The sequence below is a fragment of the Neovison vison genome, chromosome 5 (genome assembly GCF_020171115.1).
Source record: "Neovison vison isolate M4711 chromosome 5, ASM_NN_V1, whole genome shotgun sequence".
NCBI lineage: Eukaryota > Metazoa > Chordata > Mammalia > Carnivora > Mustelidae > Neogale > Neogale vison.
The window spans coordinates 107,629,488-107,773,666 of NC_058095.1; the positions used below are offsets into that span (position 1 = coordinate 107,629,488).

Genomic DNA, 144,179 nt, shown 5'->3' on the forward strand with positions numbered 1-144,179 from the left:
TTTTGGGAAGCCACCATTCAACACACTACAGTAGGCAAGGAACTTGTCAGCTTCACTTAGAACAGCATGGTTTGAAGAAGCGGAGGTGTTCCAGAACTCATTTTCAGGGTACTATATGTTAGACTCTATATTGCAAATAGCAGAAAACCCATCTAAAACTGGCCTAAACAGTAAAGCAAATTAATGGATTCATGGAAAGTCAAGATATAGGGCTACCTCTAGGTGAGGCTTGAACAAGTAGCTGACTCACGTTTCATTCCAAGCCTCCATTTTGCCCTTCATAGAGTTGTTTCCTCATAAAGCTGACTTCATTTGTGGTCCTACAGGATTAGCCTTAGCTTCTGGTGCTGCAAATATTCTTGCTTAGGATCTTCAGGGAAGAAGACTCCACTTTTCAATGATGCAAACTGAAGCCCTAGAATCGAACAGTTTTTGGTTCTCATTGGTCTGACTTGGCTTAAGTCAATGGGATACTCAGACTGATTTAAGTCAGTTGAGACTGACCTTTGAGTTGAGATGGAATCAATCCAACCCAAACCACATGGCTGAGACTTAAGATAAAAAGAAAAGAAAATGATGAGGATGCTGGAGACACAATCAGCACCACAGAGCCACTACAGGTATTATCAAATAATGAAAATGAGAAACTAATAACAGGTGGTAATATTTCCCAAGTATTCATCATGCACCATGCACTATGCATAAGTTAAATTTTATGTTCACAATAGCTATACGAGGTACTAAATTATCCCCATTTTATAGACCAGGAAACAGAGGTATGAGATGTTAAGTAGCTTACTCAAAATCACACAGGTAGTAAATAAGTATATTATTCTGAAGGCAGCGAGGACTGTTATGATCGAATTTATTTAAGAAATGTCATTCTGGCAGTAGCATGGAGGAAGGATTAGAAGAATAAGAGTGGCTGCAGGAAGGTCAGTTGTTAAGATAAGCAGCTCTGAAGACCTGAACCAGGGCACAGGCAGCAGGGAAGGGGAGTAGTAACTGGTATGAGAAATATCACAGAAGTAAAATCAATGGACTTGGTAACTGTGTGTGGAGGGACAATATAGGAATCAGAGATGAGCCCCAGGTCTCCAATTTGAATGACTCAGCTAATTCAATGCCATTAACTGAAATTGTAATAATAGCTTACATTTATAGATGCACTTACTTTGTACCAAGCACTTCCAGGGACTTGCTCATTTAATCTTCACAATGTCCTTATATTGCTACAAGACAGATGACCACAAAATCTCAGTAGCATTCACCAATAAGCCTTTATTTAGCCCATGTGTGTCTGTGAGTGGGGAATAGAGGTGAGCGAAGGCACAACTGAGGAAGTCAGGCTCTGTCCCACGTTGTCTCTCATCTTGCAACCAGCAGGTGAAAAAGAACTTCCTAAGCAGATAAGAACACTTACTGTCAAGATGTATTTAATCTAAGATAGTGTGATATTGATTTATGGATAGAAAAATAAGCAAATGGAATTTTTTTCCAAAAAATATTTGGTGAGGAATGAAGAAATGGAATCTTTGTCATTGTTATTGGCCACATAAACCAATACACCCATTTTAAAGAACAATTTGGCAATATCTAGTGAAGTTAAAGTTGTCCATAACCTATGACCCATCAACTCCACCCTTGAGTGGAAAGACCAGAATGCCAATATAGGGAAACCTGATACATGAGGTGACATTATGGATCAGTGGAAAAAGGAAGGACTCTTCAATAAATGGCACTAATTACACAACATAGAAAGTTGAAGTTAGATCTGCATCATACATTAAAACAAAAATAGATTTCAAGTGGATGAAATACCTAAAATTATCTGTATCTATTATGAAAATGTCTTATGACTTTGGGATAGAGAATGATTTACTGTAGAGTCACAAATCATTAAAGGAAAGATACACGTATTTAAATATTAAAATTTAAAACCTCTGACAACATAGGCAAGCCTCATAGCTAACATTGCCTTTAACTGACAGTCACTGAGTATCCAGAATATACCTAGAACTTTTATAAATCTTTAAAAAAGTGGTAAACAACATAGTACTGAAATAGGTAAAGTATTAAGAAGCAAATAAAAATAGATGTTTAAATTGCCAATATGCATATGAAAAAGTCCTCAGCTTGGCTAGGAATCAAGGAAAAACAAAGTAAAATCACAACGAGATATTATTTCACCCCCATCAATGTGGTAAAGAATAAAAAATCTGACATTATCGAGAGTTGGCAAGGATAAAAAAATGTCAGTGTCACAAAATTAAAAAAAAAGGTTGAAAATTTTTCTGAATTAAAGAGGATTAAAGAAGACTGAAGATTCATGATAATTAAATGCAATATTCAATCCCTAATTAACTGGACTGTGGGAAAATTTTAAAGAGGAGTATTCATGGGAAATTTGAATCAGGAGTATATAATAGAATTGTATCAAATTTTAATTTTTTAATTGTAATAATTACTATATGTTACATAGGAGAATGTCCTCATTCTTCTATGTATATATTCAATACATGTATACGTGTTGAAATATGGGAAACAAAAGGTGGAGAAATTTTGAAGTGAGAGAAAGAAAAAACAAAAGAGAGCAAAAATGTTAGTAACTGTGGAATTAAGATAAAGTATATACATGTGTTCATTGTATCATCTTGACAACTTTTCTGTAAATTTGAAATTTTTCCCATGAAGAGGAGGCAAGGGCATGAAAAAAATGGAAACTCTGTCTTTGTTATGGTCATGTAAATTGATACAATCACTTTTGAAGAACAATTTGACAAAATCTAGTAAAGTTAAAGATTCCTCATCCTATGACCCATCAATTCTACTCAAGATAATTTTCTCAAATTGCAAAAATAGATGTGTGTAAGATAGTTTATTGTGGTGTTGTTTTTACAGAAAAAAAAAGTGGAGAAGAATTAGATGTTTACCAACCACAGGATAAAGAAAACATCAATTCCTACAATTCAGTATTAAGAAACATGAAAGAACTTGTCCTATGTATATCAATATTTTAAAAATCTCAAAAATAATATTGAATGAAGAAAGAAATTTATGGAAGGATCAGTGCAGTAGTATATCATTTCCATATTGTTAAAATAATTCAAAATAATACTAAATCTTATTTATGGATCCATACATAGGTAGTCAGTGTTTAAAAATATTAGGATTAGATGATAAACATTGAAATTCAAGATAGTAGAGAGAAAGAAAGAGAGGAAATGTGCTTGTGGCTGCCCTCCCTCCCCAAATGAGACTCTTCCACTGTATCTGTAATTCTTAAAAAAATAATTTGGGGGTAATATAGCAAAATATTAATACATCACAAATCTGGGTGGTAGAGAACAGGATATTTTTATTTTACTCTTTACTGTAAGCATAAAATAGTCATAATATATTTTTGAAATCTTTGGCAAAATAGGACTGGAAAATATGTATTTTATTTTGCTTCTATACGAGGCATGCTAGAAACTTGCTCTAAACTCAGGAGATGGAGCTCTCAGGAGAGGTTAATTTCAGAAGGTATTTCTTTCAGGGCAACAAGATTGCTGGGGTGGTTTGTGTCCATGGAAAGCACTAAATTGACATTATGAGCAATGAACCGAAACTAAAATGCTACATATGTATGGTTTAAAAATGTGTGCATCTGTATCTTCCAAAGACTAAGAACAGTGGGTGTGAGCTACAGCCCTGTAGAACCACATGGTTAAAGAAAGACAAATGGCCTGAAAGTTAATTGTGAATAAAACAGACCTGCTTACAGCTGGGTTTTCCTCGGAAAGAACCCTCAGCTATAACTGAGAATCAGGGAGATCATCAAGATGGGGGCCAGTGGGACTACCCCCCCAACACCTTGCTACAATCAAGGTGCTCTAGTTAAGCACCCACAGGCTCTTGAGGAAGCCCTGTGGGTGACGTACCAGATTTCCCTTTAAAAACCTCAGCAAGACCTAAATGTGCGACAGGAAACCATCAAAATCCTAAAGGAGAACACAGGCAGCAACCTCTTTGACCTCAGCTGTAGCAACTTCCTACTAGACATGTTGCCGGAGGCGAGGAAAACAAAAGCAAACATGAACTCTTGGGACTTCATCAAGATAAAAAGCTCTGCTCAGGAAGGAAACAACAAAATGAAAAGACAGCCTACAGAATGGGGGGAGATGTTTGTAAATGACGTATCTGATGAAGGCTTTGTGTTCAGTATCTATGAAGAACTTACCAACTCAACATTCCAGAAACAAATTAACCCAGTTAAGAAATGGGCAGGAGACATGAATATACGCTTATCCAAGGAAAACATCCAGATGGCTAATGGACACATGAAAAGATGTTCAACATCACTCATCATCAGGGAAATACAAATCAAAATCAAAATACAAGTCATACTTGTCAGAATGGCTAAAATTAACAACACAGAAACAACAGGTGTTGGCAAGGACACGAAGACAGGGAACCCTCATGCACTGTTGGTGGGAATGCAAACTGGTGCAGCCACTCTGGAGAACAGTATGGAGTTTCCTCAAAATGTTAAAAATAGAACCACCCTATGACCCAGCAATTGCACTACTAGATATTTACTCAAAGGATACAAAATACAGATTCGAAGGGGTACAGGCACCCTGATGTTTATAGAGCATTATCAACAATGGCCAAACTGTGGAAAGAGCCCAAATATCCATCAACTGACAAATGAATAAAGAAGATGTGGTATCTATATACAATGGAATACTACTCAGCCATCAAAAAATGAAATCTTGCCATTTGCAGTGACGTGGATGGAGCTAAAGGGTATTATGTTAAGCAAAATAAATAAGTCAGAGGAAGGCAAATACCATATGATTTCACTCACATGTGGAATTTAAGAAATAAAACATGGTTATATGGAAGATGGGGAAAAAGAGAGAGGAAAACAAACTATAAGAGACTCCTAAGGAGAGAGAACAAACTGAAGGGTGATGGAGAGAAGTGGGTGGGGAATGGGCTAGACGGGTGATGGGCATTAAGGAGGGCACTTATTGTGCTGAGCACTGGGTGTTGTATGTAAATGATGAATCACTGAATTCCCCTGAAACCAATATTGCACTGTTATGTTAACTAACTAGAATTTAAATTAAAACTTAACATAATCATAAAATAAACCAAAAGCCTCAGCAATATCCATTGTGTCCTATCTTGGAATGGATCTTGGAGCCAAGAACTGTGGGTGCATACAGCTTGTTCCTGATTTTATTTTATTTTTTTTTTTTAAGATTTATTTATTTATTTATTTGACAGATTACGAGTAGGCAGAGAGGCAGGCAGAGAGAGAGGGGAAAGCAGGCTTCCCGCTGAGCAGAGAACCCAATGTGGGGCTCGATCGCAGGACCCTGGGATCATGACCTGAGCCGAAGGCAGAGGCTTTAACCCACTGAGCCACCAAGGCGCCCCTGTTCCTGATTTTAAATAGGAACCAGTTTCACGATTTAAGATGTCCCACTCTCTAGCCTGTGAACAAACATCGGTAAACACTCAGAATGGAGAGTGTCTCTTTTGTGCCAGGCAACAGGCTGGACTGGGCAGCTGAGGATGACTGAGGGCAAGTCTGGGCTCTATGGAAGCTCACAGTCTGATGTGGGAGGCAGACAAATGGGTAGGACCCAGTAAGAGAAGTGTTCTGGTGCTGAGGGTTACACAACCCCCCTCCCCCGCCTGGAGCAGGAGCAGAGAGGCGGGCGCATGGAACGTGGTGGAGATGGGTGCGCTTCTGCCCAGGAAGCGGGGGATCTGAGCAGATGGCAAGTGGCCAAGAGCACACGTGTGAAGCCTGGCATGTGAGAGAGCACAGTGAGCTCAAGGTTCTGCCCTTAAACCAAGAAAGATGGTAAAGAGAGATTCCTAACGCTTTCAAGGCAAGCAGTACTGTATTTTAACAACCATGAGTTGAAGACTGTTTGGGCTGGAGCTTGCTAAATTTGAACGCTTCCATCTCGGACCAGTGAATACCTTGATTTGCACCCAGCCATGGCAGCCCAACAACAAACATCTATTTGAAGGATCTGTTTATCCGTTAGTCCCTCCCCAACCTCAGTATAACCTTAAGAGACACCTCAGATCCTGGAACGTCCAGCCAGCCCAGAAGGCATAGTTCCCTAAGAGGTCTGGGTGCACTTGGGAGGAAGGAAGGCAGGAAAGAACACTCCCAGACCTGCGCACCACCTCAGATTTTCTGTACCTGATGGATTCAAAATGCTGTGATGTGCACCCTGTTTCTGGATTCTAGCTGTGTGCCCTGAGACAAATGAGGTAAATTCTCTTTCCTCAAATTTTCTTATTTGTCAAGTGGGAATATTAGTCATCCCTAGCTCATGGGGTGCTTGTAAGAGCTAAATGAAATAAAGCATTAAGGCAGATCACACTGTGCCCATCAAGTAATAGATACTCGTCATTATATTTACATCTGATAGCTTTTTTAAAACATTCATGCCCTTGCAATACTTTTTTGTTCTATCTTCCTTGTTCAGCTACCAGTTAGATTTCATCAAGCTAGCCTTCCTGAGTTTGGATTATGAAAAAAATAGACTTATTAAATGTTCTTTCCCAAGCCATGTCTGCCCCCCTGGAAATCCTGATATCAGTCTCCTGCCCCCACCACCCCACCCCTGCCCTGCCCCAGTGGTTGAGAAACCCCATAGGATCATTGCAGGGTTTTAAACAGAGAAGACACAGGACGAGATGAGGCCGTTTGCAATATGATTTCATTATCTTGGGATCAAACTTACAACATGGGTCCAAGATAGTTTATGAACCCTGACGTCTTCATTTGTCAACCATTTTAATTTTTTATTTCCGGGGAGATTACAGTCAGGCTTACCATGTCTGTCGTACTACTCTGGGCCCAAAGATGTTCTGTTTTACACGCTGTTGAAATAAGCCCTTGTCATTCTGGGCTAACACTCTGGGTGAGTCAGAGACGCTTCTAAGCGCAGCCTCTGCAGACAGCCCTGCCTTTAAGGGTCAGGCCGCTCTTCTTGCTGAGCGACCCTGGCTCAGATGCCACCTAATGGCGAATTTTGTGAGTAAAAAACAGCTCTTGAGAAACCCTGGAAACGAGTCCTCGTCGGAGATGAGACCCTCAGCTGGTATGAGTCAAACCGGATGAGAGTGTGATATTTACTCGTCTTTGTAAGAGATGACTAAGTGTTTCTGACCGATTGGAGGCTGTCTTTGGAAAACAATTCCATTTTGTTTTCTTCAAGTATAAATTTCAGGGTTGTCTAAACATATTAATGACTTTTTTTTTTTTTTTTTCCAAAACCCACCCTGCGAGAGAAAGGGCTGGCTCTAGTCAGGGGAGGTGAGGGTGTGCTGCTAATATTTGCCAAGACTTTAGAATATGTCAAGGTCTGTTGAAGGCACTAGGAATATCTATCTCCCTTAAACTGAGGTAGGTACTGTAATAAAAACAAGAGCAATAATTGTGATTTATTGCCATTGTTGTGGTTGTTGTTTTATACATGAGGGAATTAAGGTTCAGGGAGTTCTAGTATCACTTAGCTTCTGGTAACTGGTATTCTAACCCAGGCTTGTCCTGTGTTTTGTCCAGGCTGTGTTTTGTCCTCTCTACCCTGGAATAATGGCTTCACTTTTCTACACCTGTTGGATCCATTCCATTTGCTCATCCTGCAAATGTCTGTCAGGGCCCAGAATGTGCACTCTGTTAAGTACAGGTTGAGCCATGATCCAGACAGACCCTTCCTTCATAGAGATTATAGTCTATTGGGAGGAAAAGGAAAAGTAAATAAGGAATTTCAATATAGCTTGATAAATGCTATTGTGAGCACAGGGTTTAGGGGGCTATAAATAAAAGGGATTTATGGTGGAGCCTTGGGACAGTCGGGGTAGAATTCCTGGAGAAGGTGACCAAGGTAATTCCTATAAAATGGGTGTGAATTAGGCAGGTGCTAAGGAAGGAGGGGATTAGAGAAGGACATTTCAGGCAGAATAAGCAAGAGGTCAGGAACCAGAGGTGCCGGGTGGGTGCTGAGAGGGGGAAACACTATCATGACTGGAGAGTTTTAGGGTTGGCTCATTTGGGGGGTGAAGTTGTCTTCTGTGTCCAGCAAGGTGCTGGCTACCTCGTCCTGAAAAGAACACCGCCTTGCAAAGGAGCTCTGCGAGAGTTAAGAAGAAAGCTCCCCGCCCCAGCCCCTACTCTGTGGCCTGAAATGGACGCATAAACGCTGTCTTGGGCTCTCTGGGAAGTTCTGAGAAGCCTGGCAATGATGTTCTGTGGCAAAGTTCGAGGTTCAGCTGTGGAAGACCCGGTGGGCTGGCCAATGTCATGTGGTCCCAACATTATATACACCCTGATGCAATCTCAATGCCAAAATTGGGGAAGATGAACCTTGTTTTCCTATTAAACATGACTAGAGAAGAAGGAAATCACTGCAGCTGAACAACCGAGGAGAACGCTCCCAACTGTTCGCTGTTAGCACCTTCCCCAGATGGTGTGGAAGAGGCAAAGGGCCCTTCTCTTAAGGGTGAAACTTTGGGGAAGCCACCTTTCCCTTGGTTTCTCCATGGGACCGCCCTCCTCATGGTCTCCAGAACATCTATGTTAGTTGGGTGCTTATCAGGCAAAGCCATTTTACCAAAATATTAGTAAACTGTGAGGAAGATAACTTACAGGCATGCAATGTATTTGGTCAATGGGACTTGGCTTTGCACAATGATTGGGCTGTTGCCTGGACATTTTGGTCTCTTCTGTTTGCTACCTGCCTCATTAGGTCACTTCCCATGGGCCCCGGGGGGACACTTTGGACTTTCTCGTTAGACATTCCAGACTTCGCTCTGGTTCAGACTCCATAGCCTCCTGAATCTCAACCTGGTGTTTTGTTCGCACTTATCTCTGTCTCTTAACCCAATCTCCCCTCCCATGCCCTTTCTTTCCTCATAAGGAAATTCTCTCTCAGAGATCACATTCCTTTATTTAGGTCATTGTAGTAGCGCAGGAGTCTCCCATTAGTGGCGGAAGACATGTCATAGGTCCAAAACAGGGGACCTGGCTGTGGCATCTGGCAATGGAATGTGGCAGGACGTGACACCATTTTTTTAAATTTCTGACTCATATTTAGCATCCTGCTAAACCACGTTCCTAGTGTACTGGGTAACAACATGGAACCTAGCTCTGCCACTGTCTTACTTGAATAATCTTAGCTCCTTAACCTCTCTGTGCCTCGTTTTCTTCATCTGTGAACTCTTGTCCTAACGGCACTTGGGACCTTCCAAGTCCAAGTCCTTCCCCTCCATGAGGGGTTGTCCTGAAAACTAGCGAGCTACAGCTGCACAGCACAAGGACAGCGCCAGGCCCGGAGGCAGCGCTGTGGAGTGTTGGCTTGGTTCTGGCCCCAGCTCCTGCACTCTTGTCTGACTCCTTCCTGTGCTTCCTCCGAACATGAACAGATCATCAGTTATTTCCCCCGCGTCTTATTTAGATAACATTTGCGTACAGAAGTGCGTTGCCAAGGGGTTGGTGGTTTTCATTTGGGAAATGGCATTCCTTTACATTCCTTCACAGTGACTTCCCCCAGACTCAAGAAAGCCCATAGGACAGTGGGTCCACTCCTCACTCATTCCCCCTACTCGACAAAATGACACTCTAGTTTCTCCAGAGCTGCCTTCCAAAGGCCCAGCTGAAGACTGTTTTAGTTATTGTGCCCATTTCATCTTTAACGTTAGTTCTGAGCTCTCTCAAGTACCCTCAAATAGTAGGTGTAACCAGTTTATATTAGAAAGCTTTCTTTAAATTAAATTTAAATTAATTAAAATTTGTAATTTATGCTCATGGAGACCAATATTCAAGTGCGCCATTTTCCACTCTTTGGTCTTGAGGTCTGCTGCATTCATTTGTGGGTTTCTGAATGGAATTGGGATAGATGTCTCTGTTGGTGTTTTCCATATATTTCCATGAACCTAAACAAAAACCCAACATAGCACTGTACACCCATCATTTCCTTCTCTTCAGGAGTGGTTGTGTGCAATAATAAAATGCTATTGTTTTTTAGTGATTATTTGTGACAAAAGAGCCAAAAATTATATCCTGCTGTAGAAAGATAATATTTGCCTTTAAAAACAAAATTCTATTTCTTTCAGATATGATACAGTTTCATTTGTCATTTTCTTTATGGATATTGCATTTTCATCTTTGTTTTTCTGAATTCTAAAATTCTGATTCTCTCTGCTTATCATGGAGGAGCTGAGAATTGAAGGCAAAAACTCTCAATACTGGAGTTCAGCTTTACTTTTATCTTTGCAAAAGCGTGAGAGAGAAAATGGCTTTTCCTGTTACTAGCTCCCCCACCCTGTGGAGGGGACCACTATAGACTTAACTGGAGTTCATGTCCTAGTGACTTTGCAGCTAAGATATGGTAAGAGTAAGTAATGGCATCTTTGTTCACTGCCACAGCTGTTTGGCAACAAGGAGAAATTCTCTGAGCTGTGAAGAGGAGCCCATTAGCACAGTGGATGTGACTCCTGAGCAGGTTGCCATGGGTGTACTTTTTAGGGTTGAGTCCCCTTGTCATTGGGTGGTTTCAAATTCATAACACTAGCTTTCCATCATTGGATGGAAACTAGGGAATCTCAAATAGGGCCACATTGGCAAAAGGGCTCTGTGCCTCACCCTGAGCTGGTGGTGGCCGTGGGTGCTCCTTGACAACACTATGCAGTAGGTGGAGGCCGTACTCCTCTACATCCCTCTCAGGGGCCTTCGCCCCACTCTGGGCTCCCTACTCTTGTGGAGCTGGGGGGTGTGCAAACCTTTTGCTGTTAGGCCTCACCCTTGGCAGCTTTTTCTTCTTTCCTTTCTTTCTTGCTACCTTGCGAGAAAAGATAAGTATGGAATATTTGCTTTTGACACCCAGTTCCATTTCAAAACACTTTGTCACAGGACTTACCATCTCTATCAATGATTTTAAAATTACTTATTGGATTTTTCCAATAAAATAAAATATGTACAGGACTTGTAGCTGAAAACTACAAAATACTGATGAATGAAATCAAAGAATATTTAAATAAGTGGAAAGACACATCATGTTCATGGAATGGAAGACTCAACATAATAAAGATGTTAGTTCTGCCCAAACTGATCTATTAACACAATTCCTATCAAAATCACAGCAAGAAATTTTTTGTAGATATAGACAAGTTTGTCCTAAAGTTTATATGGAAAGACAAAAAAATTAGAATAGCTAGAACAATTTTGCAGAAGAATAAGGTGGGAGTCACTCTACTCAATTCCAAGACTTACTACATACTGTAGTAATTGAGACTGTGTAGTGCTGGTGAAAAGGCAGAAACAGAACAATGGAGCAGAACAGAGAATCAAGAAAAAGACCTACACATATGCTCATCTGATTTTTTTTACAAAGATGCAAAAGCACTCAATGGAGGAAGGATAGTCTTTTCAACAAATAGTACTAGTAGGAACAACCAGACACCGATAAGCAAAAAAAGAAGAAAGACAGGAAGGAAGGAAGGAAAGAAGGAAGGAAGGAAGGAAGAGAGGAAGGAAGGGCGTGAGGGAGGAAACTTGACCCAAACCCCATACTTTAAAAGAAAATAAGCTTAAAATGGATCATAGATTTAAATATGAGACATAAAAGTATACAATATTTAGAGGAAAACATAGGAAAAAACCTTTGGGACGCCGGACTAGATGTGAAATTCTTAGATGTGATACCAAAAAGCACAATTCATAAAAGAAAAAAAAATTGATAAATTAAACTTCATCGATGTGAAAAACTTTTTCTCTGCAAAAGACTCCATTGAAATGATGAAAACCAGGGTGCCTGGGTGCCTCAGTGGGTTAAAACCTCTGCCTTCAGCTCGGGTCGTGATCCCAGGGTCCTGGGATGGAGCCCAACATCAGGCTCTCTGCTCAGCAGGGAGCCTGCTTCCCTTCACCTCTCTCTGCCTGCCTCTCTGCCTACTTGTGATTGCTGTCTGTCAAATAAATAAATAAAATCTTTAAAATAAAAAAAAATGATGAAAACCAAAGATCCCTTCTAGAAGGAAATATTTGCAAACCACATATCTGACAAAAGATTTACATCTAGAATAAATAATCTCAAAACTGGAGAATTTAAAAAATACAAAAAATCCAATTAGAAAATGAGCAAAAGACGTGAACAGACATCTCACCAAAGAATATATACAGATGGCAAATAAGAACATGAAAATCTGTTCACTATAATTAACCATTAGGGAAATACAAATTAAATATAGCTACACACCTATTAGAATAGCTAAAAAGAAAAAACGTAGTGATATCAAATGTTGGCAAGGATGCCTAGCAGCTGGATTACTTGAACATTGCTGGTGGGAATGCAAATGATACAGTCACTCTGGAAAATAGTTTGACAGTTTCTTATAAAGCTACATATATACTTACCTAATGACACAGCAATGACAAACCTGGACATTTATCCCAGAGAAATGAAAAATTATGTCCACACAAAAATGTGTACACAAATGTTCATAAAAATTTTACTTGTAATAACCTCACATTGGAAACAACCCATATATCCTTTGGTGGGTGAACGATGGTTCATTCATACCCAGGACCACTACTCAGAAAAGAATTAACTAGCGGTACATGCAACAACTTGAATGAATCTCAAGGAAGTTATGCCAAACAATAACCAAAAAAGCCAGTCTCAAGAGGTTACATATTATGTGGTCCCATTTATGTAACATTCTTGAAATGACAAAATTATAGAACAGATTACTAGTTGCCTGGTATCAGGCAGTGGGAGGAAGGACAGAAAATGGGTATGGCTAGAGAAGGGTAGCATGAGGGATCTTTGTGGTGAAGGAACCATGGTGTATCTTGATTATGACGGGGATTACACAAATCTACACATGTGATAAAATTATATAGAACTATATACATGCACGCACACATACACAAGTGCATATAAAACTCATGAGAACTGGGGCATCTGGGTGGCTCAGTGGGTTAAGCCTCTGCCTTCAGCTCAGGTCATGATCTCACTCCTGGGATGGAGTCATGCATTAGGCTCTCTGCTCAGCAGAGAGCTGAGCTGAGCTGAGCTGAGCAGAGAGCCTGCTTCCTCCTCCTCTTTCTCTCTCTGTTTGCCTCTCTGCCTGCTTGTGATCTCTCTTTGTCAAATAAATAAATAAAATCTTAAAAAAAAAAAAAACAACTCGTGAGAACTGAACATTGTCTATGGAATGTGCCAATGTAAATTTCCTGGCTCTGATATTGTACTACCATTATGTAAGATGTTACTATTGGGGGAAAGTAGATGAAGGGAACACAAGATTCTCTGTATTATTTTTACAACCTCTGGTGAATCTAGAGTTATTTTCAAATAAGTATAAAAATAAAAATACTAGCTCAGGGGAACCACTTATGTACTATAAAAGTATCTCTTAAAACTGGTAATTCCTTATGTCCTTTCAGTCCAGTTTCTGAAGGAGCCAAAGTCTACTGTGTAAAGCTTCCTTATCTTTTCTATCAACACAAACCAAAACATATGGGCTTCTGTTTCTTCGGACTGAAGGGGGAAGCTGTCTTGTTGCTTTTTGTTTATCTGTTTACAAGTATACATACCGCATACATTATTCTGAAACTTGTTTCTAGCCCTTATGGATATTCCCTGGACATCACTCTGATGTCAGGTCCACTTGCAAACATAGGTCTGGCTGATGATGCTTAATGGCAGCAGTGTTTGGGGCACCATAGCTATGCCACTGTTTATTCGATTGTTCTTTTATTGATTGACTTCGAGGTTGTCTCGAGTTTTCTGTCTCTAGCAATTGTAATGCCTCTGCTTTTATTTCAGGAAAGCCAGGTCCCCCACCAGTGATTTTCCAAACTTTATGTTAGTAGTGGAAATTTCTTTTCAGATTAAATCTTACCACAACACTCGATAAGTAAAACAGAAAGACCTGTTTTATTGGGTTATTGGGTAATTGGGGTTGGGGAGCTTGGATCCCCTGCAGCATCTCTGTACCATTAGTGTTTGGGAAACAAAAACTTTACCAACTTGATTCCCACTATTCTAGAAGAAATGAAGTAAATATGCAGGCACACTCTCCATGCCCTAAACACAACGGGCAAGTTCTCACTTGGGTGCCTTCACTTGAGCTGTTTCTTCCACCCAGAATGCTTCCCCAGGTTGACGTTGGTTTCTTTGATTCCTGTAGGTCTTTGAACACCCCTCACTTAATTCTTAGTTTCCAGATACCTTCCCCGAACCTGCATGTGTATCAAGTTATCTCTCGGTTCACACACTGCAAACACTGATCAGGTTTGTCTTCTCCACGTCAGCATGTCACATCTGCGTCCACACCCTGTCACAGGTTCCTGAGCTCCGGGACCACACCGTTCAGATAAATAGTTCTCAACCTGCCTAGCAGAGCTCTCTGCATGTAACCAGGAATCAGGACATAGCTCTCGCTCCCTTGTGTGCCTGGAGCATATGCCTGCCTCCTGTTTCATTTTTTTTTTTTCCTTAAACTTGAGGCCAAATTCATAGAGTCTAATGAAACCACAGAAAACTGGATGGGAAGTGATGAACACTGATGTTGATGAGGCTGCTTCCCAGCAATTATTTAAACTCTGCTTCTCGAGAAGTGCCACGGTTCGGCCAAATGGGGTCTACATCTGTCCAGCCCGAGCAGTGGCAACCAGCGTTCGCACAACCTTGGCAAGGAAAGCAAAGCCTTTTACAGGAATCAGTTCGATGAAGACGTAGGGCTTAAAAATTGCACTTCAGTGGCTGAGTAAACAAATGCTAAGAAGTCAACATTACCAGCTCCGAAGTAGGAAGTAGACACTTCAGCAGAGGTAATGAGGGAAAATCCGACATCACACACAGGAGCGTCCCTAGGATGTGGCAGAGAAACACTAGGATGAGGGCCCCTCGATGGCCTCTAACACACCAGGGCAGTCCCCCAGTCCTGAGGATTAAGGGGGTTTGATGCCAGAACCCAATAGGGGTTGCCACACAGCGGAGTCCGAATATTGTTCTCATTAATACAGGTGAGTTTGGCTATCTTCGGCCAATCCCTTTGTGACCTTCTTTAATTTCCAGTCTGGGTGGAATATTTGAACAGGGTGGACCCAGGCAACTCTTCCAGAGTGGAGAGAGCCCAGTAAGGAGCCTCTCACACAGCCATTCTTTAATGGCTGCACTTTTGCCCTTTTGTCTATTGTAGTTGCCTATCTCTAAATGTGGGCGTTAGAAAGAGAGCACGCAGGGGTGGGGGTGGGGGGGAGAAGAAGAGGGAAAGAGAATTCTAAGCCGACTCCCCACTGGGCGTGGAGCCCTCTGCCGCGCCATGCAGGGCTCCATCTCACAACCCTGAGATCATGACCTGAGCCCAAGTCAAGAGTCACGTGCTTGACTGACTGAGCCAGCGCGGCGGGGGGGGGGGGGGGGGGGGGGGGAGACACCTCTCACTAACCACTTTTTGTTAGGCAGTTCATTCACATTATCTGCGGTTCCTACGTGTCCTGAAGGGTGGTCAACTGTTAGTTCATTATATAAAGAACGACACTGAAGCTTAGAGAGGCGAGGCCAGCGGGGCTGGTATTTTGGCTGGGAAACTACAGAGCTGGGCTCCACCCACCTTGGAAGTTCACACTGCGTAGCCTCCAGTCCCTCAGGTCCTGAAAATCTGCATGCTGCCTTCCTCCGTGCCCTTGGGGCCTATAGGCTGGCTAATCTCAGGAGCCGCTCCAGAGATAAGCCAAGTTGTTTCTTAAACACCAACAGCAGCTATTTCCTGTAAGGTAGCTTCTTGGTGAAGAGATTTGGAAACTCCTGCGGGAAGGGACACGTCCCAGCAGAGCACAAGCCCTCCAGATGGCCACGTGAGAAAGCAGCTCTGAGTGCTCGCTCAGAGACGGCCAAGGGAGCCTTGACTCACCAGAACGGAGTCTTAAGAATAGTCTCCATTTTTGCCTTGCAACTCTCCCCCTCCCCACCCGCCCCTACATTATCTAGTTTAATCCCTATCTTCCGCACAGTCCCTGAGAGGCATCAAGGCCACACAGCTCCTAAAGAGCAGGGCCACTCAGGCTCAGGTGTTCTGAGTGTGATGTCCCTAGACATCATGCAAACGGTTTACACACTCAAAAGGGAAGACCGTGGGCTTTGGAGTCAGAACAGAGTTCAGCCTTGGCCCTACCAGATGTGAGCTGTGTGGCCTCAGGCTTGTTAGTACACCTCTCTGAGCCTGAGATGCCTCATCTATAAAGTGAGCAGGAAGATCACTCGAGAAGTGCACAGAAGGGCCCAATGCAAAGCCCAGGGAACAGTGATATGCTGAGTCAATGATAATCATTCTTTTTAGGACCTTCACGACCTCTTGATATTTTTGAGTTCCCAAAAGGTGTAACCATACGGAAGAAATAGCAAATCTTATTTGCTGACTTCAGCCCCAGCCTTAGGGAGGTCTGTAAACTCGGCCACGTTACTTACCCGCTGAGCCTTTAGGTTCCTCACTTTAAAACCAGACTGTTGTGCAAGGATCAGTGAGCTAACGCACGTGAGAGTGCCATGTCACGTGGGAAAGCCTGCCTCGACGCGCAGCTGTGGGGGATATTTGGAAGTGCGGGGTCAGTCCAGAGCCTGTAGCAGTTCACAGCTCCAACACTATTGATCAGAGTACTAATCACAGGTTCTAGAAAGCGCATGGCAGAATCTTGCTGGAGCTGTAAAGAAACTTCGCCTTGGGCACCTGGGTGGCTCAGTGGGTTAAAGCCTCTGCCTTCAGTTCAGGTCATGATCCCAGAGTCCTGGGATTGAGTCTCTCTCTGCCTGCCTCTCTGCCTACTTGTGATCTCTATCTGTCAAATAAATAAATAAAATCTTAAAAAAAAAAAGAAATTTCGCCTTAAATTCTACGTCTCGTCGTGTGTATATATGTAGATAGACGTGTAAATTTTCTAGGTGAGTATAATAAATACATTCTATGATGATATCAGTCTAATTATACATCACGTAAATCCAGCAAGAGGCTTGTTCTTTTGTTTTGAAGCCCTTTCGAGCACTGCCCTCAGGCCCGTCTGGGAGTAAGTCCTGCTGTCTATGCTGATTGACAAAAATAAACCATGACACTGTAAGCTGGGTCACCAGACACCCAGATGGAGCTCCGAGGTCACAGCTAGCCCTAAAGGCAGCATGCCCCTGAACAGGAGACCTCGAATGGCCATGATTGGTAGGAAGGCATTCACAGACATGAGCTCCCTCTGAGATAAATGGGAGACAAATATGAAAAAACCATTTGCAAATTTCCCCAGACAAATCAGGTCAGGAATAGGTCCCGCAGAGCAGAAAGCACCTTTGAGGTTGTTGGCAGCTGCTGGTGGCAACCGTCTCTGATGGGTGGTCTGGCAGCCCAGCTCCACCTGGAGGCGAGCCTTGCAGAGCCTGCTCCCTTCACAGGATGCCTTCGCCCTTCCACCCTCTTCCATCAGCTAACAGGCGTTCTTACTGGTCATCTGTTTGCCACACATTCTCGATCCGTGTTTTATAGAGGATTCTCTTCGCACCAGAGAATTTGCCAGTATGGCCTGGCATACAGAACAGTTTCACCCGAGAGAAGTCAATATAGTGTTTTAGAATGCAAATAAATGCAAGAGGGGAAAACCCAGATTGTTTTACCGAGCCACTGGCCGAGTGGATATAGTTGGCAGCTATCCGGTCCTTGAAAAATGAAAAGTAATTAAATTCAATTGGACGAATGACAGTAATCACTTCAAATTGGATAATGCGATAAATAACCCCTTACATAAGGAAAGGAATCATTTCAGTGCTACAGATGCCTTATTTCAAGGAAGGCTGAAATGAGTTTTTGATGCAAATGGCGTTCATGAAAGTAAAGTGCTGCACTGAAGACCCCTTAGGTGAGACTCCCACTTCTGGACACCGGGCTTGTTCTCACATCCCAGCCAGCTGGGGTGTTCGGGTCCCCAGAGGTTTACACTTCTCTGAGTAGTCAGTTCCTGTTGCAGCAGTAACAAATTACCATAAACCTATTACCCACATCGATTTTTGCTCTCTTTTGCTTCTGAGATCAGAAGTCCTGATACGAGCCTCAATGGGCTAAAATCAAGGCAAAGCTGTGCTCCTTTTGGAGACCTTGGGGAAAATCATTTCCTGGTGTCTTCCAGCTTCTAGAAGCCATCTACATTTCTGGCTCCTATCCCCCCACCCCACCTCCGTTTTCAAAGCCAGCAACCTAACAGCTTCAAATCTCTCTCTCACTCTGACCCCTGCTTCCAGTTTAGACCACGCACATTGAGGGTACACGTATCTGCTCAAACCCACAGGAAGCACAACAGTAGGAGCAAACCCGAGGATAAAGCACAGACCGTGCGTGATTATGACGTGCCAGTGTAGCTTCATCAGTGGTCACAAACGTACCAGCCTGGGGCAAGGTGGGGTAGTGGGGGAATCTATGCATATCTGAGCTAAGGGAATAAATGGGAAATCTCTGTACATTCTGCTCAATTTTGCTGTGAACCTAAAGCTGCTTTAAATAAATAAAAATAAGTGAATTAAGTCTTGTAAGGAAAGAATGGTCTGAGCAATGTTCCTGTAAGGGTTTATTTGCATTTAACTGTTAGCTCCTTGGGAGAGGAGACCTGACAATTCGACTTTCTATCCCGGGAGCAGCACTAATGCCTGCCCGGGGTGGGAGCTAAACCATGAATAAGGACCAGAGGGTGAGCCGGTGGTCCTGAAGTTTCGCGCCCCCCTGGGACAGTGAATCCTTTCGCAGTGTGACCCCCAAGCAGTGCTGGAGCCGCGAGCGGCCAGCAGAGGGCACTGTGCAGATGTGGTGGCCCAGGTCTTGCCGGGCTTACTCCCACCCCCCAACACCCTACTCCACCACGCCCCGCCCCGCCGCCCACAGAGACCTAGCAATGCCCAGAGCAGGTGCTGAGAGTGAAGCCAGGGATGGAGAAATGTCTTTTTGAACTCAACTGGTTTCCTTCTCTTGAGACAAAGTAACACAGATAATATTTTTCGGAAAGCAGTGGAGAATGAGGTTTGCCTCTTGCAAATCACTAATTGTGGTTTTCTTGCTCTGACTTAAAATGTCCTTTAGCTACAGCAGATGTCAGGAAGCAGGGGGGAAATGTGAACATGGGCAATCCCAGATCTCTTATTAGAGGCATAGGTTTTGTTTCTTCTGAGGCTCCTTTTTGTTTTCTGTGTGCTGGAAATCAAAGGCTTTCTCTTAGGGGTCTGTTCTGAAGACTAAAGATAGTGTACAGAAAAGGTAAGTCCACAATCTTATGCCCTTTGCATTCATTTTGGTCTTACACTCTTTACACCCTTTACACTCTTACAAGTGTAAGACTCAAAAAGCTTTGTTTATGCAGATTCTATCAATCAATATTTACCACATTAAAAACTAAAATTTACTTTTCAATTAAAATTCTCATTAAAATATTCATTTCATTAGGAAATAAGCCCATCACATACTTTAAAAACACGTTTTTAAAAAATAAATTTTACAAATCATGTTTTTATGAAAAAAGCTGTATTTCAAAATTAAAAAAAGCCTAGAAGAGTGACATTGTTTCCCATTTTTGCAAATCTCTTTAATATCTGACATTTACTTATATGTCCTCATTCAGACTGCTGTGGTATCACACCTCATGTAGCTTCTAGAAAGCTCTTCTGTACAATCATGAAAGAACGAGAGTGAAAAATGCAAATAACATCTTAGTGTTCTATGAAAATCCTTTTGATCTCGAACTCAGTAAGTGGTAGTGATTACATTGTTATCTGAGTGAGTTCATTCCAAATTTCTGGGCAGCCACACCAGCCTGTAACATGGGATGCTCCAGGAGGTGACTTGGTCCTTGGAGAAAGGATCTGACAAGAGGCTACGAGGCTTATCACTCAGCATACAAAGAACCCAACGAGAGCTGGACTAATCCATGAGATGAGTCAGATGTTGGCCCGTTGGACAAGCCTGAGCTCACCGGCCTTCTAATGCATGCCAAGGTGATTATGTGTCTTAAACATACAAAATCAAGAAATCCCTGAGTGCACCTGGTTAACCAAACCCTTTATTTCAAATTTACATAAAGTCTCTCTTGCAGTGACTTCCAAACTGTTTCGTTTCCTTCCTGCTTTTGATGATGAGACGCATTAACTGTGTTTCCATCTCCTCCCCAGCAGGTATCCAAGCCTGATGAGTCCCTGTTAACAAACTGCTGCTTCCTGCAGAGACCTATGAGACTTCCCTGGGCCTTAATTTCCCCACATCTGTCCAGGTTGGCACAGGGCTTCCCCCGTTGTCTTCGCGGGGGGGGGGGGGGGGGGTTGCTACCAGCCAGCAGGGCCAGAGCTGCGACAGTGTCCATGGGTCTCTCTCAGATTCCTTCTTCCTCCCCTTCCACTCTCCTCCTCCTCAGCCGCTCCCTCCTGGCCATCCATTTCAGAGCCCCCTCTTCTTGAACCTTTAGAGGCTCAACCCTCTTTGTGGCCTTCATTTCTCCGGAGTTTCCTCTGTCTGCCCTACCCGAATCCTCCATACTGACCCACTGCTCGCTCCCCATCCATCTAGACCCTGCTTCCCTCCTCTCTCCTTCATGCCTTGCACATTGCAGCTTCCCATGCCAGGGCCATGCTGGATTCTCAGCACATGATTCAGAAACAATCTACAAAGTCAGTGGCATTTGGACTCACTTTCCCGATGAGAAAAATAAGGCAGAGAAGAAGCTTGCCCAGGTTCCTATAGCCAGTTACTGCTGGGACCAGGGAGTCACCTTGTGGCTTCCATCACATCACAGATGTCTCTTCTAAGAAGCTTCTTCATTTGACGCCATCCATGTTCACTCTCTTTCCCATGCACCACCTTTGCTAGGTCTCTGCACACACACCCTCTATGAGGTGCCTTCTGGACACATCTTCAAGGAGACTACAAATTCACCAGGTACCAGTGATGCACCAGGGACCACTCTCATCCCCAGGGAAAGGGAAGTGAGCAAGCGTTGTCTCATGGAGCTGACACTCTCTCCTTTCTGCACTGACAGTAGGTCTCGGTCAGGCTCCTTTGCTTCTACCTTTAGCCCAGAAACACTTTCATCTTAGGCACAAAGTTTAACAAACCCCTCCCAGGCTTTCTTCTTGCAAAGGTCGCTCTGCATGCAGTGCACTATTTAGTTCCCACCCTTTAAGGGTGGTTGGCTATCCCTCAACCACTTTGCTTTTCCTCACTCCTACCCTCTGTACCACTTCGGGGCACCTGTCCTTTCTGGAACCTCCCCTGTGCTCATAGGAAGCCTGGCTTCCCACTGTCTGCAGCAAGCTGAAAGCTGCCACAGTGGGGATGGCTCTAGGAGCTGCAGGGTGATGGCACCCTAGAGTCCACTGAGATGCCCTCGCCCGTGAGGCCAAGGACAGGCTAGGGGCCCCCCGAGGACTAGTCCTGAGTAAGGACGAGCCATGTTAGGGAAGCCGAAACCAAGATTAGGTGCCTCATTCATTCCCAGTCATTCATTCAAAATCTGTTTTGAGTGGCTTCTTTGCTTCCAGGGTTCTTCTTGGCATGGGCCGCAGCCCTGAATGAAACCAATGAACTTGCCCTAGTGGAGTCGGCAATATATTGGGAAAGACAAGCCACACACAAATAAATGTGTATGGTAACATCACATGGTGATAAGTATTGGAAAGAGGAATCAAGCAGTGTTGGGGATGGGCCTAATGGAAGGGAGGAGTGGGTGCCATTTTAGATCGAATAGTCAGAGAAGAGCTTTCTGGGAGGGGCAGCATTTAAGTGAAGTAATAAATGAAGTAAGAGAATGGTCCAAGCCAATACCCGAGGGACAGATTTCCAGACAGAGGAAACAGCTTTGTAAAGGCCCTAAGGTGGGCGTGTGCTTGTGGGTTTTGAGTAGAAGCAGGAAGCCAGCATTGGTGGAGGGAGTGAGAGAGGAAGAGTGTAAGGGGTGAGGTGGAGACAGCCAGAGCTTCAGTCATGAGGGAGCTCATAGGCCATGATAAGCTGTTGGGATTCGAACCCAGGACTTCTGATTCCAGATATAGAGCTCTCTACGTTGTACCACACTGCTTCTTGAAGAGTTTTCCTAAGAGATAGTCCGGGTTGAAGGTCAGCAAAAGTGATTGTTTGGACTGTCTTGATGTTTGCTTTCCTTCAGGTCGCTGGCAAGCCAGCCAACAATCAGAGGGAAGGTCATGTACAAGATCACGAATACAAAGGACAAACGTCCTGACATCTCCCTTATTCTTCCCGTAGTTTCCCCAGGTTCTGAGTTCACAAAGCCCACGAGGAGAGAGGAATCTGCCATAAGGAGAGCCCAGAACCGCTGGGCCAAGGAGGAGCAGTTCACCTCAGATGTATTGCTGCATCTGCAGAAAGATCTGTGTCACCCTCCAAATTTATGCTGAGACCCTAATCCCCAGTGGGACTATATTTGGAGATGGGGCCTTTCGGGAGGGGATTAAGGTCATAAGGGTAGGGCCCTAATCTGATAGGACTGGTATCCTCACAAGAAGAAGAAGAGGCACCAGAGAGAGTTCTCTCTCTGTCTCTGTCTCACTATCTTTCTGTTTGTGTGTACAGAGGAAAGGCCATTGCAGGACACAGGGAGGCAGTAGTTCTCTGCAAGTCTGGAAGAGAGGCCTCCTCAGTAACCAACCCCAAAGGCACCTTGATCTTGGACTTCTAGCCTCCAAAACTGAGAAAAAATAAATGTCTACGTTTGAAGCTACACAGTCTGTAGTATTTTATTATGGGAGTCTGAGCAGACTAACGTACACTCCAATGAGTTCTGTTTTCTTTCGCATCACTGGACCTCAAGCAAGCCAGGCCACGGCCTACCTCACCATCAGATTGGAGAGGGGCATTCCCTCTGACTCCGGGAAAGGCAGTTTTGCTTGCAGAAGGGCTGAGGAGGGGATAATTTGGAATCCAAGATGCCCTAACTTGTTTGTGGTTTTGTATCTTCATCTGTAAAATGGAGATGATCCTACCAATGCTGTGGGGGAAATCGTAGGTACAAAATTCAACTGAATAAATAGTTGCTGACATTATTCATGCAAAGTGTTGTATTGGCAAGAATATAAGGATACACATGTGCGATCTGTTACAGGAAATTTTTCTCAGTAATAATATATGTGTAGAAAATAGTTGTGAAAGCATTTTGGGAGTGTCAGATTTTTAGATGAGGAGAGTTTTTTCCCTATAAAGTTAATAATCTTGTTATTTGTTGAATGTAAATGCACTGATTTTTGTAATCATTATTGCCTTCTAAGTATTGTCTCTTAAAGTGGTAAAATATTTACAAGACTCTAATACATTTGTAAATTTAATTAAACATTTAGAAGTATTGAAATAGGTTTGCAATGTTTAAGTATTTAGAAAAAAATACCTTAGTATATATATTACTTATTATACTTATATATTTGTTTTACCTTATTATATATTATTATATTTATATATTTTGATTTATTAGCTATGTACATAGTCTAGGACTATTTGGGAGGCTGTTGATTATTTGATGTTCAAGGCAATGCTAATAAGCTTAATAAATGTATATATAAGATTACAACACTATGCACTGCCCAAGGTAACAAAACAATGGGAAGAAGTTGGGGGGGGCTGTTAACAGTGCGGAGTAGGGGGTGTGCAGAGAGACCCCGAAGCAGCTGCCAGACATTTGAGAGATAATGACAGAGGGAAGGATAGGGGGAGCCTTGCTGTAGCCAAAGAAAATAAATCCTCTTGGGCACTTTCTTGAAGGGATGTAATAAAGATTCTAATTGCTTAATTACTCCTGCCAGTGTTTATGTGAGTGTGCCTTCCCTGCTGTAGCCGGACCACACAAGCCCCTGACTCCACATAGGTTACAGGAATGAATGTACACGGGAAATGCATGGAATTATTCAAATGAAGCAGTTTTCTCTGGAGTATTATCCAAATAGCCCAAAGGCTTCCCTTCTGGGAAGTACAAACTGACTAAACTTAAGATGTCTGCAAAGTGACTTGTCCAAGTCCAAGTTGTCCAAAGTAACTTGCAGATGGAGGATGGTGGTGCTTAGGCGAGAACATCTCAGGGAGGCCTACCCTATATGAGTACTTTGCTAGGTGCTTTTACATACGTTGTCCTATGTCATCTTCACAGCCCCCCGAGACAGAGCTCAATATTTTCAGGCTTACTGACTAGCAAATAAAAACTTCGAGGGAGTGCCTTCCGTGTCTGAGGACTCCGGACCGAGAGTTCAGACACAGGCCTCCCAGACTGCGAGCCCCCAGTCTCCCTGTTGCTCCAAACCACAGCCTTGAGTCTTGTTTGTGACCCACAACCTAGTCCCCACCATGCTGGGGGGGCTGCATTTCTTGCAGCCTTGTGGCAAAATGGAACAAACCACCACAAAGGTTAGGTAAAACCCCTAACCTTCAGCTTAAGCTTGTGAATGTCAACCCTCCCTAAAGAACAGGCGGTCAGGACTGAGTTCAGCCAGGTTTTGGGTTATTTTTTATTTCTAGCACACATCTCTGATCGTCTAACCTTTATCTTTTGAGATTCTGGCTTTGTTCCCATATTTCTGGAAGTAACAAAGTATATTTACGTAAGAAACTGTTTATAGATGTCTACATTTGAGAGGTGAAGGAGACCCAGAGTTGCTTTGATTTATGATGAATTTGGCTTCCATGACCTCACTTCTTACGCAGAGGACAAAAGTTCTTTTTTCTGACAGGATCTGGGGGACCCGCCTAGAGCAGGTCCAGGAGGCTTGCTTCTCCCTCATCACAAGGGCCAGCGCTGTCTTCTGGACTCCCTTCTGTCCAGAGCTGCATTACGCCCAGCATAATCACTGCGTTCTTTTAAGTAGGAACATGAGTATGTGTTTTCAGAACCCTCAAAATAACAAAATTCAACTATGAAGAACAAATTAGAGACCAACTAATAATTAATTAAAAGTAAATAATTAATGAAAGATCAGCTTACACAAAGCATCTAGTAGTTCATGACAACTTGCATTTCTGCAGGGTTTTATAGATTCCGAGAGGACAGACATACATTTTCATATTTTATTTTGTCCTCACCACTACTTTCCAAGATGGGGCAAGTATGTCACTTCCATGTTACAGATGAGAAAACTAAAGCAAAGATATCAAAGTCCTTTGCCCAAGGTCATGTGAATGGAAAGTATCAGAACTGAGGCTGGGTCTCAGCTCATTTGACTCGGTGTTACAACACTTTATCCTTTATAAGCATGTTTCTTGTTCAGATTTGTATTTTCCTTTGACGTAGAACTTACAGACTCAGGAGCTACTTTGGCATATATTCAAATATGAAATGGAGAACCATTTCTAAAAAAATGATTCAACTTTTCCCAAAGAGGGCAGTTGGGGGTTGGCAACATTCGGAAAAGAGTATCTGAATTTATATACCATAAGGAGCATTAGCGAAGCTTTTAAAAAACACAGATAATCAAGCATGACTACAAATACATTCAATGAGAATTTCCAGGTGTGGGTTAGTTTGTTTGTCTGTTTGTTTTAAAAACTGAAGAGTTGATTTCAGCCCAAACTTAAAAGCACGAGTTTAAATGTGGACAACATTAGGCAATCTGAGAACTGGTGAGGAGAGTCACTGATTTGCAAAGTGAGTGGCTCCTGGGCTCAAAGGCTTACACCATTTCATGGGGGTGTCTGGGTGGCTCAGTGGGTTAAGGTCTGTGAACTCAGACACTTGGGTCATGATTCCGGGGTTCTGGGATCTAGTCCTGTATTAGGCTCCTTGCTGGGGGAGGGGGGTGCGGTAGTCTGCTTCTCTGTCTCCCTCTGCAACCGCCCCCCCACCCCGCCCCGCTCACACACTCTTTCTCAAATAAATAAATAAAATCTTTAAAAAAAAAAAAAAAGACGTGCCATTTCCTTACAGGCAAACTTAATAAGATTAATTTGTACATAGCTCCTCCAACAGAGAAGACAGAATGAATCGCGAACAATTGAACATAATGAAGAATGAATTCCAACCGGCTATGGGGCATTGTTCTATATTTACACTGAAGATCTAGTCTACATGTTCCTTAAAGAGCAACGTTCCTTGTATGCAGATGACTCTAGTCATCACACAGTCTTCCTCAGAAGTGTTCCATGACTCCTCAGTGTCTCTCGAATCATGCCCACAATCACCCATGATCCTACCCAACCTGCTTTTACAGACTTGAAGCACAACCATTGCTCTCCCCAAACCCCTCCGCCAGGAGGCGATATGCCCACCAGTTCACATCAGATTGCTTAAAATTTCCAAAAAGCACTAGATTTTGTTGGATTGGGTCTTTACCCACGTCCCTCAACTAAAACGCCCTTCCCTTTTACCCTTCCTCAGTGTCTGCCCATTAAACTCTGCCTTTTCTTTAAGGGTTAAGAACCCTTAAAAAACAAAAACAAACAAAAAAAAGTCATTTAAACTAGAATTCTTTCTTCTTTGTGTTCTGTTGGTGGTTCGTCTGTCTGTTCCTAGCTTATAAACACCCATCAGTTTCAGACTTATGCTCAGTGTTACGTGGTATAAAAAAGATTGAGTAGTGAATTTAATTTAATGTGGTCCCAGGATTGGAATGCATCCAGGAACTTAGCAAAAATAAACATAAAACTTCTCTGGAGGAAAGCCACATGAGCCTCAAAAGATTCCCACTCATCAGGTTCCAAAGAACGGGCCTGGAGTCAAAAATCACAAAACACACCAAATCACCATGGATGAGAAGCAGTAAAAATGATACGCATCAAAGTAATATTTCAGAATACAAGAGATAAAGAGAAGATCTCAAGACCAACCAGCAAGAAAGTCAACTCACTTATGAAGCAGTATCACACTATAGTTTAGTGTGGTATAGAAGCGAATAAGGTCTAAGTGGCAAGTGTGGTGGCTAAGGTCGTGAACTCCGGAATGCACTGACTGGGTTTCAATGCCGCTTCTATCCTTTGCAAGTACATCTTAGCAAGTTACTTTACCTCTCTATGACTTAGTTTTTCCATCTATAAAATATGATTAATACCATTTTCAATTTCTTATATTATACGAAAAATGCACACATATTTCCTAGAAGATTATCTGGGATTAATAAATGGTAGCTATCACTATTAAAGGAACTGGACAGCTGACTTCTCATTGGCAACAACAAAAAGCAGAAGACAGTCACTCTAGCTATCAATCTAGAACTTTTGATTTACCCATATATTAATCTATATCTTTGTTATAGATTAGCATAATATCTTTGTTATAGATTAATCTATATCTTTGTTATAGATTACTCCTTCTTGCATTCCAGAATGCCCATCTGTTACCATTTTTCTTTTGCCAAAAGTACAATCTTTAAATTTCCTTTTGTGAGAGTTTATTGGTTAACTCCCTAAGTGTAAATAATATATGAAAATCACAGTGAAACATGAACACCACATTGAAAGTCACTTGAAACTCCCCAGGTTTCAACAGGTTAAAAGTCTAACCATCTCAAATGCTTCTAAAGAGACAGATATGTGGAAGTTCTTGTACACTGCTATCAGGAGTTTGAATTGGTAAAGCCAGTTTGGAAAAGAGTTGAGTATTACATAGAATTGTGGATCATGAACACATTCTTAAAAATATAATCTAGACAAATTTTTACATGTTCACACTGAAAGACATGTATGGGAATATTCATAGAGCCATGGTTTCCAAAAGAAAAAACTGACAATAATCCGTCTCCATTAACAGAAGTATGGATAATTAAATGTTATGCTCTTACCAGCAGTAGTATCATGATTGAACCTCAAGAAGATAAAGCTGAATGGAAAAAAACTGTTACCATAGAAACTAATTCTAGAAAGAGCAAAAACTTTCAAACTAAAATCAGTTGCCCCTTGAACAATGTGAGTATTGGGGGTGCTGACCTCTCACACAACTGAAAATCCACGTATAAGTTCGGGCTCCCCCAAAACTTAACTAATAGCCTACTCTTGACCAGAAGTCTTACTGATGAAATATAAATGGTATGTAATACATATTTTGTATATTGTAGGGATTACATACTGAATTCTTACAATAAAATAAGCAAGAGAAAAGAAAATCTTATTAAGAAAATCATAAGGAAGGGGAAAATACATTTATAGTACAGTACAAATACATTCACAGTACAAGGGAAAAATACATTTATAAATACATCAGCACTGTACTTATAGAAAAAACTCCACAGGGGCACCTGGGTGGCTCAGTGGGTTAAGCCTCTGCCTTCGGGTCAGGTCATGATCTCAGGGTCCTGGGATCGAGCCCCGCATCGGGCTCTCTGCTCAGCGGGGAGCCTGCTTCCCCCTCTCTCTGTGCCTGCCTCTCTGCCTACCTGTGATCTCTCTCTCTCTATGTCAAATACATCTTTAAAAAAAAAAAAAACTCCACAAAAAAGTGGACCCACATGGTTAAAATCTATGTCGTTTAAGGGTTGCTTGGAGATGCATTTATATGGTAAAGGAATTTTTAACACAAAATTCAGAATAACGGTTACCTCCAGGATCAGAGGTACATAAATAAGTGTGGTGGGACTAATAAGATTCTATTTCTGGGGTGCCTGGGTGACTCTTGATCTTGGGGTTGTGAGTTTGAGCCCCACGTTGGGTATAGAGATTACTTAGAAATAAAATCTAGGGGCACCTGGGTGGCTCAGTGAGTTAAAGCCTCTGCCTTGGGCTCAGGTCATGATCCCAGAGTCCTGGGATCAAGCCTCACATCGAGCTCTCTGCTCAGCAGGGAACTTGCTTTCTCTTCTCTCTCTCTGCCTGCCTCTCTGCCTACTTGTAATCTCTGTCTGTCAAATAAATAAATAAAATCTTAAAAAAAAAAAAGAAAGAAAACCTAAAAAAAAGAAGATTCTAATTCTTAGAGTAGGGAGTAAGAATAGAAGTAACAGTTTTATTCTTCCTTAATTCAAACATTTTTGTTTGTTTGAAGGATCTTGTGAATAAAGAAAGCATCATGCTTCATTTTAAAAAAATTAATTTACAGCAGACTCGAAGCACCTATCCCCACAAGGCTAATAGGAAATTCCATCTTAGCCATTATATGGGTTCTCCAACTTGAGAGTTATACAAGAGTTTGTTTTTCCCTGACTTGAGGGTTATGCAAAGGTCCTGATGTTCTACATGAGCCAACACAGGCTGTAGTAGCTTCCTTCCATGTCCCACAGGCCCTGCTATGTCTGCCCCACGCTTGGCATGCAAGGATCTTTGGGGACAAGGAAGCAGGGGAAGGACCATGGGTCCCTGGGCTTAGAATTTTCAAGCAGCTGAAACTTCTGAGACCTTTCCAATTCCCCATGTAAATTAACCTCCGTTCCTGTCTATGTATCTTTGAACTCTCTGTGTATTCTCACATCAGTGCTATACTCTTTGCTTGTTAGAGCTTTCAAATACACACTAACTTTTTTTTCTTTTTTTTTTCATTTATTTATTTTCAGCATAACAGTATCATTATTTTTTCACCACACCCAGTGCTCTATGCAATCCATGCCCTCTATAATACCCACCACCTTGTGCCCCGACCTCCCACCCCTCCGCCACTTCAAACCCCTCAGATTGTTTTTCAGAGTCCATAGTCTCTCATGATTCACCACTTTTTAATAAGTTCTCTATTGTTAAAACTCTCCTTGCGGCTTTTATTAGCCATGAGTAGCTGCCCCTATCTACTTGGGGACAAAAATATCTTAGAGGAAGGATATCCTATCACCATATTCTCTGGATTACCCCCTCCCACCTACCTCCATTCCCCCCAACAGGGTCTCTATTTTCAAGCCCTTTTCCAGAAAGAAAAATGAAAGCTCTGTAGAAAGCCATCTCCCTTGTCCATCTCTCCTCGTAAACCTGTTTTTGGTCAGTTTGACAACATTTTTGCTGCAGAATACATTGTAAGTCATCTTAATTAAATCCAATGCAGAGAACTGGTCATTCAGAATAGTTACAAAACTTAATGGCATTTGCTTCTTAGGTCCCCACTGAAAACACAGAGTTGCAGTATCATAATTCCTCTAAAGCTGACACAACAAACACCCTTTCTCCCAGTTGAACAATTTGTGTACTTGCTTGAGGGGCTATCTAATCTTTCAAACAAAAAGAACTGTATCTAAAACTTTGGGACACTCTTGGCTTTCACTGTGGTAAATAAAGAAATCCATTTTGTTTTCTTCCTCAAGGACAACATTCTTTACCAGATGAGATGCTTCACCCTGACTGGAGAAAGGGAAAGTCTTGGAAAAAGGAAAAATAAGTCATTAAGCATGTATTCTCTCACACACCCACATACACACATACCCAGGCACCATAGATTTAAAGACACAATGACTCACAACCCCTCCATTACTGTTGATTCCAAGGATGTCGGTTGCTCTCAGGTACCCCAACTTTACCGGCTCACCCCTGGACAGTTGTTGAGATTTCTAATCACCTTTTGAAAATCCTTATGACTTTACAATATAAACTCCTATTTTAGCTTTTGTCTTTCTTCTAACCCATCATTCCTTCACACTCCTGAGCTGCTGGGGCCATTACATAGGTACCAGCCATGTTGGGCTTGGATGCCTGGCTGGCTGGCAGCTCTTTTCCACCTCACTTGTGGTGCAGGTGACTCACTATGTGGCCTCTGCAGTCCCATTTCACCCTTCTCCCAGCTGATATTTCAGTGGGTTTAACCCTCCTGCAGGTGTAGACGTTGACCATCCTTGCTGCATCAGAGAAATCCTTCCTTGGTCTAGTTTAGGAGCCGGGGTGTCATCTGAGTATTCTGATTAAAAGGAAGCCCAATGACTTTGTTTGGAGCAAGAGATACCCTGTTTCTTCTCCTGGATATAAGAAAGGGAGCATGTAGCCTCAGGCTGCTTGCAATCAGCTTGTTTCCATGAGGGGATTCAGCCATCAGACAGGGCCGATGCCTGGAGAAGAAGGCTCACAGAAGCCCCTGCTCTATAGTGCCTGAAGTCCAACTTCTCTCTGGATGTTAAGTTATGTGAGATAGTGACTGGATTGTTTAAGCCACTCGGAGTTGGGTTTTCTGCTGCTTGTCTCTAAAAAATATCCGGATATACTAAATAATCTCTGATCCTAGGAATTGATTCCAGCCATCCCAGGAGGGGTCTCCCCTCCCATGGCAGGGCTGGGTGGGTCTCCCTCAGAGGCCCAAGTCCAAGTTTAGCCATTTCCTGCTTTCCTTGCTCCTGTCTGTGTTCAGTGCCCATTTCTGGCAACCTTTCTTTTCTGTCTCATTTCTTTGAAAACGAAAAAACAAAACCCACAGAATCCATTTGACTTTTAAAGTTTAATTTAAACTTAATTTTTATTTCAACAATACATATTTACAAGTTAGATGGCTGAAAAGTTTTTAACAGGAAAAGAGAAATCTCCACCCTATTGTTCTACCCCTAACTCCCCAGAGGCCATCCCTGTCTCTCCTTTTCATTGTTTCTTCTGGACTACAGCTCCTGTTGCTAAATAACATTTTTCTACAGCTTTTGTCATTCCCTAGCTTTAGTTATTATGCATTTTCTGTGACAGAAGATGGAGATCTAGACATCTTACACCTCTCCCTCGCATACATACCCTCTCATTTCTTAAAAAAGTTGTATCACAGTATTTTGTTATTTACATTATTCTCTGTGTGAACATTATTTACAGCTGAGCCACATAGTGTACTACGATTGTATTTCTGTTCTTAAACAACTGTTTCTTTCTGCGAGCATTCAAGGATCACAGTGTCTTTTCCCTCGTTTATTTTTCTATGTATTTTCACTAGTTCATCCCAAGTTCTTCAAGAAAAATATAAATCCCTCCAATGCGTGCAAATCAATTAGTTTCTTTTTTCTTTTCTGCTATCACCAACATCTTATTTTCTTTACCTTTCTCCTATGTTGGATTCTTTGTTTCCTAGATCCCATGTTTTCCCCTATCTTGGCTTAATCATTTATTTTGGAGGAACACATCCTCCAGCGGGGTTCTGATAAAAAGTGCAAGGGTGATAAAGAGTGTTGAGACCTTCTATACTAAAAATGTCTATCTACCCTCTCATTTATTTGTAGGTGTTTTTCATGTTTGGGCCTTTGTGCCCTATGCCCCCACCCCCTGGCCTTGCTGGCCCCCAAGTGCAGTGGTCATTGACTATTCATAATTAATAGTGAGGCTCTAATAGGCTGACTAGGTGCTCTCTGAATGTGAGGGATTATTTGCAGTGTGGGCTTCCCTGTCAGGTAGGTAATAAGGGAGGTTCTGGCTTTTTTGTTAGGAAATCCTTAACAGTCTGTTAGTCTTTTTCTTGGGTTGGACAGTTTCCCCACAGTGGGATCCTATAGGCATCTGTTTTGATGGGATATGAGTCTGTCAGCATTCTGATAGCCACCCCCCCCAACCGGAGCTCCTGTTTACTATGAAGACATTTCCTTTCTTCCTAGCTTGAGACCACCACCTCCCTCCCACACTCTACTCTACCTGAGGTCAGTAACTCCAAAGAGAGTATCTTGTGAAAATGAGAAGGGGTAGGTGCCTGATGGGGAAAGGGAACTTTTATTCAGACCTTCAACCAATCTTCCTGGAGTTTTGTTGGGAAAGCAGTGGAGCAAACACCCAGCTATCTCTTCTCCACAGATATTTTTTAAACACTTACAAGCTGTGTGAACTTGAACAAGCTTCTTAATTACTCTGAGCTTCAGTTTTTTCATTCGTGAAGTAGAAACACAAGGCTTTGGTGTGAGGGTTAAATGGCGTTGCTGAATGCAAAATGTCTGGCACAGTCTGCCCAGCATGGAGAGGGCATTCAATTGTTCATGGTACAGTGGTCTGGGAGGTAGCAGTTGGTAGTCTCTCTAGGTTTGTTTCAGTAGACAAAAGAACCCCTTCCCAATATCCAGTTCTTTTCTATACTCCCTCAAAAGGAAAGTCACCCTATTCATGTTTTGCCAAAATATTAGTAGAATTTCAGAGGTACAACAACCTTTGCGACTTATCCTCTACCCCACACTCTCTCTCAGTGCCCAGAGCAACCTCCTCTGTTTTGGCTCCCACCCCATTGGATTAATGTGCAAGACTGAGAACTGAAGTGAAGTCAGTCCAAACCCAAATCCCAAGAGTAAAGCTGACTCCCTCTTCTCTGTATTTTCACCCATAATCCCTCTAATCCTAGGCAATGGCCTAGTTCTTCCTCCGACTCTTCCTATCCTTTCTAGCCTCCTGGCAAGAGAGAGGCAAAGAGAACTTTCTTGCCTTCAGTGTGCTAGAGCCTCTATCTCAGTACAAAATGAAATATCTCCCTACTTTTCACCAGCCCTTTCTTGCCCCAGACCTCCTCTCCCTTTCTCTCTCGCTATTCTTGTTTGGGACCTGTTAAAGGGCAACCTTCTTCACAAAGCTTTTTCAGTGAATTCCTAGGATGCTTTTCTTATCTGCTCTGGAACCTCCTTTAGCTTTGTTAACTGACTATATCTTTTTTTTTTTTTACAGATTTTATTTATTTATTTATTTGAGAGAGAGACAGTGAGAGAGAACATGGGAGGCGAGAAGGTCAGAGGGAGAAGCAGACTCCCCATAGAGCTGGGAGCCCGATGCGGGACTCGATCCCAGGACTCCAGGACCGTGACCTGAGCCGAAGGCAGTTGCTCAACCAACTGAGCCACCCAGGTGCCCCGTTAACTGACTATATCTTAAAGGATTGAAGATATAAGAGGGGCGGAGAAGCTGGACAAGTTGAGATTGTCTTAACCTTAATCTAGAATGCCTGGTGGGACCAAGATCTGGTACAGAATCTGACAAAAAGAAGCACACAATATGCTAAGCACTTTTTTCCCAGTCTGACATTTTAGGTTGCAAGACTAGTAGAGACTTTGCCTGCTACATTTCTTATCTAGACTCAACCACTGAAAACACACCTAATAAAATGTTTGAAGTAGGACTTGATTGACCTTTGTTGGAAATGGTGTAAATATATGGTCATTTGAGACTACGTGTGAATGAATGTGAGCACAAGGATACAAGAACAGGCCTTATCTACAAAACCCTTAAACTTGTGTTTCCTTTTTCAACCAGATGCAGACAGGAATGCTGCACTTTGTCTTCTGTAGGTGATCTTTTCTGAGTGTAGCCCTTAGCCTATCCTTAAAATTTTCCCCAGCAAAGTAATAGAGCAAAGGATTGAGGCACGTATTGGCTGCTGCCAAGGCCAATGTGATGACCACAGCTTTATGCAGCTTGTCTCTGCATACACCCACTTCCCATGCAAGCAGGTGGAGGGTTCTCAGTACATGATAGGGCAGGAAACACAGGAGGAAGATGATCAAGGCAATGATGATGGTGATAAGAGCCTTCTTGTGAGAAACCCGCACACCCAGTTCTGGGACCTTCACCTTTAACAGAGCTCGAATGATCAGCAGGTAACAAATGTTGAGCATGCAGAATGGCAGCAGGAAGCCCATCACCAAGGCAATGTAGTTCATGGTCTGCAGGTTAAAAATTTTACGCATATTCAGCTCTAAGCATAATGTGACACTGCCATTCCGCTCAGAGCCATTGTTCAGAAGCACTGCTGAGGAAGCCATGATAAGGAACCATATGATCCCACACAGAATCCAGGCACTCCTGGTGCTGGTGACGTGGAGGCGCCTGAAGGGGTGAACGGTTGCCAGGAAACGCACGATGCTCAGCACAGTCAGGAAATAAATGCTGCTGTACATGTTGACATACAGAGAATAAGACATAATCCTGCAGGCTAGGTCCCCAAATATCCAATTGGAGCCTCTGAGGTAATAGTCAGCTCTGAAGGGTAGTGTACTTGTGAATAAGAAATCTGAAATGGCCAGGTTTAGCATGAAAATATTCACAGACGTGGACTTCTTATAAGACTGCAGGAAAACGTATATGGAAAAGCCATTTCCCAAGGTTCCCCAGATAAATATTATCAGGTACACGGTAGGGTAAAAATCCTTTTTGAAGTTTTCAATTGTACAGTTCCCATTGCTGTTGTTACTGGTGAAGGTGCCATTGGATTCCATTTCTGGTATGGTGGTGGATGGAGGCAAGAACATAAGTTTTCTCTTCATCCTAGATTTAAAAAAACACACACACAAAAAGTTACTTCTTGTTCACTACTTACAGCTTTTCAGATTTTAATGAAACAGAAATACTAGCTTTTCTTTGCTACTTGAGTCAAAAAATATCTGAAAAGTCTTTACTGTATGCTCCATTATAAATTTCTAGAATGCAAAATAAACATTAATTTATTTGGTTAAAGCCAAAGCTTCAAACTTGGGAGACCTTTGGCTGAGTGCCTATGCTAATACTACAGCTAAATCTACCAAAGAGCAGTTGGCTCATCAGAATGTATGAAATACAAAAGGAAATGGCACAAATTTTCAAGTGCTAAAAGAAAACTCTACCAACCCAGAGGTTCTATATGCTGCAAAAATACCCTTCAAGGGGCGCCTGGGTGGCTCAGTGGGTTAAAGCCTCTGCTTTCGGCTCAGGTCATGATCCCAAGGTCCTGGGATTGAGCCCCACATTGGGCTCTCTGCTCAGCAGGGAGCCTGCTTCCTCCTCTCTCTCTGCCTGCCTCTCTGCCTACTTGTGATCTCTGTCTGTCAAATAACTAAATAAAATCTTTAAAAAAAAAATACCCTTCAAATATGAAGGACAAGTCAAGACATTCTTAGATGATGGAAATCTAAGAGAATTTGTTGCCAGCAGACCTATCCTAAATGAATGGCTAAAAGAAGTCCTCTAGACAGAAAGGAATCAATAAAAGAAAGAACCTAAGAACATAAAAAAAAAGGTAAGACATGAAAAGCAAAAATATATAAGTAAGTACAAGAGGATTTTCTTCTTTTTTTGAGTCTAAGTTATGTTTAATGATTGAAACAAAAACTCTAACATTGATGGGATTTGATATGATGTAGGGGAATTTTTAAAGATAATTTATTGTAATTGGGGGAGGGTAAAGGGATATAAAAGAGATAAGTTTTCCACACTTTGCTTGAGTTGGTAAAATGATGATGTCAATAGACTGTGGTTAGTGACATATGTATAATGTAACACCTAGAGCAGCCATTATCAGAAGAGACCCCGAATTGCTAAGGAAATGTTGAAAAACAAAAATAAAACTGGCGGCATCACATTACCTGATTTCAAGCTTTACTACAAAGCTGTGATCACCAAGACAGCATGGTACTGGCATAAAAACAGACACATAGACCAGTGGAACAGAGTAGAGAGCCCTGATATGGACCCTCAACTCTATGGTCAAATAATCTTCGACAAAACAGGAAAAAATATACAGTGGAAAAAAGACAGTCTCTTCAATAAATGGTGCTGGGAAAACTGGACAGCTATATGTAGAAGAATGAAACTTGACCATTCTCTTACACCGTACACAAAGATAAACTCAAAATGGATAAAAGACCTCAATGTGAGACAGGAATCCATCAGAACCCTAGAGGAGAACATAGGCAGTAACCTCTTCAATATCAGCCACAGCAACTTCTTTCAAGATATGTCCCCAAAGGCAAAGGAAACAAAAGTGAAAATGAACTTTTGGGACTTCATCAAGATCAAAAGCTTCTGCACAGCAAAGGAAACAGTCAAGAAAACAAAGAGGCAACCCACAGAATGGGAGAAGATATTTGCAAATGACAGTACAGACAAAAGGCTGATATCCAGGATCTATAATGAACTCCTCAAACTCAACACACAAAACAGATAATCATATCAAAAAATGGGCAGAAGATATGGACAGACACTTCTCCAATGAAGACATACAAATGGCTATCAGAAACATGAAAAAATATTCATCATCATTAGCCATCAGGGAGATTCAAATTAAAACCACATTGAGATATCATCTTACACCAGTTAGAATGGCCAAAATTAGCAAGACAGGAAACAACATGTGTTGGAGAGGATGTGGAGAAAGGGGAACCCTCTTACACTGTTGGTGGGAATGCAAGCTGGTGCAGCCTCTTTGGAGAACAATGTGGAGATTCCTCAAGAAATTAAAAATAGAGCTTCCCTATGACCCTGCCATTGCACTACTGGGTATTTACCCCAAAGATACAGATGTAGTGAAAAGAAGGGCCATCTGTACCACAATGTTTATAGCAGCAATGACCACAGTCGCCGAACTGTGGAAAGAACCAAGATGCCCTTCAATGGACGACTGGATAAGGAAGATGTGGTCCATATACACTATGGAGATTATGCCTCCATCAGAAAGGATGAATACCCAACTTTTGTAGCAACATGGACGGGACTGGAAGAGATTATGCAGAGTGAAATAAGTCAAGCAGAGAGAGTCAGTTATTATATGGTCTCACTTATTTGTGGAGCATAACAAATAAAAGGAAGGACATGGGGAGATGGAGAGGAGAAGAGAGCTGAGGGAAATTGGAGGGGGAGATGAACCATGAGAGACTATGGACTCTGGAAAACAACCTGAGGGTTTTGAATGGGCGGGGGGGTGGCACGTTGGGGGAACCAGGTGGTGGGTATTGGGGAGGGTGCGTATTGCATGGAGCACTGGGTGTGGTGCAAAAACAATGAATACTGTTATGCTAAAAAGAAATTAAAAAATAATAATAATAAAAGCTATACAAAGAGATATGCTCAAATACACAAGAGATAAATCAAAACAGAATTCTGAAAAGTGTTCAAATAATCACCAGGAAGATAGGAAAAAGAAAATAAATAATGCAAATAGAAAAATAAAATAAGGACGCCTGGGTGGCGCAGTTGGTTAAACGACTGCCTCCGGCTCAGGGCGTGATCCTGGAGTCCCGGGATCGAGTCCCACATCAGGCTCCCAGCTCCATGGGGAGTCTGCTTCTCCCTCTGACCTTCTCCTCGCTCATGCTCTCTCTCACTATCTCTCTCTCTCTCAAATAAATAAAATAAAAATCTTAAAAAAAAAAAAGAAAAATAAAATAAAATGGCAGACTTATCTCTAACAAAAAATAATTATATTTAACATAAATAGTCTAAAGATGCCAATTAAAATACAGATTTTATATATATATATATGAAATATGCTTATATAAGAAATTCACTTCAAATAATAGTATTGGCAGGTTGAAAGTAAAAGGATGAAACACACATGCCATGCAAACATTAATCAAAGGAAATAAGGGTTGGCTCTTAATATCAGATAATGTAAACTTCAGAACAGAGAAAATTCCGGGAGAGGGACATTATATTATGATAAAAGAGCTTATCTGCCAAAAGGACATACCAGTTCAAAATGTGTATGCACCAAACAACAGAGTTACATACTATGTGAAGGAAAACTGATAGAATTGAAAGGAGAAATACACAAGTCCACTGTAATAGTTGGTAACTTCAAAACCCTGTCTCAGTAACAGATAGAGCAAATAGGCAAAAACTCAGCAAGAATATGGAACACCTCAAATACAAGATCAACCAACAGGAACCAACTGTCATTTATAAAATACTCTATTCAGCAACAGCAGGAAACACATTTCTTCAAGTGCTCACAGAACATATAGCCAAAAAAACCATATCCTGGGCCATAAAACAAACCTCAACAGATTTAAAAGAACTGAAATCATACAGAGTGTGCTCTATAACTACTATGGAATCAAACTAGAAATCAATAGCAGAAATATAGAAAACCCCCAATTTTTGGAAACTAACAACACACTTCTAAATATTCCATGGGTCAAGGAGGAAGTCTCAAGGGAAACCAATAATGTACTGAACTGAATAAAAATGAAAATGCACCATATCAAAATTTGTGGAGTACAGCCAAAGCAAAGCTGACAGAAAACTGTATAACACTAAATGCATACAGGACCAAAGAAAAAGTTTTAAATCAGTCATCTAGGCTATCATCTCAAGAAGGTTAAAAAAAAAAAAAAAAACCTTTAAAAGTGGAATAAACTCAGGGAACCTGGGTAGCTCGGTTGTTTAGGTGTCCAACTCTTAATCTCAGCTCAGGTCTTAATCTCAGGGTCATGAATTCAAGCCCTGCATGGGGCTCCAAGCCGAGCATGGAGCTTACTTAAAAAAAAAAAAAAAAAAAAAAAAGTGAAATAAGCCCAAAGCAAGCAAAATTAGGGAAATAATAAAGGTAAAAGCAGAAATCAAAGAAATTAAAAACAGAAAAAAATAGAGAAAAATCAATGAAAGAAACAGCTTGTTCTTTGAAAAGATCAATACAATCAACAAACTTATAGCAAGATAGACGAAGGTAAAAATAGAGCAGACACAAATTGCCATTATTAAGAATGAAACAGGGGACATAATTATAGACACTACAAACATCAAAAGTATAAGGAAATACTATGAATACCTCTACATGCATAAATTTGATAACTTAGGTGAAATGAACTAATTCCTTAAAAATAAAAAAAACCTACTTCAACTCACCAAATATAAAATGATAATTAGAACTACTGAGAAAATTACAATTTAAACTCTCAAAAAGAATCTCTAAGTCCAGGTGGTATCACTGGAGAATACTACCAAATTCTACCTTATTTAAATAAGAATTAACATCAATTTCATAAAATCTCTTCCAGAAAACAGGAGAGGAGGATACACTTCTCAATTTATTTTATGAAGCTACTATTACCTTGATATCAAAACCAGACACATTATAACACAAAAGACTACAAATCAATATTTCCTATGAATACTGACACAATATCTTAGCAAAATATTAGCAAATAAAATTTAGCAATATTACAAAAGAATTATGCACCACAACCAAGCAGGATTTATTTCATGCATTCAAGTCTTGTTCAATATTCAATATAATTCATGTAAAAATTGTATTTTTTTAGTGTTAATGTCATATTCATCTACAGTGTTCCTCTTCTTTTTTTTTAAATTGTTATGTTAGTCACCATACAGTACATCATTGGTTTTTGATGAAGTGTTCCATGATTCATTGCCTTTTTTTCTTCTTTCAATTCCTCTTTCTCTTTTTTTCCTCTCTTAGGAAATGAATGATTACCTGATCAAGAGTCCCTCACTCTTTTTGTGCACATTTCTAGGAACATATGGTCTAGATAAACAGGCAAAATGTCTGAAATAAAAGGAGACAAATTTATTAAGATGTATTTCATTTTGCGGACACTAAACATGTATTTACATTAATAGCTTTTATTATTACAGTTGTAAGGAAAAAAAGAAAGGGCATTATATACAAGTTAAAAGAAGATACCAATTTTAGCATGTTTCAGTCTTTTAAAAATTAATTTAGTATATAACAACTAGTGTCAGCACAATATTTTGATTTGAACCAGGCCAGGGTTGATTTTCCATTGGCTAAACTGAATTTCCTCCATGGAATTTGTGAATTAAGCAATATTCCACCATTTCCCTTAAGTTGTTTAAAATTTAAAATTATACATATAAATTTGTATTTAACTAAAAGGGATGGTGACCATGAGTCCTTTTTAAAAGCTTAATTTTATGACATTCTTACTTTGGGACAAATCGTAAGAATTTCATGTTTTAACTAGCAGCCACTATGTAACTATATTGTTTAAGAGCTCCAGGAGCTCCAGCAAGGCTTCTAGAGGCCTTAAGTGAACTTTGCCACTTAGTTCTATGGTCGCCACTAAACTTAATAATCTCCCTGTTGGGTGCACCTGGTTAGCTCAGTAGGCTGGGAATGGAACTCTTGATCTCTGGGTCCTGAGTTCAAGCCCCACATTGGGTGTAGGGATTACTTAAAATAAATAAATTGTCTCCCGGGGTTGTACAGAACTTCCTATTGATAGAAATGACTTGGGACTTTTCAGCCAATCGCATAACCTGCTATACAATTTTGTTGGTTTCCCTTAAAACATCACCATCCATTGCTGTAACATTAAACCAAGCTACCCTTCTTTCCTCATCTATATATGTATGTGTATATATATATATACACACACACACATATATATATATACATATACACATATATGTGTATATATATGTATATAAAAGCTCATGATTGTTTATCTTAGTAACCGAGGTGTCCATACCTTTCATGGACCTTCTAGATTCTCCCTTGCATATCCCTGATTTAATTTTGTTAGTTGGGTGGCTCATACTTAGAAAGTAAAATAAAATTGTCAAACAGGCTATGCTGTTGGTGATGTGAATTTATCCTTGAAATATAAGCTTTACCTTGAAATAAAATATTCAGATGGATAAGTTAATTGCCTTTACACACACTTGCTGACAAATGGATAAAAGAACAAATATTTATACTGATACATAGAATATGATTTTGGATTCATTCATGAATTCAAAATATTTTAGAAATAGAGATTTCTCAAAATGGATGAAAGACCTCAATGCGAGACAGGAATCCATCAGAACCCTAGAGGAGAACATGGGCAGTAATCTCTTCGATATCAGCCACAGCAACTTCTTTCAAGATATGTCCCCAAAGGCAAAGGAAACAAAAGCCAAAATAAACTTTTGGGACTTCATCAAGATCAAAAGCTTCTGCACAGCAAAGGAAACAGTCAAGAAAACAAAGAGGCAACCCACGGAATGGGAGAAGATATTTGCAAATGACAGTACAGACAAAAGGCTGATATCCAGGATCTATAATGAACTTCTCAAACTCAACACACACAAAACAGACAATCATATCAAAAAATGGGCAGAAGATATGGACAGACACTTCTCCAATGAAGACATACAAATGGTTATCAGAAACATGAAAAAATGTTCATCATCATTAGCCATCAGGGAGATTCAAATTAAAACCACATTGAGATATCATCTTACACCAGTTAGAATGGCCAAAATTAGCAAGACAGGAAACAACATGTGTTGGAGAGGATGTGGAGAAAGGGGAACCCTCTTACACTGTTGGTGGGAATGCAAGCTGGTGCAGCCTCTTTGGAGAACAATGTGGAGATTCCTCAAGAAATTAAAAATAGAGCTTCCCTATGACCCTGCCATTGCACTACTGGGTATTTACCCCAAAGATACAGATGTAGTGAAAAGAAGGGCCATCTGTACCCCAATGTTTATAGCAGCAATGACCACAGTCGCCGAACTGTGGAAAGAACCATGATGCCCTTCAATGGACGACTGGATAAGGAAGATGTGGTCCATATACACTATGGAGATTATGCCTCCATCAGAAAGGACGAATACCCAACTTTTGTAGCAACATGGACAGGACTGGAAGAGATTATGCTGAGTGAAATAAGTCAAGCAGAGAGAGCCAATTATCATATGGTTTCACTTATTTGTGGAGCATAATAAATAGCATGGAGGACATGGGGAAAAAGAGAGGAGAAGGGAGTTGGGGGAAATTGGAAGGGGAGGTGAACCATGAGAGAATATGGACTCTGAAAAACAATCTGAGGGTTTTGAAGGGGCGGGGGTTGAGAGGTCAGGGTACCAGGTGGTGGGTATTATAGAGGGCACGGATTGCATGGAGCACTGGGTGTGGTGCAAAAATAATGAATACTATTATGCTGAAAATAAAAAATAAATTTAAAAAAAGAAATAGAGATTTCTATTAAAGATTATTAAAGCATAACTGACATATAACATTATGTTAATTTTAAATGTACAACATGACTTTGGGAAAGGATCACCAAAATGAGTCTAGTTACCATCCACCACCACACATAATCAACAGATTTTTTTCTCTTATGATGAGAACTTCCCAAGATCTACTTTCTTAGCAACTTTCAAATATGCAGGAAATATTATTGACTATAGGTACCACACTGTACATCTCCCTGACTTATTTTAATAATCAGAAGTTTGTACCTCTGGATGTCCTTCACCCATGTCTCCTACTCCCACCCCCCTCCTCTGGCAGCCCCCAATCCGGTCTCTCTTTATGAGTTTTATTTTGTTTATTCATTTGTTTCTCAGACTCCATATATAAGTGAAATCACATGGTATTTGTTTTTTCTCTGTCTGAATTATTTTACTTAGCATAATACCCCAGAGGTTCTTAATTATTTTCTTTTTTTTTTCCAATTTATTTATTTTCATAAAAACAGTATTCATTATTTTTTCACCACACCCAGTGCTCCATGCAAGCCGTGCCCTCTATAATACCCACCACCTGGTACCCCAACCTCCCACCCCCCCACCACTTCAAACCCCTCAGATTGTTTTTCAGAGTCCATAGTCTCTCATGGTTCATCTCCCCTTCCAATTTACCCAAAAGCACATACCCTCCCCAATGTCCATAACCCTACCCCCTTCTCCCAACCCCCCTCCCCCCAGCAACCCACAGTTTGTCTTAATTATTTTCTTAATTACTGCTCTAAAATTCAGCCATCTTTAAGAGTCGGCAATAAAGTTTTAGAAAATGCAAAAAAAAAAAAAAAGGATCAAGTAAACAATGGATCAAAGGTAAACAATGGATCAAAGAACCCTGAGATGCTTTGCTATTTATTACCCAAAGATACAGCCATAATAAAAGTAGAGTTTAGCAAGGCTGCTTCATGATATTACCTGTAACAGCAGAGATAAACTGGTGATGGTATTAAACCAACACTGGCAGGGTAATTTGAAGGCTATCGCTAAGGATGCTCCCATGTATGCCCCATCTGCCATCAACACAATTCTAGCAAGTCTGTAAAGGTAGAACATGGACATCCACAGTCCCAACGCTCCTTTGAACATCTCCAGAAAGTCTATGAATGTGTTCTGGTTATTGTTCATTCTCAGAGTGTGTCAAGGCTTTTCTTTGCTACAGAGCTCTGTAGAAAAAAAAATTGCTTAATTTGGGAATCCCAAATTGTCTCTTCTGTAAGACATACATTTCATTGATAGAGTCATCAAAGAACCATAAAGCTTTAACTTTTACTTAGTAACGTCACTGTCCTTATCCATAGACCACAGGGAAAGTAACAAGAACGAATGGCATTCTCATACCCTCAACCTTCTCATGATTGAAGTATTTCCACTGGCCTTGATTGCAGGCAATGAGATCAGCCCCTCCTAGAACCCACAAATTACCTGAGTTTACAAACTCATATTACAAACTCCTCTTAATTTGTTTGTAATTGCTTAATTTGTTTACTTAATTTGTAAACCCTTCCCCCTCCTCCTCCTCCTCCTCCTTCTTTTTTTTTTTTTTTTAAGTAGACTTCACATCCAACATGGAGCCCAATGTGGGGCTTGAACTCACAACCCTGAGACCATGACCTGAGCTCAAGAGTTAGGGACACTTAACTAAGCCACCCAGGCACCCCTCTGGGTTGATATTTTCTTAGATCATAGCTACTGTTCTGAATTTAACAGATTACTGACAAAACTTAATAAATAAAACCAACTGGGACGCCTGGGTGGCTCAGTTGGTTAAGCGGCTGCCTTCGGCTCAGGTCATGATTCCAGCGTCCTGGGATCGAGTCCCACATTGGGCTCCTTGCTCGGCGGGGAGCCTGCTTCTCCCTCTGTCTCTGCCTGCCATTCTGTCTGCCTGTGCTTGCTCTCTCTCTCTCTCTGACAAATAAATAAAATCTTAAAAAATAAATAAATAAATAAAACCAACCAAAAAAAACAAATGAAAAATACTTCAAGATGTAAATTTTCTTCTCTCAATCCCTTCTGATAGTTAAGTTTCTCCTCACATAATTAACCCTAATTTCAGTCTTATCAAAATTATATATTGATCCCATATCAACAAAATGCTTCTGCCAAAGTCCTTACAACCCTATCAGCAAAACCTAACCCTTTGGGAGTGGGAACAAAGATTGAGTCTAACCTGGGTAGAAATCATTGCTTTATTTTCTTCAACAACCTTCCAGCCTGCGTTGCAGGACCTGTTTGACTCCACTGAAGGCATCTGTCCACCTCCAAGGACTCTCCACCACAGATACTCAATAAAGAAAAAGTCTCATTCCTATTATGAGAAATGAATCTTAAATTCCCGGTTACCACTTGTCTACTTCTTATGGAGACATCGAGCTTATACCCACCCCCCACACTAACTCACCCTGTGTATTCAATATCATTGTTAGAGGACATTACGTTTCCCTAAAAAGTTACAGAGAGACATCTAAGAGAGTCAGGCACACGCTAATTGAGAGAAGTCTCTCTCAGGAGAGAGAACAGACTGCCCGGTGTACATAATGAGCAACCAACCACCAGAGCTGGAATAATGCAATCGGAAAGAATCACTCATAACTTGTTTTTGACCCTGGGGAGAGCATTATGTATTCCTAAAATTTGTATGGAATCAGAAGAGACCCCGAATCGCTAAGGAAATGTTGAAAAACAAAAATAAAGCTGGCGGCATCACCTTACCTGATTTCAAGCTTTATTACAAAGCTGTGATCACCAAGACAGCATGGTACTGGCATAAAAACAGACACATAGACCAGTGGAACAGAGTAGAGAGCCCTGATATGGACCCTCAACTCTATGGTCAATTAATCTTCGACAAAACAGGAAAAAATATACAGTGGAAAAAAGACAGTCTCTTCAATAAATGGTGCTGGGAAAACTGGACAGCTATATGTAGAAGAATGAAACTCGACCATTCTCTTACACCGTACACAAAGATCAACTCAAAATGGATAAAAGACCTCAACGTGAGACAGGAATCTATCAGAATCTTAGAGGAGAACATAGGCAGTAATCTCTTTGATATCAGCCACAGCAACTTCTTTCAAGATACGTCTCCAAAGGCAAAGGAAACAAAAGCGAAAATAAACTTCTGGGACTTCATCAAAATCAAAAGCTTCAGCACAGCAAAGGAAACAGTCAAAAAAACAAAGAGGCAACCCACGGAATGGGAGAAGATATTTGCAAATGACAGTACAGACAAAAGGTTGATATCCAGGATCTATAATGAACTCCTCAAACTCAACCCACACGAAACAGACAAACACATCAAAAAATGGGCAGAAGATATGAACAGACACTTCTCCAATCAAGACATACAAATGGCTATCAGACACATGAAAAAATGCTCATCATCATTAGCCCTCAGGGAGATTCAAATTAAAACCACATTGAGATATCACCTTACACCAGTTAGAATGGCATTATGTATTTAAAGTATACAACTTCTGCTCTGGAACCAGATAAAAACTCGCTCCTTGGTCAAATGCTAGCCAGGCTCCTCGGAGCCCTCTTCTTGCTAGGCTTCCCACTTGAATAAAGGACTAACAGTTTTTTGGCTTTTGTCTTTTCTGTGTTAGCATTTTTTTAAAATTACAAAAATGACAGTAGGTCGTAAATGCTGTTTTGTCATCTGTAAACAATTTTCCTATAAACAAAATGTCACAATCGTTTTCCTATTTGATAGATTTTCTACTACAACACGAAAAAATATTTGCTTGTGTAAACAGTAAGGATATAACTTGACTCTAAGCCAGACAACTTTGCCTCATGCCCAAACACATAAGAATTAGTGGTAAGACGGAGGAGAAAACATTTCTGAAAGGGTAGACGACCTAGCCTAACCACATAAATATGCAACAACTGTTCATACAGTTTATGAGGGTTTCTCAACCTATGTTTGCCACACTCTTTCTTTTTTAAAAAATATTTTTTATTTAAATTAAATTAACATACAATATATTATTGATTTCAGAGGTACAGGCCTGTGATTCTTCAGTCTTATACCCAGTGCTCATTACATCACATGCCCTCCTTAATGAAGGACTAAGAGGGGCGCCTGGATGGCTCAGTCGGTTAAGTGGCTGCCTTTGGCTCAGGTCACGATCCCAGAGTCCTGGGATTGAGCCTCGCATTGGGCTCCCTGATCAGTGGGGAGCCTTGTTCTCCCTTTCCCTCTGCCTGCCTCTCTGCCTACTTGTGTTCTCTATCTCTCTGTCAAATAAATAAATAAAATCTTTTTTAAAAACAAAGGACTAAGAGGTTTTTTTTTTAACAGTTTAGGGCTACATCTCTAGGATGACCATAACCTCCCCTTCTTATAGAGCCTGAAAAAACTCAAGGCAATCGAAAGAACTTACTGTTTGTTCCAGCCAACACCTGAAGATAGGCCTCCTGTCTCCCTCCCTTAGGAGGGTTAGCATCCGAAGCTTCAGAAGCGTCAGTTAGCAAACCCAGATGCAGTTCACGTACGCCAACCTCCCCTTCCCATTTTTGGTAGTTTTTCACTTCCCTGACTCTGCTGAACACCTGTTTACCCCCTCTCTAATCCTTCATTCTTCCTTAAAAACATCCATTCACCTCTGTAAAAAATGAAGTTGAGTTCAGTTAATGTTGGGCTCTTTTCTCTACTATAAGAGTATATTACTGATTAAAATCTGTCCTTCCTTTAACTAATATCTGGCTTTGTTTATCTTTGACAAAGCCCAGGTTTAAATGTAAATTCGTTAGGGAGAGTTGTCATAGATAATAACACAGTCCTTACTTTCTCCTTAACTAGCCAAAGAGAATTTTCTACTAGAGTAAACACTTACTACTGCACCTGTATAAATATTACATAACAGCCTAAGACTTAAGGTATGGGAATAGGGAACCTTGCTGGATGTCTAGAAAAGAACAGGAGGATCAGGGGACATGTTTTCATTATCGGAGTATGATAGTGTGGGTCCCTATTTTTCAGTCTGTTATATGAACTAACCATTCTTGTTCCTGAATATGAACAAGATTTTTGTTCTTGAATATTACCCCCGAAGTATCCAATGCAGCATAAATCCTATTATAATTCCTAACATCCTCTTTCTGAAATGCCCCAATTTCCCTTCATGTGCATTTTGCCTTGACACAAGTCAATAGACCTAACTTTGTTCAACAACCGGTATGTTCCCAATGGCCTTGGCTAGAAGACATTGACTCTGAGAATCCACATAAAGATCTAAAGAATAAAAAAGTTATGGTAAAACATTAGTTAAGTTAACCTACCCAAAGAGATGGTTTGTTAATATATTTTAATGCTGCAAGGATGTTTTTCAATTCTCCTTTAGACACTTATGTGAAGGTGTAACTCAGAAAACATGGTTGACATGTAAATGATGTACCAAAAAAAAAAAAAAAAGGTTTTTTCTTTAATTCAGCATTTCCCAAAGTATCTTCCACAGAATATGAATTCCATAGGATGATCTGTAAAAGACAAGCTTTCCATGTTTAAATCAGCTTGAGAAATATTGTAACCTCTAGTATTCTTCTCTTGGAGATTCATAATGCACATTAAAGGCTCTATGGGGGTCCTGCAGAAAGACAGAAAAAAAGACAGCTTGATTTACACACAGTAACCTTCCCTTTTTTTGATCCTAAGAACTTTTGTGCACATTAGCATATTTTAATACTCCACAGAACTAATGTTCTACATAATCTTACTTACGGGGAAATTCTGATGTTAGTATATAATTTTTCTGGAGCAGGAATTTTTGATAGAAGAGAAAGAGAACCCCCACCCAATGGACCAGTCCAACCAGCAAGTGTTCAAGTGTTTGGAGTTAAGGAGTTCTAAGCACTTACTTCTGGGCAAACCAGCATTTCTGAGCATCCATTCTTCATTTGTAAAATGGAGATTTATTAATTTCCTAAGGCTGCCTTCACAAAGTACCACAAACCTGGAGGCTTAAACAACAGAAATGTATTCTCTCACAGTTCTGGAGGCTAGACATCTGAAATCCAGGTGTCAGTTGGGCCATACTCCCTTAGAAACCTCTAGGGAAGACATCTTCCTTGCCTTTTTTAGCTTCTAGTGGCTACCAGCAATCTTTGGTTTTCCTTGGCTTGTGGATGTGTCACTCCAATCTCTTGCCTTTCCCATGGTATTTTCTTCTGTGTCTTCACATCATCTTCCTACTACATATTCTATGTTCCTGTGTCTTCTTCTCTTCTTACAAGAACCCAGGTCTTTTGGCTTAGGACCCATCTTACTCCAGTAGGACCTCATCTTAATTAAATCCATCTACAAAAATCCTATTTCCAAATAAGGTCACATTCACAGGTACCTGGGATTAGGACTTGGATCTGTCTTTTTGGGGAGATATAATTCAACCCACAACAAGGATATATAACATTGATTTCATGGGGTTGTTGTAACCATTAAATGAGTGAGAGAGAGAGAGTGCTTCACACAGTACTTGGTACTGGATAAATGCCCCCTTGCTCTTCCACCCTCAGGAATGTATGTAGGAATGATCTTGCTTCGACATCTGTCATTCCACTGACCATGAGGGTGATGACCTCAGTTCTCATGTTTGTATGAAGTGTAAAAAGTAGACTCCTCTTCGTGTTTTTTAGAAGGGCATACTGTACAGAAATACTGACAACTCTTGGATTTTTCTGACAAGTTTATGAAGAAAATCTCTCAAACAACTCCACTCTTATGCTTTCAGTCCATTTCTATCAGGCAGCCTTCTAATAACCCATCTGCTCCATCAGGCCTCTCTGGAAGGGTGGACTTTGAATCGTGAGCTGAAAGGTTATAATAAAGGGAACATAGAACCTCCCATTATAAACATTCAAACCAGAATAACAAGAATTCTGGGCTAAAAATTATTTCCCTGTGAGTTGGACTTGTGTAAATTGATTTCTTTAGGCCTAGGAGTAGACTGACAAGATGAGAATTCTCATATGCAGAGCTGAGGGCCACCTCTTATTTCGGAGAGGACCATAGGGCCTTCATTGTGATGACATGAATCATGGCTCTCTGTTTTTTTTTTTTTTTTTCCAATTTATTTATTTTCAGAAAAAACAGTATTCATTATTTTTTCACCACACCCAGTGCTCCATGCAAGCCGTGCCCTCTATAATACCCACCACCTGGTACCCCAACCTCCCACCCCCCCCACCACTTCAAACCCCTCAGATTGTTTTTCAGAGTCCATAGTCTCTCACGGTCGCCAAACTATGGAAAGAACCAAGATGCCCTTCAACAGATGAATGGATAAGGAAGATGTGGTCCATATACACTATGGAGGATTATGCCTCCATCAGAAAGGATGAATACCCAACTTTTGTAGCAACATGGACGGGACTGGAAGAGATTATGCTGAGTGAAATAAGTCAAGCAGAGAGAGTCAATTATCATATGGTTTCACTTATTTGTGGGCAAAATGGCTCTCTGTTTTTGATCTGTCTCAACAGCAAGTCTGAGGTTTCTTGCTTGGGTTATAGGGAGAATGGTGAGGCCATCAGCTGGGATGAGGAGAGCATGCTCTAGAGCTTAGGAGACAGCTCAAGGTAGAGAAGCAGTTCAGAAAGATGGCCACACAGAGGCTGGATTCTGTAAGCCTAACTGAGGAAAGGGAATACAGCAAAATGAGGAAGTTAGAGACAGTGTTTGAACTCATCTTACAGGGAATTAAAATTTCTATTGGTTGGCAGGACTAGGACAGAAGGATCAAACCCCAAATCCCAAAATGCTAGAAGTGGTACAGGCAGCACAACCCAAGTCCATGAAGCAAGCCTGGAGCTGGATTCAATGTCACAATTATGTGTCTGGAAGGGCGGAGCACTAAAACCAGGGTCAACAAACAGAGCCTTGGGGACAAAGAGACAAGGCATGAGAAATAAGACTGGTATACGCCCAGCCAGAGGAATTCCCATATTCCCAGGGAGTCCCAGGGGTTTCATTACAAATGGCTTTTTTTTTTTTTTTTTTGGTGGGGGGTGGGGGAAGGATGGAGTCTTATCCGTATGACCATACAGAATCTATTCTAGTCTTAAAGACCCTAACTTTGGAGCCAGGATTCTGATAGAATCTTAGGGAAAGCTCATATCTAACAGACCAGGGAAGAATCTGAAAAAAGTAGAAATGGACCTAAAAATGATCAATCTTTAGACTTTTTGACCATGAAGACCACAGCTCCTGCCTCAGGACCAACAGGACTTGTGAATTGCTATGAGAATGGCAGCGGGGGGGGGGGGGGTGGGCAGCCAAAGCCTCTGCCTTTGGCTTGGGTCATAATACTGGGGTTCTGGGGATCGACCCTGCATCGGGCTCTCTGCTCAGCGGGGAAGCCTGCTTCCCCTCTCTGCCTGCCTCTCTGCCTACTTGTGATCTCTGTCTGTCAAATAAATAAATAAAATCTTAAAAAGAAAAAAAAAAAAAGAATGGCAGCTGGGGAAGGTTGGGAAGTAGCCTGCCCTACTCCCTGACTAGGGTGTGGCAAGCATTCAGAGACACTGTCAGCTACGGATGCTGAGGAAAGTCCCTCATCATAGGCAGGGCATGGAATCTAGCAGGTATGACCACAGACAAGAGGTTATCAAAAAAGATGGTAACAGGTGTTCCCACCAGGAAGTTGAGGGGTGTGAGGGAACCAAAACCAGACCCTAGCAACAGGGACTCCTTGAGCAACTGGAGAGCAAGGCAGAACTCATGGGGAAGTTTGTCTGTAAGCTCCAAGACTGTTTAGAGCCATGCCATGGTGCAAGGAGAGGGTCAATATAGACAAGCCCTGAATCCTGGAGGCCCTGAGTTCTGGAGACCCTGAATCTCGAAGCCTGATCCTAGAGGCCCTGAGTCCTGGAGGCCCTGAGTCCTGGTCCTAGATGCCCTGAGTCCTGAGATCCCTGAGTCCTGGAAGCTCTGAATCCTGGAAGCCCTGAGATCTAGAGGCTCTGAGTCCTAGAGGCCCTGTGATTTGGAGGCCCAAGTCTTAGAGGCCCTGGGTTTTGGAGGCTCCGAGTCCCAGAGGCCCCAAGTCTTGGAGAGCCCAAGGACTTGGGCACAGAGACTCAGGCCAGGGATGCCAAGACTGGGGTCCATTTTCCCTAATGAGGTGGAGACCAAATCTCAGAAAAAAGAGAGATCCCCAACTTTAGAGCAAAGGCACAAAGTCAAGATCAGATCATCCCCCAGGGTAACTGAGTTCCAGAGCTGTTTCTGTTCCTCTACCTGAGATTGGGATTGGTTCTGGGCCCTGGAGGGGACTGGAGGGGAGTGGGAGTGGTCGGTGGCTGACGAACAGCCTCAGTTGCAGCGAGAGGATACCCTACAGAAGCTGGAGCTTTGATTCCAAGAGCATCTTAATCCCTGGAAAGCCTAAGAAAAAAAAAAAATACATGGATAACCTTCCTAGAAGCCTCACCCAGCTACCAGCCACAGGCTAAAAGCAGGTCAGCTCAGTTCCAAAATTCCATTTAGCTCAACACTTTCTCTTAAGAACCCTTTAAAACATTTTGGTTGTTCTTTCCTGCCCATATCAACTACAACAGACCACATCACACTTCAACATTTTGGACTATTTTTAAAAAAAGAAAAAGAAATCACTTGCTGTATGTGGCTATAAAAATCAGCCAGACCAATTAAGTATGTGACAGGAAGCTGAGAAATACATGAAGAGGTAAGTTCAAGGAAAATTAGGAAATAAACTGACAGTCTAATTTCCACGGCCTTGGTGGGAGAGGAGTACACAGCTTCCTCGACTGAAAAGGAGCCGGGAACAAAGAAAGAATTAAGGCTTTGTCTCCCGCAGCTTTACTGGTGACCAAACAAGACAGAGGAAACAGTGAGAAGCCGCAGGAGACAGGGAGAAAACCACATGTGTTGTGTGGTAAGAATCTGCTGTAGATGAATAGCTTCCATTGATGTTTGGGATGTCTTCATGGTCAGAGCAAAGCCGCAACTGTCCAAAACGTCACAGAGATATTTTCAAGTGTACTTAGAAAAATACCTTTTTTTTTTTTTAAAAAAAAATAATCCATTTTTTGACAGGGCCTAAGGATCCGCTGTCACAGAGTACCTCCCCCTACACCCCCCACTCCTCCACCGCCCCCATCAGATCCAACTGGGACTGTGCGCCCACAGGTGTACTCAACTACAGTGCTCAGATCTGGGCCTGGGACTTGTCTCAGAACCTGAAGACTGAGGCACTCAGTCACCGACAGACATGTGCCCCAGGGAGCAGAGAGCGATAAGCATTACGCAACCGGAGGCTGTGAAATTGAGATAAACGGTGAAGAATCTAGAATCTTCTGGAGAATAAAGGTCAGTGCCCCAGGCATCATCTTTACGAAGAATTCATGATGGGATTTTTCTAAGCCATCAGCACCGAGACAGGAGAGCTATAGACCCACCTGCCAGCAGCCTCCCAGGTTACCACTAGGAGACGTTCTGGGTCCTCTGTTTGGCCACTGTCTCTGGGACTTCTAACTCCCACAGTGAAAATCCTTTCCTCAACTTAACATCAGGCCCTTGGTTGTCTGATTTTGTCAGCTACCCTCACTGCCCTCACTTCAAGATACTCGCCTTTGCCAGACCTGCCTGAGGGTTCTGGGAAAGCTCACGTCCTCCATCAGTGACAAACACGCAGCATTCAAAATAAGCAGCAGACAGCCCGTACTGTGTTTACTCTGTGGTCCGCACTCCGCAGAGCTCCTTCTGTGTGTTAATTCAGGTAGTCCCCAGATATCCCTAGATAGTCTGAATTGGTTATTTTATAGATGAGGAAAATTAAAGTGCAAAGATATGGAATAGCTTGTGTGCCCAAGTTCACTTGTCGCTTAGTGGTGGGATGGGGCTTAAACCCCGCTCCCAGCTCTCTGTCACAAAGCTCTTCTGCCTCTCTCTGCACCGCAAATACTGGGCCCTGGGTACCTGACAAGGAAGAAAATACAACCTTAGAGCTGAAGGACCCCCCCCAGAGTGGTGAATAAACCAGAAACGTAGTAGACAAAGCCAGGTGAGAAGGGCCATCAGAATGAAATGCTGTAGGGAACAGCCTTGGGGAACAAGTGCGTTTTTAAGGTACTAAGGGGAAAGGCTGGCTAAGGAGAGGGGCCAGGGCTTCCAGACAGAGGACCAGGCTGTGTGAACACTGGTTGCTGTGAGCGCAGGGCAAGTCTGGGGAACGGCAAGTGATAACAACCTAGGGGAAGCATGAAAGGCAGGATGAGTTGGGCAGAGGGTGGTTTGAGAGTGACCTACATCCACACAAAGGAGTTTGGGTTTTATTCTGGGGGCCATAAGAGCCACTGAATTGCAGAAAGTAGATGCGTTTTTTTAGAAGGGTGATACTGGCAGCAGGTGGAGGACAGTTGGGAAGGAGGCAAGCCTAGGTTCAGAGAGACTGCAAGGGATTGTCCAGGGCAGAGGGGGTGGACATCTGGATGGGACTGAGAGACATGAAGAAAAATGAGAGGTGGCCAGAGTTGAGGATGGACCAGTTATGGAATGTCAAGGAAAGTGGGAGCGGGGAGGGGAATCTTCTCAGGTCTTTGCTGGGAGAAGGGTGCCTTCCACTACTAAAAAGGACATAAGAAGATGCTGTTTTTGGGTTGGGGCGGGGGAGGGGTGGAGAGGATGAGTTCAACTAGGGACATTTTGAATATGAGGCTTTTGTGACACATGTAAATAAACTGTCCCCTTGCAGTCTAGAGCTGGGGTGGAGGGGTTAAGAGAGCTTGCTGAGTTTGTGGTTCATCAGCACTTTATGGTGACTAAAGCCAGAAAAGCTCCCATAGGGGCATGAGAACAGAGAAGGAAAGAGGCCAGAGATAAGACCTTGGGGTGAGGGGTGGGGGTGGGGGAATCACCAATTAAGAGCCAGGCAGAGAACAGGAGCCTGGAAAGATGGTGGAGAAAGGTTGGCCAAACCCAAACCAAAAGAGATGAATGAAGAATGCAGTGTCAAGGAGACCAGGAGAAAGACTGGTGGAAGGTGCAGGAGGTCGGTGGGAATTAAAAGTCTCAGGGGACTCTGCAGTAAGAAGTTTATCAGTGACCAGAGAGGTCGGGTGAAAGCCCAAGGACAGGGGCAGCAGTGACTGCTGAGCTGGGAGAGGGCCCTTTCCAGTTCTGCGGCTGTGAAGGGCATGTTGCTGGAGGAACATTCTGAGTCTGGGAGGGAAGCTGCAAGTATTCTCTTCTCTGGAGACACTTTGACTGTGACCCTTAGCCACACTCCCTCCTATGACTTGGGTCTCCTCCTCTCTTCATTTCTCCTTCTCTCTTCCAACTTCATCCACCTGAACCTCTAGGCTAGAATGTACACTGTACCTGAAGGCTAGCGGGCCCAACTGACTCCCAACCTTCCCGCTTTTCCAGCTGCATAACTCTTACTCTCCGCCCTTCGGCTTCCTTACCCTCAAAGTGAGGCTAAACAAAAAAGCCTGTAGGATTGTTCTGAGTTGTAAAGGAAAGAATATGCTTACTCCACCCAGCGAGTGGTCAACCCAATGCCAGTGTTCTCTTCTACCTAATTCTGCGACCTACTGGAATTTTTGTTTTTGCTTGTCCTCTCTTAAATTCCCTGAACTCCGGGCTCACTGTTGTCATTTCTTCTCATCTTCCTTTTTTTAACTTACAGCAGTAGCTGCCCTGCCCCATCCCCACCACCTCATGAGAGACACCTGTGCATCATAGGGGACTAGGATAAGGTCATCTGTTTCTGTTCAACAGTTGGTTCTATTGCCCTTTCTCAAACTTCCTTCTCAGCTACTCTAGGATTTGATCCTCAGGTCTTATCAGTGAAACCCCCATTCTTCTCTTTCTTCTGTGGTCCCGAGTCCTTGTGGTTTTCCATTTTGTGATTGTTCAGCCCTTCTGAATCCACTGTTAGTTCTTCTTTACCCAATTGTGGACCCCACTGAACCCCCACCAGGATCCTCAGTTCACCTCTCCCTATAACCCCCCAAGCACTCACCCACCATGGAGACCTTACCCCATCTCTGCCTCTGACTCCCAGATGTCACTTACATATGAAAATACCATATTTTCATCTTATAATTTTTAAAAAATATTTTATTTATTTATTTGACAGACAGAGGTCACAAGTAGGCAGAGAGGCAGACAGAGAGAGAGGAGGAAGCAGGCTCCCAGCTGAGCAGAGAGCCCGATGCGGGGCTCGATCCCAGGACTCTGGGATCATGACCTGAGCCGAAGGCAGAGGCTTTAACCCACTGAGCCACCCAGGCGCCCGCATCTTATAATTTACAAAGACTTTTTTTTTTCTCCATTACCTCATTTGCTCCACTTGGCTACCTTTTGAGATAGGCTGAGTTGGCATTTTTATCTCAGTTTTACAAATAAAGAAAAAGAGCTCTGAGACCTAGAAAATTTAAGTGGTTTTTCCTGAATTCTAACCTAAGCCTTGGTCCTGTATTTCTAGTTGTCTAGAGGATAGCCTTATTTGAAGATTCTGCCTCTACCTCAGATCTTACTTGGGTCTATCCTTCCTCTCAAATCAATCCCACTCAGCTGGTGTTAGGGACTGAACGTGAGCCCCTGACATTTACATATTGAAGCTCCAACCTCCAATGGGACTGTATTTGGAGATAGGGATTTCATGGGGGTGATTGAGGTTAAATGAGGTGATACGGTAGAGTTTTTATCCAATAGGACTAGTGTCCTAGGAGAAGAAACACATTCTGCCATGTGAGAGGACATAGCCAGATGGTGGCCATCTACAAGCCAAGAGGAAAGGTCTCAGAATAAAACCCATCTTGTCAGCATCTTGATCTTGGACTTCCAGCCTCTAGAACCGTGAGAAATAAATTTCTGTTCTTTAAACCACTCAGTCTGTGGTATTTCGTTATGGCAGCTAGAGTGGAGCCAGATGGCTGGTGACCATTTGGGGGATGTTTTCTTTCACTTTTCTCTTTCTTTATTATCTCACATCCAATCAGTTGACAGAGTTATCACCATCATTTTTGTATGACATGCCTTGAATTCTATCCCTCCTCTTCATGTCAAAGTCACCACTGTAACCCTGAGCTTTGTTAGCTGATGCCTAGAAACCGTTAGCCTCTCCTGACTTGTAAACCACTGTGAGATTAAACCAGTCAAAACATTGCAGACCCGTGGGATTTGATGGTCCAGGTGAATTCTCGGCCCCATCAGACCTCTCCCTCTCCTCCCCGCTGATGTCTATATTCTCCCCCTAAGTCACCGTGGGTTTGAAGCTCTCCTGAGTGTGAGGCTTCTGCTTTAATACCCACACTGCTGTTCACTACTCTCCCCTAACAATAATGCTCTTCGTTTTCTCTGACCACTTTAGATTAAAACTTAGATTTGAGCCCCCAGAGCTACTACATACTGTGGAGTGGCAAATAGGACATTCTTTTTATATCTCGCAGAAATATTCAGAGGAGGGAGTTGGGCTAAGGTCATGGAGCCAGATCTGGCGTTTACCAGCTCGGGGATTCTTTACAAGTGATGTAACTTCTCTGCGCCTCTCTTTCCTTGTCTGTAAACGGCACAATGAGTGTGAGGTATTTCACACCATCTGAGCCCTCCACGATGTTAACTATTATGATTAAACTTCAAAATTGGGGTCTAGAGAAATGATTTAAAAGGTGACGAGGCTTTCAGGGCATTAGTAAAAATATAAAAGCAAGGCTGAGAGATGATTTGATTCCAAAAATAAATAAATATGGTGTCTGTGCTGCGGGAAAACAGCAGAGAGCGGCGGGCGTGGGCAGAGATCCCAGGTGTGAGCGCTGGCTCTTTCACTCACAAGGGTTGTGATCTTGGGCAAGTCACTTCATGCCCTTGAGCCTCCCCTCCCCCATTAAAATAGGGGCAGAGATGATACTAGTCGCTCCCTCACAGGGCTGCTGTAAGGATGACGGGTGATGACACATGAATGGCACGCAGAATGGCACCTAATGGGACGAGAGATAGCACCGTGTGGGAGTCGTTGTAGCGTCGAAGGATCACAGACTAAGAGCCCCTGAAATTGGGCGGAGAGGATGCAATCCTCTGGATCAGAAGATTCCACATGTTTGACCCTCGAAGCCCCAAAGGCCCCAGAATACTGAACTGACACATCCCCCCAGACAGGGAAGTATCATCGAGTGCTGATTCTGGGAATGCGAGACTGCTAGCCTAGCCCTTTCTTGAAACTGGCCCCAAATGCCATGGCAGACACGTAAAGCTTCGTACACTTTCTTGCCTCCTCAGAACAGTCTTGTACTTTCCAATTTTTTCCCAAAGGGATCAAGTAAATTAAGTTTTAGAGACCAAAACAGAACTGAGAACAAAAAGAAGTGAGATTACGACATCTTTTGAATGAGGCGCTGAGCTGGTCCCCAGGCCTCCAGAATAAATGGGGGACGGGGAGGAGGAGTGAACCACACAGGGCCCCGTTCCCATGGAGTCAGCACGCTGGAGCATTCTGCTGCTCCCATCCTTCTTTTGCCCTGTCTCTCCCGAAGTGCCTCAGAGTGCCCCACAGCGCAAGCCACTTCCCGAAGCACCAGGCTATGCCGCTTTGCCTTCCAAAAGCCGCTCACTTCCCCAGGCCTCATAGCCCAGAAGTCAACACTTTGGCTCCGATCTGAGGCTGTAAACCAGTAAATGCTGAATAGTATTTATGGCTCTGCAATTCCCTGAAGAGGAAATTCTCTAATTCATTTTCTCTCTACTGCAGAAAGTCTCCTTAACAGCTCTGGGGCCAGAGGGATTTTTCAGCCAGAGTCCTAGGACTTGGTAACTCACCCTGAAGGATAATGGGAGTTTCTGCTTCGTGGCCAATGCAGAGTTTCACTGTCTAGTTTCCATCCTCTAGTTAGGACTCCACGTTTGGAAGCCGCAAAGCTCACAGAGCCCTGTCCTCCCAGACTCCACCAACCTGTGCCTGGCTCGCCCTGGAGCTCGGCAGCCCCAAAATTCAACGTGTGGTTGTTCATAGCATTGCTGCCGGCTTCTGGAGTAGCTTGAAACCCCGGATCTGGCCCATTTCCCATCTAGGGGAAGACCTGAGCAAGCCCTTACCGTGAGGGTGGGAAGGTTTTCACCAGCATTCGTCGCAATAGGGCCAAAGAGGATCTCTGTGGGCTCCCCAGTGCGCCGAGCACATTCTCCCCTGTAATCGTCTGATGCAAGGGTTTCTTTTGTAACCAGACTTTCCAGCCCCCATCGCCATCTCTCCTCAGATCCTTCAGCCAACCGCCAGGATCGGCAAGGAGGAGACAGCCCATCGGTCCATCTCCCTGACCCACCTGCTGACTAAATTCCAGGATGTCCCGAGAAAGTTCAGAAACCCCAAGAATAAATTCTGCATTTCGTTAATTTGGTTTCTTGTTTTATCTCTAAAGACCAGATAACTTATCGCATTAAGTTTGCTAATTAGAACATTTTCTTAAAGTCACAGCAGTTGGGTTGTCAGCTTTCCGGTGATTTTGCCCAGCTGCCGATCCCCATGAGCCCCTCAGTTTACACCTGTCTTTCTCGCGTTCTAGCACTTTTCCCAACTTCTAGGAGCTCAAGGAAGCCACCAGAGCCTTCCTGGCCTGGGCTCTGCCTAAAGCTGGGCCTTCTTGAAATATTGACAGTTGGGCCCAGTTCGGGGATGGGACTGGACACGCAGCACCCACTTCTTCCCCCAAAAGGAGAACTTAGCTCAGACCCCAGAATGCGTAGTAAAATGACATCCACCACCACAAATGCACATGTACAGATGGAAGAAGAGGCACCTTGAGAACATGTTTATTGCCAGAGTCGCCGTTAAGGCAAAGATCTGCAGGGATGAAAAGTGGCTTTTCAAAAGCATCAGAGGTCAGATATTCAGCATCAGATTTATGGGTTAGCAATATTTGCCTTCTTTCTACCCTTTGCTAACAAGTTTTTCTCCACTGTTGGCTTGTTTGCTTTTCTCCTCTTGTTTGTTCATTCTCCCTGTGAAGCTTCTTTCTGGATAATTTTCCTGTGCAAAAAGCTGCTGATGGATTTGGGGCACATTTGGGGATAAATGCCCCTTAAAATTGGGCTGTTTTCACAATTTCATCCTTTCTTGTGTATTTTGAGGGTACAAATGCTTCCAAAGAACAATTTACCCCCAGGGGAAGAAGCGGGAGCTGAACCCTAGCAGAAGCTCGGCATCCATGCACGTGAGGGGTCTCTCTTCTGCCCCCAAGGGTGAGATGCATGGCATTATCTCTGACATCCTACTTCCCACCTCTGTCTTCTTAATCTCCTTGTTTCATTCTCTAATGTTCTCCAAATCTAGCTTTTCTTCCAATTTCTTCCTAACCAGCAACACTCAGCCACTGCAACAAACAAAGACAAGCTGAATGCAGGGAACTGACAGAGTAAGGACTGCTCTGAGCTCCTTAAAGATAGGACTTCATTTTCTTTACGCATTATTTTGACTAAATGCTGTCTTTTCTCTGGCTCTTACCACTTTTCAGCTCTTGTTTGTTAATAAAACATATGAACCCATGACACTGATTATCGATTTAATTTTATAAAACCATCTCAATGATTTTTTTTTTTGTCCCCTAGTGCTCTTCACCGGTGTATCTGGGAAGACCGACCATATCTGGGACTAAACCAGTCTCTGACCTCAGGAAGGCCGCAGGGCCACTCTGCGTCTGCCTCCGATCCCCTCCAGTCTTCCCATTGCAAAGACAGAAAAAAGATGGAAGGTCAGCAAGTATCATCTCAGAAGCCATCACGCAACACAGTCCAATAAGTTCCTAGGAACTGCCAGCATCAAGACTATCCCTGTTCACAATCAAAGTGACAATTAAAACTGTCTCCCTCTCTCTTCCCTCCTACCAAGGCACTTCATATTCTGCCATTAAATTCACATCGTAGAGCCAAGAAATTATTTACAGAGGTCGCTTGTTAAGCATCCCTTGTTCCCTGAAATGATACAGAGACATCGTGATATCATAGAAAATCTGTACATCACAACAGGAGCCAAATCCTAGCTCTACCCCCTTGCTAAATGCATGGTCATTAGCAAGTACTCAACTTCTGGGACTTCTCCAGAAGACAAAGGAGGCGACACAGGCGGAAGCCTCCAGCACAGCCGCACTGAGCCTGGCACTCACACACGGTCCATGCGTTAGCATGCTAGATGCCACCCTGTCTGTTGCCAAGGGAAGCAGAGTCTGAGAACTTCTGGGTATGCCAGCTCTAGGACACCTGCCTACGAGAGTAAGAAACAAAAGGAGAAGGAGAGAATGTTTCAGTATCTCTGGAAAAATGGAAAGCCAGGGGAATTGTCCTGAATGGTGCCCTAGGAAGCTGCCAGTAGCATGGGCCTGTGAGTATCTGTAACCTAAAGAGGAGAGAGTACGGAACAAAAGCAAACCAAGGGCTTTCCTCCTTCCCCGGGCACCCACATTACCCTGGCCTCATTACCCACCCATCTTCACCCACACCTCTCTTTTCTGTCCCAGGGACCAGATGATGGTGGGCCCAGTACAGGTTCTCATCTTCCACCTGCACAAAGGACACACAGTCTCCTGTTTCACTCCAGCTATGCTCAGCCCATTCTCTACATGGTGGCTAGAGTGACCTTTCCAAAATGCATACCCGACCATATGACTTCTGCTTAAAACCCACTATCACATCAGAATGAAGTTCAACTCCAAGAATATCACAATGTGGACTTGTCAACCAGCTATTCTCTCCCCACAACTTTCCTCACTAAAACCCATTCTAGCTTCATGGAACTTATTTCAATGCCTAAACACACCTGGCTCTCTCTTGCTTATTCACTCTGAGCTCCAGCTCCTCTGGCCATCTCTGACCCAACCTCAGATTCCTTTATAGACATCACTTCTTCCAGAAAAACACATCTCTGACCCCGCAGGGCAGTGGGCTTCCTGTCCCAGCACTTCCTCCTCAGGGCCGCCGTAGTTCCTGTGTATCCTCACCCCCAGACTGTTCACCACTGATGGCAGGCATGGGGTCTCATGTATCCTCAGGCCCTGGCACAGCTTGTGGCCCATAAATGTGCTCCAGTGAATGATCCCTGAGTGAACTATGGATGGTATTATTCACCTCCCCCATTTTATGTCTAAAATAAATATATTCTGAGGGAGAAAAAAAATGCCCAGTAGTCTTTTGCAGCAAAATGATGTTTGCATATTTTCCCTCACACACTTACTGTTTCTAAAAGTCAAATATCGGTTCTAGGGACAAGAATACAGAATCAATGGCATTGAGGGTAATGGGGTGTCGACAGAAAGGACCCAAGTGGTACTCTGTGTTGAACACTGTAGAAAGGGACACTATTTATATATCTGAAGGTTGACGGTTGTTTTTCTCACTCTGTGCCAAATGAGTTCCTGGTAGGGATTTGTCTGCTACGAGTTAACAAGGAAAACTGCCTTCAATTCTCTCAGAAAATTTATAAGAGAACAAAATTATTGTCATGGTAAAACACAAAATAAAAAGAAACCCACTTCCTTTAAAGAATCTGTGATGCCCCCAAGTACCCTGCAGACAATCCCATCTTCTATACCGGAGTCGCAAACAAGGTAAAATGCTATCTCCACTGCCTCATAGGAAGACCCTTGTGTGGGACTCAGTTTTTCTTTAGTGATAAAAAAAAAAAAATCTTATTTCTACAACGTACAATAAAGGTATGTGGACTGGATCCTTTTAAATTCTTCCAGCTTAACCTTGAAACCTCTAGAGCAAAGAGGCTCCACTCCCCGCTCTTCCCCGCTTTCCCTCCACTTCCTCCTTCTCTCTGTCCCTTCCCTGGCCTGTCCTCCCTCCCTTCTCCTCTTTTCTTCCTTCTTGTTCTTCTTCAAATCGGCTCCCCCCTTTCCTCAAAACCTCTCTTCAAAACACTAGAGATTCAAAAAGCTTCCTTTCCTGACCCTGGCTCTTCCTAAGGACGCTTCCACCTTTGGGATTCTTTGGTTCCAACTCACTACTCCAGGTTCCATTACTTGCTTTGTCAGATGCATCAGCCCACACCACCACCAAGTCATCAGTCCAATAGGAGAAGTTTTCCTTCAAATATCGCCAGACATTGCACCATCTTCTCCACGGAGGAGTTAATATAAAAAAGTTAATAGGTTCAACAGAGATAAACATAAGCTGTTATCTAACTTGCACATTTATCGGTGACTTAGTTTATTTATACCTTTCCATCTATTCTTTCTTTTTTGTTTTTTTAAGATTTTATTTATTTATTTGACAGAGAGATCACAAGTAGGCCAAGAGGCAGGAAGAGAGAGAAAGAGGAGGAAGCAGGCTCCCTGCTGAGCAGAGAGCCTGATGTGGGGCTCGATCCCAGGACCCTAGGATCATGACCTGAGCCGAAGGCAGAGGCTTTAACCCACTGAGCCACTCAGGCACCCCCTTTTCATCTATTCTGAGTGGAGCCCATGTGCTAGGTTGCCTGCAAGGACTCCATCCTCAAGCATTCTTGGTCAGCAGAGGGACCAAGACCTGCACATAAGGAACTCAGGGACAAGGAAGGCAGTGGTCAGTGCCCTGAGAAAAATCACAGACACGGGGCTGGAGGTTCTGATCATTTGATAATAAGGCTCTATGACAAAGCTGAGCAACCCAGAATGCTTGCCTTTCTCTGCAGCATCCCCCTTGTATTAAGGACAGCCCCCTGGGTAACAGTATGAGCCCTTGCTTGGCTTTTATCTTCCAGGCTTAATCCTGGGAGGATTAGTGTGCCTCAGATGTCTGGTGTGTAAGACAAACTTGGAAAATGGGAGTCCCTGAGTCTGGAATACATATGAGATACTAAAAATGCCCAAGGTGATCCTGACATATCACAATGAGCACGTTGCAAAAAGATGTTATTTTCTTCCAGAACAGGTGTTGTTTATGTTGTATTGTATCCCTTATGACCCCAGGCCAGTAGGAAGTTGGAATACTAACAGATGCTGGGCATAATTTTGATTCATTTGGAGCATTCTGGAGCCCCAGCCTCTCTAACTTTTAACCAATGGACTGGAAACAAATCCATCTCTTTAAAGCATTAGTAAATTGGAATTCATAAGTAGATTCTCATCACAAGGGTTTATGTGGTTAAGGTGGATGATAGAAATTTCTAGAGGTTTGGAGGTGCCTGGGTGGCTCAATCAATTAAGCATCTGTCTCCCTTCAGCTCAGGTCATGACCCCAGGGTCCTGGGATGGAGCCTTGGGGTCCTGGGATAGAGCCCTATGTTGCACTCCCTGCTCAGCCAAGGGTCTGCCTCTGCCCCTGCCTCCTGTGCGCACGTATGCTCTCTCTCTCTCACTTTCTCTCTCTCAAATAAATAAACAAAATCTTTAAAAATATTTCTAGAGGTTTCGTTCATTTTAGGTTTCCCACAAATTACTTCTGCATTATTAATACAGAATTCAAAGAGAGACTTGGGTGGCGTTCCTGAAATTGTACCTCTCCTTCCCTTAATATGTAATGATCTCAGGGATGTGACAGAGACAGGAAAATATTTCAAATGACCTAGGTATAAATGACAGTCTCATAATGCCGGCCACCCATTAGAATGACCTGGGAAATTTTAAAAAAACAAACAAACAAACAAACAAACAAAACCAGTACAAAAACTACTACACATGATTGGCTTATCGCCAAAAGCCAAGTTTCAATTATTCTAGGGATACTTTTTAAATTCCTCAGAATCAGGTGATTCTGGCTGAATGTGTAGCTAAACCAGATTCAGGGTCCAAAGGGGTGATAAACAGATAACCACATACAGTCTCACACATGCTTTTTACCTCTCATTTAACCCCCGACTAAAGCCACTGACACATTCTCAAATTTAACCTCCTCTCCCCGCCGGCCAAAAAAAAAAAAAACCTCCTATCCACCAAATGGGAAAAAATACATTTTTTAAAATAAAATAAGCCAGTCTATGAAAGACAGGAAAGATGCTATCTGGTCAAAATCAGGGGAATCCTTGAGTGAGGTGTGGCAAATCTCAATGCAACAGTACCCAGCAATTTAAAATTATGATTATGAAGAATTTACAGCAATGCAGAAACAGTTCATGCTCTAAGGGGGAAAAAAAATGAGCATCAAGTAATCCTTGCTGTATGGCCACAACTGTGGAAATCAAACTGAAATTATATGCAGACATGCAAAAAAAGAATGGAAAGAAATACCGCCCAAATGTCAATAAAGACTAGCTCAGTGGTGGTTTTACTTTCTTCTCCTTTTTGTACTTTCCCAGTATCTTTTAATCGGCTATGTATATGGTAGGGAAAAAAAATTTACAATGGAACAAAATTAACTTACTTTTCAGAAAGCATGCTATCAGCAACTTCTAATACTCAGTAACGAATTAACAAAACAAAGATTAAAAATGCTCACCGGAAGGTTCCTGTGTTCCAGCTGTCTTCTGTCTCCTCTACTCCTCCTGCTTTCCTCCTCCAAGTAATTCAGCTTGCTGACTTAAAAGTGAAAACAGCAAATTTATTTTATAAAAATTTCAGCTAACATCTAGAGAATAAGGAACTTCGGTCAGCTGGTCTCTCTGGGCTTTATAGCACTTGGTGTGGGGGTTGGTCTGGCTTCCTTCTTAAGAAGGGGAATTCTTCCAGTTACAGACTACACATCTAAAAGGAAGAAGCCTGGATTAACCCTGTAGCCCTGACGCCTGTGTTTATTAGCATCTTTCATAATAGATCAAAGGGAATGTGATGGGCTAGACTCAGGGCCGTTAAATAGCTATTAGATCTCCTAAATGTTTTTTGTTTCCATGACAATAGTAACAGCAAAGCTGCCTTATCCACCTTATAGATACAGCTCTACAGAGCTGTTTAGAGCACTTCCCACCCGGTCTTGCTTTTCCAGCTTACTTGCTCCTGGGCAGAGGCCTTCCTCCATTCTGCTGCAAATGCTCTGTTGGAGGTCACCCATAACCTCACTGCTCACGTAAAAGGTCCTTGCTCAGTCTTCATCTTCCTTCCCAAGCTCATTGTGCAATTACGGCCACTTTCTTGAAACTTTCTCCATTTTGTTTCTCTGACTCTTCTCATTCTTTTTGTACCCCTTGGGCTGCTTCTTCTTACCTTTCTTATGTTTTTCTTCTACTCCTTTTCTAATGGTGAGTTTGCCCCGGAAGTCTGTCTTCTCACCTCTTCCTACCATATTCTCTTGCTTTTATTTATATTGTGCGCTTCCATAGATACATTTAACATGGCCCCTCCCAAGCATACACTCCCCCATCTACCCCATCTAATCAAATGGCACCACAGTGATTCAGCCAGTCATTCTATCTGCAGGCCTAGAAGTCATTCTTAACTCCTTTCTTTCTCCCACAACCAATATCCAAACCAACCAATTCTATTTATTCTACCTGCAAAATGTGTCCTAAATCCTAAAGAGAAATGCATAAGAGCATTTCTCTTATGCTAAAAGAAATAAATCACAAGATTTAATCCCCATTAAAATCTTCTTCATCATGTCTTGGATAGAATGTTGCAGTAACATTAAGCAAGAACTAAGAGACATCCAAATTGGAAAGAAAGAAGGAAAACTATGTCTGTTTACAGATGATGTAATCTTTTATGTAGAAAATCCTAAAGATTCCACACACAAAAAAAACTGTTGGAACTAATAAACAAATTCATCAGTTGCAGGATACAAAATTAACACACAAAAATCAGTTGCATCTCTATACACTAACAATGGACAATTCGAAAGGAAATTTTAAACAATTCTAATTACAATAACATCAAGAAGAATAAGTAAAAACAAGACTTGGGAATTAGCTAAGGAGACGAAAGACTTATACACTGAAAACTACAAAACAAAACATTGCTGAAAGTAATTAAAGAAGACATAAAAAAATGGAAAGATATCCCATGTTCACGGTTTGGAAGATTTAATATTATTAAGACATCAATACTACCCAAATCAATCTACAAATGCAATACAATCTCTTTCAAAATTATAATGATTTTGAAATCATAGAAAAGTCTAATCTTAAAATTTATATGAAATCTAAAGGGACTCCCAAATAGTCAAAACAGTCTTGAAAAAGAACAAAGTTAGAGGAACGTTACTTCCTGATCTCAAAACTTACTACAACACATAGTAATCAAAATAATATAATCTTGGCATAGAGTTAGATAGATAGACTAATGAAGTAGAATAGAGAACCCAGAAATAAACTCTCACATATATGTTCTAATGTTTGATGAGGGTGCCAAGACCATTTATGGGAAAAGGAACGTTTTGAACAAATAGTTCTGGGAAAACTGGATATCCACATGCAAATGATTGAAGCTGGACCCTTACCTATTACCATACACAAAAAAATTACAAAATGGATCAAAGACTTAAACATAAGAGCTAAAACTATCAAAAAAAGAAAATATAGGGGGAAGCTTCATGGATTTTGTAACGATTTGTTGGATATGACACAGGCTTTAAAAGAAAAAATAGGCAAATTTGACTTCATCAAAACTATAAACTTTTGGGCATCAAAGGACAAACAGAGTAAAAAGGCAATCCACAAAATGGTAGAGAATATTTGCAAAACACATATCTGATAAGGGATTAATATCCAGAGTAAAAACAGAACTCCCAAAACTCAACAACAACAAAAACTAACAACCCAATTTAAAAATAAGCAAAGGACTTGAATAGAAATTTCTCCAAAGAAAATATACAAATGGCCAATAAGCACATGAAAAGATACATATCACTAATCATTACAGAAATGCAAGTCAAAACCACAGTAAGATATCACCTCCTACCCATTAAGATGACCATTACCAAAAAAGAAAAAGAAAATAACAAGTGTTGACAAGGATGTGAAGAAATTGGACTCCTGTGCATCACTGGTAGGATGTGTGTGGTTTCTCAAAAAAACTTTTAAATAGAAGTACACCCCATATGGTCGGGTAATTCCGCTTCTGAGTATATACCCCCCAAAGAATTGAGGCATCTACTGCATACCCAGGAACATTTGAAGAGCTATTTGTACATTCATGTTCATAGTAGCATTATGCACAATAACCAAAAGGTGGAAGCAACCCAAGTGTCCATTGATGGGTGAATGGATAAACAGAATATACTATATACATACCATGGAATATTATTCATTAGTAAAAGGAAGGAAATTCTGCTCCCTGCTCAGCAGGGAGTCTGCTTCTCCCTCCCTGGCTCATACTCTCTCTTTCTCTCTCACATGTGCGCGCGCGCACACACACACACACACACACACACACACGAGCAAAAATAAATAAATAAATAATCTTTAAAAAAAGGAAGGAAATTCTGGCACATGCTGCAACACAGATAAACATTGAAGACATTATGCTAAGAGAAATAAATCACAAAAAGACGAAAACTGTACGATTGTACTTAGATGAGGTATCTAAAGTGGTCAAATTTGAGAGCCTGGCCCAGCAAGATGGTACTAACTGCATTGTTGCTCCTGTTCTGCAAGCTGCTGACTCTGGCTGGGCTCCCAAGGGGCTCTTCAGGCTGATCAATTCTACATTCAAAAGCTACCACATGATAGACCTGACTGGCTGAGAGTTGGACTGATCTTGGCCACTTCCATCTTCTTGTGGGTCTCTCTCATCAAACAACATGATGAAGATGTTTAAGTTTATCAGAGAAGAAATGGTTGGAATAAACAATTGAAATACTAATGTGATATGCTCCAAATAGTGATTATACCATTTCCTTTGGATCCACCAATGTGCTGGGTCGTAAATGTGACAGAAAAAGTGATATGTGAATGGATGTCAAGTCAGCATTTGTGTTTTGCACCATCAAAATGAAAAAATAAAAATACTCTCGTATTCTTAAAAGTAAATAAATTAAAGTTAAAAAAATAAAGTAGTCAAATTCATAGAGACAGGAAGTAGAAGGTGGTTGCCAGCAGCTAAATGAAGGGGGAAATGAGTTATTTAATGGGTACTTAAGGAGATTCAGTTTTATAAGATGAAAAAGTTTTGGAGATGGATAGTGATTGCACAACAATGTGAATGGATTTCACGTCACTGAGCAGTACACATAAAAATGGTAAATTTTAGGTTATACATACTTAACCACATTTTTAAAAATAAGAAATTTTAAAAATAAATTGGAAAAACCTTTAATAAAAGAATGCTGTCTAACAACTTACCTAATTATCTTCCCATTTCCCCTTTTGTTATTCTACCGTCAAGTTTTTTAAGAGTAAATCAAATCATGGCAGTCTCCTGCTCAGAATTTTGTAATGATTTCCCAAAATTCTCAGGATAAAAATCCTTATAGTCAAAAAAAAAAAAAAAAATCCTTCTAGTCTACAAAGACCTGACCTATTGGCCGGTCCCACATGTCTGTACAACTTCATCTCTCTCCCTGAGGACTTTCCTGCTGCTGTTCCAGGCACCTGTGCCAAAATTTTCCTGCCCTCTGACTCCCTCACTACATTTGGGTTTCTGCTTAAATGCCACTGCCCCAAAAATGACTTTCTCGATCTCCCTTTTCTTTATTTCTTTTTAAAGACTTTATTTATTTGAGAGAGAGAGAACAAGCATGTGGGAGGGGCAGAGGGAGAGAGAGAGACTTTATTTATTTATTTGAGAGAGGGATAGAACAAGCCCATGGAAGGGGCAGAGGGAGAGAGAGAGAGAAGTAGACTCCCTGCTGAGCAAGGAGCCTGATGTGGGGCTCGATCTGAACACCCAGAGATCATGACCTGAGCGGAAGACAAATGGATAACTGACTGAGCCACCCAGGCACCCCTCCTGATCTCCATTTCTAAAAGACCCCCCGGCCCAACACACACTCTATCCCCACCTTAACCTGCTTTATTGTGCTTTACAGTGTTCATCACCATCACTACTTCTTTAACATATGTGTTTGTAAATTGTTGAGCTCCTATAATGTTTGTGTAGACTTTGACTTCCTGGGGTTCTGGCCACCTCAGATGTCTGCAGGTGCCTGTGTCCTGGTCCCTCCCCCCTTGGCTCCCTCTCGCATTATTTTTTTTTTTTTTTTTTTCCCTCTCGCATTATTAAGAGCCCCGCACTTAGGACTGTGGACACTCCATCTTTTTTTGTCCACATCCCTGCCACTGCAAATGGCTGCCCTTGGCCACTGCTAGGACAAGACAGCTCCACAAATTGTACGTTCTGACACATTTGGGGAGGTGATCATGCAGCCCTTAGGAATATTTGGCTGGTGAATTCTCAGGTATCCTGAGCACATCACAGACAGCAAAGTTGGGGGAGGTTAGCTCCACAGACTCCCCACAGCCTTGGGACAGAAAGGGCTGGAGGAGGACCAGAGAGGGGTCCTCCAAAGCATGCCCCCCTGGGGCAGTGGTTCCTCGTGCCTATGTAGGAGTAGTCTGCCTTCATGGACCCACTCCAGACTCCCTTTCATGTCACATTTCCTGCTCATGGCTCTCTTGTTCCCTTCCCATGCGCCAAACTGAACTGTTCATTTATCTCCCAGAATAAAAAGCACTGTTCTGGAGCCCAGGAGTAGCAAAAAATGATAAGGAGTTTAGTTGTGTTGAATAGAAAACAGCAAATGCTTCCTTAAAAATAAACGTGGAAGCCTTTGTTTCATGTGTTTATACTTTGTTCACTGGACCTATAACAGACCTCACAAATTATCACACTTCTTCTAAAGACACAGAGGCTCGGACCTGCTAAGGTCCTGCTAAGGAGCTCAGTGCTGACACGAGCAGCCCCAGAACCCAAGGCGGCGTCCTGAAAAGCTGCAAACAGTTCTCCGGGCCCACCTGTCTGACTCCACCAGTGTCCTCTGCCAGCCCAAAGGCTGCAGAAAAGACATGCTGTGTTGGACTACACCTCACCCTACGTCTCCTAGAACCCAGGAAACTGCTGATTCTAGTACCCAGCCCCATCCCCCACCCCCCTTCACCATGACCTGGGGATAGTAGCTGGAATGGCACATCCTTCCTCATCCCATCTGTAGGTCCCGCAGGTGACAAAAATCTTGAAACTTGGAGAGAAAAAAAAAAAAAAAGTCCTTCCTCAAAAGCTCTGGGCTGCTGCTGCTGTGAATATGAAAAGGAAAAGAGGTTTCTAGAACCACTGTATGAATGTCCCAGAGCTCTCCAGGATGGCTGTGGAAAGGGCAGTGTGGTGAGGTGACCTTGACACCACAGAACCCCGGGTTACAGCGGGGGCTTATCTGTGCCGCTTCTTCGTGGAGCTGTGGAGAAGAGACTGGGGCCAAGTCCACTGCTCTGAGAACATGGTTCTTCCTGGGCCAGGGACTCTGTGTCTGGTATTTGATTGACCCTAGCGGAAATTAACAGTGTACAAATATTACATTACTATTCTTCCTTCAGGGAAAAAAAAAAACAAGTTTAAGAAACAAAGTCTACAAGCAATCACTACAGGTTTTCATTCTCCTCCCCCTAAAATCGAGCGAATTGATTATTGTCCAACTCATTAAAATAAAAACGATGAAAAAATTAAACCCTACACACCCAGAACTAACTTTTGTGTATTGGGTTTTCAAGGAGCAGAATAACATTCTCTTCAATAGTTAGGAAAACAAGGAAGGAAAATCTTCTTTTTTTCCCCTTTTACCTTTGATTCTGTAAACCTCTGGTAGAGGAGAAATCTCATCAAGACTTTCTTTTATTTTTAGAGCAGCCTGGAATTTCTAAGCATTCCAAGGGCAGGCACTCACTTCACTGGAAAGGACCCATTAGAAAGTCTTTCTTTGTACCACGTGGCCTGATAACATGAGATGAAATCTCACTGTAATATGACATTTCCGGTATGGCCAATGAAGGCATTTGTTTAGAGAAGAGATGGAAGGGATTCGTGGTTTAAACAGAAAAATAAAATCCTCAGAGAGCAGAGAAATAAATCAACATATTTTTAAAAATTTGTTGTTCCTGACAAGCTCGAGAAAAACAACAAGAAAAAAAGTCAGCCTGTTTCATGTGCAGCATGTTTCAGGATACAGAGAGCTTGTCTGGGACTCTTAAGGGCTTATAGATCTCCTGCAGGGAAGGTGGGAATCTGCTCTCATTTTGAAGGAGATCTCATCTGGTCCTGCGTAACAAAGTGAACTGGGGAATTTTGGCGTCAATTTCTTGCTGATTACACTGATGCACTAGTCCCAGAACGTTTTACTCAAGAGTTTTAGAGTCATAAACTTGAACCTAGCAGGTATGTTCTTGTAAACACAAATATGGGATTCCTACAAAGTCAGAACTACTGTTGAGATGCTAGGGCATCAGGGAAAGTAGCTTATTTTCGTGATGCAAGATTAAACACCACGGAAGAAGTTAGTGGGAGTCAACAAAGGCAAAGAATAGAAGCAAGCTCAGGGAATTTAGAAAGCACCAAAGTATATGCACAGGAGGGTTCACTCTATGATAAAACTAAAAAACTTATGCTGTGTAATGGACTGAATGGTGGCACCAACGATAGGTCCCCATCGTAATCCCAGAGTATTCTGAGTCAGAGTAATTTGTATTCACAGTGGCTCAACTGCTTACAAATCATAATCCTTGGAGAGAGGTTAACACAGTTAACCAGTTTTAATGTTCATTCCTTACTTATACTGGATACATAGAAGTTTAAGTATACAAAAAGCAAAGCCAGCATGGTTTACTAGGACTGGAAGTGTGGTGACAGGATTCACAGCTGACAGCCCCGCAGCTTGTGAGGGATGAATCCCCCTACACCCAGCCCTCCAGGACCTCCTTCCCTCTGAGCCGTCACTTGAGCAGTCACTCCTCGGGCATTGCCTGATGTTGAGTGAAACAAAGCCTACCCGGGAGGGACTTTACTAGTTTATTATTGCAATTACTAATCCCTGGGCTGCTTCAAGTTTAAAAACCCAAACCAAACTGAACCACCCAGAAAGCATACTGGACAGTTGAAATACTTCCGCTCCCCATGTGGGCTCTCTGGTGCTGGGAAAGATGACCAAACATGGCCTCATATGGCAAAAGCTGTGACAAAGTGAAGAATCCTGAGAAGAGTGTCTCCTGCATTATCCAGATGGGCCCAAAATGTAGTCGTAGTTATGCTTGTGACAGAAAAGCTGAAGGACTTTTGACAGAGTCACCCAGAGAAGGCCATGTGCACTGGTTACAGAGGGGCAACCATTAGCCAAGGAATTCCTGATGCCACCGGAAATTCAAAAAGGCAAGGAAGGATTTCCCCAGAGCCTCTAGATGGAGCGCCTTGATTTCAGACTTCTGGCCTCCAGGACTGTGAAGGAATTTCTGTTGTTTTAAACCACTAACTGATGGTAATTTGTTATGGCAGCCCTGGGGAACTCATACGCCTAAGCTTCCCCGACCACAAAGACCCGAAATGTGGGGACAAAGTGAACAGTAGACTAATAGGTTTAACTAATCCATAGTGGATTTTTTTTTTTTAACGAAAATAAAAATCCTTCTATTTTTAATTTATGCTTTGATTTTTAACCTCTCATATTGGATTCTCCCTTCAACGGAACAACTTAGCTTCCTGAGTGGGATCAGCTCTCTGGAGAGGCAGTGGGACTGGAGTGAGCACTCATGGCCGCTCCAGTCCAGTTTAGTCAGAGGGACTGGGAGGAGATGGAGGGGCGGGGAGAAGATGGAGAGAAATGTGCTGTGTGCTGGTCATGTGACACATATGTTCCAATCCTCACATTTCCGCCTTTGCAAAGGGCTTTTGAACACTTTGGTGATGAGTTGCCAGGTTAGAAATTCTAACAAGAGGTGTGAGTCCCTTGCAGAGTCTGCATGAGAATGGGAGCCAGCAGACTCCCGGTCTCTTTCAGAGGCCCAGTCTTTGGGAAGGAGCTGGTCCATTTCCTAAGCTACAACTCTTAAAACTGGGTTCAGGCTGAGCTTTCTGTGTGGAGCGGGCTGAAGTTATCTTTACATCCTTCTTTTCCCCTATCAGACCCTTTCTTCTCCCTTTAGGCCATGCCTCATGGAGACCCATAAAATCTCTTGCTGCTTACCCTAAGTCTTTGAGAGGAAGCAAATAGTCAAGTCATTTGGGATAAATTAGCACCTAACAATGTAGCATCCTAAAAAACAAACATACCAAAAAACCCCACCCAACAGCAAAGGATTAGAGCCTCAACAAAATGCACGGTACAGAAGAGAATTCATTGAAACTTGCTAGCTTAGTTTTAAATCTGTAATGGCTCATCAGTCCCTTCTGGTTTCTTCCAAATCTCAACGGTGCTGTCATGATCCAGGCTTAAGATGATCTCACACTCTCTCCCTGCCCTCCATAGCTTTGGTCTCGGCAGTGAGCACCTTCTTAACTCCCACCTTGGCCTGTGGTGGCAGGTGGCCAGGTAAGAATCCTGAAGGGAGTCAAGACATAGTCTGGTCCAATCTTGGCACTTTAGTTGTATGGTCTTAGAAATACACTGGAACCCTCTCCGTGCTGGAGGGGAAGGAAGGAGGACACAATGATAAGTAACACAAGGAATTCTGGGCTTAACTTAGTATCTTTGCACAAAAATCAATCATAGCGCCATCCCCTAAAAGACCACAGTGTAGTACATTCCCTTCTAGGCACTTTTTCTCTGCTGTTATTTGCACAGTTGTCGTTTCCTTTGTTTGACGTAAATTTGCATCCTGCTTTTTTCCACTAACACCTTAAAGCATTTTCCCACTTCAGATGAAATATTTTAATGATTGAATTCTAGTCCGTCAATAGATGCACAGGAGTTGGGAGATTAAACTGCTGTCAGGGTTATTTTTGTTCCCCTGATGCATAAAGCTATTCCCAGTTTCAGGGTGACAGACCACGTGGATGCTCTGGGTTAGTTTCAATAATAGAATGTAAGAGCAGATTTTTGTAGCATGGAGTTTAATGTGGTGGATGATGGAAGAATGACTCTTGAGAAAAAGAGCAAAGGTCTATCAGAAAACCCTAAGGAACGTTCTGTTCTCTGCCTTCTCTGGGTTGAGTCTGAGTCTGAAGCCAGAGCTTTTTATTTTTATTTTTATTTTTTTATTTTTAAGATTTTATTTATTTATTTGACAGACAGATCACAAGCAGGCAGAGAAGCAGGCAGAGAGAGAGGAGGAAGCAGGATCCCCGCTGAGCAGAGAGCCCGATGTGGGACTCGATCCCAGGGCCCTGAGATCATGACCTGAGCCAAAGACAGAGGCTTTAACCCACTGAGCCACCCAGGCACCCCTGAAGCCAGAGCTTTAAGAATCAATGTAGGTGGCTCAGGGGTGGGGGACTTTCTTCATCTCCCACCCTAGAGCCAGGCGCCTGGGGTTCCCTGAGAGACCCTATGAGCAATTTCTGCTCAGTTCTGGGCAGAATGGCAGAAATGGTGGCATTACCCTGATTCCCTCTGTGCTTGGCCAGCTCAAGGCATTTGATTGGCCTGCCCATCTCAGGCATTTAAACGGCAGACACAATGGCAGGACAGTGATGGCCTGAAGTCACACTGGGTCCGTAGTGTCTCCTCCTTTCCTCCATAGACAAAAGGATGGCCTAGCTTGAGCAGAAAACCTCAGGGACATTTGGGAAATAGGCATGGAAAGGTTGGGAACAAGAAGAAGAGGGAAGAGCTAGTTGGAAATAGACTCTCACCCCAGATGAAGACCTGAGCCGACCATTCTCCTGGTCCCTTTGTCACTGAGGCAGGATCCAAAGCCCTTTGGGCCACCAGAGCCTGGGCTTGCTTACCCTCAGCTCTGTCCTTCACAGCCACCCCGCCTTCTACTGCTCTCTCTGCACTGGTGTGTCAGGCCCAGCCCTAGAGGCTGCCTACCTCAGACCCTCGGGTCAGCCCAGCTTCCGGCTGGATTTGGCTCTTGAGGAGGGTGGAATGCGGAAGAAGGGAGTGAGGAGACAGGATATCTCTTCCCATTCGCCTTCAGGGGGTGTTTCTGATGGCTGCGGTGTCTTTTCTGTGGCTCTAGCTCCTGCCTGCCACGACCCAGGCTTCTGCAAGGCGGCCCTGAAGCTTGGGGAAGGCAATGTCCCCACTCTGTCCCTACAGCCACCATGGTGATAGCTTCCCATTGTGCTAATCTCTGTGTCACCTCATCTCCCTCTGGTCTCAGCTCCTCCCGCCCAGCAGAAACCTTCCCTGTTTTAAGTACTTAGAGGGGGTTCTGTGTTCCTGGTTGGTCTCTGGCAGCTATACCACTCCTGCCTGCGTGAGCTGACGAGGTCCTCGCTCAAAGAGGGGCACGCGTTCACCATACTCAGATGCCCCACAGTCACAGCTACTGGGCACCCACTGTGCACCTGGTCCAGAAAGGCACTTCCCCACCCATACCCACGTGGTCACTGGATCCTTGCAAATATCATCAGCCGAGACATCACCTAAATCATGAGGCGCCACATTTCAGAGATGCTGGTAATCATGCATCTTCCTGCCATTAGCAGATGCGTGGGATACACACCGGAGAGCCCCCTGACACTATAACCCTCCCGCCCTCGATATTAACGGATTTCTACTTACTCACAGAAAGGTTGGGATCCTCTGAGCATTGCTGAGCTTTTCCATGGCACTCATTTATTTGACACTAGGGCTTTCTCAATTTATCCGGCTTCTCCCTCTCAACAGCCATGGAAAGGGGGGCAGCATGTCCCTCTCAGCTGGGCATGCTCAGTAGAATGAGCCCAAGTGGGTGGCCCACGAAAACAGTAACGCAAAATATGTCATGCGTTCAAGTACCTAAAGAGTACTTTGCAGTTGATTTAATAGCTGGAGGCCTCAGAATTCCTCAGAGCCCAGAAAACTGCATTATTTCATCCGAGTCATTAGGGAGGTCCAACGAACCAAGACACTTAGGAACTGCCCAGACGAACAAATCCACTTTGCTTTTAACAGATGAGCCATGAGGCTCCTACTGATGACTTCTCAGGGCCCAATTAGCAACCACCCTCTGCTTCAACAGGGAGGCAGGGAGCCCGCAAAAGGAAAGGGAGCTCTGCCTGGCAGTCCAGCCTGGGCTCTGTCCCGGTGGAGTGGAGAGCGGTGGATTCAGCCGAGGAGTAAGTGCTGCGGAAAAACAAACAGATGGGAAACATGCAGTGAAGAAGGCATTCTGAAATCCAAATTTTCCACACTCCAGGAATGTCAGCATTTATAAATTCCTTCCCCTGGTATACATAAAAAGGATCTTCTGTTTTGAACATGTTAGGTAATTTGGAGCCCGGAAGGATGAAACCCCAGGAAACCTCGTAGGGTACTTTAAGGAACCAGCTTGCTGTAAGGGTGTTGTTTTTCCTCTCTGTGCAAAATAGTGGGAAAGAATAAATGAGTTTCTCCAGAATTAGAACATCTCACATGCGTTTGTAGCCCCACTGTTATACTCTGACTGACACGTACTAGATGCTCAATAAATATACATGTACAGATGATGAAAGAAATGAAATAATCTTGCCAACTTCAAAAAATACATCTGGACTCCTCCCTTCCTCTACCTGTTTTTTTGTTTTGTTTTGTTTTGTTTTTAATCCATTTGTCAGCAGACATTAAGCTGAGCTGTATCAGTCCCCATGATGGAGGGAGGTATACAACACTACCTAAGACATGGGTGCTGCCCTCAGGAGGGTCACTGCCTAGTAGAGAGAGGCAGAAAGCAAACGTTCCTAAGTCCTTGAGCTGGTCAGGGCCTGGAGGAGGAATGGTGGGTCCTAGGGCCCAGCTAACACTACAGTTGCCCCTTTATGAGTGACAACCCTTCTGAATATGAGAATTACAATAAGGCTTAGCTTCCCCAGTCACCCACACCCAAGGGCTCTCTTAGTTGCCGGGGCGCAGAAGTTGGATTTCCATCCAACATCGTCTCAGTCCAGGACGTAGCTGGCGCTGGCAGGCTCTTCCTAAGGCAGAACACAACAGAAAAAGGCTGCTTCGAGCTTGTGGGGCAGGAGTTGGCTCTGGAACAGAAGCAGTGGTCCCAGGTGGAAGGAGGGCCTTTGTGGCAGAAGGAATCTTGGAAGAAATGCCAGGACTCTGCAGGGAGCAACAGCCCAGCATGGGCTCCACCCTGCCTTGCCCTTTCCAGCTGTGTGTGTGTGTGTGTATGTGTGTGTGTGCATGTGACTTACTCTCTCTGAGCCTCTTTGCTCGCCATGAAATGGTCACAACAGTGTAGCAGCCAAATGGGGCTGTTGTCTGGGACAACCACGTTAATGTGTGGAAAGTACTTGGCACAGGACCTGGTAATTCATGGTATTGTGCTAGGTTTTGGGAGAGGATGGAAAGATGAATTGAAAATAGAGCCTACTATTAAGGAGCTGAAAGAATCCCAGTTCAGAGAAGATACTTTCACAGAAATTATACATTCAATAGAGTATAAACATTCTGCAGGAAAAAAAAAAAAAACCCAGATGAATTAAAAACTCCTTTAGTGTCATCTGCTAGGCAGGTATGATAGTCAATTTCATGTGTCAGCGTGGCTAGGCGATGTTGGTCAGTTACTAGGTCAAACACCAGTCTAGAGGTTGCTGCAAGGAACTTTTTAATGTGATTAACACTTAAATCAGTAGACTTTCACTAAAGCAGAATATCCTCTGTCATGCAGTTGGGCCTTATCCAGTCAGATGAAGGCTTTAAGAGAAAGACTATGTGAGTTTCCCCCAAATAGAACAAATTCTCAAGACTGCAATATAGAAAACCTGTATGAGTTTCTGGCCTACTGCCCTCTGAAATTTGGACCCAAGAAAGACATCATTAATTTGCACCAGAATTTCCAGCCTACCAGTCTGTCCCACGGGTTTTGAACTTGGCCCCCACATTTGGATGAGCCAATTCTGTAAAAGAAATTTGTGTATGTGTATATGAATGTGTGTGTGTGGGTGTGTGGGTGTACGTATTCTATTTGTTCTGTTTTTCTGGAAAACCCTAATATAGAGGATGTTGGGAAATTGTAACATATGACATAATTTTATGAGGAATTAATAGGATTATACACAAGGAGAAAGATTGGGTTAGTAACTATTCTTTCTGGGGAATACAGATTCGCGGCACTTGGGGGGAAAGGGATAATTACCAAACTAACCATCTACCTCTCTCTATTTGCAAGCTTCTGCTTTGTGGCCCCCTCAGTGTCTTAAAGTGGGTGTTCTTGAGACTCTACAGTTCAAACAAACCTCTTAACGGCTTCACTTACCTGAAAAGAGTAGACAAAGCAATTTATTTTCACTATTTAGCACATAGCAGGAGTTGCCTGGCATTTTCGTGCATGGTTTATGCCCTCACTCCAGCTGAATTATAAGCTTTTCTAGGGACTCTCAGCATGTAGCCTGCCATTCTAAACACACAGGCTCTCAATAAACATTACTTAGATTGAATTGAGTTGAATATATCCTCCCATGGACCTCGGATTACTCCATTAGGGTATATTAAACTCCCACAAATGGCAGCATTCTAGGCAGACCCAAGGGGATAGAGGATCATTTAGAAACTACTCTTATCTCTCTTATTCCTCTTCCCTCCATCCTACATAGGCAATTCCTGTTCCTTGTTCACCTGTACTTGGCTTCATGCCTAACATGTAGTCAACAATTACCAAGGACCAGTAAGATGTAAAGTCCATGCTTGATGTCTGGTAGGAAAACAAAGGAGCAGAACTCTAGACTCTTGGTTTCTTGGCCTCTAACTCCAGTGGGCCCTTTCCCCACCCACCTCCGCCATCTGCCCCCACTGGCATAGCTTTGACTTTGCCTTCACTGTTAAGCACACCATTTCCAAATTCTCTATTTCAATATCCTATTCATTCTTGGCCCCTGCCTCTTCTCCTCCTGATTCATTTCTTTGAGCTACCCTTCAAAATCACATGGCCAGCCCTCAACCCCAAACCATACATGCATGCACTCACACATGTACGTACACACATATTATACACCTCCCAGGCTTAGAGCCCATGATCCAGCATTCCAGCCTCACTCTTCCAAACACCGTTAGCCCCCTACTTCTCCCATCATTGAATTCACCTGCCAAAACCCCAACCCTAATTAAATCCAACTATCTGCCGACTATGTGGTCATACTCCCGCAGCAGAAACTTGGTGAAGAAAATCAGACAATCCTGCTGCTTGTTTTTTTCTTTAAAATTTAAATGACAGCTTTTAAGTGATAACATTTCCCCAGTAAATCAAGTCCCCTCTCTGTCAAGGAGACTATAAGGCCATTTCTCTTCCCTTTCCTCAAACCTACAAGAAACTTCTTCCCTCACTTTCAGCCTTTGACCTCATTTCATACTTCACTGAGAAAATATGAGAACTACCTCATCTTCCCACTAACAAACTCAGAACCTGTGTGGAGACCCACATGGATTTTTTGCCTTCTCAACTGATGCAAAGGAACAAAGACCCTGCTCTTCTCCAAAGCCAGGTGCTCTCCTGTGCTCTCCAGCCAACCATCTCTCCTTACTCAAGCTCTTGTTTCTGTAGCATAAATTTCTTCCTTGCCGGATCATTCCAATCAACATATTAATATGCCTTAATATGACCCATTTAAATAGATTCCTTGACCCCACGCTCCTCTAGCTAGTTCTTCGTTTCTTTGCTTTCCTTTAGAGCAAAGAAATTTTCTTTTTCATTCTACTCCCTCATCCTCCATTCTCTACCCAAGTTCCCCTCACAGCCCAGGCTTTCATCCTCATCAATCAGCTCGCCCAACAACTTTTAACAAGACCACAAGTGACAGCTATTTTGTTTTAAATATGTAAAAAAGTAAACAGGGTAATGTAATCAACTCCGGTGTTCTTATCAATCAGCTTCAACTCATGACCAATCTTGTTTCTTTTATCTCCTACTCATTTCCCCCTCCCAAATGATTTACACATCCCAGATATATTACTTCATCCATAAATATTTCTGTTTCTCTAAATAAGGACTCTTTTATAAAAAAAATAATAATAATGACCACACCTAAAAAAATTAACAATCCTTAGTTTCATCAAATATCAATGGCTACTCCCTCTTAGCTTCCTTTGCTGGCTCCCTTCTTCTACGTGACCTCTGAATGCTGGGAGTCTCGGGCTGTGTCCTCTGTTCTTTTCCCTTTTTATATTCCTTCCCCAGGTGATCTCATCCAGTCATAGTGCTTTGAATGTCAGCTATATGTTTATGACTCTCCTGAGTTCTAGGTTTCTCTGGTTGACGGCTTAACTTAAATTTCTAATGAGAACATCAATTTTAATGTGACAGAATCTTTGATTCTTTCTCCACCCACTCCTCCCCCCAAAATCTTCTCAACTTCCAGCTTTACCCATCCTAATAAATGACACTACCATTTATATTTTTTTGCACAGACAACAACCTGAAAGTTAATCTTGATTTCTTGAGTTCACTTCCAACTGATATAGGGACTTTTATTTGGCTCTACTATTTTCTCTTCTTCCATAGTATAGAACTTTTACTGGGCACGTGTGCACCCAGAACGAAGATGGCACTTCTCCATTTCCCTTGCACCCAGTTGTAGCCCTAGGACTGGGAAGCGTCAAGGGACAACTTTTTGTCTCTCCTTTATCACTTTTTCTGTCATGATGTCTTCAAGGCAGAGGCTGTTTTGGACCAGGGGGATGAGGGCCACCACCCTAAGATGCCCTAGTAGTGAGCTGCTAGTATGTGTATTATCCAGGGTCTAGGCTGGAGATAGAATTTAAATGGGCAATGTTTAATATAAAGAATTACTAACTATTCTTAGGGGATTGGGTTCTAAAAGCAGATAAAGGAAAACTCTAAAGAATACCTGAGGGCTGAGAAAGAGTAGCCAATGAAGGAACAAATTTGAAAGGGGAGAGGGGCTCAGAACTTGTTGGAAAAGGTGTTCCAGAGCCTACTAGAGGTGGAGAAGTTTGCTTAGACCAGTTACTTTAAAGGAGATTCACAGCCTGTGGACTAAAAGTGGTGGGTGGGAAACTGTGGGCCAAAACTGGGCAGAGATGGCCATGGGATGCCCTGTATGCAAGCCACTGGGAGTTACCTTGTAGGTGCAAGAGGAAGAGAAAGAGAACCATAACCAAGAAGAGAAGCTCCTTCTTCTTGTCATATCCCTATTGTACCATCTACTGACAAAGCTAACATCAGGCCAACCAGCAAAGGAAAAGTGCTTACAGAATCCAACTCCAGTGCAACAAATAAGGCAATGAAGAACGGATTTGGAGTGAAGAAGCAAAATCTGTATTGGTTTGCTAGGCTGCCACAACACAGACCAGGAGGCTTAACCAACAGACATTTATTTCCTCACAGTACTTGAGGCTAGAATTCCAAGATCAAGAAGTCAACAGATTTGCTTTCTCTTGAGGCCTCTCGTTGGCTTGCAGATGGTCCCCTCCTTGCTGTGTCTTCACGTGGCCTTTTCCCTCTGCACACACACACATAAATCCCCTGATGTCTTCTCCCTTCTAAAGACACCAATCACATTGCATTAGAGCTCTACACTTAGGACCTCCCTTGACTTACCTCTTTAGAAGCCCTGTCTCTAAATATAGTCATCTTGGTGGTTGGGGCTTCAACATAAGAATCTGGGGAGAACACAATTCAGTCCAAAATTCTCCACCCTTTGGACCCCCAAATGTATGTCTTTCTCATATGTAAAATACATTGCTCCCATCCTCACAGGCCCACAGTCTAAACCCATTTCAGCATCGACTCCAAGTTCAGCTCTAAACAGCATCTAAATCAGGCGTAAGAGAGACCCAAGGTATGATTTGTTCTGAGGCAAAATTCCTCTCTACTGTGAACGTGTGAACTCAAGCAAAGTATGTGCTTCCAAAACACAGTGGTGCGACAGGCCCAGTATGTTTCCAACTTAAAAGGGAGAATTTGGAGAGAAGGCAGGCAGAACTGTTAACTGGCACAGAGGGCTGCATCAGTCCTGGATCTCCTACAAAGACTTTGACTTCAGAGAACAATAAATTTCTTCCTTTTTTTTTTTTTTTTTTTTTTTGGATACAGCAGAACCTAATATTAACTAAACCAAATAAACATACAATTCATCAGCAAATCTTGTTGGCTCACCATTACCATGTCACTCACCCTGATCTGAAACACTATTATCTCTCAGCTAGTATGATGGTTAATTTTATGTGTCAGCTTGACTGGGCCGAAGGATGACTCAATATTGGATTAAACATAAAATATCGGATTAACCTCTTCCAGAAGAGGTTAGCATTTGAATTGGTGGTCTGAGTAAAGATGATCCACCTCCATATGGGTGAACATCATCTAACCTGTTGAGGGCCTGAGCTGAATACTGATCTCCCCCTTCAGTGCACCTGGTTCTCAGGCCTTCAGACTTGGACTGGGATCCACATTTCCCGATAGAACTATCAGTTCTGTAGTTCTCAGGCTTTCAAACAATACCTCAGCTCTCCTGGGCCTCCAGCTTGCAGACTACAGGTGGTGGGACTTCTCAGACTTTATAATGGTATGAACCAATTCCTTTTAATAAATATCCCTATGTTATATATAATATCTCTCTATAAATATCTTTATATAACTCCATCCTATTGGTTCTGTTTCCCTGGAGAACCATGACCAAAACAGCTGGGTTATAGTAACTACTTCCGTACCAATCTCTCTGTTGCCGCTCCAGCTCGCTACAATCCGTTCCCCACACACCAGTCAGAGTGATCTTCCCATTGCATAGATCTGATCATATGACCTTACATAAACCCTTCAAACATGGTGACTGGTATAAAATCTAAAGCCCTTCAAGGTCCTACATAATCCAACCTATGCTTGCCATTCCAAATCTATTTCCTTCAACTCTGCTCTTCTTTCCCTGTCCTCTAGCCATACTTGATTATTTCTGACCCTTGAACACTTCAAGCTCATTTCTACCATAGAGCCTTGCTGTCTGAATCCTTTCCCCAGATTTTCACATGACTGCTTTTTTCTTATCACCCGGGGGTCACAGTTTCTGGAGTAAGCCTTGCCCTTTCCTGCATCTGTGCCTTGTTTAGAGATATCTTACCTTCTAGAATGCCTTCTCTTCCCATTCCAGCCCCACAGACTTGATGCCAACACCAGCAAGCAATGCCTTGTCCCCTAGCACTGTCTGACCCTGGTTACAGTTGTATAAGAAGGGAATTTATTCACTCACTGAAATGAACTTCACAGGACACTGCTACATGAAGGGTTTGAGCTAGATAATAAAGGTTTACAAAGTGAGTTAAGAGCTGGTCACTGACCTTAGAAAGAGGACAACAGAGGAGAAAGGGAGGGGAACAAAAACTACCACATGCCTACTAAGTCTTTGGCATTTTCTAGCTACTTAACAAGCACTGTCTTAATTCTTTCAAGAGCCTTGGAGAGAGATGTTTTTGGCCCCATTTTATAAACAAGGAAGCTGAGACACAGCACCATTCTAGAAGGTCACGTGGCTAGAAAGTGACTATGGATGCTCACATCCCTGCCACAACACTGAGGAATGGGTAGGGCTAGAGGACAGTAATGGCAGTGCCTCAGCACTGACTGGGAAGGTCCCAGAGGAACTGGGGAGGAGAGGACACTGAAGGGAGCCCACCAGTGCTTAGAGCCTGAAGTTACCTAGACCTCATCTGGTAGATGGAAGTCATCGTTTTATGGCTGAGGCAAAAGAAAGTTCCATGGACTCACTGACACACCCAATGAGGCAGAATCGAGACCAGAGCCTGAGTCTTGGGCATTTTCACTCTTATTTTTCTTGTATTTGCCTTGTAGATTGCTAAAAATAATCCCATGATCCTTGCCAGGGTTTGGTTTAGAAACTCGGGCCCAAGCTAGTCAGCACAAGGCATTCAAATAGTCACAGGTACTGGTTCACACATGGACAGGTGATAAAATCTCAGGTTTGTGAGATGTGAGAAGAAGATAGTCAAAGGATTCTAGGAAAGTTTCCTCACTCTCTACAGAGGACCACAGCAAGAGATCCTGGATATAGTCCTAGGTGGCTGTGAGACCCATAGTTCTCTTAGCAATCATGATACCAGCCTGGGGATGAATCTGACATCTGGAGGAAGAAAAAGCCAAGAGAATCTCAGAGAAATTAAATAAGAATACTGAATTGTGCTTGGTTCCAGCAACTTCTGGTCTTTTTCAGTAACATGGGTTACTGAATCTATATTGGTCAAGTTGAAGAGGAAATTTACCCAGAGCAGGCCTAGGCTGGCAGGCCCAGAAGATAGAAGGTTACTAGAAATAGCAAGAGATAAACAGAAGCTCCTCCAGGAGCAATATATAACCAGCCCTTTCTGCTTCTATAAATAGGCCTACCTCCATAAGCTCCCTGCCCTAACCTTTGTTCCCACCTAAAGAACACCACCCCCCCCCCAGTTTAAACCCACCAACCAGCGGTCAGCATAGCCCTTGGACAATCACCTCCTGCACTCCCCTATAAAAGCTCTATAACCCCAATGCCCAGGGCCCAGAATTTCGAGTGCAAGCTTGTCTGGGTCCCCCAGTATAAAATAAACCAAGTTCACCTACTTCTCCAACTGTTGCTTGATTTCTCACAAGTCTGATTCTTATTTTCTGCAACAAAACCACTTTGATTTGGGTTTTCTGTAACTTTAAGTTGAATGTATCCTGTCTGATAGTGAGGCTCCGTTGCCTCATCTGAAAAGTGGGTATAATAATGTCTACTCTATGAAATTTTTATGATCATTAAGTTAAGTAATATATATAAAGTATTTATAATTTATAGTATAATGTCCATCATAAACTCAAACCAAATGTTTATTATTAGTCTTATTTCCAGGTATTTTGACAAAAAGAAAAAAAATATGGACTTAAATAAACTTGGCAATCCAACAGTGGGATGTCCACTTTCCCAAATATCAAATTGTATGGAGGCATGGCGGGGGGTGGGGGGAGAATGTCTAATAATTCTGGATTAAAATGTAAATTGTTATTTTCATATCTCTGTCTCTCTGTCTCTCTTTTTAATAGCCCTTTACCAACCTTTCCCTATTTCTCCAATCCCACCCCCAACCCCTGGCAACCAATTTCCTACTTTGTTTCTTTGAGTTCAACATTTTTTAAGGAGGGATGGAGGTTGGGTTGTGATAAATTAGAAGACTGGCAGAAGCTTTGAAAGTATACAGATGAACCTCTCTTTCAGGAAAAGATAGAGATGAATCATTTTGCCTGCATTGGGCCCTGGGGGACAGCTGTGGTGAGCGCTCACAGAGTCCTTAAGAACTGCCTCTTTGTTTGCTATAGTTTTGCAGGTCTCAGACACAAGACCATTGGATTTCAGTTAAGTATTTCAAGAACTCAGCTCCTGTACTGGGAGTCTTCACAGTTGGGGCACTGGATGTGGAATCCAAACCCCTTACTCATCCCCCCAAAGCAGAGACTTATGACTTCCTGCCTAGTTGTATGTGTGTTGGGAGTAGTTTATGGTAACTGTGTGTCTCAGTCTTTCACACACACTTTGGAGGGGGTATTTTCTCATTCCTTCAATGTGTATAAGTCACTCGGCTAGTTTCTTGACCGTGCTCTGAGTAATTGTACATTCCGTATATCCACAGGAGAGGTGCTCAGGAGCCTGCTAGGTTGCCATCTTGGTTGCCTCCAATTCCCCTTAAAAGCTTTCTTTGACTTTTCAGTAAAATAGGAGGGTAAGCATCTCATTTGCTGATGAAGATGGATGAAGATCTTCACTTTAAAAAATATATATTTTATTTATTTATTTGAGAGAGAGAGGGAGGGAACATGAGCAGGGAGAGGGGCAGAAGGAGAAGCAGGCTTCCTGCTGAGCCTGGAGCCCAGTATGGGGCTTGATCCCAGGACCCTGAGATCATGACCTGAGCAGAAGGCAGATGCTTTACTGACTGAGCCACCCAGGTGCCCCTCCACCTTTTCTTTCTTTTAAATTCAATTATATATTGAGGAACAAGACAAGAAAGGTAGGGGTAAGAATAAATTATATCTGCCCAAATTCATCAAACCCTGAGATTAACTGAAATATTACATCTTGCCAATAGACATTGAAGCTGCCCCTTCCAGCTCTACTCTTTCCTACCCCCTTTCCTTTCCAACCCTCCTTACTTCCAATATAGCTGTCAAATCCCTTAGATTTATTCACTAACGATGCTCAGTACACATAGGCTTCTTTATAGAATCCTTAACAGCATCATAAATGGCAGATTTGGTTAAGGTTGAGGACTGAAGGCTCGAAAATGTTTGTACAGAGAGGTTTATCTAAATAGTAAGGAAATACAAATTATCGTGATGACAGAAAGTCAAGATAGAATGAAAATTATAGGTCACCTCCCCTTCCTCCACAGCATGATTTCCTTTAGTGCTCCCTCATATTTGTTGACCCATCTAGTGTTAAATGCTTCAGGGTGGCATTTCTATATTTTCCAGGAGCCTGAAAATAGCACTTATAGTCCACAAATATTTTCCCAACTTTCAGTCTTATTTTCTTTTCTCGATTTTATGGCACTGACCCTGAAGTTCTTGGGCCTTTTTATTTATTCCCAGCTCTCCTAAGGCCTCACAGAATTTCTAGTTCTATCACCAAGCAAATGAAAAACCACTAGAAAAGTTCATGTGGCTGGGCCAGCGACCCATCACATATGGGTCTGGAATTCTTCAGGAATCACTGATTGGCCAGCAGCACAAAACATGGAGGACAACGCCTTATCCCATCACACCCTTCTGCTGTTCACACCCTTCTGCTGTTCACATCCTTCATGGTCTCTGACCTGAAGACTTCCTCCCCAGGAGCTCGTTAAGACAGAAACAAGAGTCCTGGAGCAATTTTTCTTGTTTCCAAAAAGCGAATGGAAACTACACCACTTGGGTCCCATGAGAAGAAATATCCATCACCTCACCAAACAAGTAAGGTTAATGGTTAGTCACGATCTCTGTGGATGTTGTGTGGGTTAGGGGCTGCCATAATTTGAGCACCAACTCAATCTTTCCCTGTGTTGTTCCTAATCCTTATGTGATACAAATTTCACTGTTCACACCCATTAATGCAGCAGGGAAGCAATCCTGTGTAAAGGGCCCCCCAGGTATTTCCTGATTCCTCAGGGGATATTCCAAAGGGATGCAAGTCTCATCAGCTGCCATTTCCAGTCCCTTCATCTGCCCCCCACCCCTCCCCACCCCACTGGTCACTGTCTCCTCAGGGCCAGCTGCCCCTGTGGACACTTCGGCCAATTCCCACTTCCCTTCAGGAACAGCTACCAGGAGCTGGAGGCCTGGAGGTGCTGAGCAGTGTGGTGGGCTTTGGCAGAGATGTAGAGAACATGTGTTTCTCCATCCTTTATTAGAGGGGTACCAAATGACACTGTTCATACCCCCAATATCTTCAAGTTTTTCAGTGAAATAGTGCCTCCTGTTGGTATTTGGTGTCCACTTCTCCTCCAGCCCTGCCTTCATCCCTAACATTCCATCAGACCCAGACATAGGAGACACAGTCACAAGACAACACAGCACTGTAGTGGGAATTTTGTCTCCTTCTTGGGACAGAGGTTTGTGACTGGGCGCAGGCTTACCTTGTCTGGTTCTCAGGGCCGTTCTATCTGAGGAGGCTCTCTGAGCACCCTTGCAAATCAGACCTGTAATGGGCCTGTTCTACCAGGCCTCGCAACACACTCAACATGTTCTGACCCTCGGTGACGGACGGGACCCTGCTCTCCTCCCTGGTCAGTCTTGCTGCTCTCTTCTCATAATAAAACTGAGGGCTGGACAGACTAAGAGAGTTTCCGAAGGCTCCACAGTAATGCCTTGATTGATTAAAAAAAAAATAAATTTGTTAATTAATGTATACAGTTTTGTAGTAAAAGATTTGAAAACCGGCAACGAGGGATGTTAAAGTACTAGGTGGGAATTAAAGAGATCTGGGTGCTGGTATAACTGGGGAGAACTGTTCTTTTTTTTTTTAAGATTTTATGTATTTGACAGACAGAGATCACAAGTAGGCAGAGAGGCAGGCAGAGGGAGAGGGGGAAGCAGGCTCCCTGCCGAACAGAGAGCCCGATGCGGGGCTTGATCCCAGGACCCTGAGATCATGACCTGAGCCCAAGCAGAGCCTTAACCCACTGAGCCACCCAGGCACTCTGGGGAGAACTGTTCTAATGCCAGTGTTGCCATAATCACATGGACAGGCCTCTATGGCTCCAAACTTCTGCCGTGCTCGAAGATACTGTGAAGACACTTGCATAAACTGCTGTTTTTCTCTTCATTTTCAGCATAGAACCCATTGCTATAATGGATAGCATGAGAAATCTGGTTTGGGCTGAAGATGAAGATGCACACTGGGCATCCAAGCACACCTCCCTGTATCCTGGCTGGAATGAAGGATGTGGGAGGAATTGCTCTCAGGCAGCCTGTGAGGGCCAAAGCAGTCCACGGTTCCAGACTCTTCTTGGATCGAATAGCATGAAACATAGTTGAATGGAAAAAAAAAAAAAATCCAGATGAAGAATGTTCAAGCCACAAAGCAAGGTCAATTATTCAAACTCTTTGTGACGATAGGAGTCAAAATTGTTGACTGCAAAGAATAAAAAGCTGCTTTATAACCTTAAGCGGAAAGGGAATCCGCAAGAAAGCTGCTGGGGAGCTGGGGGAACAGTTAGGGAGGCTGGAGGACCAGGTTTGGGAGAAGGCAAAGGAAGGGAATCAAGACCACGAACTCTGCTGAGGTCATGCCTCAGTACAGCCTGGTGGGGACGCTGTTGCCCATGACCGTTCCACGCTGTCCCGGGACCTTAGCAGTGGCCTCATCACTGCTGGAAACTGGCCTTCTTCACTGCTACTGTGGCCATGGAAACACTTGATGAAAGGAGTCACTACTGCCACTAGGAAGATTCTGAGCTGCCCTCGCTTGTGTTCCCATCTCCGAAGTCGAAGCCCTTGGAAGAGCCCACCACGGGCCTCATGTCCCTTCTGAGGCTGCTGAGGGCCAGGAAAAACAATCACCTGTCTTTTCAGGTGGCACTCTGAGGCCCAGCAAACTTGCCCGATGGTAAGACTTCAGATAATAGGTACCCTCTGTCCTAGTTTGCTTGGGCTGTCACAGCAAAATGCCACAGATGGCAAAGCTGAAGCTACAGAAATTTATCTTCTCACAGTTCTGGAAATTGGAAGTCCAAGATCCAAGTGTGGGCAGGCTTGGTTTCCTCTGAAGTCTCTCACCTTCGAGCCACTATGTCCGCTTGTAGTCTTTCTTTTGCGAAGTGCCTCCCCAGCTGTCTCTTCGGGCATCCAAATTTCTTCTTTTCAGTCAAATTGGATTAGGACATACCCTTAAGGTCTCACTATAACTTAATCACCTCTTTAAAGGTCCTATCTCCCAAAGCGTCATATTCCGAGGTCCTGAGGGTTAGAACTTCAACATATGGGGGGGGGCACAATTTAGCCCAGAACACTCTCCCAGATGGAAAATGTCCACAGCAGCGATTAAAAACAGAGACAGTGAATGCATGTTCAAATACAGGACTAATTTAGTAGAAAAGTTCCAGCTGAAACCTGCCGTTACAGGTGTAATCAAGAGGCAGGTGTTCATCTAGGCCCTTGCTTCTTAGTCCCTGTGGGCCAGCAGCAGGGGCATCACATGTGAGCCTCAGCGGGCAGCTCCCCCTGCCCCTCAGAGTCAGTCCCTGCATTGTCCCTGCGTCCCAGCTGATCTTTTGCCATCATGCTTGGAGACGCTCTGCTCTAGGCACTACTTTAAGATTTGCTTGCTGCAGGTGAGAGGGGCGAGGTCCAAGTGCCTCAGTGGCTCTGCCTGCGTCCTGATGCAGAAAAGGGACTGAGGGGCAACAGGCCCAGGGAGCAGGCCCAGGCAGCCCTCCTGTGGGGCTACCATCAGGAAGGTGATAGCTACCCTCTCAAGTCTGTTTCCTGACTTGGGCGGGCAAACTAGTTAATACTTTGACAGTTATGTTAAAATCTTTGTAGTGGACTCTGAGACACTTTTCACCACTTCCTTCGGGGAAGTGGGGGAGGTTTCAAGCTCATTCGGCCCTTTTCTCATGGGAAGGCAGGGATGACAGTCTGTCCCCTGAGGCTGCGTGAACATTGGATGGGTCAGTCTTCATAGAATGTGAGAACAATGTCTAGCACAAAGTAAGTTGGCTTTTACTATTATTATTATTATTATTATTATTTCAGGAAAGGTAAAAGGAGGCCTATGACCTCATTTTTGGGTTTATCTTATCAGTAGGAGTTAACATTCAACCAGAGAATTTATTTCCTAGGACCCATTTGCATACCTAAAATTTTTGCCGTAATTTCAATTATTCATCCAAGTGTTTTCAAACCCTATACGCTTCTCTGGCTTCAGGGCCAGTTTCTGAAGCTGTTACAATCTGGCTGGTGAATACATTTGAGAGTGATGGTTTGTGTCTTCTCTGATAGGAAGAGAAAGAGAAAGAGAAAGAGAGTAAGAGACCTTAGAGCAGGAAGCTGAAGGGGAAAGAGACGCATTCTTGCTACATAAATATGCCAGAAAGGCAAATAATGAACCCATGTTGGTTGTCATGGAAGCTGTTGGTTAGCCCCTCCCCCGCACGAGAGAAGGAAAGCTGAAGACTACAAAAGACAAAGTCGGCCCAGGAGAGACTGTCACATCGTGCCTGAAGCCTAGAGAGTCAGCTGAGGAGGAGCCCACAGGCCCTGGCACCCCAGTCTCCACCACACGACGGAAAGAACCAAATGGCTTGGCATAGGAGAAATGTGTTTGGTAGGGATTTTGCTTTGTTTTGTGTGTCATTATACTCGGAAACCTCAATGAAATGGAATAAGGCAAATCTGTGGCCAGAGGCTCTGGAGGTTGTGGAAGGTAGCTAGGGTCTTTTCAGCAAGGATGGGTCTGAACCCGGGGACTCCACACTGTGAGAATAGGCTCTACCTTTTCAAAAATATGTTGGGGCTGGGGTGGCACCTGGGAAGCTCTAGTCAGTTAAATGTCTGACTCTTGATTTCGGCTCAGGTCTCGGGGTCATGAGATGGAGCCCTGCATCGGGGTCTGTGCTGGGTGTGGAGCCTGCTTAAGTAAGATTCTCTCTCTCCCTCTTCCTCTGCTCATCCTTGCCCCACTCTCTCCCTCCAAAAAAAGATAAACACACATAGACACACATAAAGGTGGGAACCCTACCTATCTAGTGTAATTTGTTATTGTAGACTTCCAAAGAAATGACTAGCTGTGAAGTCCTCAAGCATCTTCTCTGGAACTTTTGAGATTTGTCTTTTATTCCCTTGCTTTCCTTAGAAATCTGCTTTGGCGTCCAGCTTGGGAAGTGAACAAAGTTTATTTTGGAGACTAGCAGATTACCTTTGGAATAGAAAAATACCTTTGGCACTTGATGTCACAACCCTGGTCCAGCCATTATTCCTTTTTTGCTATTTACTAACTTTGATGGCAGGTGATAGAAGAAAGAAAAAATTGAACTTTAGAGAAGGTGACACTGAGGCCAGTATCTTCTGCCTGGAATGTTCTTCTAACTGCACACTTGATTTTTTCTCATCCTTTAGACCTCAGTTTAAATGTCACCTGCTGAGAGAGCCTTCTCAATCACCTATCTACTGTGGATACCCCCTGTGATGGGTAATAACTGGGCCATGGTGCCCAGATATGGTCAAACACTATTCTGGATGTTCTTGTGAAGGTGATTTTGAATGAGATTTACATTTGAGTAAAGCACATTGCCCTCGCTAATGTGGATGGGCCTCATCAAATCATCTGAAGGTCTGAATAGAACAAAAAGCTGACCTCCCCTGAGCAAGAGGGAATTCTGATGGCAGACAGCTTTTGGACTTTACCTGCAACATCAATTCTTTCTGGTTCTACAGCTGACTGTCTTTGAACTCAAGCTGTAGTTCTTACTCGAGTGTCCAGCTTGCTGCCTCCCCCCCACCAGATGCTGGACTCTCCAAGCCTTCACAGTTGTGAGCCAATTCCTTAAAATAGATCTGTTTCTCCGTATAAACATTTGTCTGTCTCTCTGGGGAACCCTGACTAGTACACCAGGCACGTACACATCATTATCCCTTTCCTCTGTCTTTGTTCATGTCCTTCAGAGGCTTGTTCCAACGTCCAGACATTTTGTTCATTGTTTCACCTTTTTCTATAGTGTCTTGACTAAATGTAAATTCCATAAAGGCCAAGCAGATGTGCCTTGTTCTCCCTGTGTCTGAGAGGCACTGGGTGCACAGCAGATGCTAGTAAGTCTTGGTTAAATGACAGAACAGCTAAGGTTCTCCAATAGACTATGGGCCAGGAGCACTCTTATATGCAAACTGGAGTTCTAATGTGTGTGAGAACACTGTGTTAAAAATGCTCACAACCACAGTAAGACACCCACTAGGAGGGCTAGAAGCACACACACACACACACACACACTAACAAGATTTGGCAAGAGTGTGGAAAGGTAAGAACTCACATACTTTGCAGGCAGGAATGGGGTAGCTACTGTGAAAAACAATTCCACAATCCATTGGCAAATTAAAGATAGAGTGACCTTGTGACCCAAGAATTTCACTTCTAGAAGTGAAGAGAAGAGAAAGTAAAGAGAAATGAAAACTTGTGTCCAGTAAAACTTCTGCACCAATCTTCATAGCAACACTATTCTTTTTTTTTTTAAGATTTTATTTATTTATTTGACAGAGAGAGATTACAAGTAGGCAGAGAGGCAGGCAGAGAGAGAGAGAGGAGGAAGCAGGCTCCCTGCAGAGCAGAGAGCCCGATGCGGGACTCGATCCCAGGACCCTGAGATCATGACCTGAGCCGAAGGCAGCGGCTTAACCCACTGAGCCACCCAGGCGCCCATAGCAACTATTCTTAATGGTCAAAGGGAGGAAATCACCCCAATGTCCATCAGCTGATGAATGGATAAGTGAAGTAGTAAGTCCATACAATAGGATATTACCTGGCAATTGAAAAGGATGAGGTACTAATACATGCTAGGATGCCAATGAGCCTCGAACATAGTACGTTAGTGAAGGAAGCCAGAACACATGATGCCACTTATTCTATGTTCTGTTTGTATGAAAGGCCCATAAGAGGCAAATCCATAGAGACAGAAAGTAGATTAGTGGTTGCCAGGAGCTGGGGGGATGGGGAAATGGGGAGTGACTGCTAATGAGTATGGGGATTCTTTGGGGGGTGATAAAAGTGTTCTTGGAATTAGTGATGATAGTTGCACAACCTTATATACATATTAAAGGCTACTGAATTATAAACCTCCAAGTGGTGAGCTTTATGGTATATAAATTATATATATTTATTTTTTTAATGAAAAAAAAAAAAGCTCTCAAGATGTGAGATCTCAAGGGATAACAGTGGTGCAGAATGCAGCCTCAAGATGAGGGGAGCATGCAGCATTCCAACCGTGCCCTTGAGAACCTGCACTGCATGAGCTAAATGGGGGTTATATTTATAATCATAAGGATAATAATATTCATACTGTTCTCTTTCTTTTTGGCATATAAATACGTTTATAGGTGATTTATCATTCTTAAAACTAACTTAGCCATTATTTAAGAACCTGGGGACATAGCACCTTTCAAAACCATGTGTCAAAAACCACTATTTAGTACATCTAGTATCAAACATGGCCAGTATTAAATGATACTTTTGGCTGCCATAAAAAATAAAATAAAACTACCCATATGTCAGCTTCCTGGAGGAGCTCTGTGGACTGTCATTCATCATGAGTCCAGTCTCAACCACAAAAGCCAGATTCCCTTCTTGTCACCACCCTCTCAACCACTTTTTCCTGCTACTTGTGGTTTCACTTCCTTTCACTGACTGCTGCTCTGCAGTAGCTCGTCTGTTGTTGAGGATACACTGAGGGGGAGGCACTCTCCTGGGTGCAGGGGCAACCCACAAAGGAAGCCATCAGCAAGCACCTCACACCCCAGAGTCATCTGCCTAATCTTAGGGAGATCCTGGTGAGAGAAGGTTACTCTGCAGAGAATGTGCTAGACCACATTTCCCACCCGCACAGAAGACCTCACATGCTTGTGGTGTCTGTTCCATTCACTGCCAATTTCAGAAGAAAGTAGAGTGGAGCTCATTGGAGCCACTTCCTCCCCTGGGAAAACCAAGTGCAAGCAAAGTAATAGGAACAGTCCTTCTGAAGAGGAGCAAGGCTGAGCCTGATAAACTGTAGCCAACTTCTGAGCACATGCTCATAAAGTCTATTTTCACTAGATCTAGGATAAAGAGCACCTGGTCAAAAGACTTTGTCCTTTAAAAATAAAAATCAACCAATCAACTCTGCAGCTTTTCACTTCCTAAAAATGAAAAGTAGTCACTAGAATTCCATTTTGAATCTATTCAGGAGCAATCACTGGAAGTCTGAGGTTTATCAAGCAAACTAATCATGGGTCATCTTCTGAACCGTGAGCAGGGCTGTGGGTACCAGGAAGAGTGCACTGGAGGACCAACCATATTTGCAGGAAGTTTCCCCCCAAATTAAATGAGTAGAAATAGATCTAGTTTACCAGATCAGTTCTTTCCTGATCATGATTAACAGCTTGCTACAGAAAGGGCAGTTGGGGTCAGTGTAGTCAGGATAAAAGCATGAATATGAGAAATTCTGAAGGTGGTAACAAAGTAACAGAATAAGTGGCCAGTGACCCAATAATGTTTTCATGTTAGAAATCAAATTCTCAGGATGTGTGGGTGACTCAGTGGGTTAAGCGGCTGACTCAATTTTGGCTCAGGTCATGATCTCAGGGTCGTGGGATTGAGCCCCCACATGGGGCTTTGTGCTTGGCATAGAGTTGGCTTGAGATTCTCTCTCCCTCTCCCTCTGCCCCTCCCTCCCAATCCTTTCCTGGTCTCTCTCTCAAATAAATAAATCTTTTTTTAAAAAAGGAAAGGAGAGAAGAGGAGAGGAGGGGAATTCTCAGCCCAATGAGCTTAGTCAACAGGTGCCTCCTAGAGTGAAATCCTGAATCTGATCACCAGGAAACATCAACCAAACTCAAACTGAGGACAATCTACAAATTCATTGCCCTGAACTCCTAAAATAGGTCAATGTCACGAAATACAAAGACAGACTCAGAAACCGTTGTATATTAAAAAGAGACTCATGAAATGTGACAAATGCCTTGAATTTTCTTTTGCTACAAAGTATATTATTGGATCAATTGACAAAATATTTATAAAGTTTATAGATTAGATAATATTTTATCAATATGAATTTCCTGGTTTTGATAATTGTCTTGTGCTTTTGAAGAAAATTCCTTGAGTTGAGAAAACATACACTGAAATATTAGAGAATGAAGAGACACTATGTCTGTATCTTACTCTTAAATGATCCAGAAAATTAATGAGAGAGAAAGAAGAAAGAGGAGGCTTTCTTCATGAAAAAAATCATGGTTATTCTAGGAAGGAGGATGGGAAGAATGGGTGTTGGACCTTACACTAAGCACACAGATCTTAATAATGTGGGCTTTTAGTGCTGAAAAATCACTTGGGTAAATTTTACCCTCAACTATTAAAACATGAAATTATACATAACAGAACATGAAGGGAAATTTTTCCTCTGTCCTAGAACTAACCAGAGGCATTAAGCACCCCACATTCAGAGAGCTGCCAACGGTTGGAGTTATCTCTTTACCCTCAGAGCCTATGAGAGGCACCAGTTCAGGGGCAATCCTACTTTCCCACCCCACACCACATCCAATGACCATAAGAAAAAGTTTAAGAGGTAAAGAAGCCCTAGGCTATTTGACTAATACAGCGTTTATGAAAAGAAGCTATTTCCTTTCATTCTCTAAAACCAAGTGTAAGACCCCAAGAGAATCAGTGATAAAGGTTTAGGAAAACTACAAGAGGGGGAGAATTGTATTTTTTTCCCTAGTTGAAGATCTGCTTATCTAGTAGTGGTCTAATCTGCCCATTAGTTGAAAAGGAGGAAGAGAAACTTCAGGATAATGGCAAGATAGAGAGGAAATTCTCCAAGGTAGAATAGCTTCTATACCATTTGGCAAGACAAAGATGTGTGTGTTTCCAATGGATCAAGCGGACATCAGTGAAAAGAAATAGGTTTGGGTCACATTGTTGATACCAGATCAAAGATAGGTAACCTGAGGAAATAATAATCCCAGGGTTGAAAGGTATGGGATGGAGCAACTTTGGTATGGATAGGGGAGTGAGACGGGGCAAGAGGGCAGGGGTCGTGGGGGGAAGCCAGTGCAATTTACAGAGCTATGTGGTCTGAAATGTTGCCTATTAAATCAAATCTGATCTTGTCAGGGGACTCAATCCTGCTCTCAATCACACTTTTACAAACCACATTTAACCTCAAAAACCTTAAGAGCCAAGACAGGACTAGTTAGTACTAGGAGGGCAAGAGGGAAAAAGCTTAGAAAAACTTTTGAGGTAGAAGTTTGGAAATGAAGAAGAACGAGCCTTAAATATCAAAATGAGGCTGTTCTAAAGTAAGAATGCCTAAAGAATTATAAAATTTGACAAAGATATCAATAATGAATGAACTACTCATTGGTAAAGTTTGACAAGGTGGTCAGTTAGACAAAATTATTAGATAGAAATTTGAAACATTTTCTGTTTTAATCACATGAGTTTAGAAACCTAAATAAACCGATCGTATATAGAAACTAAAATAGGATAAAGCATTGACCCATGATCTGTGCAGCTGTACCTCACACCCCTCCCGTTCATCTGCCTTGCCCTTGTGTCTGACCAAGCAGCAGAGACTCTTCCAGCTACTATGTTAACAGAAGGACAGCCAACTTTCCTAGGAAATTTCAAGGGAGTGATGTCATAAAATCAACATCAAAAGGCCTCTAAGTCTGTGTTTCCCTTGACTGCCACTGTCAAGTGACGTTGGTCAGGAGCTGGTCAGTGAGCTGACCCCAAAGTTAATCTTCTGTCCACTGTGTGACATGATCCCTGTCATTTTCATGGGGCCACCATATTACTCCACATCTATTTTGGGGGAAAAAGGAAGGAAGGAAAGAAAAAGTAAGCTAAATCTAGCAACAGTCAGAATATGATTTAATTTGCCTTGGGCCTCCTTATCTGAATTTGAGTGGAGTGGTTGACACACATACTGACATATTTCCTGCTTGCAATTCTAATTACCAGTGTACCTATTGTTTCCAGAGAAGACACCACGTGGGAGGAGCGGTGGTGGTGGGAGGGTGGAAGGAGATTTCCTGGGTTCAAATGCCAGCAATCCCATTCATTAGCATTATGACTATGGGAAAATTACTTTACTCCTCTATGCTTCAATTTTCTTATCATGAAAAGGTCGTATGTAACCCACTAAATTGTTGTGAGGATTAAAAAACATATCCTGTGTGAAACCTTGAGCACAGTGCCTGGCACATCATAAATACTTAGTCAATTTTGGCTATTATTATCATAATAATTATAATTATTATCACCTTAAGAAGTATAAGGGCACAGAGTGGGAGTGGGAAGGAGAGTGGAGGGAAAGGAGGAGCTGGCTGCTATCAGCACAAAGCGGACAACCAGCACTAAGAGTAGAATGAAGAACCAGCAGTCAAAGTCAGCTTGAGGAACTCAACGGAGCTTCTCCACAAGTTGTCCTGGAGTGGATGGAGGGAAAAGACAATGTCTAGCTTGAACCAAGGTTGGGGTGTCCAGAGTGGGTAGACCAGGAGGTGCTTGATGAACTCTTACAACTCCATCTTATTGGCTACAGAGAATATGGAGACACGCCCCCAACCAAGAGATATTGGCTTGGCCTGCAGCTTGGACGCTTGTTGCAAGGTTGTGGAAACACTTTGAGGACAGGCAGGCAGTGTGAGCAGGCTGGAGGCTGCTAGCCCTTTCTGGCTATTTGGGTCCTAGTGGCCATAGTCTACTCCAGCTGAAAGGCGATGGGCCCTGATGTGACAGCTTAGTAAGCATTGCTTTCTGAACGCGAAGTTATTTAACCTCACCCATGGGAAATTCAGACACACTGTCAGAAGCGAGGGGTTGAGGGGCCCTTCACCGGCTCAGTCAGTAGAGCATGTGACTCTCTATCTCAGAGTCATGATTTTAAGCCTCATGTTGAGTTCAACCCCCTTACTCTAAAAAAAAAAAAAAAAAAAAGTAGAAATGAGGGGTTGAGGGTAATCAAAAGTTAAGAATAGGAAATTGGAGGCCATTTAAGAAATGCATTTCAAAGAAGTGTTTCCCTTAGAGGGCTCTACAAAAGGCATACAGGCAACTTATGAAGTTAAATAACACAGTGCTCAACATCTCCAGCTCCACTCTCAGGCAAATGTGGGTTTGACTCTCCACTGTGCCACTCAGAAGCTGGATATCTCTGAGTCAGTTACCTAACCACCTTAAAATTAGGTTTTCTGGGGCACCTGGGTGGCTCAGTGGGTTAAGCCGCTGCTTTCGGCTCAGGTCATGATCTCAGGGTCCTAGGATCGAGCCCCGCATAGGGCTCTCTGCTCAGCAGGGAGCCTGTTTCCCTTCCTCTCTCTCTGCCTGCCTCTCTGCCTACTTGTGATCTCTCTGTGTCAAATAAATAAAATCTTAAAAAAAAAAATTAGGTTTTCTCCTTTGTAATTGAGGCTGTTAACAGTACCAATCAGTCTCAAAGGGTTATTATAAGTATTGAACAAAAGAACTTGGAAAATAAACCCGGCATATATTAGGAGCTCAACGTTAACTATTGTCTCAAGTGACCAAAGTTTCTTCATCATGTTCCTTTCCCTCAAAAGAATAAGTGACGTTGAAGGGTTCGTTACAAAGCCTGGAAAATGTTTTACACTTTCACAGCCTTTTCAACAACAGAATAACTTCCAGATACCCAGCTATAGCTTTCATGTAAATATTTTACCAATACAGTGTCTACAGAACGGCCAAGATAAGGAGTTTACCATCTGTATGCCCATGATTCCCGGTTTATCTCTAACTTCGACCTCTCCCTGAACTACTCTAGATTTGATTATTCAATTTCCTACTCAACATTTTTACTGGATGTCTAAAAGACGTCTTAAACTAAACATGCAAAATCGAACACCTGATCTTCATACCCCAAGTCTGCCCTTCCGGCAGCCTTCGCCACTTCAGTTAATGACATCTCTAATCTTCCAAGTGCTCATGGGAAAACCCTTGAGACACCCTTGCTGCCTCTCTTTTTGATTTCCAAGAGGTCAGAAACACTTTCACTCAGATTTCAAAATATATCAGACCCCTTCTGAGCTGACCAGAGTCAGACCACTTCTCACTACTCTTCTCCTACAACTTAGATCCAAGCTAAAAATATCTGTCTTACCTGGGTTTCTGCCCTTGCTTCTTAGCTGGGCTTCTTGCTTCCACCCTCAATTCTTTCTGTGGGTTGAACTGTGTCCCAAGAAAAGATATGTTGTAGTCCAAACATCAGTATTTGTAAAGGTGACCTTATTTGGCTATAAGGTCTTTGCAAACATAAACAATTTAAGATGAGGTCAGATTGGGGTAGGTCCTAATCTAATGACTGGTGTCCTTATGAGAGAATGATTTAGAGACACAGAGATAAAGGGAAAAATGCCATGTGGAGATGGAGGCAGAGATTGGAGGTACGGTACCACAAGTCAAGGAACACCAAGGAATGCCCTCAAAGATCAGAAATTGGAAGAAGCCAGGAAGGATTCTCCCCCAGAACTTTTAGAGGGAGCATGGCCCTGCTGACACCTTGATTTCAAACGTCTAGTCTCCAAACATGGCTAGAAAATAGACTTTTGTGGTTTTAAGCCACCCAGTTTGTGGTACTTATTACAGCTGTTCTAGGAAACTGACACACCCCTCTACAGTCTATATCAACATAGACCCAAAAGCGATCCCTTTAAAGCCTGTTCTAATCTGATCACTCCTTCAGCGGAAACCCTCTAATAGCCTTCACATCAGTCCTTACAGTTGCTGATAAGTTCCATTATGATATTTTCCTACCCTCTTCTCTCCTACCTCCCTACTGGTGATCTCCCCTTGTTTACTCTATGATAGCTGACATTCCTGTTGTTCCTTGAACAGACCAAGCACACTCCCAGAGCAGAGCCTCGGCCTCTGCCTAGAAGGCTCTTCTCCAGACAACCACATGGCTCTTCCCTCACCTGCTTCAAGTCTTTGCTCAGGTGCTACCTTCTCAGTGAGATGTACCTTGTCCACACTGTTTAACCCTGTACTTCCAAACCTTATTACTCTCCTCTATTTTTTCCATCTTGCCCTGTACCTTTTCACATAGCATATATTTTATCAATCTGTTGTCTTCTTCCCGCCCTAGAATATAAGCTTCATGGGATGAAGATTTCTAACTAACACACAAAAGGCATTCATTAAATATTTGTTGAAATAATGAATGAAAATGAATGAAGATTGCGCTGGGACAAAACTGTGGTTCCTTAACAAAAGACAGATAATTCTAAGGTCAGATAATCCTTCTCCCAATAGCTTGTGAAGACTGAATTCTTTGTTCAGTTTATCTGCAGGCCACATCCCCCATATCTAATTTAAGCTAGGATCTTTCCAAATTATTCAAATGAGGATTAAATGAGAAAAAAAATCTATGTAAATGCAGCTGACATTGTTCTTGGCACAGAATAAGTACCTAATAAATTAAGTTTCTATCTACTCTCCCTATCACTGATGACAATGAGTATAGAATTTGATTATCCTGAAGGAGTGGGCAGGGGGCTTCTTTAACATAAGTCCTTCTCATGACGAGGACAAATGACTTGGGTCTAGAGTAGCACCTACCCCAGAGACTGCTCTTCCAGACTTATGGGTAAATGATGACATGCCCTCATGTCAGCACAATGAAGAGGCAAAACCATAGAAGGAAGTTATGGTGATTCTGGACTCCTGGGGTGATAAGCCTTTTCAGTCCAGTTAGGAATAATTTTTCCCGTTAAGGATGTAGTTCTTGCCCCTCATTGTCCTCCGTGCTAAGGCACAGCATCAACACAGAGGACCCAGAGGAAAGAAGAAGTGGTCATGTTCACCACCCTGTGTTGACAAAGTGAATGCAGTCTGATGCAGCCTCCCAGTCTAGGACCCCCAGCCCTTGGGACTTAGCTGTCCAAGTGATGAAGTCACTCAGCAATGGCTATCATTGGTGGAAGGAGATGTGTATCTCTTAAAGGAGAGCCTAGGTAGCTGACACTTGTTCCAATTCCTGTTTCTCTTTTCTCATTCTTCTGCACTGAAATCATATGAGAGTTTCATAGAATCTTTCTGGGACGTTTACTTTCCACTGAGTTCACAGTCATAATGCCAAAAAAGTGTAAAACTATACAACAAAATCCCCAAAGCAGCATCTTTATGAAGCATTTGAGAACTACTAGGAAAATAAAAATTTCACATTAGAAAGATTTCTCACTGTTATTTATGCATTACCTTGTTCAATTCTCTCAAGAGGTAGGTATTGTGGTCTTATGGATGACACAGACTAGATAAGTTCAGAAAGTGGCACAAGATCACTCTCTTAGCTTCCTGGCACTGCACTAAAACGTTGCCACAAACTTGGTGGTTTGAAATAACAAAAATGCATCCTCTCACAGTCCTTGAAGCCAGAAATCTGAAATCAAGCTGTCAGCAGACTTAGCTGCTTCTGAAGCATCTGGGGAAGAATCTTTCCTTCCTCCTTCCTAGTTCCTGCTGGCAGCATCCATCCTGGCACTGTCTGGCTTAAAGCTGAAGTGCTCCAATCTCTGCCTCCATCACCCCAAGGCCTCTTCCTGTGTGTGTCTCTTTGTGTGTTAAATCTCCCCCCTTTCTCTTATTAGGATGCCAGTCATTGGATTTGTGTTCCACCTTAAATCCAGGCTGATGCCACCTCTAGATCTTTAACCAAATTACATCTGCAAAGACCCTATTTCCAAACAAGGTCACACTCATAGGTACTAGGGTTTAGGACTTGGGCATACCTTTTGGGGGATGACGCAAGTCAACCTGCTGTAGTCACCAAAAAGTGACAAAGCTGGAACTCAAGCTCAATTCTGATGATAGCATTCCAACTCCATACTGCCTTCCCCAGTGATCCCAGAGGAACTAGCATAAGCCACTGTGGATGTGTAGCTGGCTTGGGAATGAGTGTCTCATTTGTCATCTTGTTTTCCTAAGAGATTATTTTAACTTTCCCACAATCTGTCTGGATTCAGATGAAATGTAATCTCTGAGTTTCTATGAGAATTCCTTGGAAAGTATGTGGAAGATTATTCCAATGTTAAGCATGTTTTGCACCAACTGTATTCCTACTAATGCTGAAGCTGTACTGAGACAGAGTCCCAGTGCTCACTACAACAGAGCTTCTCACAACCACGCCTAGGCTAACGTTACATTGGTAAAGATGCTCCTACATGAAGAGGGTTGATTTAGACCTGTCTGTAATGTCTGAATTTTTCTCTTAACAATAAGAATGCATTTGGGTTCTGCATAGTAAAGGACAATCTCAACAAGTCTGGGTTGTCCAAACAGGTACATTTCCCCAAGGAAGTCTGGCCCTTATTCAATTCTTAGGAGATAACCTCTAGGTCATTGGGATATCCTGCCTGATAAAAATATTTTTATTTACCTAAGTTTCTTAGTCTATGTCAGATAGTTTATGCTGACAATGTGATTTATTGAGGGCCTTTGGCCATGTAATATTACCTTCATCTCTTCAGGGCCTGGACTTAGGTCAACCACATGGGCAGTCAGCCATGCATGGGTAATAGAACAGCAATAAAAACTCCGGACTCCAAGGCTCAGTGAGCTTCCCTTATTGGCACTGTTTTGTGAGCATTGCCACACACTGCTGCCGGAAGAAGTAAGCATGACCCCGTTGGGAGAGGACACCAGAAGCTTGTGCTTGATCTCTACTAAACTCTATCCTATATGCATTTTTCTGTTGATTTCAATCTATATACTTTCACTGCAATAAATTATAGTCATTATTATAATAGTTTTGTTGATTCTAATCCTATTGAATCATTGAACCCGAGGGTGGTTGGGGAAACATCAAACACAGGAACTACTGCTTAATAAAACTCCATAATTTTTTAAACAGTGCATGATTCCTTCAATATTCAGTTCTGGCAAAGTCCTGCTGAATTATAAACTCCATTACAGTGTGGATCGTGCCTTTCTATATTCATCTTTACCCCCACCTCCCCACACTACTCATATGGAGCTTTGCACGTCATAGGTGTTCGGCAGAACAGATGGAAATGGCATTGAAATCTGAGACCAGACTGAAGGATCTCCTACGATCGGAACTGACTTACAGGCCATTGGTGAGCTCGGCTGTAATACTTCTGAATGGGATTCAACTCACATAATGAAGATCACCCAAGGTTGAGTGATATGTACCTCCATTTGATGGTTTTGAATGATAAACTCTCCTAAGAGGGTTTTTCTCCCTGAAGCCTCTGTTCCCTGGCTCTGTGGCTTGGCAGACAGTGCTTGAACCATGGGGCAAGTCTGGCATGTTTGAACTGATCCCAAGTTGTTAGGGAGCACACATTCCCTCTTCTTTTCCCTATCAACAAGAGATCTGTTTGCAATGCACAGTACTTGCGCTTCAGCTCCTGCAATTTCTAATACATTTTAACATCACTCTGCTATTATAAATGGGCAGTTTCCCTGAATGAAGAGGTTTAGTCGGAAGGCAATCCTGGGACCAAGCAACTTTTTCAACTGCAGCCCTGAAAAAGGTGCCATGACTCCACAAGAAAAACAGCAATGTCCCCAACAGGTTTATTTTACAACTAAAATGTCAGTGGACTCCCAGGTTGGCCAAAATCTTAGTCTAAGCAGAAATAAAGATGGCCGAACTGTAGCAAATGTTAAGGTCTACTGAACTGTCTAGAGCCAGCCTCTTTTCAGGGGTCTATGTTTTGTTTGCTTCGAGATAAAATAAACTCTTTTCAACACATGATGTCAAGCAGCAAGTTAATGGACAAACTGACCAGTGTGCATTGAAACGGACACTAGAAGGACTTAAGATAAAAGCCATACTCCACTGTCATCCAGAAATAGCAGAATACTCTCCATGGCTTGCTTTTGTTCAGTGCATCTGTTTGTTTTTTCCCATATCAATATCTGCACCAGCAAAGTTTTTTTGGGTAAAAATTTAAGACAAAATAAAATAAGTAGGCCAGCTGATTTTTTGGCAAGGATACCAAACCAATTAAATGGGAAAAGAGAAGTCTTTCCAACCAGTGATGTTGGGGCAGCTGGAAGCCCGTATGCAGAAGAATGGAGTTAGAGCCTTATTTCACACCATTACTAACAAAAACTAACTCAAAGGATTAAAGGTCTGGGTGCCTGGGTGACTCAGTGGGTAAATCCTATGCTTCGGTTCAGGTGATGCTCCCAGCATCTTTGGATCGAGCCCCGCATCAGGCTCTCTGCTCAGCGGAGAGCCGCTTCCCCCTCTCTTTCTACCTGCTGCTCTGCCTACTTGTGATTTCTCTCTCTTTGTCAAATAAATAAATAAAATCTTTTTTAAAAAAAGGATTAGAGTTCTAAATGTAAGACTTAAAACTATGGAAGTCTTAGAGGAAAACATAGGGTTATCTTTGTGATCTTGGATTAGGGAATAATTTGTTAAGTATGACACCAAAGTACACGTGATAAAATAAAAATAGATTAAAAATACTATATCATCAAAATTAAGACTTGTTTGCATCCAAGGACACCAAGTAAAAGTAAAAAGACAGCCTATAGAATGGGAAATATGAGAAAATATTTACTAATGAGAATGAAATGAGAATGAAAAATGATAAAATATTTACTAATCATCTATATCTGATAAAGGACTTGTATATATAATACAAAAAGAACCCTTACAATAATTAAAATTTTATATATAAATAATAATAAAAAAATTAAAAAATAATATACATAATAAAAAATAAGATAAAAATCAATAATTTAAAAAATATAAGCCAATTTTAAAATAGGAGAAGGGCCTGAATAGGCATTTCTCCAAAGAAGATATCAAATGGCCACTAAACCCATGAAACATTTTCAACATCATTAGCCATCAGTGAAATACAAATCAAAGCCACAATAAGACAGCACTCCGCATCCACTAGGATGGCTATATTTAACAAGTCAGACAATAAGTGCTGGTAGGTATGCTGACAAATTGGAATTCCTGTGCACTGCTAATGGGGATGTAAAGTGGTGTAGTAGTCTGGTGACTCCACAGATGTTTAAACATAGAACTACCAGTATGATCTAACAATTCCATTTCTAGGTATATATCCAAGATACATGAAAACATACATCATATAGCCAGTTTGGGCTGCTGTAACAAAAATACCATAGATTGGGTGGCTTAAACAACAAAAATGTTTATTTTTTTTAAGACTTTATTTATTTGACAGAGAGAGAAAGAACACAAGCAGGGGCAGTGGGAGAGGGAGAAGCAGGCTTCCCACCGAGCAGAGTGCCTGATGTGGGGGCTCAATTCCAGAACCCATGAGATCATGACCTGAGCCGAAGGCAGACGCTTAATGACTGGGCCACCCAGGTGCCCCCAAACATGTTTATTTCTTATGGTTCTGGAGGCTGAAAGTCTGAGATCTGGGTGCCATCATATTTTTGGGTTCTGGTGCAAGCCCTCTTCCTTGCTTATAGTTGGCAACTTCTTATTAAGTCTTCACATAGTGGAGAAAGAGAGAGACAAAGAAGGAAAGAGACAGAGAGAGAGAGAGAGCACGCATGCACTGGAGTTTCTTGGTTTCTTCCTCTTCTTATAAGGGCACTAATTCCATTCATGAGGGCTCCACCCTCATGACCTAATCACCTTGAAAGGCCTCACCTCCTAACACCATCTCATTGGGAGTTAGGGCTTCAACATATGAATTTAGGAGAACACAAGTATTCAATCCATAACAACATACATCCACATAAAAAATTGGACACAAATATTGATACTAACATCATTCATAATGACCAAAAAGTTAAAAAAAAAAAACCAATTCACTAATTGATAAGTAAATGTGATATATCCAATGAAATATTATTTGGCAGTAAAAATTGAAGTACTAATATATTTCAAAAACATTATGCTAAATGAAAGAAGCCAGTTACAGAGGATGCCTGGGTGGCTCAGTTGACTGAGCGGCTGCCATTGGCTCAGGTCATGGTCCCAGGATCTTGGGATCAAGTCCCACATTCAGCTCCCTTCTTTGCAGAGAACCTGCTTCTCCCTCTGCCTGCTGCTCTGCCTACTTGTGCTCTTTCTCTCTGTCAAATAAACACATAAAATCTCTCTCTTTTTGGGGCTCCTGGGTGGCTCAGTGGGTTAAATCATCTGCTTTCAGCTCAGGTCATGCTCCCAGCATCCTGGGATCGAGCCCCATGTAGGGCTTTCTGCTCGGCGGGGAGCCTGCTTCCCCCTCTCTCTCTGCCTGCCTCTCTGCCTACTTGTGATCTCTCTCTGTCAAATAAATAAATAAAATCTTTTAAAAGAAAGAAATAAAGAAAGAAGCCAGTTACAAAGGAGCACATTCTGTAAGATTCCATTTATATGAAATGTCCAGAATCGGAAAATCTATAGGGATAGAATACAGATTAGTGGTTGCCTAGGGCTGGGGACAATAAGGAGATCGTGGGAAGGGTGATGGCTAAGGGATGTGTCATTTCTTTGTTAGGGCAATAAAAAATAGCTAAAATTGATTATGGTGATGAATGTACAATTTGGGGAATACACTAGAAGCCATCAAATGGTGCACTTTAAATGGATGAATTTTCTGGTATCTGGTATATCACAAAACATTTTTAAGTCTGTTTCTTTAAAAAGGATAAAGATTGAGCAAATTTTTCAGAAGGACAATGACGTGCCCCCCCCCCCCAAAAAAATATCACACCTTGATCAGTCCCATCCTCAAACATCCCAACACTTACTGGGCATGTCACTGGTGCCAGACAATTCTCTTTCTAACTGAAGCAAGATTACACAACCAGTAAAATGGGGGGCTATATCCCCCTAAGAAATGTCCCTGCTACACTGCTAAAAATCTGCCTTATTAACCTCCGTCCCAGCCTTCACCTCGGGGAACGTTTGTCCATTGGCCAGGGTGACTGCACTGGAGAAAGGAAATAATCAGACTTTTGGCAGCTCACTGGACCCTAACTCCAAACAGATACTTATTCTGGTGGATCCCAAACCTCACTGAGGTCCACCAGTCAGAGTGGAGGCTGATGGAGGTTGGGGGAGCCATGACAGTTTAGTTCAGATTTATCTCACAGTGGTGCCGGTGGGGTTCAGAAACCCATCCTATAGTTACTTCCCATTTCCAGAAGGCATCACTGGGACAGGCATACACAGTAGCTGGCAAACTCCCAGCGTGGGTGGAGTTTGGGACCAAAGTCCAGGTCTACTTGACTCCGGAGGCCTGTGTCCTCTCCACCAGCCAATGCCATGACAGTGAATGATCAAATTACTAATAACAGGCAGCCCTGGAATTTATGCCTAGTCTCTGCATAATGAAGTTAGGGCTGGTGATCTGGTTTCTCAGCACAGAGCTGATTAGAAGAAGCAAATTTGAAGGGAATACAAATTAGACAGAGACATTCTGATGCCAGCCATGACAAGGAACGCTGACAACCCCCAGGGAGACAGGGCCTACAGGAAAGAGGAGGCCCCCCTTGGGGATGGGACAAAGATGCTGCCTGCTGCTGGTGGCATCCCCATACCAGGCCCCAGTGGGCATGACAATCACCTAGAGGACTTGTTAAAGCAGATTGGGACCATTTCCATTGAATTCTGGGGGATATGGATGCTGCTGGCCCAGGGACACACTCTGAGAACTGCTGGACTATATTCTAGCCCAGAGGTTTCCAGAAATCGAAGCTGAAAAGATGCTAGTTCCCTACATTATAAGGCAGAGGTGTCCAGTGCATTTAAAGTAATTTCAGTCAAAGCTAGTTAGAAGAAAAACTTTTTTGGCATTTTAAGGGTAAGGTTGGAAATTGGGGAAATTAAATCATAAGGAGCCCTGCTCACAGATCAGCTGAGGAGGTGACAGGCCTTCCTAATCCTCCTTATCTACCCTATCTAGCCCCCTACCCAAGAGGTCTATTCCCTGGTCTCCAAACCTTGCTTTCTTTTGTTTCATAACACTTACCACAACTGTGTATCATATTACATTATACTTATTTGTTTTTATGTTCATTATCTTTCTCCCCACAAAATAGTGAGCTCCTTCTTGTCTTTTGTTCATCATGAATGTCCAGAATCTAGAAGAGGCCTGGTACTTACTAGGGTCTTAATAAGTGATTATTGAATGAGCAAATGAAAAAAAAATTGTTTTGTTATAGTTTTGGTTAAAGGGAGGGTGTATGTATGCCAATGTCTGTGTCTGCGTGTGTAGTGTGTACATATGTATGGTGTGTGTATAGGGCATGTGAGGGGGGTATATTTGTGTATAGTGTGTGTGCGTGTGTGTGTGTGTATGTGTGTGTGTTTGAAGAGGCTCAGAACACAGGAGGGCCCATTGTTGGGGGGTTATAATTCAAGGAAAAGGACCCTCTTCCCCGCGCCTCCTTTAAGAAAACAGAACTTGAGGCACGCAGTTGAGTTGGGTCAAACCACTGTCTGTGAGAAGCTGTCTTTCCTCCTGGTGCAGATGCTAAGAGAGCAGCTTTAGCCTCAGGATGGGGCAGAAATCCCCTGGGAGGCTGGAACTCTGCTGCAGCCTCAGGCTTGCTGGGGCCCTGGCCTCGGGCTGAGCTTGCAACTGGGCAGGAGGGAAAGCCCAGCTCGGTTTACCTCATCATCCTCATCCGAATCCCCCGTGTGTTTTGGTTTGTTTAAGATTTTATTTATTTGACAGAAAGAGACAGCGAAAGGGAACACAAACAGGGGAAGTGGGAGAGGGAGAAGCAGGCTTCCCGCTGAGCAGGGAGCCTGATGTGGGGCTCGATCCCAGGACCCAGGGATAATGACTGTTAGGGTCCATGATCAAAGGAATGAGACTGATAGAAAGCGAAGGTCAAGCAAAGCTTTATTTCGTGCCAAGCATCAAGAATCAAACTGACCGGTCAGGGCTGTCTCTTACAAAAAGGTGACGACGATGATCCCGACAAGGTCACTCCCAAAAAGGCCCCTCCAGACGAGGCTGCTCCGCAGATGAGGCCGCTCCCCGGTCAGAGCTGCTCCCAAGAAGAGGCCACTCCGGACAAGGCCACTCCCAGGACGAGTCCACTGCTCGATGAGGTCGCTCCCCGGACAGGGCCGCTCCCAAGAAGAGGCCACTCTGGACGAGGCTGCTTCTCGGACGAGGCTGCTCCTGACGACGAAGAGGCAACGATGACAGTGACGATGACAAGGAGGACAACCCTGATGACACAGACTCTGTTCCCCATGACGCCACTCTGACAAGGCTGCCACCCAGAGGAGGCCACCGCTGCAGACAAGGCCGCTCACGGGTCAGGGTGGCGAGGCATTTTGTGGTGAGGCTGCTGGCGGCTAGGGGCCATTGGCGTCTCAGGGCCGCTGGCCTCTCGGGACCACTGGCATCTCGGGGCTGCAGGCGACGGGACTGCTGACAGCTGGACTGCTGGTGTCTTAGGACCGCTCACGTCTAGGGGCTGCAGGTGCAGACAGCTGGACCGCTGATGTCTCGGGACCACCTCCGGAGGTGGTACCACAGGCGGCTGGAGGCTGCAGGCGGCTGGGGGCCACCAAAGGCTGGACCGCCAGAGGCTGGACCGCACGTGGCTGGAGGCTGCAGGCGGTGGCTCGGGCCGCTGGAGGCAAAACCGCAGGAGGCGGCTCGAAGCTACCGGCGGCTCGGGGCTGCTGGAGGCTGGAGGCTGGAGACTGCTGGCGGAAGGACCGCCAGCGGCAGTTATAGCTCTTACAAGAGCTGTTACAGCTCCTCCACTGGGCTGCCTCTTCCGCTCCCGTGGACTCTTCCTTCTGCTCCCGCCACAGCTCTCCTGCTCCCCTGACAGCCTCGCACACCCTTTATGCAGTTGGTTGATTCCCGCCCCTACACAGGTGGCCAATCGGATCTCAATTCACCCTAGTGGATATACACGCACCCCACGGATTGGATATCTCCACCCAGCCTGCCCCGCCCCTACATCCAGGGTCCATAAGCAAGTTCCTCTGGGAGGGGCAGGCCCTTACAATGACATGAGCCAAAGACAGACGCTTAACGACTGAGCCTCCCAGGCACCACACCACCACCACCATCTCCACCCCCCGCCCCCGCCCTGCAATGTGTTGAAAGCAGGAGCTTCCTGGTGAACTGCCTGCACTGTGACTCCCTGGTGCTGCTGAGGAAAGATGGACATTCTGGGGGAAAAAACAAAAACAAAACACAGACACACACACACACATACACACAGAAAAAACAATACCATGCATCCTTCCACCTCTCCCATTCTCTGCCAAACTACATATTGCTTTTCCTCACACTCTCCAAAAGGTCCCACCACACACCTTTCTGATACAGAAGTGTTACATCACAAAGCCGGGAGATGGGCTAGTCCAGCTTCTTGATCGCAGGTGAAGACCCAGAAGCAGAGATCACTCACACAAGCCACTAGCAGATCCAAGACTAGAATTCAACCCTGTCCATCAGGAGAGCTTTCCATATACAGCCCAGCATCACCCTGTGAAGAGATACTGCTGCCTTCATCTCCTAGGCACAGTGTCTGCTGTATCATAGGTCTGCAGAATCACCTGAGCAATGAATATATCAATAACTCACTTTTATCTGTCCCTACACATGCTCTGCAAGAGAGAGTATGATTACGCATGACACATGAATATCTCTGTTGAGGTTAGAGAAAGTGATGTGACAGGGAAATGATAAAAGGAGATTTAGACCCAGTGTGTCTACATAAAATTAACTTTACTGGGTCAACACTTTCCAGGGCCCAGTCATTAATTGAATGAGTCAGGAAACCCAACCTTGTGCACTCATACATAGTTAAGTGTTACCTCAAGCTAACCAAAATCTAGAGATCAGAATGCAATTAATTTTTAGTGAAAGGGACTGGGTATTTGAATTAGTGAATCAATCATTCTTGCCCTAGGGAAGCCATATCTATTAACAATAAGTCCCTAGAGGGCCAGTCTCTAACCCCTAGCAGAGTGAATGATCACTCAAAAAGTTATATCTTGGGGCACCTGGGTGGCTCAGTGGTTTAAAGCCTCTGCCTTCAGCTCAGGTCATGATCCCAGAGTCCTGGGATCGAGCCCCGCATTGGGTTCTCTGCTCAGCAGGGAGCCTGCTTCCTTCCTCTCTCTCTGCCCGCCTCTCTGCCTACTTGTGATCTCTGTCAAATAAATAAATAAAATCTTTAAAAAAAATTTTTTTTTAAAGTTATATCTTTATAGAGGATAAACTCCAGGAAGGCAGGCATATTGGTCCTTTTTGTTCACTGCTGTATCCCAAGCACTCAATAAATATTTGCTGGATGATTGAAGAGTTAATCAACATAAAGTTAGAACCAAAAAATGTGTTTTACTATGTTAATAGTGTTGATAAGCTTATGTAGACTGATAACAGCCATCTATACTAAGAAAATGCAGCTGCCAAGCAAATGTAATGGGCATTTGCCCACTGCCTTCTTCATTGGATGGTGTTGAAGACACAGATAACATTTTGCTCCCTGACTTCCCTTTTACTCTGCAGATTCCCTTGGGTAGCCAAGCTTTTTCTTCAGACAAGATACAAGCCAGTTGCGATTTTATTGGTTACACCCACCTTCTAATCACTCGTCCTAATGACTATACTTGGTCACCTTGCTTGGAAAGTGGGTGAGCTGAAGTCTCCCTAGCTGCTCATTTGTATTTTGGGGTGGGGGGGTCGGGTATCCTGTTCAACACATGTTGATTCATCTTTGTTTTCTCCACAAAGGGGAGTTGACTTTCCAAGATCAAGGCTCCTAAGAGTCTAACCAAATCTGAAACAGGCATTTGGAAAGAGTCAGAATGGGCAGGCAGTCAGGAAGTAGAACACTCTGTGTTCTGCCTTCAGACATGGGATCCTCCTGAAGAACTAGCTGTTGGTACCATTCATTGCCAATTCTAATTAATGTGTTTGTAATGCCTTATAGTTTGCCAATACTCTTACACATGCTATCTCTTGATGTGATGCTCTTAATAACCACCTGTCATAGGTACAGCAGATATGATAGAGTCATTTCACAGAGGAGGACATGGTAGCACTGTGGTTTGATGCCTTGACTAAGTTGACACTGCTAATAAAGCACAGAGCTGGGGTTTGAGCTGACTTCATAGGAGTCTAATCCGGATATCTTCCATTATACCCTCTGCCTCTATACACTAAGGATGTCATCAAGAGACACCTTGAAGGGGAGGATAGAGAATGAACCCAATGTTGTGTCCAGGTCCTATGTGGTAATCAGATCAGCAATTAAATAAGAACAAAAACACCAGAAAGCCCCAGTACTGAAATATCCACTCTGTCCTATCCCTACCAGCACCACTCCCCCAAATCCTCCTTCTGCAAACCAACACCAACGTGAGGATCAAGGATTAAAAGGTATAAATCTGCAAAGGTAAAGAAAACACAAGAGGAGTCAATGATGGACAAGAAATGTCAACATCGTTTTAGAAGATGGTAGAATATTTTTGAGATTCAGAGACTTTCCTGTGTACAGAACATTGGAAGATAAAGGTAATACGACCCAGAAAGAAGCACAATAAGACAGAGAGGGGAAAAGGATAAGAAAGAGGAATGCTACCAGGTGGAAAAACATCTAGTTAATAGGAGATCGAGAAAGGGAGAATTGAAGAAAGAGAAGGAAGAACATGTTAAAGACAAGTATGAGAACATCTAACAGTTGAAGGAAAGAAGTCTCTACGTTGAAAGGAGCCCACCAAAGGGCCAACACAATGAGTGAAAAAGACCCATGAGGTGTCATGAAGTTTCAGAATTTCTGGGATAGAGAAAATATCCTAAAAGCTTTCAGAAATGGGGGGAGGCACAAGATGGTGGAGGAGTAGGAGACCTGAATATCATCAGGTCACAGGAGTTCAGCTAGATAGTTCTCAAACCATTCTGAACACCTCCAAACTCAACAGGAGATGGAAGAGAAGAACAGCAATTCTAGGAACAGAAAAGTGAGGACTTTCTTGAAGGTAAGATGTGCAGGGAAGTGAATCCAAGGCAACATATGAGAAGAGAGACCGCAGAGGGAGGGACCAGCTCCCAGCAAGCAGTAGAGCAACAGAGCACAAAATCGGAACTTTTAGAAATCTACTCCACTGACAGGCATCACTCCAGAGGCTAAGTGGGGGATGGAGCCCTCAAAAGCACAGTGTGGTCTCAGGACCCTCAGGGTCACAAAAAATCTAAGGGTGTCTGAGTGTAGCAGAACTCCCAGGTATAAGAGCAGAGAAGCTGGCTACAGAGATGGAGCCAAGGCTTGGGCTTTCAGCTTGGGGTTACCTTAAATCATGATCCAAGGCATAGTAAGACCACTGCTCTTCAAGCAGGAACCCAACAAGTGGCGGATCTGGGGAGACTCATCTTCCTCCCCAGGGGAGCAGCGCATGAGTACACTGCAGGAATCGGCTGGGTTTGGAGACTCCAAACCTCCAATGGGGCTGTGTGCCAGAGATAGAAGTGCTCGGTCACAGGTGGGTGAGCACGGAGTGCAGCCAGAAACCAGGGAGACAGGAGGGATTGACTGCTTTTGGTGCACTGAGGAGTGGGACTCTGAGCTGTTGACTCCACTGGGCAAAAGGTTGAGAGGGTGCCATCTTCATTCTCGTCCTCCAAAGCTCTACAGAAAGCATTCAGGGAACAAAAGCTCCTGAGAGCAAACCCAAGCAGATTACTTAGCCTGACTCCTGGCAAGGGTGGTGCCATTCTGCCTTGGGCAAAGACATTTGAGAATGACTGCAACTCATCCTTCCCCCAGAAGATCAGGAAGAACATCCAGACAAGACCAAGTTCACCAACCAACGAGAACTGCAAAACCTCAGAGATATGGGAATACAGCACATAGAATTCATGGCTTTTCCCCATGATTCTTTAGTCCTTCAAAGTTAAATTTTTTTAATTTTTATGTTTTTTACTCTATTTTTTAAGTTTTTCATCTTTCTTACTTTATTTTTTTAACTATTTTATCTTACCAATACCTTTTAAAAAACGTTTTAAATTTGTATTGTTATGGTCATTTTATATCCTTTCCTTGTATTTAACCTTCTTTTTTGTATACATACAGGTTTTTCTTTCTTTAAAATTTTGGCATAGTTTCTTCTAACAGATCAAAATACACTCTAATCTGGTGTATGGCTTTGTTCTAGTCTCCAGCCTGATCACATTCTTTCCTCTTTTTAATTTTCTTTTTTCTTATTTCAACCAACTTCTTATCTTATCAATTACTTCTTTAGAATCTTTTTAAATTTTCATCTTTACAGTCATATTCCATCCCTTCATTGTGTTTTTTTTTTAAGATTTTATTTATTTATTTGAGAGAGAGAGACAGTGAGAGAGAGCATGAGCGAGGAGAAGGTCAGAGGGAGAAGCAGACTCCCCATGGAGCTGGGAGCCCGATGTGGGACTCGATCCCGGGACTCCAGGATCACGCCCTGAGCCGAAGGCAGTTGTCCAACCAACTGAGCCACCCAGGCGTCCCAATCTCTTCATTGTGTTTATCCTTATTTTTGTATATATATATATAAGTTTTTCCTTCTTTAACGTTTTGGGAAGCAGTTTTGTCTAACGGACCAAAATATACCCAAAATCAAGTGTGTGGCCCTGTCCTAGTTAATAGTCTAATATATATATATATATACACACACACACACACACATATATATATGAAAGATTTTTATCTATTTATTTTCTTGTCAGAGAGAGAGATAGAAAGCACAAACAGGCAAAGTGGCAGGCAGAGGCAGAGAGAGAAGCAGGCTCCTTGCTCAGGAGGAGCCCATTGCAGGACTCAATCCCAGGACCCTGGGATCATGATCTGAGGCAAAGGCAGCAGCTTAACCAGGTGTCCGATACATATTTATATTTTTTCCTCCTTTCTTCTTCCCCTGGTTTTGGATCTCTTCGGATATGGTTAGTGTATATTTTTCTGGAGTTATTGCTACCCTTTTAGTATTTTGTTCTCTCATTCATCTAGTCTTATTGGGACAAAATGACAAAGTGGAAAAACACACCTCAAAAAAAAGAACAAGAGGCAGTACCAATGGTTAGGGACCTAATCAGTATGGACATTAGTAAGATGCTAGAAATAGAGTTCAGAATGACGATTATCAAGGTGCTAGCTGGGCTAAAAAAAAAAATATATATATGGAAGATACTAGAGAATCCCTTTCTGGAGAAATAAAATCCTTTTCTGGAAAAATAAAAGAACTAAAATCTAACCAAGTTAAAATGTAAAAAGCTGTTAATGACGTGCAATAAAAAATGGAGGCTCTTACTGCTAGGATAAATGAGGCAGAAGAGAGAATTAGTGATATAGAAGACCAAATGATGGAGAATAAAGAGGCTGAGAAAAAGAGACAAACAACTACTGGACCACAAAGGGAGAATTCGAAGATAAGTGATATCATAAGATCAAATAGTATTAGAATAATTGGGATCTCAGAAGAAAGAGAGAGAGGGGCAGAAGGTATATTGGAGCAAATTATAGCAGAGAATTTCTCTAACTTGATAAAGGGAACAAGAAACAAAATCCAGGAGACACAAAGAACCCCCCTCAAAATCAATAAAAATAAGTCCATGCTTTGTCACCTAATAGTAAAACTTACAAGTCCCAGTGACAAAGGGAAAATCCTGAAAGCAGCTCAAGACAAGAGGTATGTAACCTACAATGGTAGAAATATTAGACTGGCAACAGACCTAGCCACAAAGTTCTGCCAGGCCAGAAAGGACTGGCATGATATATTCAGACCACTAAATGAGAAAAATATGCAACCAAGAATACTATATCCAGCTAGGCTGTCATTGAAAATAGAAGGAGGGATAAAAAAAAGTTTCCAGGAAAAATAAAAACTAAAAGAATTTACAAACACCAAACCAGCCCTATAGGAAATATTGAAAGGGGTTGCTCTAAGCAAAGAGAGAGCCTAAAAGTAACAGACCAGAAAGGAACAGAGACAATATACAATAACAGTCATCTTATAGGCAATACAAAGGCACTAAATTCATATCTTTCAATAGTTACCTTAATGTAAATGGGCTAAATGCCCCAATCAAAAGACACAGGGTATCAGAATAAATTAAAAAAAAAAACCATCAATATTCTATCTGCAAGAAACTCATTTTAGACCCAAACAAACCTCCAGATTTAAAGTCGGGGGAGGTGGTTGAAAACCATATTCCATGCTAGTGGACATCAAAAGAAAGCTGGGGTGGCAATCCCTATATCATATATATTAGGTTTTAAGCCAAAGACTCTAATAAGAGATGAGGAAGGATACTATCATAATTAAAGGTTCTGTCCAACCAAAAGATCTAACAATTTTAAATATCTATGCCCCTAACATGGGTGCAGCCAATTATATAAACCAATTAAAAACAAAATCAAAGAAACACATCAACAATAATACCATAGGAGCGCCTGGGTGGCTCAGTGGGTTAAAGCCTCTGCCTTTAGCTCAGGTCATAATCTCAGGGTCCTGTGATCGAGCCCCACATCGGGCTCTCTGCTCAGTGGGGAGCCTGCTTCCTCCCTCTCTCACTCTGCCTGCCTCTCCACATACTTGTGATTTCTGTCTGTCAAATATATAAATAAAATCTTTTAAAAAAAATAACCAGTAATACAATAATAGTAGGGGGACTTTAACACTCCCCTCACTGAAATGGACAGATCATCTAAGCAAAAGATCAACAAACAAAACTTCCAAACTCATTTTATGTGGCCAGAATTACCTTTATCCCAAAACCAGACAAAGACCCCATCAAAAAGGAGAATTGCAGACCAATATCCTTGATGAACACAGATGCAAAAATTCTCACCAAAATGCTAGCCAGTCAGATCCAACAGTATATTAAAAGGATTATTCACCATAACCAAGTAGAATTTATTCCTGGACTGCAAGTTTGATTCAATATCCGCAAATCAATCAATGTGATAAAATACATTAATAAAAGAAAGAACAAGAACAATTTGATACTCATTAGATGCTAAAAAATCATTTGACAAAGTATAGCATCCTTTCTTGATCAAAACTCCTCACAGTGTAGGGATAGAAGGTACATACCTCAATATCATCAAAGCCACCTATGAAAAACCATAGTAAATATCATTCTCAGTGGGGAAAAACTGAAAGCTTTTCCCCTAAGGTCAGGAACATGGCATGTTGTCCATTATCACCACTGCTCTTCAACATAGTACTAGAAGTCCTAGTCTCAGCAATCAGACAACAACAACAACAAAAAATAAAAGGCATCTGAATCAGCAAAGAAAAAGTCAAACTCTCACTCTTTGCAGATGATATGATACTTTATGTGGAAAACCCAAAAGACTCCACTCCAAAACTGCTAGAACTCATACAGGAATTCAGTTAAGTGTCAGGATATAAAATCAATGCACAGAAATCAGTTGCATTTCTATACACCAATAGCAAGACAGAAGAAAGAGAAATTAAGGAGTCGACCCCACTTACAATTTTACCCCAAACTGTAAGATACCTAGGAATAAACCTAACCAAAGAGGCAAAGAATCTGTACTCAGAAAACCATAAAGTACTTATGAAAGAAATGGAGGAAGACACAAAAAAATGGAAAAGCATTCCATGCTCATGGATTGGAAGAACAAATATTGTGAAAATGTCTATGCTACCTAAAGCAATTTAGGTAGCATAGACATTTAATGCAATCCCTATCAAAACACCATCCATTCTTTTCAAAGACATGAACAAATAATCTTAAAATTTATATGGAAACAAAAAAGACCCCAAATTGCCAGAGGAATGTTGAAAAAGAAAACCAAAGTTGGTGGCCTCACAATCCTGGACTTCAAGCTCTATTACACAGCTGTAATCATCAAGACAGTATGGTTCTGGCACAAAAACAGACACATTGATCAATGGAACAGAATAGAGAGCCCAGAAATGGACCTTCAACTCTAGGGTCAACTAATCTTCAACAAAGCAGGAAAGAAATGTCCAATGGAAAAAAAAAGTCTCTTCAACAAATTGTGTTGGGAATATTGGACAGCCACATGCAGAAGAATGAAAAAGAACCATTTCCTTACACCACACACAAAAATAGACTCAAACTGGATGAAAAACCTCAGTGTGAGATAGGAATCCATCAATATCCTTGAGGAGAACACAGGCAGCAACCTGTTCGACCTCAACTGCAACAACGTCTTCCTAGAAATATCGCCAAAGGCAAGGGAAGCAAAGGCAAAAATGAACTATTGGGACTTCATCAAGATCAAAGCTTTTGCACAGCAATGGAAATAGTCAACAAAACCAAAAGACAACTGACAGAATAGGAGAAGATATTTGCAAATGACCTATCAAATAAAGGGCTAGTATCCAAAATCTATAAAGATCTTAACAAACTCAACACCCAAAGAAAAAAGAATCCAATCAAGAAATGGGCAGAAGACATGAACAGACATTTCTGCAAAGAAGACATCCAAATGGCCAATAGACACATGAAAAAGTGCTCCACATCACTTGGTGTCAGGGAAATACAAACCAAAACCACAGTGAGATACCACCTCACACCAGTCAAAATGGCTAAAATGAACAAGTCAGGAAATTACAGAGGTTGATGAGGATGTGAAGAAAGGGCACACCTCCTACACTTTGGTGGGAATACAAGCTAATGCAGACACTCTGGAAATCAGTATGGAGTTTCCTCAAAAAGTTGACAATAGATCTACCCTATGACTAAGCAATCACACTATTGGGTATTTACCCTAAGGATACAAATGTGGTGATCCGAAGGGCCATGTGCACTGGAATGTTTATAGCAGCAATGTCCACAATAGCCAAACTATGGAAAGAGCTTAGATGTCCATCAATAGGTGAATGGATAAAGAAGATGTGGTAGAAATATACAATGGAAGCCATTAAAAAACCAAAATCTTGCCAGTAGCAACCACATGGAAGGAACTAGAGGGTTATTATGCTAGGTGAAATAAGTCAATCAGAGAAGGACAATGATCATATGCTTTCTCTGATATGAGGTATTTGAGAGGAAGGGCGGGGGATCATGAGGGGAAGGGAGGGAAAAAAATGAAACAAGATAGGACCCAGGAGGGAGACAAACCATAAGAGACTCTTAATCTGAGGAAACAAACTGAGGGCTACTGGGGTGTGGGAGAGAGAGATAGAGTGGCTGGGTTATGGACATTGAGGAAGGTATGTGCTATGGTGAGTGCTGTGAATTGTGTAAGACTGATGATTCACAGACCTGTATCCCTAAAGCAAATAATACATTATAGGTTAATTTTTAAAAGTAAATAAATAAAAACAAAACCTGAAAAACACCTTTTCCAGGAAAAAAAAAAAGCTTCCAGAAAGGAAACACAATCAAATATAAAGGACTAAATACCAGAAAGACTTTGGACTTCTCAACAACAGTGGAAGGCAGCTATGCTCACCACTATACCACCAACGCGGACTTCTCAACAACAGTGGAAGAGAAATGGTTTAAAATTCTAAGAAGCCAAACTGTCAAGAAGATATGCAGAATTAGGACATTTTCAGAAGTACCATGAAAAAATGTATATGTCTCTGGTATGCCTCCAAAAGGAGCTACCATCAAAAGAGTCAATATTAGAAGACGAGGAAAGAGTGAGAATGGAAAAAAAGGGTGATTAGTGGATCTGGAACCTTGTGATCCCAGGTAGTAGAGGCATCAGAAGGAATGACAGGAGGTCAGCAGGGTGGACAGTAAGCCCTCTCGATGCTCTAGTGGGGCTCCAGAGGGATGAGAGCAACGAATAATTTACATGATGCTTTTTTTTTTTTTAAAGATTATTTATTTATTTATTTGACAGGGAGAGAGAGATCACAAGTAGGCAGAGAGGCAGGCGGGGCGGGGTGGGGCGGGGAGCAGACTCCCTGCTGAGCAGAGAGCCGGCTGTGGGGATTGATCCCAGGACCCTGGGATCATGACCTGAGCTGAAGGCAGAGGCTTTAACCCACTGAGCCACCCAGGCACCTTACATGATGCTTTTGATCATAGGTTACATGTTCCTTGGACACTTCAGGAAGAATTAAAGAGTGGTACAAAATGATAACTAAACCAATAATCAAAGTGAGGCAAATATTAACTTCTGGACAATCTAAATATGATATAAGAAAGGGGATATAATTGTTGGCTCAGTGGTGGGCATTTCCATAGTGCTAATCATAGTGTTAATAATGAATTTTCTAAATGTAGATCAAATTACTGGTAGCTGGGAGTGAGGAGAAATGAGGTGGGGTATGTACAGCAGCTAAATCTTCATCTCTCAGAACAGAACAACAGCAGCTACTGTCTGTAACTGATGAGTCAGGAAGCATCAGTATGTTTATATTCCTTAGAAATATGGAGCTAATTACCAGAAAAATAGAAGGGGTTTAGGAGGGTCGAAGGTGATTGCCTTTCAGGAATAGGAATAGGAATAGGAGGTAGAGACAGAAAGATGAAACAAGACACTGTTGATATTTATTTTAATCTTTTTTAAAAAGATTTTATTTATTTATTTGAGAGAGAGAGAATGAGAGAGAGAGAGAGCATGAGAAGTGGGGGGGGGGTCAGAGGGAGAAGCAGACTCCCCGCCGAGCAGGGAGCCCGATGGAGTCCCGGGGACTCCAGGATCATGACCTGAGCTGAAGGCAGTCGCCCAACCAACTGAGCCACCCAGGAGTCCCTATTTATTTGAATCCTTAAGACAATTAGGCTGTGTGTGTGTGTGTGAGTGTGTATGTGTGCGCGCGCGCACGCCTGCGTGTACATTCCACAGATAAAAGTTCAACTAGGACATTTGTAAACTGAGGGAGACTCCTGTCTTTCAGGATTGTGATCTCTGCAAGTTAACTATTTGTTTTTCTTTTAGGGCAGCCAGGGGTGGCTGAGGAATGTCACACATATTACTGAGGGGAGGGGAGCAGGTGGAGAGGGGGTGCAAGGTGCCAGCTTTTGCTTTGCCAAGATGGCTGTACTTACATCAGGGCTAAACTTGAAGTGGGTACAGCCTTGTTTTTCTTGGCCTTCACATTTCCCCCTCTAGAGGAACCTAAGGTAGGACCCAATCATGGGTCCAAGCTGGCTTCAGCAACAAAGTCCTGTGGTTGGTGTTGCTGTCTGAGTACCATGAGTTGAACCATACTGACTCTGTCTCCGACAAAAGATACTAATCTATTGGTAATTCAGGGCCCAAAGGTAAAGAGGAGAAGGAGGATAATGAGGATTACTTTTCATTCCCCACACTGGTGTAAGAAGAGGGCATAATATAAGTAACATTAGTGGGGTACGTGAGAACGGCACAGTCTTAGCTTTAGGGGATTGTCCTTGTTGGCCTGACTTTTCCATTCTGGGACAAAGTCCTTGAGAACGGCGTGTGGGTCAGCTGGCCGGAGGTGGGTGTAGTGGACCCAGGGAGTAATCCCATTGACCTTGAGAGTGGTGGGAGTGGTCAGGATCACAATGTAGGATCCCTTCCAGCGAGGCTCCAAGTTTTCCACGTGGCAGCAGCGCATCCAAACCAAGTCCCCAGGTTGCTAAGGAAGTGGTTCCAGCTCTGTCTCCGTCTCAGTGTGGGCAGTTAGGATCCCTGCGTGGGCTAGACAGACTGTAATGCCTGCAGTGACTGGAGTACAGACTGATCAGTCATTGTTAAGCAGGAGGACCTGATACCCCGTCACTCCAACGTTTGTTGCCCACCAGTCTGGTGGAGTCCAGAGAAGGCCCTCAACAGCATGAGTAGTGGTCAAGATGAGATTTTGACCCAAAGTCAATTTATGTGCATCCTTGACCAGGAAGGCCGTGGCAGTAATTATGTGGAGGCAAGGGGGAACCCAGCCGCTACTGGATCTAGTTTTTTTTTGTTAAGATAGACTACTAGCCTTTGCCAAGGTCCCAGAGCTCGAGTCAAACCTCCCTTAGTCAGTTCGTAGAGAGGCCGCACCATCTTCGGGAACCGCGGTATCCACAGCTGCAGTAGCCTAGTAGCTCCCAAGAAGCTCCGTCTTGGAGATGAAAGCCTAAATAAGTGGCGTGGCTCTGACAAAGCTGTGTTTTCATTGCTGACAGCTGATACCCTTTTCCTGCAGAGTCTATAAGACAGCTCTCGTCCCTCGCATGCCTGACCCATAGTCCTCAGCGGCTATTTCCACTATTCCCACTAACTCAGTCAGATTCTTCCTTTCAAATCCTTCAATTTTCCGAAGTTTCCTCCTTATCTCTGGGGCTGTCTGATTGTCAAAAGCAAGATAGTCTCAATGAACTATCACGCAACTTCTCTGACATTGACCTCAAGTTATCTAGCTTAGGTAAACAAATATTTAAATATAACCAAATCTAGAATTTAACACCCGTAAAGGTGCGTTATTAAAACTAATTTTTCTCTCTAAAATAACCCTCATTTCCAGAGATAGCCAAATCAGGACTAATTCATTTGAAAAACTAGTCCAGTTTTAACAAACTTGGCCTAATTATTTACATAAGCTCAGCAAGAACAGTGAGTAATCATATAGATCTTTTAGAATTTGTTTTGCTGGAACGTCTTACAAGGAATCTCTAGGTTGAAATTTTAGTAGCCTCTCCCGGCCAGAAGCCAAACCACGTAGTTGCCATCAGACAAGCCTGCAATACCTGTCTATTTGGGCAAATTCCTCTTCCTGAGGTCCTGCCGCTGCCAGGGAGTGACATTCTTTACTCACCTGGTGAGGCTGCTGGGAACTCTGTAAGCAAGGTATCAGGCCAACAGTTCCAAAGGGCTTTACGGCTCCAGCTTTCATAAATTCAACCTTAGTTCCTTAAACTGTCTGGTCATATCTGAGTCTTTTCAAATATGACATTCCAGTCAAAGCCTTGGTAAAATAACCAGTGTTTCCAATGGTGTTCTGTTTCAAGGAGAACAGATTCTTATTGAACTTATGCAAATGACTGATTGCCATGGAAGAAGAATACTTACTGAGACCTTTTGGTTTCAGAGGGTTCAGGTAGAGAGAAAAGTTGAATGCCTTGATTCATTTGCAAATAAATATTTTTCCATTTCTGTAAGTCACAGACATCTTAAGAAAAAAGTTTTCTTGGTCTGGAAGAACAAACAGTAGAGAACCAGCAATGTCTAAAATAACAGATACAACACTATAATCTTTTAGTTCATTTAGTCCCATGTTACTAAATCTGGTGAATGCAGCTTTAGTTAGTTTTGGAAATTCTTACCCATTTCAGTTTTAGGATTTTCAAGTATATCAAATATCTGTATTTATCCTGAAAGTCCTTTATATGAATTTCCTTTAAGATAAAACTCATTTTACAAGAGAATTAAAACAATTACAAATGACAAAAACTCGGAATGGATATGGTTAGAGCTGATGAGACAAGAGTTTACAATTTAGCTGGCAAGGAAATCAGGTTAACAAACCTGATTGTTTGTTACATTTCCATAATTACAATATCAAGTGATGATCTATCAAAACATTAAAACTTTAGGAAATGCATAGGATGTCTAGAATAGTTATAGCCTTTACCCAAATGTAACCCAAGGTTTATCATTGGTTTAGCAGTACTTCATGAGTAACTTAGCATACCAAGGAAAAGCATGAGTTAGAGAGATTTAAAACTTAAATCTTGTCAACATTTGCTAGAATCTTATAAAGTTTTAAGGCACATGCCTAAATATAATTAGGGATATACTTATCCCTGATATAGGCAAAATGAGAAAGTGGTTTTTCTGGACAGGCAAAAAGAAAACCATTTACATTTTCTTCTTAACAGCAGATCAATTAATCTAAGAAAACTTTGTCCTTTTGAACAGAGAGAACTTCAGTCTTATATCAGTGTACCTTTAAAACCCATTCATTTCAATCTTAGTCCATCCTGACCATACCTAAATTCCTTTTCTGAAGATTTCCCTTCACAAACCTTCTACAACTTTCTTTTGCATTCAGGTTTTGTCCCAAGTTATTTCCTTGAAAACAACCATCTCATTTAGGATGAAATTACCTTCTCTTACCCTCAACAAAATGTATTCCCATTCCTTAAATCTTTTTACTTATCTCCTACTTTCCTACATACAGAGTTGCTTCCTTTATTTCCATCAGTATTAGTTACACTTAGCATTTTGTACTCTTAGAAACACCTTAACCTATAGTCAGTTATTAACCAATTGTGAATGGTTATAACAGAATTCTTTAGATGGAAAATTTATCAATCAGTTAAGCACAAAACACATTTACCAACAGATTTAAATATTCTTAGTTTTTTTGTTGTAAGAAGTCAAAAGCACAAACCTACATCCAGTAGTTAATGACTTAGCATTTTATCCTGTTTGGTTAAGACCTAGATGTCCATAATTTAATTCCATTTGTCATCCAACCAAAACTTTAAAGTTTCAGGTTACCAAAGACTTTGAAAGCTATCTCAGCAATTACCCATTAAAACTTTGAGACAGACAATTAGCCATCAGTTTAGTCATCTCTTTGCTAACAAATTTTAACAAATAACATGAGCTTATTGGACCTTCAGTAAATTTCGAAGTTTCACATTTACTGCTTAAAAGACATGTCTATCTTAATTAAACCAACAAACTTAACTTAGTTCAAATACTGATTTACGTTCCACCTGGGCCCACTCCACTTTGAATGTTTACCTGAGACACGGGTGGGAAGATCCAGAGTGGGGGGTGCTAGGTCTGGGGGCTGCTCTTTTTGCTCCTTGACAGCGAAGAGAGAAGGAGCCATGTTGCATGGTCTAGAGGCTAGTCATGCAGGCTGCACACACGTTGGTGCACAAACAGGAGAAGGGGGAGACAGAAGAAACAAAGTGCTTCCAGGAGGCAGAGAAAGGATTCCTGGCTTCAGAGCTCATCAGCCCCAACAGAGGAGCAGACACTATGCTTTCCCACCAGCAAGGAGGGAGGGGTTAAGCAGTCTAAGTTGGACCAGAGAAGATAGGGAATTTCCCTGAAACAAAAGGAGTTTCGGCAGCTGCTTGGGAATATTCCTTAAAGTCTCTGTCTTGAGTTAGACTAACCCCAGTTGGCTCCAGTTATAGCCCTTAACATGGGAAATGAGTGAGTGAGAAGCCCCACATCTATTAGGAGGAACATAGAGAGATAAAATCAAGAGCCCCCTTTGCTAAGGGGTAGCCCAGCAACCTGGGTTTACTGGAAGGCCCATTATTCTTCAAAAGGCCCTTAGATCGGGGTCCTGGTGCAAAGCAATGACCACAACAAGACAAAGACACCAATGACAATAAGAACACACTCACAAAGACAAACGATCCCCCACAGCCACAAAGACAAAACTGAAAGGAAGTTAAGGGAGAATCCCACCGCAAAGGCAGCCCGCTCTCCTCACACTCACAGATGAGGATCTTGTCCTCCAGGCGGGGGTAAGGGACGTCTCTTCCAAAGGGGCAAGGGACGTCTCTTCCAAAAATCCCCATAAAATTAACAAACAGCACAACAGACAACAAAAACAAGACGCCTGACCGCCTAGGGGGACTCGAGCCCCCTGGCTGCCTTGGGAGACCATGAACCCCCTGGTGACCAATCGCTTAGGGGAACTCTCACTCCCCCTGAAACAGTGGGGGACTCTAACCCTCTGAAATGGTGGGGGACTCGAACCCCCTGTGGGGGCAAGGGATATCTCCACAAGAACCCGTGGTCAACGGCCTGCCACGCGTCCGCTTGAACCAATGTCAACTCTAGTACAAGTTGGAATTCCTATGGGTAAAAAAATGCAGATTGGAGATCTCAAAGTGTGGCACGTAAACAGATGACAACGAGTGCACTCACCAGCGGGTGGGTTGGGGTACTGGGAGTCTCCCAGATCTGAGCAGGACCTTCAAATGTTATGCCCGAGTTTTTGCATCTGAGAGACCACCAAGGAGCCCAGCACCGATGCAATCACACGAGGGTTTATTCAGCAAGCTTAAGCTTGGGCCCAAGTGTACCTGACATAGGGGTGTAGGGACTTGGACCCCGAGCCAGATTACAGTCAGGATTTTTAAAAGGCAGAGTAGGGGTAGACTCAGCCGTGGGTGAGGACAAAAGGGGGTTATGGATGATGTAAGTTTCTAAGTGTAAGAATGGGTTGGCATGAGAACGGCCATCTCAAAGGCCGGGAAGCCATTTTACTGAGTTGAGGGAGGAGGGACTAGGGGAAGCTTGAAAAACAAGCTTGATAAACAAGCTAGAAAAACAAGTTTGGGAAAACAAGTCAATCCTAAGCACCAGAAATCGGGCGGCTGCGGACTAGATGCATTGGTAAAGAGCTTATTTCACTAAACCACCTGGGGGTGACGCAAAGGTAAGCTGTCAGAGTGTGGTGCCAGGTGTGAATGGAGCTATGGACAATTGCTGTGCGTTAAGTGCTTTGGAAATGCTATATGAGCCCTTGGCTTTGAGTACTCAGGGTCCTTGTTGAAACCTGCGGCGCCGGGCAGATACTTGAACCCCAGCTAGCTGGAAATAAACGTCGCTGTGTGACTTGCATTATCGAGAGTGTTCTCTGTCTAATTGAGGGGTGGTCGACTCCATACCCTAACATTTGGAGGTTCCATCAAGATCTTAAGACCCTCCTCAGAGAGACAGACAACTCCCCAATACCGAGGTTTAACTAAAGGAACTGCGGAAGGAGGATTGGCCACCTCCAAGAGGGGAGGACTGAAACAGGTCCTCGACCAGAGACTGAAACAGGTCTCTGCCCGGTCCCAATTGAGAATTCTCACGGGAAGGAAGGAGCAGGTTGCGACCCTGGAGGCTCCATTACTGGAAGTCGCTGGAGACATACGGACAAAAGGGTGCCAGAACAACGCCCACAGTGGATGCCATTTGGATGGCCAGGTAAGGATCCTGAGTGTTGTGTGAGTGGGATGGCGCCTGTGGATGTGATGTGGCTGACTGGCCAGTGGGTGTTAGAAAACTTGTTTCAAACTTGGCTTTGTGTCTCTTGTCTTTTCCTGGCTTCTTTTTGTAATAATAATGGGACAGACTCAGGTAAAGCCTAAGACCCTGCTCCTGAACCACTTCCCTGAGATCCGCTCCAAGGCTCACGATTATGGCGTGGAAGTAAAAAAGGTAAGTTTGATACCCTCTGCTCTGCAGAATGGCCTACTTTTAAGGTGGGCTGGCCACCCCGGGGGAACCTTTTCTCTGGTCATTATTAAGAAAGTCCATTGAGATATCACCTTACACCAGTTAGAATGGCCAAAATTAGCAAGACAGGAAACACCATGTGTTGGAGAGGATGTGGAGAAAGGGGAACCCTCTTACACTGTTGGTGGGAATGCAAGTTGGTGCAGCCTCTTTGGAGAACAGTGTGGAAATTCCTCAAGAAATTAAAAATAGAACTTCCCTATGACCCTGCCATTACACTCCTGGGTATTGACCCCAAAGATACAGATGTAGTGAAAAGAAGGGCCATCTATACCCCAATGTTTATAGCAGCAATGGCCACGGTCGCCAAACTGTGGAAAGAACCAAGATGCCCTTCAATGGACGATTGTATACGTGATCCATATACACTATGGAGTATTATGCCTCCATCAGAAAGGATGAATACCCAACTTTTGTAGCAACATGGACGGGACTGGAAGAGATTATGCTGAGTGAAATAAGTCAAGCAGACAGAGTCAATTATCATATGGTTTCACTTATTTGTGGAGCATAACAAATAGCATGGAGGACATGGGGAGTTTGAGAGGAAAAGGGAGTTGGGGAAAATTGGAAGGGGAGGTGAACCATGAGAGACTATGAACTCTGAAAAACAATCTGAGGGTTTTGAAGGGGGGGCGGCGGTGGAAGGTTGGGGTACCAGGTGGTGGGTATTATAGAGGGCACGGATTGCATGGAGCACTGGGTGTGGTGCAAAAATAATGAATACTGTTATGCTGAAAATAAAAAATAAATTAAAAAAAAAACAAAAAAAAATCAATCGTTTGAAAGGAAGCAAGGAAGAAGAAATAAAGCAAAAAAAGCAAAAAAAAAAAAAAAAGTCCGAGAGTGATCAACAAGCTCCGACTACAGGGCCACCCGGACCAATATCCCTATATCTCTATGTGGCAAGCTTTGGTAGAGAGTCCTCCCTCCTGGCTGAAACCATTTGTCCACAAGAAGCGGGAGGATCCGCCCACCCCCACCCCGGGTGCTCTCGGCACCCCCACCACTCTACTGCGCCCGCTCTTATCGCCCAACGGAAACTCCCGGGGAACCCATCCAAGAAACCTGTCTTACAGGAAGGGTCGGACCTGTACCCCTCCCTGATAGACCTAGATTTTGAAGAAACCCCTCCTCCATACGCACCTGTGGCGCCGCTCCAACCTGAAGCCGCCGCCCCTCCCGAGCCACCTCACTCCTCCGCCTCCCGCTCAGCTCCCCTAGCCCAGGCCCAGGGACCGGTGTGGGAATTAAGGCCTCATAGGCACCAGGAGGAGACCCCAGAAGAGGAACCATCTTCTTCCACCTCAGCCAGGGCACCCATTCTCCCGGTACGGGCCCTGGGAGGTACTGGCCCAGATGGGGAACGATCTTACCAGTATTGGCCCTTTTCAAGCAGTGATCTGTATAACTGGAAGTCTCAAAACCCCCCTTTCTCTGAAGACCCGAGGGGCCTGACTGACCTGTTTGAGTCTGTCATGCATATACATAGCCCCACATGGGACGATTGCCGGCAGCTCCTTAAGACCTTGTTCACTACCGAAGAGCGCGAGCGGATCCTCACGGAGGCCAGAAAGAATGCCCCCCTGCGACAACGGACGGCCAACGACCTTGCCGAACCTGATCTACGAGCGCTTCTCCTTGAATAGACCAGATTGGGACTTCGGGAACGTGGAAGGCAAGGAGCGTCTCCGAGGTTACCGCCAGACTCTTATGGCAGGTCTCCGAGCAGGGGCACGCCGCCCCACCAATTTGGCTAAGGTAAAAGCTGTGATACAAGCGGAAATGGAAAGCCCGGCCGTGTTCTTAGAACGACTCTATGATGCTTATAGGCAGTACACCCCTTTGGACCCCCTGGCAGAGGAGAATCAGTCAGCTGTAATTATGTCTTTTATAAACCAGGCTGCCCCAGATATTAGAAAGAAATATAAGCAGGAAGGATTGGGGGAAATGACCAGTCGGGATCTGATGAAAGTGTCAGAGTTTTTAACACTCGGGCGACTCCGGAGGAAAGGGAGGATAGGATCAGAAAGGAAAATGAGGAGTTAAAAGAAAGAATTAGGAAAGAGGACAGAGAGCATCTGAATAGGGAGAACAAAAGGCAGCAAAAGGAGATGGCCAAGATCCTCCTGGCAGGGATGCAGGGCACAGCCGGGGCAGGACCGGGTCCAGTCGGACCAACCTGACCTCGAAAACTGTCCAGGCTAGATAGGGGGCAATGCATGAACTCCAAAGAATATGGACATTGGAAGAAGGAATGCCCCAAGCGCCAGGGCCAGACCGGACAGGACGCTCGGGTTTTGCTGGCAGGAATGGACAGGGACTAGGGGAGACGGGACTCAGATCTCCTCCCCGAGTCTTGGGTAACTGTGTATGTGGAGGGGAAACCAGTGGGATTCATGGTGGACACAGGAGCCCAGTACTCAGTTTTAAACAAGCCCACAGAGCCCCTATCTCAGAAAACCAGCCTGGTGCAGGGGGCAACTGGGTCCAAGGCTTATCGACAGACCAGTACGCGCTGGGTGGACTTGGGCCACCACCAAGTGGCCCACTCCTTCCTGGTTATCCCTGAATGCCCAGCCCCCTTGTTGGGGCGTGATCTCCTAACCAAAGTCCAGGCCCGTATCCGCTTTGAGCCGGACGGCATCAAAGTAATGAACGACCAGGAATAGCCCTTTCATGTTTTGACCTTGTCCCTCGCAGATGAGCATCGCCTGTTTGCCCTGCAGGACACCTCCTCCCCCGTAGAGTGGCCCCATGAGATGGATTACTGGCTTAGAACGTACCCTCAGGCATGGCAGAGATAGCATTATGGGTCTGGCGACCCACCACCCACCGAACACCAGTAGTGGTCGAAGTGAAAGCCTCGGCCCAGCCTATCCAGGTCCGCCAGTACCCCATGCCCACTGAGGCGCGAAAAGGGATTGCCCCACACATTAACTGCCTCTTAGAAGCTGGGATACTGAAACCCTGCCACTCCACCTGGAACACCCCACTTCTCCCCATTAAGAAACCAGGGGGAAAGGATTACAGGCCAGTCCAGGACTTGAGGGAAGTAAATAAGAGGATCGAGGACATCCACCCCACGGTCCCCAACCCTTAAACCCTGCTAAGTCACTTACCCCCTTCACATATTTGGTATACTACCCTGGACCTAAAGGATAGCCCTGGCACCCAGCAGTCAACACATTTTTGCCTTCTAATGGCATGGTGACAGTATGGGAACCTCCAGAGAGTTAACCTGGACTAGACTACCACAAGCCTTCAAAAACTCTCCTACTCTGTTGAATGAAGCCTTAAATCAGGATCTGGACTCGTTCCACCGGAGTCATGACTCAGTTACACTCCTGCAATACGTAGATGACTTGCTTCTGGCAGCCCCCACCGAGGCTGAGTGCCAACGGGCCACTGGAGACCTACTCCAGGAACTGGGACAATTGGGCTATGGGTCCAGTGCAAAGAAAGCCCCAATATGCAGGCAGACAGTCACCTACCTGGGGTATAAATTGAAGGAAGGGACCAGATGGTTAACAGAGGCCACGAAAGAGACTATTCTCAGGCTCCCAGTCCCAACCTCGACCCAAGAAGTCTGGGAGTCTCTAGGGACAGTGGCTATGGATTCTGGGGTATGCTGAGATAGTGAAGCCCCTGTGTGAGGCAACCAAAGATAAGGCCTGGGGGGCGAAACAGCAAAAGGCCTTTGATGAACTTAAGACTGCCCTCTTAAAGACACCAGCCGTGGCGTTGCCAGACCCTCTGAAGCCCTTCACCCTCTTCATTGTAGATGAGAGGAGGGGGATAGCAAAAGAGGCACTGGTGCAGCGCCTGGGGCCATGGAAGCGCCCGGTTGCCTACTTATCTAAGAGATTAGACCGAGTAGCTTCAGGATGGCCCCGTGCCTAAGGATCATCGCGGCAGTAGCCCTGATGGTAAAGGATGCAGACAAACTCACTTTTGGGCAGCATCTGAAGGTAGTAACTCCCCATGCGATCGAGGGGGTCCTGAAACATCCCCCGGCAGGTGGATGACCAATGCTCGCCTGACCCATTACCAAGGACTCCTCCTGTTAGATGCACCTCGGATCATCTTTGCTGAACCACCTGCACTGAATCCAGCCACCCTGCTGCCAACCCCGGATCTAGATGCCCCCCCTGCATGACTGCCAGGAGATCATGACAGAAATTACCCAGGTGCGCCCCGACCTCTAGGACACCGCCCTCCCCAACAGTGAGCTGGTATGGTACACTGATGGAAGCAGCTTCATCATGGAAAGGGTATGAAGGGCGGCTGCGGCGGTGGTGGACCAAGACGGGAATGTCGTTTGGAGTGCCTCGCTTCCCCCGGGGACCTCAGCCCAAAAGGCTGAACTGATTGCGCTGGCGGAGGCATTAGAACTGGCTGAAGGGAAACGGGTGTCTGTTTACACCGAAAGCCGCTATGCTTTCGGCACTGTCCATGTGCATGGCGCCATCTACCAGGAGAGGGGCTCTGTTACAGCGGAGGGAAAGGAACTGCGTAATCTCCCAGAGGTGCAGAGGCTACTGGCGACAGTGCAAAAGGCTGGGGCAGTTGCAGTTGTCCACGTCCCTGGACACCAGTCTGCCCGGACCTCGGAGGCTGAAGGAAACCGGCGAGCGGATGAGGCCTCCAAAAAGGCAGCAATAGCTTCACCAACTTTGGCGCTCGCCCTGCCCACACCTGAGCTCCCACGCCTGCCCCCGTGACCTGACTACACCTCAGAGGATCTGCAACGGATCCAAAACCACCACTGCCCAGAGCCTGATCGGCATGGGTGGCATCAGGATTCAGAGGGAAGACTGATACTACCAGCAAAACTAGGACTGTTCTGCTTTCCAACCTGCACCAAGCCACCCATTTAGGAAAGAGAAAACTGCTGACAATTCTTGAGTCTGCCCGCCTCTAGTTCCCTGGACAAACAACCCAAATCCAGGAGATGGTGGATCAGTGTATTGGGTGCCAGGCTATGAAAGGGACCCCTACATACAGGTACAAGGGTATGGGGGAGGGCACCAGGACGAAGCTGGGAGGTGGATTTTACTGAGGTAAAACCTGGGAGGTATGGGTGTAAGTACTTGCTGGGATTGGTTGACACCTTTTCAGGCTGGGTGGACGCTTTCCCCACAAAACGAGAGACTGCCCAGGTTGTCGCTAAGGCATTAATAGAAGAAATCATCCCCATATATGGGGTCCCGAAGTTTTAGGGTCCGATAACCGCCTGGCTTTCATCAGCAAAGTCCTACAAGGACTGGCCCAAGCGGTGCGGACCAATTGGAAGTTACATTGTGATTATAGTCCCCAGAGCTCCGGGCAGGTGAAAGGATGAATCGAACCTTAAAAGACACCTTATTTAAATTGACCATCGAGACCGGCGTGGACTGGTGACCCTCCTACCCTATGCCATATTCCGGGTTCGGAACTCCCCTTATGTGCATGGATTAACTCCTTTCGAAATTCTATATGGGAGACCACCCCCCATTATTGTCTGTGCCTTGCCAGACCAAGACTCTAATGTGACCCCAAATTATCTGGCCAGTTTGAAGGCCCTACAGGAGGTTCAGTGTGAAATCTGGCCCATGGTGCGCTTTTTGTATGAGACCAGGGATACACCGAATCTGGAACATGGTCTTGTCCCAGGGGATTGGGTATGGGTAAGGAGACACAGTTCCCGAACCTTAGAAGAAAGATGGAAAGGTCCTTATGTGGTTGTTCTGGTTACCCCCACTGCCTTAAAGGATGACAGCATTGGGCCTTGGGTCCACCACTCCCACGTACGCCGAGCCACCCAGCCGGAGCAGAGACAAGCCAGGGAGTGGACCGTGCAAGAACACCCTGATAACCTCCTGATTCTACAACTCTCCAGACCTCGGGGACGCACCGAATCTCCTGTCCAGTCTGATGATGAAGTGGCTGCTGGTCCTGACCCTGCTCAACGACTGGAAAAGGAACCATGCAGAAACCAAACCTCATCAGCCTTATAAGCAGACATGGATCCTGACCAATGGAGAGGCTGGTAGGACTCTCAACGAAACCACCCGCTAGCCACATGGTGGCCAGACTTAACCTTCTGCTTCAGGGATATCAACCCTCATTACGAGTCCAGGGCACCCAATTTAGCTCGTAGCTATGGATTCTATGCCTGCCCGGGACACTCTAAGGGCCGATAATGTGGGGGCGGGGGGGTCCAGTATTCCTTCTGTAAGAGTTGGGCCTGTGTCACCTCTAATGATGGGGATTGGAGGTGGGCGGTTTCACGACCGGACTCTCTAAAATTTGCTTTTGTTAATCAAGGGAAGCCTAGAGAGGCAGCTGTTCCTCTCCTTCGAGGGCCTTGTTCCCCTATGACTCAGACAGGATCCGAGTTCAGTTCACTGACCAGGGAAGACAGGAAGGGGTTAAAAATTGGATTCAAGGAAAACAGTGGGCAATAGTGTTCTACAAATACTGGGGACATTTGAGATCCACTATTTTTTTTTAAGATTTTATTATTTATTTGTCAGAGAGAGAGAGAGAGAGAGCGAGCACAGGCAGAGGGGCAGACAGAGTCAGAGGGAGAAGCAGGCTCCCTGCGGAGCAAGGAGCCCGATGTGGGACTCGATCCCAGAACGCTGGGATCATGACCTGAGCCTAAGGCAGCTGCTTAACCAACTGAGCCACCCAGGCGTCCCGAGATCCACTATTTTTGTTAGATTGAAGGTTGAGGCAGTACAAATGTACCTACACCTGTAGGTCCAAATAGGGTGCTGGCTCCTCCGGCTGGCCAAAAGGCTCCTCCAGCTTCCCCTGCCCCTACCAAGAACCCAGGTAAAAAAAAAAAAAAAAAAAAAATCACAAACAGGACCATAAGACCCCAGACTAACACCCCTATAATCTCCCCGGCACCTACTACACAGGCCGCTGAAGACTCCGTATGGAAACTAACGCTTACTATGTATGAGACCCTTAACGCCACCAGCCCTAATCTCATGGCCTCATGTTGGATGTGTTATGATGTGAAGCCTCCGTTTTATGAAGCAATAGGGCTAAATGCCACCTATAATCTATTATCAAAGGAGAACCCCTCTCAATGTTCATGGGGGGACCGTAAAATCGGTCTAACCCTACAGCAAGTGAGTGGTAACGGAACCCGCCTCGGGAGAGCGCTGCAAGTTAAACGAAGTCTTTGCACTTCCATAGATAACACCCCTAGTTGGAAAGGTGGCCCAAAGTGGCTAATCCCAGAAAATAATGGATGGTGGACATGTTCAAAGACTGGCCTCACCCCGTGCCTCCCACCCTCGGTCTTTACTGCCTCTGAAGAGTTCTGTGTCCTGGTGGCTGTGATGCCCCGCATCCTCTACCACCCTGCGGAACACATGTATTCTCATTGGAGTAAAGGCACAAGTGAGAGAAGTAAAAGAGAGCCCATCACTGCACTAGTGCTACCTTGTTCAGGTTAGGAGTAGCTGGAGTTGGGACTGGCATAGCCTCCCTGGTTATTCAACAAACAGGAATGACCTCTCTGAGGACAGCCATAGATGAGGATCTAGAAAGAATAGAGACCTCTAGAAGTCATTTAGAAAAATCTCTCACCTCCCTGTCCGAGGTGGTACTCCAAAATAGAAGAGGGCTTGATTTGTTGCTCCTCCAACAAAGGGGGACTATGTGCTGCGTTAGGAGAAGACTGCTGCTTTTATGCCGACCAAACTGGGGTAGTAAAAGAATCCATGACTAAGGGGAGAGAAGGATTAGCCAAGAGGAAGAAGGAGAGGGAGGCACAGGAGAACTGGTTTGAGGCTTGGTTTAATAGGACCCCCAGTTCACCACCTTGGTTTCTACCTTAGTTGGCCCATTTGTTTTGCTTATGCTCATTCTAACTTTTGGCCCTTGCATTCTGAATAAGCTTATTAATTTTGTAAAAGATTGTGTTAATGCCGTCCAGCTCATGATCTTAAGACAGCAGGATGAGAAATTGCCTGCTCCTGAGGGCCCCTACGACTGCTCTACCAATGAGCAGGATTCCTCATTATAAACAACTAAAGGGGCGAATCTAAGAATGGGTTGGCATGAGAACGGCCATCTTGAAGGCCGGGAAGCCATTTTACTGAGTTAAGGGAGGAGGGACTAGGGGAAGCTTGAAAAACAAGCTAGAAATACAAGTTTTGGAAAATAAGTCAACCCTAAGCACCAGAATACAGGTGGCTGCGGACTAGATGCATTGGTAAAGAGCTTATCTCACTAAACCACCAGGGGTGATGCAAAGGTAGGCTGTCAGAGTGTGGCACCAGGTGTGAATGGAGCTATGGACAATTGCTATGCGTTAAGTGCTTTGGAAATGCTATATGAGCCCTTGGCTTTGAGTACTTGGGGTCCTTGTTGAAACCCACTGCACCAGGCAGATACTTGACCCCAGCTAGCTGAAATAAACCTCGCTGTGTAACTTGCATTATCGAGAGTGTTCTCTGTCTAATTGAGGGGTGGTCGACTCCGTACCCTAACACTAAGGAATTTTGGAAGCGAGGTCTCCGGGACCTTGAGGGGCTAGCTATTGTCTGGGGAAAAGGTTATTCATGACCAGTAATAAAAATCTTCTCGTGAGACCCTCTAGATGTATATCAGTGGGTCATATGCTTGGGAACGATCGCTGACACTATGTTGGAGGGTTAGAGATAAAATTTCACATTTCTCCCATCAAGTGTCCTTGTTAGTGAGATTTAGGTTTATTTATTTTTTTTTTAAGATTTTATGTATTTATTTGACAGAGAAAAATCACAAGTAGATGGAGAGGCAGGCAGAGAGAGAGAGAGGGAAGCAGGCTCCCCGCTGAGCAGAAAGCCCAATGCGGGACTCGATCCCAGGACCCCGAGATCATGACCTGAGCCGAAGGCAGCGGCTCAACCCACTGAGCCCCGAGATTTAGGTTTAGAAGAAATTTAACTTTATTTACATTTCCTTCTGCCTCCTTCATTTTTATGGTGGGGAGGGTGACAATAGGGCTTAAGGAACTGAGTTACTTGTCTCTTGAAATTGGGCTGTTGAGAAGATAGCTTCTTTGTTGTAAATCACTAGGACATTTGTAAACCGAGGGAGACTCCTGTCTTGCAGGATTGTGCTCTCTGCAAGTTAACTATTTGTTTTTCTTTTAGGGCAGCCAGGGGTTGCCGAGGAATGTCACACATACTACCGAGGGGAGGGGAGCAGGTGGAGAGGGGGGTGCAAGGTGCCAGCTTTTGCTTTGCCGAGATGGCTGTACTTACGTCAGGGCTAGACTCGAGGTGGGTACAGCCCTGGTTTTCTTGGCCTCCACAACATGGGATCTAAGATGTAAGCTTTAGCTATTTGAAAAGTGCCCTCATGTGGCCCCCTTCATCCCAAACACCGAATTCAGTGCCGTTCATCCTCCCCTCAGGCCTCCCTTCAGACTCCTACTTGGTAAGTTGCCTGGGCAAACAGAAGCTGTTTGCTCTGCTTATGCAGGCACTGAAGGTTTGCTCCAGAAAAAGGTATGTGTGCTGTTCAGTAGCTGATAAAAGGTATCTCCCAAATCCCCTCGACCCTTCAGGCCTTTGCCAAAAGGCACCTCCAGCTGCCAGCTGGCAACCTGAAGTGAGTTCCAGAATCTTCAGGTTTGCATCGTGATTTGAGGGCTCTTGGCTTTTTTTTTTTTTTTTTCCCAATTTATTTATTTTCAGAAAAACAGTATTCATTATTTTTTCACCACACCCAGTGCTCCATGCAAGCTGTGCCCTCTATAATACCCACCACCTGGTACCCCAACCTCCCACCCCCCCGCCACTTCAAACCCCTCAGACTGTTTTTCAGAGTCCATAGTCTCTCATGGTTCACCTCCCCTTCCAATTTACCCAAATTCCCTACTACTCTCTAACGCCCCTTGTCCTCCATGCTATTGGTTATGCTCCACAAATGAGTGAAACCATATGATAATTGACTCTCTCTGCTTGACTTATTTCACTCAGCATAATCTCTTCCAGTCCCGTCCATGTTGCTACAAAAGTTGGATATTCGTCCTTTCTGATGGAGGCATAATACTCCATAGTGTATATGGACCACATCTTCCTTATCCATTCATCCGTTGAAGGGCATCTTGGTTCTTTCCATAGTTTGGCGACTGTGGCCATTGCTGCTATAAACATTGGGGTACAGATGGCCCTTCTTTTCACGACATCTGTATCTTTGGGGTAAATACCCAGGAGTGCAATTGCAGGGTCGTAGGGAAGCTCTATTTTTAATTTCTTGAGGAATCTCCACACTGTTCTCCAAAGAGGCTGCACCAACTTGCATTCCCACCAACAGTGTAAGAGGGTTCCCCTTTCTCCACATCCTCTCCAACACATGTTGTTTTCTGTTTTGTTAATTTTGGCCATTCTAACTGGTGTAAGGTGATATCTCAATGTGGTTTTAATTTGAATCTCCCTGAGGGCTAATGATGATGAGCATTTTTTCATGTGTCTGATAGCCATTTGTATGTCTTGATTGGAGAAGTGTCTGTTCATATCTTCTGCCCATTTTTTGATGTGTTTGTCTGTTTCGTGTGGGTTGAGTTTGAGGAGTTCATTATAGATCCTGGATATTAACCTTTTGTCTGTACTGTCATTTGCAAATATCTTCTCCCATTCCGTGGGTTGCCTCTTTGTTTTTTTGACTGTTTCCTTTGCTGTGCAGAAGCTTTTGATTTTGATGAAGTCCCAGAAGTCTATTTTCGCTTTTGTTTCCTTTGCCTTTGGAGACGTATCTTGAAAGAAGTTGCTGTGGCTGATATCGAAGAGATTACTGCCTATGTTCTCTTCTAAGATTCTGATAGATTCCTGTCTCACGTTGAGGTCTTTTATCCATTTTGAGTTGATCTTTGTGTACGGTGTAAGAGAATGGTCGAGTTTCATTCTTCTACATATAGCTGTCCAGTTTTCCCAGCACCATTTATTGAAGAGACTGTCTTTTTTCCACTGTATATTTTTTCCTGTTTTGTCGAAGATTAATTGACCATAGAGTTGAGGGTCCATATCAGGGCTCTCTACTCTGTTCCACTGGTCTATGTGTCTGTTTTTATGCCAGTACCATGCTGTCTTGGTGATCACAGCTTTGTAATAAAGCTTGAAATCAGGTAAGGTGATGCCGCCAGCTTTATTTTTGTTTTTCAACGTTTCCTTAGCGATTCGGGGTCTCTTCTGATTCCATACAAATTTTTGGATTATTTGCTCCAGCTCTTTGAAGAATGCCGGTGGAATTTTGATCGGAATGGCATTAAAAGTATAGATTGCTCTAGGCAGTATAGACATTTTAACGATGTTTATTCTTCCGATCCAAGAGCATGGAATGGTCTTCCATCTTTTTGTGTCTTCTTCAATTTCTTTCATGAGTGTTCTATAGTTCCTCAAGTATAGATCCTTTACCTCTTTAGTTAGGTTTATTCCCAGGTATCTTATGGTTCTTGGTGCTATAGTAAATGGAATCGATTCTCTAATTTCCCTTTCTGTATTTTCCTTGTTAGTGTATAAGAAAGCCACTGATTTCTGCACATTGACTTTGTATCCTGCCACGCTGCTGAATTGCTGTATGAGTTCTAGTAGTTTGGGGGTGGAGTCTTTTGGGTTTTCCATATAAAGAATCATGTCATCTGCGAAGAGAGAGAGTTTGACTTCTTCATTACCAATTTGGATACCTTTTATTTCTCTCTGTTGTCTGATTGCTGTTGCTAGGACTTCTAATACTATGTTGAACAAGAGTGGTGAAAGTGGGCATCCTTGTCTTGTTCCTGATCTCAACGGGAAGGCTGCAAGCTTTTTCCCATTGAGGATGATATTTGCTGTGGGTCTTTCATAGATAGATTTGATGAGGTTCAGGAATGTTCCCTCTATCCCTATACTTTGAAGCGTTTTAATCAGGAACGGATGTTGGATTTTGTCAAATGCTTTTTCTGCATCAATTGAGAGGACCATGTGGTTCTTCTCTCTTCTCCTATTAATTTGTTGTATCACATTGATTGATTTACGAATGTTGAACCATCCTTGTAGCCCAGGGATGAATCCCACCTGATCATGGTGGATAATCTTTTTAATGTGTTGTTGGATCCTGTTGGCTAGGATCTTGTTGAGAATCTTAGCATCCATATTCATCAGTGATATTGGTCTGAAATTCTCCTTTTTGGTATGGTCCTTGCCTGGTTTGGGGATCAGGGTAATGCTGGCTTCATAGAAAGAGTCTGGAAGTTTTCCTTCTGCTTCAATTTTTTGAAACAGCTTCAGGAGAATAGGTGTTATTTCTTCTTGGAAGGTTTGGTAGAATTCCCCAGGGAATCCGTCAGGTCCTGGGCTCTTGTTTTTTGGGAGATTTTTGATCACTGCTTCAATCTCGTTATTAGATATCGGTCTATTCAGGTTGTCGATTTCTTCCTGGTTCAATTTTGGTAGTTTATATTTTTCCAGGAATGCATCCATTTCATCAAAGTTGCTAAGCTTATTGGCATATAACTGTTCGTAGTAACTTCTGATGATTGTTTCTACTTCCTTGGTGTTAGTTGTGATCTCTCCCCTTTCATTCATAATTTTATGAATTTGGGATTTCTCTCTTTTCTTTTGGATTAGTGTAGCCAGTGGCTTATCGATCTTATTGATTCTTTCAAAAAACCAGCTTCTAGTTTCATTGATACGTTCTACTGTATCTCTGGTTTCTCCCTCATTGATCTCAGCTCTAATCTTGATGATTTCCCTTCTTATGTGTGGAGTTGGTTTGATTTGTTGTTGATCCTCCAGTTCTTTAAGGTGTAGAGACAGCTGGTGTGTTCTGGATTTTTCAATTTTTTTGAGTTGGCTTTTTTTTGCCTTTGAAGTCTCTTCCTCCTTAAAAAAAAAAAAAAAAAAAAAAGATTAAACATTTTATCTTGTGACTGCACCAGTATAAAGATCGATATAATGTGGACTGGATTCATTGCCATGTGTTCATTAACAAGTGCGGTTTTTTCTTCTGATCTGAAGAGAAATTAAAATATTATCATAGGCCCCTAAAAGTCTCACAGGCTTTGGGCCTTGGGCCAGACCCTTGAGAACCTGCGCCTAACCCTTGAGAACCTGAGGCGACAAGAAGGGAGAGCCTACCAAAGCGTTCTGCCACCCTCTGCAGATTCTGAGAGAAAAGTGTCAAAAGCAAAGAAATGGTAAAACCCAGATGGGACAAAGTAATGGCCACACACTAGCTGGGCTTTGATAGGCAATTAGTCTGTGCACTGTACTAAGGAATTTGCAGACACATCCAGGGAGGCGAGCCTCTGGTCCACTAACTTCCAGTGGCCCCAGAGGTTAGGTTCATGTCCAAGTTCACCCCGCCATCAATGGCAAGGACCTGTGACCACCAAGCCTGGCCCTTTCCACCTGCCTATGCCCGGCTTCCAGAGGGGGGCAGTCTGCACCTGCTCAGGCCACCCTCTGAGTCCTCCTCTATCTCTAGATGCTTTGCTGGGAAAATTAGCATCGATGACCATCGATGGAGAAGTCAGAGTCTGAACCTCTGTAGAACTCTGTGAGTACACAGTCCTTTGTATCTAGAAAGATCAGAATTTGGGTGACCCATTTGCCTTATTGGGGCCCTGCGTTCCTATTCCATTGGTCTTGTGAGTCAGCCCCAGGGGGCGAAGCCTGGGCTTGCATCTTGGATGGATGGTTACTCCCTGAGATACGAAACTCAGATGAAGTCACAGTTGGCCAGTAATTCCAACTCACTTCATTTTGCTGAGCCATTACCCATTTCTATGTCTAAGAGGGACTCTGGAGTGGGGGAGGTGACAATTCGTGTTTATATAGAATCCTAGCTTGAAGTTAATTAATTAAAACATTAAGCTACCCCAACAAATCCTACTGTAAAAGCCAGAAAGCTAAACCATGGTGCACTTCATTTGACATAAATTATTTGGGCTGCAGTAAAACCTTGCAACAGGCCTCTTAAACCTCATGACCTATCACCTGAGGAAATTCTTCTCTGTAGGAAGACCCACTCATTTATTCCTTCCCACCCCTCCTACCCTCCCATCCACTACCACACCCACACCCTCCCCAGCCAAAAAACACTCCCAGACTGAAAAAGAAAAAAAAGGCCTCAGTAAAAGAGAGACTTTTCCTGAAGTTATTGAGAGACCATGCAAGGATGGATTGAATACCCAAGCTGGTGAGACACCAGCCCCCACACCCTTTGGGCTTCTATAACACACTGGAAAGCTGTGAAGAAATCACCCAGCGAAGGAAAGGCAGGCTTGTGGCAGAAATGGATGAAGAGACAGAAAGCACCAAGAAGTTCATGTTCACAGTAAATACTGGGACTGAGCCCCAAACTGCTCACCACTTGTTACCTTAGGGAAATAGTTACTTTGGGGAAATAGAAAAGGAGTAGGAGAGGCAGAGGCCTCTACTTTGTATCCTTCTAGAGATTTGCAATATTTGTTAAACAAAGAGCATGTATGTGTTTAACACACACACACACACAGGATCATAGAAAATACATTATTATTTTCAGCTGCTACAAAAAGAAAGTTAAAGCATAGCCATGGGAAACCTCCAGAAGGGGGAAAAAAAAAAAAAAAAGGTTGAGAGCAGAGATGTCAGAATCAAAAGATCTGAATTTCCGACTTGGCTTTCTGTGCCTCAGATTCTTCATGTGAAAAATGGAGGAAATTATAATGCTTATCTGCTGTGGTCACCCCAGCAAGATTAAATGAGATGATTTTTAAAAAGTGCAGGGTGGCTCAGTCAGTTGAGCGTCTGCCTTCAGCTCAGGTCATGATTCCAGGGTCCTGGGATCCAGCCCTGCGTCGAACTCCCTGCTCAGTGGAGAGTCTGCTTCTCCCTCTCCCACTTCCCCTGCATGTGTTCCCTCTCTCGCTGTCTCTCTCTGTCAGATAAATAAATAAAATCAAGTGCAGTTGTTTGTTTGTTTCCCCAGTTAGCCCCTCTTCCCTAGACCCCCTAACTTTATGCGATGATGGAAGTTAGTATTTTTTGGTTAGGGTGTTTGTTTTGTTTTGTTTTAATTTTCTTAGTAATGATGGAAGTTTAAATGCTGTGTCTCCAAACACAACTGCAAAGCGACTTGCCTTCAGGTTATGTCCTGGGAAGGAGGCCGCCAGCTCCCTGAGGACCCTGGGAGGGAAGTGTTGAGTGCTGTCAATAGTTGAAAGAAAAGTAGCCAAGAGAAAGCCCTGAAGACATGGGTAGACCACCCCCCATAACTATGCTAATTTAAAAACAAAAACAAAGAGAAAAAGGAAAGAAAAGAAAACAGTGTCTTTTCCAAAGGTTTCAGCTGAAATGGGAAGGTCACCTTTACTTCATACACACACTACTCAGTAACGGAAACCAAAAGAGGCATAGGGTGGCCGTTCCTGACTGGACTCGGAACTTAGGGGAGTAGGAAAACCATATAGCTAAAGGATTTGAGAACTGCTGTCCTTCACATTGCCGAGGTGAAATAAAGGATTTTTCCTTTTTTTACTGAAGAAAGTGAGACAAGGGGTGCCAGAGATGAAAATGAAGAGGTAAAGACTAAAAGGAAGTAGTTATCACATCAGGGAAAAGATTAGACAACCCTCAGGACACGCATTAATAAAAAGTGTATCTATTACGTGTTATTCATAATTTTTTTTTCTGGGGGGAGACTGCATGTTCTTTTCAGGTAACTAAAGTAGTTCCTGGTTGTGCCTTATTGTTTCCTGATATGAGGGATAAACAACAGAAACAATGGATGTGAAAATTAGGACATTTGAATCCCTCTATAGAATTGCCAACAAGATATCCCATTATAGTCTATCTCAGATCGATAAAGAACAGTTTTTAGTGTAACTACGTTCCATGAGTTATATATTAAAAAATTCTTTGTTTTATTATCTGAACTTCAAATTTAACCGGATGCCCTAGATCCTTATTTGCTAAGTCTGACAACCCTATTATTGCAGAAAGAATAAAAACCCTCATCAAGCTTGGCATGACAATGGCATTTACAATATAAGAGAAAGGTCAGTGAGAGGTCATCCAGTGAGCACTACAAAGGGTTTTTATAGAGAATGTTGGAAAAACATGTGGTAACTTCTTATTCCTATGAAAGGCTGGCTTTGTTTCTTAGCAGGATGGAGGCTGCCCTCGCTAACCCCAATTTACAGCCAGACTAGAAATTTCTCCCAGAGTAGAACTGGTTTCCATGGGAACACCCAGGCTGCCAAATATTCAGGTGCCAGGGAGGCAGAGCTTGTAGTAGGTGCTCAATGAGGAAGGGCAGTTTGGGTAAGAGACTTGGTAGATGAATTCTCTAAACTTTAGCATCTAAAAATGGCTGGCTCTTTGGGGCACCTGGGTGGCTCAGTCAGTTAAGCGTCTGCCTTCTGCTCAGGTCACGATCCTGGAGCCCCAGGACTGAGCTCCATGTTGGGTTCC

The 144,179-nt window shown here is 43.3% G+C and overlaps 1 protein-coding gene and 1 long non-coding RNA gene across 6 annotated transcripts; one reads left to right on the forward strand and one right to left on the reverse strand.

The window, feature by feature from the left end:
• Window positions 1-14,865: 14,865 nt before the first annotated feature.
• Window positions 14,866-22,856, forward strand: LOC122907847. 3 transcript variants are annotated; one of them, XR_006384764.1, is made up of 4 exons: window positions 14,866-15,052; window positions 19,849-20,039; window positions 20,214-20,311; window positions 22,297-22,856. It is a non-coding gene; the product is annotated as an uncharacterized LOC122907847 (long non-coding RNA). The 3 variants fall into 3 exon arrangements; XR_006384763.1 differs by lacking the exon at window positions 19,849-20,039; XR_006384765.1 differs by lacking the exons at window positions 19,849-20,039; window positions 22,297-22,856 and adding an exon at window positions 21,576-21,710.
• A 10,807-nt stretch (window positions 22,857-33,663) lies between these two features.
• CYSLTR2 (cysteinyl leukotriene receptor 2) lies at window positions 33,664-65,120 on the reverse strand. Of its 3 annotated transcripts, none has more exons than XM_044250670.1 (3): window positions 64,970-65,120; window positions 47,887-48,084; window positions 33,664-35,115 (listed from the first exon to the last, which is right to left on the reverse strand). In XM_044250670.1, the coding sequence occupies exon 3, from the start codon at window positions 35,112-35,114 to the stop codon at window positions 34,077-34,079; it is 1,038 nt and encodes a 345-aa protein (XP_044106605.1). In that variant the 5' UTR covers window position 35,115; window positions 47,887-48,084; window positions 64,970-65,120; the 3' UTR covers window positions 33,664-34,076. The 3 variants fall into 3 exon arrangements, 2 of the variants coding, with proteins under 2 accessions (XP_044106605.1, XP_044106606.1); XM_044250671.1 differs by lacking the exon at window positions 47,887-48,084 and adding an exon at window positions 40,037-40,108 and having other exon boundaries at window positions 64,970-64,984; XR_006384766.1 differs by lacking the exons at window positions 33,664-35,115; window positions 47,887-48,084 and adding an exon at window positions 48,110-48,191.
• Between the last annotated feature and the right edge of the window lie 79,059 nt (window positions 65,121-144,179).

What these genes read in the sequence shown, in the direction of transcription:
- CYSLTR2 (XM_044250670.1), bottom strand. Translation starts at nt 35,114, where the DNA reads ATGAAGAGAAAACTTATGTTCTTGCCTCCATCCACCACCATACCAGAA.